General features: G+C 37.0%; 5 protein-coding genes and 1 long non-coding RNA gene across 16 annotated transcripts; 3 read left to right on the top strand and 3 right to left on the bottom strand.

Annotated features, from left to right (window-relative positions):
- The first annotated feature begins 2852 nt into the window (after nucleotides 1-2852).
- On the top strand, nucleotides 2853-4734 carry LOC148125657 (uncharacterized). The gene is made up of 2 exons (XR_015743911.1): nucleotides 2853-2904; nucleotides 4487-4734. It is a non-coding gene; the product is annotated as an uncharacterized LOC148125657 (long non-coding RNA).
- Nucleotides 4735-11056: 6322 nt separating this feature from the next.
- On the top strand, nucleotides 11057-39276 carry DRAM1 (DNA damage regulated autophagy modulator 1). Of its 4 annotated transcripts, none has more exons than XR_003376462.2 (8): nucleotides 11057-12303; nucleotides 20290-20357; nucleotides 27685-27827; nucleotides 31325-31502; nucleotides 32873-32931; nucleotides 34140-34256; nucleotides 37116-37208; nucleotides 38953-39276. XR_003376462.2 is itself a non-coding variant. In XM_026726184.2 (7 exons), the coding sequence occupies exons 1-7, from the start codon at nucleotides 12050-12052 to the stop codon at nucleotides 38995-38997; spliced, it is 840 nt and encodes a 279-aa protein (XP_026581969.1). In that variant the 5' UTR covers nucleotides 11065-12049; the 3' UTR covers nucleotides 38998-39276. The 4 variants fall into 4 exon arrangements, 1 of the variants encoding a protein (XP_026581969.1); XR_003376469.2 differs by having other exon boundaries at nucleotides 11058-12303; nucleotides 32873-32946; XR_003376464.2 differs by lacking the exon at nucleotides 34140-34256 and having other exon boundaries at nucleotides 11059-12303; nucleotides 32873-32946.
- A 13007-nt stretch (nucleotides 39277-52283) lies between these two features.
- WASHC3 (WASH complex subunit 3) lies at nucleotides 52284-71427 on the bottom strand. Of its 3 annotated transcripts, XM_026726481.2 has the most exons (7): nucleotides 71310-71427; nucleotides 68012-68110; nucleotides 66448-66513; nucleotides 65985-66098; nucleotides 64658-64765; nucleotides 57539-57603; nucleotides 52284-54601 (listed from the first exon to the last, which is right to left on the bottom strand). In XM_026726481.2, the coding sequence occupies exons 1-7, from the start codon at nucleotides 71358-71360 to the stop codon at nucleotides 54517-54519; spliced, it is 588 nt and encodes a 195-aa protein (XP_026582266.1). In that variant the 5' UTR covers nucleotides 71361-71427; the 3' UTR covers nucleotides 52284-54516. The 3 variants fall into 3 exon arrangements, with proteins under 3 accessions (XP_026582266.1, XP_087791032.1, XP_087791033.1); XM_087934906.1 differs by lacking the exon at nucleotides 66448-66513; XM_087934907.1 differs by lacking the exon at nucleotides 68012-68110.
- A 3140-nt stretch (nucleotides 71428-74567) lies between these two features.
- Nucleotides 74568-91622, bottom strand: NUP37 (nucleoporin 37). Of its 4 annotated transcripts, none has more exons than XR_015743910.1 (10): nucleotides 91538-91622; nucleotides 90762-90947; nucleotides 89376-89500; nucleotides 86662-86734; nucleotides 84555-84646; nucleotides 81312-81402; nucleotides 80094-80275; nucleotides 79307-79357; nucleotides 77818-77930; nucleotides 74568-75622 (listed from the first exon to the last, which is right to left on the bottom strand). XR_015743910.1 is itself a non-coding variant. In XM_026726497.2 (10 exons), the coding sequence occupies exons 2-10, from the start codon at nucleotides 90915-90917 to the stop codon at nucleotides 75509-75511; spliced, it is 978 nt and encodes a 325-aa protein (XP_026582282.1). In that variant the 5' UTR covers nucleotides 90918-90947; nucleotides 91538-91622; the 3' UTR covers nucleotides 74568-75508. The 4 variants fall into 4 exon arrangements, 3 of the variants coding, with proteins under 3 accessions (XP_026582282.1, XP_087791029.1, XP_087791030.1); XM_026726497.2 differs by having other exon boundaries at nucleotides 77818-77911; XM_087934903.1 differs by having other exon boundaries at nucleotides 77818-77911; nucleotides 91109-91571.
- Nucleotides 91619-121454, top strand: PARPBP (PARP1 binding protein). 3 transcript variants are annotated; one of them, XM_087934901.1, is made up of 11 exons: nucleotides 91619-91977; nucleotides 96060-96213; nucleotides 99612-99836; nucleotides 100738-100842; nucleotides 101698-101868; nucleotides 104155-104309; nucleotides 112367-112550; nucleotides 113308-113477; nucleotides 116581-116659; nucleotides 118640-118793; nucleotides 120480-121454. In XM_087934901.1, exons 1-11 carry the CDS (start codon nucleotides 91655-91657, stop codon nucleotides 120806-120808), a joined length of 2049 nt encoding a protein of 682 aa, XP_087791027.1. In that variant the 5' UTR covers nucleotides 91619-91654; the 3' UTR covers nucleotides 120809-121454. The 3 variants fall into 3 exon arrangements, with proteins under 3 accessions (XP_087791027.1, XP_026582273.2, XP_087791028.1); XM_026726488.2 differs by having other exon boundaries at nucleotides 91631-91813; XM_087934902.1 differs by having other exon boundaries at nucleotides 91646-91744.
- PMCH (pro-melanin concentrating hormone) lies at nucleotides 121016-123767 on the bottom strand. Its single transcript, XM_026726521.2, has 3 exons — nucleotides 123528-123767; nucleotides 122532-122736; nucleotides 121016-121153 (listed from the first exon to the last, which is right to left on the bottom strand). Exons 1-3 carry the CDS (start codon nucleotides 123765-123767, stop codon nucleotides 121104-121106), a joined length of 495 nt encoding a protein of 164 aa, XP_026582306.1. The 3' UTR covers nucleotides 121016-121103.
- Nucleotides 123768-129517: the final 5750 nt, after the last annotated feature.

The following is a 129517-nucleotide window of genomic DNA, read 5'->3' as shown; positions in this document are numbered from 1 at the left end:
CTGGGTAGAGTGTGATGGTCTTGCATTTATTTACTTCCAAGGTGATGCAGTTGTACATGTGAGTATTCTGTCTCATTGAACCAGCCTTCTTTTCAGTGCTTCCAGTTAGTCCCCAGGAAAGACATTATGAAGGAACTTCTCCAGTTGTCTTCTTGGTCAGCTTGTGCCTAGGGATATCGTGTGTATACACAGCTATTCAGGATAACAAGGAACTCGAATTCTGTAAAAAAAAAAAAAAAGAACATCCATTCTCTGGACGGTATCCTTGAGGTAGGTCTTGTCATACCCAAAGCTCCAATTTCACACTACTTTAAAGCCTCCCAGGCAGATATACTTTTTTTTTTTTTTTAGATGCAGGTATACATGAGTTTTGCATGTCCATGAGATTATAAACATAAAAATTGCAGCAGCCTTAAGCCGTCCGGTGCAGAAATTTATTCAATCAGCAAAATCACATTTTGCTGATTGAATCCATTCCTGCACCGGATGGCTTAAGGCTGCTGCAATTTTTATGTTTACAATCTCACAGGCATGCGACTAGTGATTTTGCTGACTCCATAAAATGGTGTTTCACATGACACAAATTTTGGGTGTGTGCCTCCCATGCTGAAATGTCGTGTATTGTATCATACTGCAAAATTGTAACTTTCTTTCGTTACTGAGGAAAACTAGGTAAGAATTGATTTGAAGATGCAACACCTTCATGCCATGGAAGTATACTTCGATATCTACTTTTAGCAAAATGACTAAAATACCTTGACCGATTTCAAGATAGGATAAATACCAGTAGTCCTCAACTTACAACAGTTTGTTTAGTGACTGTTCATTGCAGCCTCCCCATGGTCATGTGATCAAAATTGAGATGCTTGGTAACTGACTCCTATTTATGACAGTTGCTTTTTCCTGGCATCAACCTGCTGACCAGAAATGTCAATGAGGGAATCAGATTAACTTAACAAAAGGTATTACTAACTTAACAGCTGCAATGATTCACTTAACAACGGTGGCAAGAAAAGTCAAAAAGAAATGCCTTGCTTTGCAACAGAAATTTTGGGCTCAATTGTAGTTGTAAGTTGAAGACTACCTGTCGTACTGATCTTTAAAGCCGTAAGGGCGTTTTATCATGTTATTTGAGGACTATTTTTCTCCAGTTACATCTATCCATCCCATCAGGACCAGCAGAAGGAGCTTTGCTTGGCAGAATCCAGAAAGGGAGCCTTTTCTGCCATGCCACTGGCCCTCATGGACCACCATTCTCCTGAGATGAGATTGGCTCCAACCCTTCTGGCCTTCTGGAAGGCCCTCAAAACTGGGATGTGCCATCAAGCTTAGGGATCCCAAGGAAATATAGAGCTCAGACTCCCACCTTTTTGTTACAGTACATTTTAACTGTAGCTTTTAACTCTTTATAAATTGATTTTAATGGTGGAAGGTTATGATTGTTAGTCTCTTTTTTAAAACTATTTATGCTGCCTAGAGTGACCTGCAAATTTGTGTGAATGTTTTATCCTGTGTCTGGACTCTGGAGACGGTGAGGCTCTGGATAACAGGCTTCAGCTGAATGCTAGCAAGATTTAATGGCTTTAGGTTTTGGGGTCAGCAGGTTCCAAGACTATCAGAGGTGGTATTCAGCAGGTTCTGACCAGTTCTGGAGAACTGGTAGCAGAAATTTTGTGTAGTTCGGAGAACTGGCAAATACCACCTCTGACTGATGCCGCCCCCATCTATTCTCTGCCTCCTGAGTCCCAGCTGATTGGCTGGGTCTTCTTTTGTTGACCTGCACAGGAGAACGGAGCTGGAAAGCAGGTTCGTGGGGTGGGGAGGGAATGGGGATTTTGCAGTAAACTTCCCCCAGGAGTGGGGAGGGAATGGAGATTTTACAGTATCCTTCCCCTGCCATGCCCACCAAGCTATGCCACGTCCACCAAGCTACACCCGCAGAACTGGTAGTAAATTTTTTTCAATCCTACCACTGAAGACTATGCCATTTTTGTGACTGAGGGATAGCACTGCCCCAGTCTGGGTGAAAAAAACCTGGACTTGTGACTCCTACTTGAAGAGCAGGTGGCAACCATGGTTAGGAGGGCCTCGTGTTATGTATCAATTGTGCATGTTGCGGGATTGGAGAGCTCTGTTCACAGTTAATTATGCTTAGTCACCCCAATGGATTATTGTAATGCACTCTACATTGGGCCACCTAACGCATGTGTGCTTCAGCATGTTACACTTCTGTTGTATTGGTTCTGGATCCATTCAAGGAATTAGTTTTGACTTTTAAGCTTTGACTTTTAAAACCCTTCATGGAATGGGACTGAGCTATCTGAGGGACTACCTCTCCCCAATTACATCAGCCTATTCCATCAGATCCAGCAGAAGAGGCATGCTGTGGGTGAGTCCCATGGGAGGACTATTAGGGCATCACACTTGATAGGCCTCAGGAAACAGGCCTTTTGTTGTTATTGTTGTGGCTTCTGCCTCATGGTACATTCTCTTCACCTCCTGAAGTGAGGTCAGTTCCATCCTTAGTTACTTTCCAGAAATCCCCTGGGGGTCTCAGAGGACTGGCGAGATCTAGAAGTGGCTCCCTTGCTAATTTAAATGTATGATTTTTTAAAAAAACTTTTAAATAATGATTGGGATTCTTTTGCCTGCAGTTCGGCTGGTTGACTCAGACTTTCATCCTTCCAAGGTCGATAAAATTGTTAAGGTAAAATGTCAATCTGCTTTATTACATAAGAAAACATTGATATTGCCGTCCCTCATGTTAAGCATACAAGTTCCATGATGCATCACTGCACATTCCCCTCCCACCAGGTATAAAAAGTTTTGGTTTTTTTGGTTTTGAGCGCTCTCTCATCTCTCCCCTGGAAGAATGATGTACCTAAGAGAGAACATAGACATAATGTAAGTTTACATTTCTACAATAAAAGAATTACTCTGACCATAAACATTTTTTAAAGTTAATTTTGGCTAGATCCATTAAAGGTTATTAACAAAAATAAGGGCCCAGATTGTTAGGAGGGTAATATGCCAAATTCTGTAAATCTCTCAGAGAGGGTTATAAAACACTGTGAAGTGGTATATAAGTCTAAGTGCTATTGCTATTTTGACGTGTTTAGTATCTTTGTTGTGTGCAGCCCAGTTATTTCTTGTAAAATTGGCAGCTAAATCATTTTGATAGATACCATAGATAGATAGGTAGGTAGGTAGGCAGGCAGGCAGGCAGACAGACATGTAGGGATGGGGAGAGAGGGAGGGAGGGAGGGAGAGGGAGAGGGAGGGAGGGAGAGAGATTTTAAACAAAGGAACAGGACTAGATCTAGGTAGTTATTGGATGGGAGATTATCAAGAAGTCTTAAATCTTTAGACTGGATTGGGAAATTGAAAAAAAAGGAACCACTTTTAATTGAAAAAAAAGGAACCACTTTTAATTGAAAAAAAAAAGGGAACACTTTTAATTGAAAAAAAGGAACCATTTTCACATTGTTGTGAAGAAAACAAAGGGGGCATGTCCAAGAGGTCAGCAAGTGCCAAGTTCTAATTAATCAAGAACTTAACTTAAAATAAAACAGGATTCAGGTAGGAATAAAATAGATCAATATTATCCAAACTGTTCACTTTTACTTAAAATAAAGCAATCCATGCTGGGTTATAAAGTTTCTGATTCTTATTCAAGTCACAAAGAGAATAAGAACATAACCACTTCAATTTATAATGACTGGATTCACACAATACTTTAAAGCCATGTTTTATTTAATCATGTTTTAGATTTAAAAAATTCACAATTGGCAATATTTGCCAGATTTGCAAACCAATTACATACAGTGACAAATAGCATGCAATATGTTAAATCCAATTCAAAGAAACTGTTTTATGATTTAATGCAACATATAAATAAATTATGAACTGAACCAAGCAATGGGTTGTTTGTTTCCTGAGAGTAAAACTTAATTGAAATTAATTGGTTATTTCAGATATAAAAGGTATAGGACTATAAGGTTATAGTTCATATTACATTATTACATATTCATATTATGACTATTCAGTTGTTTTTTAATTACAGCACTCCATGAGAAGTTATTTTAGGTGGCTGTTAGCTATGCTACGTTGAAATAAGACTTTGGACTTAAATATAAGCTGCATATGGCAAACAGCAAAGGTAGTCCAGATAAGAGACCTTGGCTTCTATAAAAAAGTGAAAACATGACTGAGGTAAAACTGGTTGCACTTGCAGTACGTTAGCTAAACTGTGCCCAAACTAAACAAACACTGCTCTTATCGTTATCATGTGGCGCAGATAGTATTTTCAGATGAAATATCTGTCTCACTCCGATTAACAGAATAACTAACTTGGCACATTCCACAGAAAAATTAGTAACTTTCAGTCTTGCTATACAGGTAAAACTATCTTAAGGCACTAATTAATATACTTGCTCTCTCCTTGTGCTGCTTATTTTTCATAGCTTTTTATTTACATTTTCCTTAGGTTGTCCAATGGACTTGGTTCTCCAAAGCCTCTTCCAATTCTGTAGTTCCTTTCATGCAAAACTAAAGACTTATTTTTAAAATCATGGTTTTCTGACTTAGTCAAATAGTCATTTCTGTAGAATGCTGAACAAGAAAAAAAAATCACATGGGAGCCTAATATAATTTTTACACACTATTCTCTATAAAATCAGATTGATCTGAGAAACAAAATTTCCAAATGAGATTAAAAGATATCCGCTACTATTATACTGCATTGGTTCCATGGATGATTGTTATTGCTTTATTGTCTGTTCAGTATTATATCTTTAATCTATACACAACCTAAGACCTTTAATTAATGAGTGGTGCTGTAATGTAATAAATAAAAACCTACAGATCTATATTTTGCTGTAGGGATCAATATAGCAAGGTTTATGTTGCAACAATGCTTGAAGGACAGCCACAATATCCATTTTTCACTAGGGAAAAAAGAGAAAAATATACAATACAAGGCAGCTCCACATGCAAATTCTAGGCAGATGAAAAATCAGATCCATATCTCTGGGTTCTCACGATGTTATGGGGCTTGGGAAGCTGGTCCTGATAAAACATTGTTTTATTTTTATTTTATTTGGTTTGTCAATTGCTTACAAGATAATAGGTATAAGTAAAAACATAGTTATGAATACATGGATACATATAAGAAAAATAAAAGAAACAATAGGACAGGGACGGTAGGCACGTTGATGCGTTTACGCTTAGCTTTGCAGCATTTCTTCTCAAACTGTGCAATTCCCATTAGAAGGAACTTCTTCCTTCTGGAATTTCTGCCCCCTTTTTAAATAGCTAACGGAAATTGCATCATGCCTCCATCCCTACCCCCTCATCTCCTCAGTTAAACCAATCTTTTTTCCTTTGCAAAGTGGCCAGTTGTCCCTTGCACCACCAACTTTTCATAGCCAATGAGAACAGACATGAAAAACAAACCTGGTGACTGAAGAATAACAGCAGGGTGGGTGGAATAGCTTTTGCAGTCAGATGAAATTGGTAGCTATCGAACCATCCAGAAAATTCCAGATCAACAACTTTGGAAAACTTGCAGGATCCAATCTGGGTCGGTCATCTGGACTAGACAGAGGTTTCGTCTTGCGAACTTTGAGATTTGAGGTGGAATCCATCCTCAGGAAATTTCTCTCTAGCAGAGTATGTACTTTGGGCTATTCTGTGTGTAGTATTTACACGGTGCTTGGTTGTGTATGGCTGTCTAGTTGTTGATTGGGGTGTTAATGACTGGTCATTAAGTAGTTATCCACTGCCATAGCAGAACCTCTAAGCATAATCTTTGAAAAATCTTTCAGGACTAGCTCCTTGCCAAAACTATGGTCACAAACCACAGTCATCCCCATCTTCAAAAAGGGAGACCCCAGCCTAGTTGAAAATTGCAGACCAATCTCTTTATGCTGCATCACCTGTAAAGTCATGCAATCAATTATTAACCAATCCATTATCCTCCACTTAGAAACAAACAACCTACTCTCCAATAACCAATTTGCTTTCTGAAAAAAACTATCCTGTAATCTGCAACTCTTACACTGCAAAAACATATGGACTGCACAACTCGATCAAGGCAAAAAAATAGATGCAATCTACATAGACTTCTGTAAAGCCTTTGATTCAGTGATACACGACAAACTACTCCTAAAACTAAAATCTTATGGTACCTCTGGACAACTGCATAACTGGATAGAAGCATTCCTGTCAAACAGACAACAAATGGTCAAAATTGGGAGTGTCCTATCAAAATCTGTACCTGTCAATAGTGGTGTCCCCCAAGGCAGTGTTCTAGGACCAAATCTCTTCATACTCTACATAAATGACCTCTGATCATATTAAGAGCAACTGCGTTCTCTTCGCTGATGATGTAAAGCTTTCAATACCACAGACAATACTGCTACCCTTCAAAAAGATCTTGACTATGTATCAGAATGGTCAAACAAATGGCAACTTAAAATCTCAACAAATAAATGCTCTGTCTTACATATAGGCAAAAAAATCAGAAAATAAAATACAAGCTGAATAGTCAAGACCTTGTTGATGATCCAAGCTTTCCAAAGGACCTTGGAATACTCATCTCTAATGATCTAAGTGCTAGAGCCCACTGTAACTACATAGCCAAAAAGGCATTAAGAATTGTTAACCTAATCCTACGTAGCTTTTTCTCTGGTAATTTCACACTACTAACTAGAGCATACAGAACATTTGCTAGGCCAGTCCTTGAATATAGCTCATCAGTCCGGAACCCGCATTATGTATTTGATATTAATATAGCTGAGAAAGTCCAGAAATATTTCACAAGAAGAGTTCTCTGCTGCTCTACTCATTGCAGAATACCTTATGTCACCAGACTTGAAATTCTAGACCTAGAAAACCTTGAATTACGCCGTCTTCGGTCTTATCTAAGTATGGTATATAAAATCATACATTGCAATGTCCTACCTGTCAATGAATACTTCAGCTTCAACCATAACAATACAAGAGCACACAATAGATACAAACTCAAGGTTAACCACACCAAACTTGATTGCAGGAAATACGACTTCAGCAACAGAGTGGTCAATGTCTGGAATACTCTACCTGATTCTGTGGTTTCTTCCCCAAACCCCCAAAACTTTAACTTTAGACTGTCTACTATTGACCTCACCCCTTTCCTAAGAGGTCTATAGGGGGCGTGCATAAGTGCATCATTGTGCCTAACGTCCCTGTCCTATTGTTTCTTTTATTTTTCTTATATGTACCCATTTCATGTATTCATAACTATGTATTTACTTATACCTATTATCTTGTAAGCAATTGACAAATCAAATAAAAAAATAAAATAGGTAGTTGTCTGTTCTTTCATTGGGCTACCAAGCCCTGGACTCCTAAGTACTTGATAAACTGGTGGTAAATCAGCACTTCTGTTGACTGATGAGGACCCTTTCCCAGGCTTCAATCACTTTCTTTGCTGGCTGTTTTTGTACCTGGGTACATTTTTTTTCCACATTTATTTAAACATTGTGTTGCTGCTTTCTGTACTAGAATACAAGTATTTTGTAGGGCTTTGCATTAATTCTGCTTCAAAGGAGAAAAATAAAGCTGGGCAGGGTGTGAATAAATTAATCTACATACTACACACTTACAATGTATTTGCCTTCCGACTAGAGACTGGCGCCATATCTAAATAAGGGATTACTAGCACAGCAACTCTTTAAAGAAGGCTGCATCTTCTTGTAGGACAGCAGGGATGTTCCAAAAAGGCACATGATGACATAGTCCTAAAGTTTTGGGCCTTAATCTGACAATTTTTCCCAATTTCAGAAAGTATAAATCATAGTGCTTGGACTTTTATTATGGAAGTGAGATCAGGTGATTCAAGGTGTATCGGAGCACGTATTTACCTTTCCCTTGGTACTGAACAATCTCTGTCATTGCCACTTTTCTCCTAGCACTTGTCCTATTAATAGATGTTTTAAAATTCCTATTGCATTTTCAGCTACTTCTCCCTATCTTGGAAACCAATCTCTCACTGGACAGTCAGCTTTCCAACCAGATAAAGGAGAAACAAGCAGAATTCCATAGATCTCTGGATACATATTATTTGGAGGAAAGATAAAAGCAATGCTGGAGGTACATTGAAAATGGCATCACAATAGCAGCATCAGCCCCATTATTCCTCACTGCACTATATAGGAAACAATGAGAAATTAATTGTTGTTGACTGTTTGCTAGTCTCATTCTATTTATAAGTCGAAACACTTTCCTTCTAAAGTAATTGACTCTGTTGCTGGCAGCAGGTTTCAGTTTTCTGCTTCTGTAAGAGATAGTTAGGCATACTATCGTTGTATGGTCTATGTCAGGGGAGTCAAACTCAATTTCATTGAGGGCCACATCAGAATTGGGTTTGACTTTGGAGGGCCGGTGGGGATGGGGATGGCCATGGTGGGCGTGGCCATGGTGGGCATGACAAGGGATCGCACCTCAGCGGACATGGTTTTATAAACTTATAAAAATAGGGAGACGTACATTTCTGTGGTTTTGTTTAGTACTCATTTGATCTACTTGGTCACCTTATGACTGGATCAAGAAACTGACTCCACAGGAAGACTAGAACTATAAATTGTTGACATTGGTTAAAATAGCAGAATCCTGCAAGCCTGAAAGGTAAAATATTTTACTTTTCCTCCTTTTTATAACCTTTTGAGTCAAGGATGGCCTCCTGGAGCACTTCAGAGGCCCTGTTTTGGGCATAGACGGCCTCCTGGACCACTCTGGATGCCCATTTTGGGACTGGAATGCCTCCTGGAGGGCTCCGGAGGCTAAAAGCAGTTGTGTGTGGCGGGGTGCACCCTGCTGGCACCCCATTTTTGGTAGCAGAGACACCATGGGCTGGTCCTTTGCTATTTCTAGACTGCCCAACGGGCCAGATCTAATCACCCCATGAGCCAAATTCGGCCCGTGGGCCTTGACTTTGATACCCCTGGTCTATGTCATCTTCTCTGAGCTAGTTTTTGCCTTGGTATCTCTCCCGATTTCCTTACATTGGAATGTTGATGAGGCATAGACAATGTCATTTTTGATAGACATGTGTTTGTGATTGGGAACTTCCCTTTATGTTATTTTAAATAAAGGGCTGGCCAAACATACCGTGGGAAAAAGAACAATCAGTTCACAGAAATTAACAAAAATTCCCACAATTGTGCAATGATCCATCTGTTTGTGATGCAGCTTCTGGTACATGATTGTCTACTAGCTAGTTTGAAGATATTTATCAATGAGAAAATCAACCAGTATGCCTTTAAAGACCGGGCATTTTATTATATCAAGAATTACAGTAGAAGCAGAACTTATGTTAACAATATAGACAGCACGTCTACACCAACATTATTTGTGCAGCCCCAAAGAAAGGTGGAGATGGTAGAGAGGAAATGAGATTCAAAATGAAATGACTAACCGCATGTAAATATAAATCATGGATCAAAAACATAAAATGTTAGATAAGAAATTTCTATCCAGGCTATTTAAACATTTAGAAATAACACGATTTCGCTCTATTTTCCAATTGTACCCTGTACACTTCTTCTCTTTCCCACTATTCCCTCTCTCTCTTCTGAAGGTAAATTTCTCCCAAATTTGTGCATGTATATATGTTTCGGAAGGAAAATCAACTGGAACTATTGATAGTTTTCTCTCCATAATCGCAATTTTTGAAAAAAGGGGCAGTTTTGGAATATCACATATTTTAAAGAAAGGGGAGGACTTCTTTTCTCCCACTGCAACTTCACTTGATATTTAGCTCCTTCAGCATAGGAATTAACCTTAGACAAAAAAAAAAAGCTTGGTAGAAATGGAAACTTTTAAATGGTAAATTTAATTGTTATGGGGACAGGGGGCATTTACCAAGGGATTAGTATGCTTAAAGAGAAGAAGCTCAACCCTTCCCTTTACAGCTTTCTCCCTTGAATTTTTTTTTTTTTGAGTTGGTAGTTAAAGTAGGGCTCCCGGAGTTCAATGGATGTCAGCAGGTAATTTTTGGTATATCTTTGGTATCAACTAGTGATTGTCCAGATTTCTGGAACCCTAGTCTGCTAGCTCTAAATTAGGCTTTGGAAAATTAGCTTTGTGCTCACAAAGTGGCCAACAAATTTGGTTAGTATGAACTGAGCATTGAGCCTTTTAACTAGCTTACTGCTTAGGTACCATGTTGTCATCATGATATATAAACTCAACTAATGCCAACAAAGTTTGTTTTGTGTAAGTGTAATTGTGACAGCATATATAAAGAGATGAATTATTCCCTAATTGTAATCATCCTTGTAAATTCTCCACCCATATTATAGATCATAATTAGGTAGCTGATGGAAAAACAGAAACAGTGTCATTTTAATATTAATAGAAACTCTTGGAAAGACATTAAAATATTTGAGACTGAGGTGTATGTATATACTGTATATTGATGTTTAGGAATAGCTTTGGAAATTGTGATCAAAAATTGAAAGAAACAAAGGAAATAGGTTATCCTGAGAACTATTACAGAAGTATAAATGGGGTGGGGCACTAATGTACTTTTAGATGTTGATAAATCTCAGCTCAGCATTTTTCACTATTGTCCATGCAGACTGGAACTTCTGAGAATTGAAGTTTAACACATGTTATACTGTAGTAGTAGGTTCAGTTATCCCATAATCATAATCAGATCAATATTTCTTAAACTTTTTTTCAATACACTTTTCAAAATTATGGAGGACTGTTTGTGTGGGTAATATTTATATTTACCATACTAAAATTAGTGCATTCACTGTTGCTTCTCACGACAACTTGATGGGATTTTAATACTGTATTACTTTTCAACATGAAAGGGCAAATAATTTTGATTTTTTTTCAGATCTCTAAGTCTTGGAGGAAATCCACCCCGGGGTCCTAGGATAGCACTTTTAAGAAGCACTGCTCCAGAGAAAGTTACTCCTTAGGCAAATTGGCTGTATCCCAACAACAAATTTAACCAAGTTCCTGAAGACCCACCAGTTGCATTTGAACCACAGGTTGGTTACACTTGGTATTAACCCCGATTCATTGTTTGTGATTCAGTGTCTCAACCACTTCCACTGATGATAGAATACAGGGCTCAGTTTATCCAGTTGAGTAAAAGGCCGGTCAAATTTTCTCAGCCAGCAGCATCACAGTAGTCCCGGAGCGGCTTACGAGCTCGTTGGGAATTCTCTTTCCGCAGAAATCAGCCACAGCGGATGAAAAAGGAGGAGGAGGAGGAGGAGGCGTCGTGGCGTGCGGGTGTTTAGACAAGGAAACGAAAGCAAAAAAGCAGTCCGTTTCTTGGCCGGAGCGCCGGCCGAGGGGAAGAAGCCGCGGTTTACTTCGCAACATTGCACAATGTCCCAGAACCAAGTCAGCTAAGGGTGGAGGTGGGGGATCGTTTTGCTGAGCTGGTTGGGAGGCGTCGACGGCTCCTCCGAGTTCCGCTTTGAGGCTGCCCCGAGGAGATGTGGGTGTGCTTTGCTGACAGATCAAGTCGCCGTGCCCCTGACAGCTTTATACCACGGGGGAAAACAAAAAAGGCAGCTTAATTTTCTCGGAGGAAAACCGCCGCTGATGAAGAAGCGGGAAAGCCCGTCTTCCTCGCGACGGGTTTAGGATCTCCCGCTCGAGCAGGGGGGTTGGACTAGAAGACCTCCAAGGTCCCTTCCAACTCTGATTCCGATTCTAGCTGAGTGTGGCGGCGGGGAAGGTCGGAGCAGAAGGACAGGACAGGACAGGACAGGGCGGGGGCGGCTCTTGAACGGGAAGAGAAAAGCGCGCGTCTGGGCGGGGGCGGCTTGGTGGGTGCTGGGCCCGGAGGCACGTGCGCAGGGGAGAAAGCGGGAGCTCCGCAGGGTTCGGCCTCCCTCTGGGAGGAAGCTTTTCCTCCCCCGCCCACCAAGTGAGCAGTTCCTCTTCTGGAAGGGACGCCTGGGGACGGCTTCGTCCTGCCCCCCCCTTCCTCCTCCTCCCCCGCTCTCGAGTAAAAAGTTTTGTGACTTCAGCCGCCTTTATGACTTCAGCCGCTTGGAGGATCTTAGCAACCCCTATGAGCTGGTGCGGCCTCTCCGCCGTCGGGCCTGGTGGCGGGGAAGGGCAGCCGTTAATCCCCCAGAGTGGCCGCTGGTGTAGCAGGATGTCCTGCTTCGCGCAAGGCGCGGCCTTCATCCCCACGTTCCTGGTCTCCTGGTCGTCGGCCGCCTTCATCCTCTCCTACGCGATCGCCGTGCTTAGCGGCCATGTGGAGCCGCTTTTCCCCTATATCAGGTGAGTGGTAGAAGAAGGAGAACAGCGCTCCCTCTTGGCCTCTGAGGAAAGACCTTGGTAGATGGGGCAACATAGGGCTGAAAGACTGAACTTGCGGTCGATGGTTTAAATCCATCAAAATTAAATTAGGGGAGTAAACGTTTTCCCTACTCTCAGTCGAGAGCACTTAGTATCTTGACTGTTGCCCCAAATGGGGCAGAAGTGTGGTGGGTCACCTGTCCTGGCCAGGCGGAAGGCTTCCCAGGCGTCTCCATGATGTTCTCTAACTCTCTACAACATGAACATCTGGATCTGATCTTTTCTGCATTTCATTTTAAGGACAGTCGGGTTGATTCATTCTGCGGATTCTGTAATGTGAGCTAAAAAAGGTTCTGGGGAGGCTTTGTGGCAGTGGTGGGATTCAAATTTTTTTACTACTGGTTCTGTGGGCATGGCTTAGGGTCACATGACTGGGTGGGCATGGCTTGGTGGGCATGTGACTGGGATGGTCATATGACTGGGCGTGGCTTGGTGGCCATGTGATGGGTGGTCATGGCTGGGCGTGGCTTGATGGTCATGTGACTGGGATAGTCATGACGGCATGGCTTGATGGTCATGTGACTGGGTGGGTATGGCCAACTCTATGTCACTCACGTCAAGGGGTGCCTAGCCTGGCCCCTCCCTTCCCAGACAATCCTTATCACACCCAGCCTCAACATATCTATAGTTCTGTAAAAATGTTGTTCACCTTTTGTTGGCTTTATTATCTATGTACTATAGATGTACTTTCATGGACCACTGAAAGGAGGAAATGGCTCACATGCTTTGCCCAAAAGGGTGATAGGCAACAGGATTTTAGGAGTTGCTAGAAAGGGGAGGGGGGATGTATTTTCCAAAGCAAGATGGAAACTGAACAGAGAGAGAAGCAACCTAAAAGTAAGGAGAAACTTCCTGACAGTGGGAACAATTAACCAGCGGAATTGCTTGCCACCAGATGTTCTGGGTGCTCCAACACTGGAAGTGTTTAACAAAAGACTGGACAGCCATTTTTCTGAAATGGTATAGAGTTTCCCCCAAGGTCCCTTCTAAGTGTTATTCTGTTATTCTGACACCTTTCCCAGGACCTTTCCCATTCAGATTTTGGCACCCTCAGTTTTCCTGTCTGAGCAGGGGGTTGGACTAGAAGACCTCCATAGTCCCTTTCAACTCTGTTAAGTGCACCCGTATTTATGCTCTGGACTGTTGACTTGTAAACCCTGAAAAATACCTGGGCAAAAGAAAGGCAGTAAAATTACTCTAGGTGTAGGGACAGTGTAAAATATAAGATAAATAATGGAACAATTAAAAATAATAGCACTGAGTTTTGTCTCTCACCCTCTTCTTTCTTTCTCTTTCTTTCTCCCCCTTCCTCTTTCTTTCTCTCTTCCTCTCTCTTCCTCTTTTCTTTCTTGCTCTTTCCTTCTTGCCCTTCCTCCCTTCCTGTCCTTCCTTGACTCACACACACACACACACACACCTTTTCTGGGAAGAACTTATTGGGCAAACTCCAGAGAGGCACAATGAAGAAAGCAGCAGCCCTGGAACATCCATCCACTCTCCCTTTCGAAGCACATGGACGGCAGTGGTGGTGGGCAGGGGCGCCCTGAAACGCAGGGAGAAAGCGAGTGGAAAGCCTTTCCGTTTCCATTCTCTGCTGCGCTGGGGCTGGAGCTGAGGGGGTGGCGGAGGCAGTGGCAGGGGTGCCCCGAAAGGGAGGTCAGGAACTCCTGGGGCTGCTTCCCATAGCCATGTTCTGGCTGCCGCTGCCTCCCCCCGCCCTCTGGACTGGCCTGAAAAAGACGCCCCACCTTGGTCTCCTCCTGCCTGGAAAGTCCCAGGCGGTGGGGGTGGGGGAAGCCCGGAAAGGCCCCGGGGGTTGGGCAAGGACCTAGCATGATGCAGGCTTACCTGTGAGCAGAGCAGGCAGATCAGGGCTGCTCAGTTGGGGTGCAGGCACCACATGGGGAAGTCAGGTTAGTCAAGCCATGAGGGCCCAGCGTGCCACATAGGAAGGGAGGAGTGACTGGGCAGGGTGGGTGGCAGGCGGAAAGCTGCACAAGCGAGTGAGCATCGGGTGGGTGGGGCAACTGAGGACCAGTGACCAGGGAACTGATTTGGGGGGGGGGGCAGCCAGAAGTCTCTACCAATTCCGCGACCCATGCCAAATTCTTGCTACTGGGTCACCAGAACTGGTGCAAACTGGCTGAATATCACCTCTGCTTTGTGGGATCTCAGGGACCACCAAACTCATACTTTTAAATCCTGAGGACCACTAATACAATTTTTTTAAAAGCTAATATATTTAATATAATTTTAATTATAAATTTATATGTATATATACACACACACACACAGAGAGAGAGAGAGAGAGAGTATATTCAGCTTTGTTCGGGTATTTTCTCACGTGATTATAGTTGTGCTTTTAAAGTTATAGCAATGTTCCAGCAGAATCTCATCTTCCATCATCAGGTTTCTATATTGTGTTTGTCTGTGAGTCAGACTTTCACAGCCGTTTCAGTTTTAAATTTCACTATTCACTCAAGTCCCGATAAAAGAAACTCTTGAAATCATCAAAAATAAATACCAACCAGCTAAACACCTCATGGGACTAGCAGAACACTGCTTAACCAATACATATTTCATATACAAAGGACAAAGGTACAAGCAAATTGAAGGAGATCAATATGGGATCACCACTGTCACCCGTTGTTGCAAACCTGTTCATGGAAGAATTTGAATCCAGAGCCCTAGCTAATGCCACCCACAAACCCAAACTATGGTTAAGATACATCAATGACATTTGTGATTTGGCCCCATGGAAAAGAAAACCTAAACCATTTCCTAACACACCTAAACAGCACACACCCCAAAATCAAGTTCACCATGGAAACGGAAACAAACAAACTACCATTCCTAGATGTACTAATCTACAAAAAAGATAGCACACTAGGACACACCATATACCAGAAGAAAACACACACCAACCGCTACCTCAAGGCCCAATCCCACCACCTCCCAGCACAGATAAACTCCGTGGCCAAAACATTAATTGCCAGAACCAAACGCCTGGTAGACAAGACACACATAAAGACTGAACTATGCACCCTGACTAAAGTACTGACAGCCAACGGCTTCCACAAAAGCAAAATCACCAGCTTGATCCACAAAAATACACTGAGATATAATGGAGACCCAGAAGATGAACAGACCTATGGAATAGCTGTCCTGCCCTACATAAGAGGGACTACAGACAAAATCAGTAAAATACTACACAGGCATCACATCAAGACTGCCTTCAAAACAGACAGCAAAATAGCAGCCATCCTTAGAAACCCCAAAGATAAAATTGACCTGGAAAACCAAGGCATATATGAAGTCCCCTGCACATCATGCCCTGCCACATACATCGGAGAGACCAATAGAAGAATAAGTACCCACCTGGATGAACACAAAAATGCAGTAAAAAAGCTGGAACACACTTTCTTACTAGTCCAACACATGAAAGCCACAGGTCATAGCGTCGACTTCAGTGGCACCAAAACCCTAGCCACTATAGAAAACCCCAGTTCCAGGATTATCAGAGAAGCCATAGAGATTGAAAAGAGACCTGAAAGCATGAATAGAAGAGATGACTCCACCAGATTGTCAATTATCTGGAAGCCTGCACTCTCAAACAAAAAAAAATCTCCACAAGCCAGCCAAACACCTGGGCACAAACAGACCCCTCCATACCTCCAGCTCAAACACACCCCAACCAGGCACCCAGATGAAACCTAGCTTCCTAATAAATGATAACTGTCCGTTTACTCAGAGCCAAGCCACACTAAAAGCCTCCAATACAGGAAACAACAACGTTGCCAGCCAATCAAGACAAAAAAATGCTACAAAACAGACAGAAGATATTAGAAACACCAATCAAGCAGAACACAGCAAACTCCAAGACCAATAAACATAGTCCAAGACTCCCAACCAATCAGGATGAAGAAAAAACCATTCTGGCACAGCAGTAGGCTAGCACCAAATTTAAAACAGAAACAGCTGTGAAAGCCTGACTCACAGACGAACATAATACGGAAGCCTGATGATGGCAGATGAGATTCTGCCGAAATGTCGCTACAACTTTAAAAGCACAACTGTAATGATGTGGGAAAATACCCGAACAAAGCTGAATACCGTATGTACATACGTACATATATAAGGAACATACATACATACATACATACATACACACACATACGTATACACATACACATACGTATACACGCACATACACACACACACACATTTAATTATAACAAAAATATAAATGCTTAATGATAACAAAATAAAACATTCTGGGCTGGAAGCCACCCCCCACCTGGCACCTTCCAAAGAGACAGAAGAGCGGGTGGTGTTTGTGTGTGTGTGTCTGAGCTGAGGGGCCTCGGGGCAACTGCCGCTGGGAGAAGCAGAGGCAGAATGCTCTTCTTGGGGGGCAGCGCCCCTTGGCTGCCACTCCAGGGGCTTCTCATCAGGCATCTGCCTGCAGAAGGACAGCTGCCCTTATTGATTAATTGGGCAGGGGAGCGGGAGAAAGTGGGAGCTCCTTTCAGATCCCGGGTGGAGGATTGAGAGGCTCAAATCTGCAGCTGAGGAAAAGCTGGGAGGGGGGGCTCTTCCAGCCTCACCTGAAGACAGGCAAGGAAAGGTGTCCCTGGGGGGACTTCAAGACGTGCATGGCCCAGATTAATTGCTTTTGGGGGCCTTTTCTTCTGTGGTCCACAGCAACCGCTGTTCTATGGGTTGTATGTATATACCATAGTGCCAGTGGCTCTTAGTTGTTTAGTTGCCTTATTGATGGGGTATTAAGCCATTGATTGTTGTTTCCTTGTGCTGCTCGGCCCTCGGCTCTTAAGTACCTGGTAAGATGGTGGTAAATCGGCATTCCTGATTGAAGCCTGAGAAGTGGGGCCCCTTATCTGTCAACAGCACACACATCTGGGAGATTGAGAAGTTCTGTGGCGATGGGCAGCGGGTCCCAGTGGCCCAGTCAGATTGGATCCTGCAACATTATCCTGGAATACCTGTATTTGCCTTTATTCAGGTACATCTGGACCGGACTGCTATCTGAAACCCCACTACATGATGGTAAAACAATGCAGAAAAACCAGCTCTTTGCTGCCATCTAGTAGATACTCAAGTCTTGTTCTTTCCCTCTGTTCATCATAGTGACAATGGCTGTTTACAATGTAAAAACAACCCTGGGTTTTTCCCAACTAAAGACATTAAGGAGCATCTATGGTGGGTGGAGTGTTTTGTCTTATGCAAAGTCTGTTTTTGCTAAGGAATTTAAACCTATCAAAATGCAGACTTCTAGCAGAAGAAAAAAGTATTTGCAAATGCTTTTAGTGGTCATTAGTTGCTTCTATTCTGACAGTAATAAGTTTAAAGAAAAAACAAAACACAAACCCTTTATTTCTGCAGATAGTTGCAGCAAATTCCATTTTCTAAGAATTTGCGTTATCTGTAATATTTTGAAATTTTTGGAAGTCTTGGTCCAAAGTGATTAAGAACTATTTTTCCAATACATGAGAATATTTATAGTTCTGGATTGAGATGAGGGGTAGTTGGTGCTCTTTGAGCTTGGTTTTCATTAACCCAAACTAGGTAATATTATCGGTGCTAGTAGGAAATGGCATTTGCTCTAATTTTATATTCTAGTAGTGGTTTGCCCTTTCAGTATTGGTGGAACGGTCTTGGTAATTCTTTGGTTGAGCTGTCCCAGAGGTGCTTTTTCAAAAGGCAACTGGACTTTGTTTTTCCTTGAAGATGTTTCGCTTCTCATCCAAGAAGCTTTTTCAGTTCAGAAGTTTCTTGGATGAGAAGTGAAACATCTTCAAGGAAAAACAAAGTCCAGTTGCCTTTTGAAAAAGCACCTCTGGGACAACTATGACCTGGATGTCTGAGAGTCTTCATAGACACTTTGGTTGAGCTGTTTACTGTTAACTTGCTTGGTAGTCCTTTTATTGAGGTGTTATTTGCTTCTTGATTGTTGTTCTAATGTTATTCTGGGTGTTGATTGCTAATGTAAAGGTGTTCTGACTTTTTGCTGCACTTTTGGCTTGTTGTCTTTTTTGAATGGCTGATGTCAACCCTTAGTAGTCACATTCATAGAAATTGATCTGACAAAGACCCGTGTCAATGTCCTTCATCTTAAAATCACATCTCATCAACTCTGCAGTAAAAACAGATTCTGCGTGTGCCAGATTGGGACCAGTGACATGTTGCTTTAGTTATATAGGTAAAATGCAGAATAAAAGGATATTTTTTCCTTCATGACTGGTTTGCATTTTTAACAGTCAGTGCTGAAGTTAATAACATGTACTTAATAATATTTAACATTTAATAATGTTTCTTCTAAATCCGATACAAATGAATCTAATACAAATGAATGACATTGAACAATTTTAATTATTTGCAATGCACTTGTTACATTAAGTGTTTCAGAAAAAGTTCCAATTGTACTTTGATCAGAGGTGCAGCAGATTCCATTCTCATCTTACATAGAGCTCTTAAAGGTTTTGAAGTGATCACAGTATTTAGTATTTAGGAAGTATCAGTCTTTAGTTGCAAAAGCACTTCAAATTTCTTGAGTGTTTCACTTGCAGCTTTGGTTCTCAAACTTATTTCTAAACAGTGAATTAATTAACAAATTATGAGTATTTTTGAAAGTTACACTAACAAAATTAATATTTCATTGCCATAAATATTGAAGGTATTCAGCTGACGATTGGCAGAGGCCAATTTTCTATATTTCTGTTTGAGATAAACTACACGTGACAGGAAAATTGGGTGTATTTTACTTCAGAGCAATCACAGAATAGTCCACATTAAATGAATTAGCTATGCCTTGTTTTGCGGGGGGGGGGATGGAAAGAATGACTGAAGTATTGGCATGTATATTATTAGATTTGTAAAATAACACAGGATGAAGATATCTGTTGGTATTTTTTAAAAAAAATAGGTATAATTTAAATTTTTAACATTAGATATATATTCATGGTAAGTATACTTTCTAACAAATGGAATTAAAGGTTATGGAAATCATATAGAAATGAAAAAACAAATGAACATATTTCCTGGGATTTGCTTCATGTACTTAGGACTGAATATGTAGTGTCATACCCTATTTTCCCTGAAAATAAGACCTAACTGAAAAATAAGCCCTAATGTGTCTTTTGTGGTAAAAATTAATATTAGACCACGTCTTATTTTCAGGGAAACATGGTACATAGAGCGGGAACTGTAAACCAAGTGCTAAGTGGCTATTTGGCATGCTAATTTTGGTATCCCCAGTTGTTAGCTCAGAAATGTAGAAGATGGAATTAAAGCCACTAAAGCTGTCAAATCATAGATTTAGCCATCTCTTGGATCATTAGCTGTGCCCAACAGTATATTGCTTCCCAGAGTCACTTGATTAAGTGGAATGGCTATAGAAATTCAATGAATGAATGAATGAATGAATTCATGAATGAAATAAATAAATAAAATAAAAGTAAAATATTGCTAATCCACTCATTTCAATATTCTCATCCATATTTCAGGATGTACTTCAGCACTTCAAATGAAAAATAAGCCATGCCTAGGTGTGTACCAGAACACCCTTTCTAGGAAGTTAGATCAATTGATAAAATTAAATATCCATCCAAGTACATAGGCATAGAATCAAATTGCAACCTTAGGTCTGTATGTCAGATGATGAATCAGAATTTTTATGAATTACAAGTGCCTAAGTTATTAAGCTTTTGGGGGACATTTCTCACAAATAATCATAGAAATTATGCCTTTCTCTGAGTTATATCATTATCAATTTAATTAGATGTATACAGGAGTGTGTAGTTTCCAGGAGTCAATTTTGATTTGAAAAATATATTACTCTAAATGTATAATTTGTATATTAACTGTTGTCATTTTTATCTTTTGTGTTAGTGATACAGGAGCAAAACCTCCAGAAAGTGGTATATTTGGATTTATGATTAATGTTTCTGCATTCTTAGGTATGTAGCTATTTATACCTATTTGTTAACTTAAGAGTTGTAATGATTAAATATTTCTAACAATTCTGTCTCCAGATGGATTAACTTAATTCATTTATACATAATACTTCACAAATGTCATACAGTATATTCATCTGGTAGTCCTTAAGTTAACAACAGTTCACTTAGTGATCATTCAAATTTACAACGGCACTGAAAAATGTGACATGACCATTTTTCACACTTATGACCGTTGCAGCATCCCCATGGTCATGTGATTTACATTCAGATACTTGACAACTGATTCACATTTATGACAGTTGCAGTGTTCCAAGGTCTTATGATCCCCTTTTGCCACATTTTGACAAGCAAAGTCAATGGGGAAACCAGATTCACTTAACAACTGTGTACTAATTTAAGAATGCAGTGATTCACTTAACAAACATGGTACGAAAATTCATAAAATGGGGCAAAACTCAATTTGTTACAATTTCTCACTTAGCAACATAAATTTGGGGCTCAGCTATGGTTGTAAGTTGAGGACTACCTATACTTTAAAATCATCTAATAAATCTTGATTGTGAATCATGGCTGTATATCTTGACTATCAATTTGATTAATCACAGGTATCCTTGTCTAAATATACAAAATGGAATAATTTAGTCTGCCCTATAATGTATATCTAGAATTATTCATTATTAAACAATTTCATAAATGTTTTTAAAGTAGCATTTTGTCTTTTAAGGTGTGTGTGATTAATTGAATATGACTGCAGCTTTGAAAACATGGGCATTGTGCAAATATAATTATCAAATAATTTATAATGAGTATAATTTTAATTGTAATATTCATAGGAGTAAGGACATGGTCTAACATCAGCTCAAGCAAAGAGCTCATGTTGGTCCTGCCTGTTCTTGTGACATGTTGAATTATGTTGCTTGATCTATAGCAGGGGCTATATTCTCTACTTAGAGTCACTTTTACTAATGACGTTTGTTGTTCGATAAAATACTATTTACATTTATGATGATGTGTACAGAGAAACAGTCTTCATTGGGTTTTCCACTATTGAAGATAGGCTATTGAATTTCATAGATGCACCCTGAAATATTCTAGATTGAATACAAGAAGAAGGCAGGCTATGTTATAACTATGTCTTATTTGTGTTTGAGTAATATTTGCATACAGATAAACTATTTTAATACTTCCTATGTGTCATATCTTAGAAATGCATATGATTGGTTCTAAATAAATGACACCAAGTCAGGATATTGCCACAGTTTTGTATCATCTTCCTTTGTTATTTTAACCCATTTGCTTGTGGATTATGTTCTAAGTCTGTTCTTATTTTAAAGGCCTGAGTGTTTCATAAGAGGATACTTAGGGACTGCTTTTTCTACTGCAGTATATTTTCTTTTGTGTATTCAATCTGTCTCTCTGCTACCTCTTCTCCTTGATCCATATTTTGCTCTCTGAAACTAGACGATATTTGTTTTTAAATCATTATTTTGTTTTTTACCATCATGTGGCTCTTATTGGTTTACAGAGAAAAACATTCAATAAATCAAAATTAACAAAACAGTCATCACAAAATGAAATATTTTAAAATGGGAGCAGATAAACAATTCCACAGTACTGAACTGTCTGTCTGAATTAGGTAAATTAAAGTGGAAAAGCTCAGTTTTAACTTGCTACTAAAAGGTTGAATTGGAGCAATCTAATCTGTAGTAGTAGAAATCTAATCTGTTGTGGTAAGCTATTTCGCAAGAGATCTGCAGTCATTTTCTAGCCTCAGCTCTGCTGATTATCTGATAGTGAGGGAGGTTTCTGTCATAGTGGTATGATTACTATGTTACTGTTTCTTGTTATCTACTGCTTTTATTAACTGAGTAAAAGTTCTGCAGTAGTTTTTTAGAATTTCATCATTGGAAGGGATGTTAGAGATTGTTCAGACCAACCCTCTGCCAGTGCAAGATTCCATAAATCATCTTCAGTAGACAAACATCCAGCGTCTGATTGGAGACTTTCAGCAAAGGAAAAATCAACATATTTGTAGACTCCACAAGGTGGTCACTTGTCCATCAGAAGTTCTTTCTGATATCTAGCCTGATCATACTTTGTAGTTTTAACCATTGGTTCTGGTTCTGTGTTCTGGGGCAGTGGAGAATTAATCTGTTCTCTTTTGTATTTGACAACTGTTTATAGACCTGGAGACTGCTATCATATTTCCTTTCAGTTTTCTGTTCTGTATGATAAACATACCCATTATTTCTTATAGGACGTAGTTTCTAGACCCTTCACCCTCTTGATATTGTCTTCTGAAGTTGTTCCAGTTTGTCACTGCTGTTTCTGAACTATTGTGATCAAAACTAAGCACAGTATTTCAAAATCTGCCCAGAACAGAATAGACAAAACCAATTACATATTGTGATGTGGGCTCTATACTTCTGTTAGTGCAGCCCACTTGTTTTTAGCAGCTACATTAAGTTGCTAATTTGAAATTCATAAGAACACTCAGGTCCTTTTCATATACATACCACCAAGTTTAGTCTCCCCAATCTGATATTTGTGCCTTTAATTTTTTTCTATTGAAATGCATAACTTTATATTTTTCATAGTTAACTTCTGTCCTATTCATTTTAGCTCACTGCTGAAGCCTTGTAAAACATTTAAAGTCCTTTCCCTACTTCACCCAGCTTTGTGTAATTTGCAAACTTTATAAGTATCTCCTCAACTCCCTCATCCAAGTCACTGATAAAACTATTGAGTAACACACATCCCAGGGTAGAGCTTATGGTGCTTCATTTGATATTTCCCACCAAGTTGGAACATTGCAAGCTTTTTGTGGGGGGCTGAAGTTATTCAGGCAGTTATGAGTATTCAGGATCCAATATGGGTTGGTCACCAGGACCAGAAGTTTCGTCTTCCAAGCTTTTGGACTCATGCTGGAGCCCATCCTTAGAGGAACTTCTCTCTGGCAGAGAGTGACACGTATTTTTGCCTTCCTTTGTGAGTCATGAAAAGAAGGTTGCAAAAGAGGATCATGTGATGACCCAGGGTGGGATACAAAATAAACATAGTCACAAAAACAGGTAAAGCCCCTTTTATTCCTTCCCTTTGCTTTAATGCTCCAAATATCTTTGACGAGACAAAAAACTCCCCCACAAGCTGTTAAGAAAAGGAGGAAATGCCATTTAAACTAAAAATGCCTATAAATTATAAAGAATAAAAATAACACAAAGCACACTGAAGCAATTAAGGAAACCAGGCAAGATAAGGGCTTGAAGACGTCCACAGATATCGGAACACACACTGGGAAGGAAGCCAAACTCAGAACGACAGACGAGAGATATTTCCACACTTTGTTTCCAGCACTGGCCCATATACATGTCCATCCTTTTAACCAGTTCTCACAGCTGCAGCCCATGAAGAGAATCAAGGCGCTTTCCTCCCCCGTAGACCACACCATTCATGTCTCTCCCTTATCCTTTGCTCCCTGCGTGCCCTAGGATGGAGAGGGGATGGGCCTGGGTCTTCCTCTGACTGCCCAGCCATCCTCTGCCCTTCCCCAGCCTCCTCCACAACCTCTGGAGCCACACTTCCACTCCCTGTCAGCTGTTCATCCTCTCCCTTGGAGTCAGTCTCCAACAGGAGCATGACAGATCAGGTGACCTTGAGACACTGCAACAGTCATAAATATGAACCAGCTGTCAAGCATCCAAATGTAAATCACATGACCATAGGGATGCTGCAATGGTCATAAGTGTGAAAAATGGTCATAAATCACTTTTTCAGTGCTGTTGTAACTTTGAACATCACTAAATGAACTATTGTAAGTCAAGGACTACCTGTACAAACTAAAAAGAAATGGGAAAAAAGAAAGAAAAACAATAGAAATGGAATTAGAAAAGAAATAAAAAATTATATAGTAAAGAAAAAGAAAATAAATATATAAAAAGTGACTTCTCCCTTTACCTTAAGTACAAGTAAAATTTTAAACGGATCACTTTTTCTTAAAATACAACCAATCTCTTCTTCAAATATTCTGTCTCTTACCTATAAACAAAGCCATGTAGCTCAGTTATTTCAGTCTGATGTCAGGATCCTTCAGTATGTTCAATATTGAAATATTTTGCTTTATTCTGTAAGTCAAATTTAAGTGTTCTCCTTTAATTATAAATCTCTAGTTCCCCCTAGTATCCAGTTTTTATTTTATTTTTTTAAATTAAAAGCATTTTCCCACTGGTAGAATTAGTTCTAATTAATTTCAAAATCTTATTTCAAATTTGTCCCAACCTTTGTTTGTAATTTTCTAAATCAAAAGTTTTAATCATTCTTTACTGCTTATTTCTCCATTTGTTAAAAAAAACCAAAACCTTAAACTTTTAGTTAAAACTTCTTTTACAAAGGATTGAAGGAGATTCAATGCCATGTTGATCCAAAGATCCCTAATAACTGAACAAAAGCAAAAAAAAGGGCTTCCGGTTTTAAGTCTCTTTGGCGACAGACAGAAATCCGCGATTGTGCACAGTTTTGGCCTGGGCTCGCTGCTGGAGCACCCCAAGCCAGCTGGTTTCGGGGCTAAGCCACCCCATAGAGGTGGTGAAGAGGGGGGAGACCGCCAGCAGGGTTGAGGAGAGCCGCATCTCTCCTCCTCAGCTGGCCATAACTCCCTTTCCCGAAGGTGGTTGCAGCGGTGGTCAGAAATGGCCACCTCAAAGAACTCGACCGGAAAAGAATGTGCAGGAGGAAGATGAGAAGTGAAAGTTTTGGCTGACCGGTTAAATTGTAAAAGCAACAACTAAGGTACCCTGGAATTTAAACTTACAAAAAAATAACATCACTCCCAAAGAAGAGTCGGAAGCAGCGAAGGAAAGTGAAAAGGGAAAGGTTTGGCTTTTTTCCCCCTTCTCTCTCCTTCCCTATACTGACAACTAAGAGACTTAAACAAGAAATCGGAAAAATCCGCTTTGACATCAATAGGCAATTAAGCTGAAAATAAAATAAAATGCCAAAGGGATAATAAAGATTTCTGGACACTATTTTTTTTTTCATAAGCAGGAAGGGAGAGAAAAAGAAAAAGGGCAGGATCTGGAAGAGGGAGGAGACTGCCTGGAATTAAAAAGAATCTACAGTAAAACTTCAACAAGACTTCTAAAAGATACATTTTAACTGAAACTTTGTAAATAAACAGTAACCCCAAGAAGAGAAAGTGAAAAAAAAGAGCAAAAAGAAACAGCTTGCGTGTATTTGGATTATTTGGTGATCTTTGGATTCTTGGTTATTACATTTGAATGACTAAAATTAATCGGGTGGTTGTTTAAAAATTTATACAATGGCACCACTTCTGGATGAATTGAAAATGGAACTTAAAAAGTACAAAGAAGATGCACAAGAAGGGAAGGGTTCTTTTGGCTTCGTTTTTCAATTCTTAGAAATGGAGATTTGGAACTATGAGAAACAACAAGAAACGTCTGCAAAACAAGAAGACTGGGACAAAGAAGAAGCCATCTTTAATGAACAAGTAACTTTATGTGGGGAAGAAAAAGGAAGGGGGAAAGAGAATGGAGAATTTAAGATTTAAAAAAAACAACCAAAGAAAAGAAAAATAATTCAAAAAATAAGTATAATACTGGAAAGCTACAGAAGAGAAAAATAGAGGTAGAGAGACAAGGGGGTAAAAAGGGGAGAGAGAAGAAGAGAGGGAAGAAGGAAAGGAAAAGAAGTTACGAAGGACAGAAACAAGATATAGAGAAACAGGGCCTATTTAGAGATAATGGGTGAAAATTTAACTGAAAAAGGGATTCTGTAAAGGTATATAAGAATTGTATTGTTATATTAGTAATAGAAATAATTTTAGAAAATTGGAAACAATGTATGATTAAAATGAGGGATAAAATAGTTACTGTAATCTAATGAAATGTTTGTTAATAAAATATATGAAATAAAATAAATGAGAAAATTGAATTAGGAAGGGACGGGAACATTTTAATTAGTTAATGTTTTATAAAATATAAGTGAAGAGGGGGGGGAATTAATTATGGAAAGCTTATAATTGTTTCCAGAGAAGTATATTTAATTGAAAAGTAATGTTAAAGAAGTTAAGTCTTTAATGAATATTAATATTAATGATAGAATTGAATTGGAATGGAATGGAATGTGTTGTTTTAATTACATACATTTATATTTTTTTTCTTTTTTTAAGAATATAGTGTATATTTTAAGAATGTACCAAGCAGAATCCGAATGGAAGTTATGTATTATATTGAATGTTATAACCTTAGGGTATATATTGAAGCCTAAATAAGAGTTAAATGGATAAATTTAAAAGATATAAAGGCGTCATACTCCAATCAGTAACTACAGGAGAAATTTTGTTTAATGAGAAAAGATAATAGATAATTGAAACAGGACAGACAAAAAATACAAATATAATGATTTGAATTGAGATGAGATAATTAAAATAAAATTGAGAAAATTAAAAGAGGGGAGAAGCTATGCAAAAAATGTAAAATAGTAATAAGATATGGAATAGAATATAAAAATCAGCATGAACTTGAATTTGTGTCTGTACGAAGAAATGTAACCTGGGATTAGGCTACTTTCAAAAAAGATGTTTTATTTGTATTTTTTTTCTTTTTGTGAAAACTCAAATAAAATTTACAAAAAAAAAAGCAAAAAAGGAGGTCTTAGTGTCTTTTCAAGGATGCCAAACATGGCTTGAGCACGTTGATTATTTTCTTATCTCCCAGAGCTCTAAACCCAACAGAGATCACTAACTTGGAGGAATAGCTGTCTGAAGCATTTTAGGCAATCTCAAGTCCTTTCATTGTCTGGAAAGGAATTATTTCTAGTGATCCTGAGAATGTAGCACAAACAAATTCTTGGGAACGCAGAGCCCTGATCCAAATTTTATTTCTTGATCAGTTTAGAAGGGACTGGTTATTGGAAAATAATTTTGGGGGTGAAGTACAATGTCGTGACAGTTACAGTTTAAGAACTCTGTATACCATATTTCCCCCCAAATAAGACCATGTCTTATATTAATTTTTGCTCTAAAAGACACGTTCTGGCTTATTTTCTGAGGAAATATGGTACTGAATGCATTCGTCTGGCTGACAATCTTAACTGGGACTTATTTTGGGGGGTAGGGCTTATATTAGGAGCATCCTATAAAACCGTGCTAGGGCTTATTTTCCAGTTGGGTCTTATTTTCAGGGAAACACAGTCGTATATTTATTATGTAAGTAAAATTATTCTCTGTGTTGTCAGGACCAAACTTACTTTTGTATTGCATTATTGGTCTTTAAGACAATTTGTGTACATTTTTCTCATTTATTTTTTTCAGGTGCACTTACAATGTACATAAAATATTTAATTGTAAAGAAACAAAATGAAGTGACTCATTTTGTTTCCCCTTGTTTCAACTTATTGACATTGTACGTTGGAATTCTGGGTTCTATTGGATTGGGCATTGTTGCAAGTTTTCAGGTAAGTAAGAAAGATACATTTATATTTTATTTATTAAACTTATATCCCATTTCTTCTTCAATGGCTTACAAATGATTAAGAATATTATAGGAACATTAAATGCATTCATGTGACCAACCTTTTAAAATAACTTAGTACATATCAAGAAAGAATTAGAGCAATATACAAGTAGTTATCAATTTACAACAGTTCATTTAGTGACCATTCAAAGTTACATCCATGAAAAAAGTGACTTACAACCATTATTCACACTTACAACCTTTGCAACATCCCCATGGTTATGCGATCAAAATTTGGATGCTTGGCAATTGGTTCATATTTATTATGGCTTCTGTGTTCTGGGATCATTTGTGATCTTCCGACAAGCAAAATTAATGGAGAAGCCAGATTCACTTAATAATTCTGGTATTAATTTAACAACTGCAGTGATTCACTTAATAACTGTGGCAATAAAGGTCATAAAATGGGGCAAACTTCATTTAACAACTGTCTCACTTAGCAACAGAAATTTGGGGCTCAATTGTGGTTGTAACACGAGGATTACTTGTGGTTATTTCCTTTTCCAGAGAAAGCATCAGTTTACAAATTTCTATCAGAAGAATCAGTACAAATACAATATACTAGTAGTTCCTGCAATGTGGTGACCTAGGTGGTAACTTGAGGCTGTCCTGTAGTCTAGAACTGATTGCAATCAGATGCTCAGTTCACTAGAGGTAATGAGTACATGTTCAGCAGAGACTTCCCTCTAAACATGCCCTCCAAACAAAGACAACATTGGTGAGATATCAAGATACAAGATCCTTCTTTTCATTTGCTCTTAGCTTAATGGCATAATAATGCCTTTCCTCAATGTCTATGAAGATTCTCAATCATCCAGGTCATGGTTGTCCCCAAAGTGCTTTTTAAAGAGGCAACTGGACTTTCTGGTTTTACTTTGAAGATGTTTCGCTTCTCATTCAAGAAGCTTCTTCAGGAAAAGCTGAAGGAGCTTCTTGGATGAGAAAGCACAATGTCTTCCAAGAAAAAACAGAAAGTCCAGTTGCCTCTTGAAAAAGACCTTTGGGACAATGCCTTTCCTAAATAATTTAAACTACAGTAGATGTGCATAGTATGTAAAACAAAACTCCAGATATGCATGTTACTGATAAATCTTTTGTTCTTGACATGAAATGGTAGTTTCCAAGAATTGCTTTGCTAATTCTCCAAATCTGCTTGAAATAGATGAGGGACTTTCTGAAACAGATTTAAGACTAAGCAAGGGGAAGTATACAACTGGAAAGATTACATAATATCAGCATTTGCAGAAAATTTGAGAGAGCAATAATAAAACTACATCCATGAAGTGATATAATTGTAAATTCTGTCTTACTCATTTCAAGAGTACAGATACGTTATTTATTAGTCTCACGGGGCCCATTTAATATGGGTCATGAAGAAGGCAAGTTATGCTTGGGTTGAGTTGACATTTAAGTAGGATGGAAATGATATTGTTATAAACCTGAAGTTCGTGTTGAACTGTCTTCAACCGCAAACTGAACTATGTTATGAAATCATTCACAAAATATGACATAAACAAAAATGAGCTTTCAATAAATAAAATCAAGATTAAAGGAAACATCTGTGCATAAAACAATAGCCAATGTTGTATTTACAGTTAACATATAAACTGAATAAGATCTTTCTCTCTGTGTCCTCCAATTTCCCCAGCTACTTCCTAGTAAATCAAGTCAGTGGTATTTATTTAAAAAAATCTATCCTCTTCACAAATTACCATACAGGTACTTAACACCTGATGGGACCCAGAAGAAGGGCCTTCTCTTTGGTGGCTTCCTCTCTCTGGAACATCATCTCCCCAGAGATTAGAATGGCCCCCACTCTAACTGAACACCTGGTTTTGCCAGCAGGTCTAGAGAATGCAGAGCGGGATGGAGTGCATTAAATGGCTGGTGGGATATGTTGTTGCCAGGGTGGGAGATTATTTTATTATGTTATTTTATTAATGTATTATTCTCTCTTTTATTAGTTTTACTGTTTTTATATTGTGTGTGTGTATTTTTTTCCCTTGTAAGCCGCCTTGAGTCTCATGTGCGAATAGGCAGCAGTATAAATTTTCAAATAAAGTAAATTTCCAAATAAAATATCTCTACCCATTTCTGCCCTTTCGGCTGTCCTACAGTCTGTCACCACTGCCTTCTCCTACCGTCCCCAGCTGACCAACATTATTGTTCTGCTTATTACTCTCTGGATGGGTATAAAGCAGACAGAGCAACTCCACAAAGCATCCATACAAAGTCTTCTTATTGGTTCATCAGACATCCTTATCAACTCACAGTTATGACAAGGTTCTTCTTAATGTCCAATCCTTTGCATATCTTCATTATAGTAAATGTAGTTAAGGTATCCTGGGAAATGTAGCCCATGTCTTGTGATCACATCTGTAATCCTGATTGGTTACTAAATTGACCCTTGTTGGGTCGGGGGAAGCTCCCTCACTCTTGCCTGAATCTATTACCATGCAGCTGCTTCAATCATCATTGGGATGAGAGTTCATTTTTCTACACCATAATGCAGATATGCAAAGGATTGGACATTAAGAAGAACCTTGTCATAATGGTAAGTTAAGGATGCCTAATGAACCAATAAAAAAGATTTTGTGGAGTTGCTCTGTCTGCTTTATACCCATCCAGAGAGTAATAAGCAGAACAATTATTGTCCACTGCTGCTGAGGAGTGGCTGGCCAAGGCAGCAGGTGGCTTTCATGAGGCCTCCACAATGGCTCTGAAGAGCCAGCAGCTGCCTTGGCCTGGCATGCCTCACAGCAGGAGGAGGAAGGTACAGCAGGTTAGCAAGAGATGGCGGGGAGACAGAAGGCAGAGCAGCCAAAAGGGCAGAGATGTGGGAGAGATAGGGGGAAGTTGAAGCTCACCATGCACTTGTAAATGCAAGCAGGTTGCCAAGGACCTGAATTTTGATCATAAGGCTCGGCAACAGCCATAACTTGCAAACTGATTGTAACTACCATGGCTTATGATCTGTATTTGCATTTACAACTGTCACTCCGGCCTCACAATCACATGTTTGCAATTGGAATGCTTGACAACTGGATCGTATTTATAGCTGATAGCAGTGTCCTGTAGGCACTAATTGTGATTTGTGACCTTTTTTGCTGATTACCAACGTAAAATGCCCATTGGAAAATCTGGATTTGCCTAATGACCTCGGTATTCACTGAACCACTGCATGATTTACTTAATCACCTCTATAAAAATTACTACAGAATAGAGTTCAGCTCAATTTACCACCACAACAGCTTACAGAAATTTTGGTTGTAATTGTTTTCATGATTTGAGGACTATTGTACTATTAGGTTGCTTATAATAACCAAAAGGCCTTTCTAATACTATTCTGACTATACTTATTTGCTCCCTGATTATAGTCTTTTCTGCACATTGATTGCAATTCTAATAATATGCAATGCTTTTCAATTCTCTCTTCAGGAGTTAGCAGTTCCTGCTGTCCATGATGGGGGAGCTCTTTTGGCTTTTGTCTCTGGTGCGGTCTACATTTTTCTTCAGACAGTTATCTCTTACAAATCACGTCCACAATGGAGCACTCCGTGTGTATGTCACACAAGATTATTCCTCTCCGTAATGACTTGGGTAGCTGTCATTCCCAGTATCCTTTTTACAGGATATTAATATGTCAAAGTTCTTAACAATACAAGCACCACATTTTTAAGTCAGCTTACTATTTCTGTATTCAGTTTTACAGTATTTCTCTGAAAGGGACAAAATTATACAGCTCATAACATGCGAAACTGAGATATAAGCTATGTTTATAAAACAATCAGACACTGGGAGAGACGCATTAGACATAAGGTACCCAGAGGTATAGCATGTTCCAGGTACATGTTGAAACCATTTTCAAGATATGCAGACAGTCCTTGAGATATGACTGTCATGGAGCCCCTCCCCATTATGGCCTCATGTTCCAATGGTATTAAATGAACCATTTTACCTAATGTCTTGTACATCACCAGTGCAATTGTTAAACAAACATATGAGTGATTAAGTGCAGCACTGGATGCCTCTGGGATGGGGGAGACCCTTAAAGGCCTAGTGCTGGCCCAGCCCTGCCTGCCTGGCCCTCCAAGGCCTCTCCCACCCCAGAGGCACCCAGTGCTCTGCTACCTGTCCCTGGGAGTTCCCCAGGCCTCAGCCTGCTCCCAAGCCGGCCATTCAGTCAGGCAAGGGAGCTTAAAGCTGTCACACATAGGAGATTTACAGCTTGTAAGCCAAGGCCTAATTCCCATCCACCTGCCCAATGGACCTGTTCCTCGCCCAGTTCCAGGGCCCAGCAGTACCAAACTTAACTTCTCAATTTTTGCAGAGATGTCTCCTGGTCAGGGCAATGCAATGCGAGGCTCAACTTAGATTTCTTGCCGAGGCTTGCCAGCCCTTGTGCTATTCTCCTAGCAAGTAGCACTTATCATGAGGTTGTAGGGTCCTGCCTTTTCTTTCTTTTTCTTTTTTTTTTTCAGAAGGCTCCATAAACTAGAACAGAGCCTTCTATAGAAAGAAGTACTGCTTGCTGGGGAATAGCACAAGGTTGCCATGAGGTTGGAGCCTGAGCTTTGCATTGGCTTGGGTCTTCTGCAAAACCAGGATAAAGGATAAAAGTGAATTTTATCATTATCTTTAAAAATTTAAATACCCATTCTCGATACTGAAATTAGGAATCCAAGAGATTTCAGAATCTAAGGAAAGTTTACATTCATGGTGTCTTTATATTGAGTGGGCTTGCTAACATGCCCATGAACAATGGTTATTGTATACTGCCACAAATCGTAAGTTTATAATTCTACTATTAACAGACATCAGTTCTGCCTTCATGTACACATGCCATTATGACTATTTTTATTTCCGTTTGATTAATGATATTTCCTTTCATTATTTCATACGTTATGTGTTGTATATTGGTAAAAGGAATGTAATTTTATATGTTTTTTTAAAATCAATTGTTTCCTCTTAACTCCTTTTTCTCAGTGATTGCATGTGCTTCATTAATATCCATTACAAAAATAGATTGGATTCCAGGTGAAAAGGTAATCATATACTAGGTAAAAAATTAATATTTCTACCCCAGTTTAACTTTATGTATTAGGTTGTTTTTTTTTTTACTAAAATACTTAAGGAAACAGATAACCAGAGCTGCTTTTTTTGCATGTTGCTAATACTATATAATAGGTTGTGACATATGTTTTAAATTTTAAGGTTTGCCTAGATTAGTTGTGGCGAATCTATGGCACACTTGCCACAGGTGGCACGCAGAGTCCTCTCTGTGGGCACACGCACTGTCGTCCCAGCTCAGCTCTACCATGCATGTGCACACTCCTCCTGGCAGCCAACTGGCCTTCAGGTCGCACATGTATAGGGTCGCACGTGCAGGCAATGGGGCGCATGTGCAGGGGCACATGCATGCACAGGGGGTGTGGGTATGTGCGGGGCGGGGGCACATGCACAAGAGCACGCCTTGCATTTTGGGTATGTGTGCCACTGGCCTAGATCGATACATGTAGGCTTTTAAACAGTGCTTTTTGATTCTTAACTCAGTGGTGTTTAACTTTCTGTAAATATAGGTTACCTGAGATATATTTGGTCAGAGTCTTAGATTTGCTAATAAATTACTCCTATCTCATGGGGTTTTTTTTATGAAAAAATGGTGATGAAATTAAGAGTTGTAGCTATAGAGACTAAAAGATAACAGAGAAGTTTGGAACACTTAAATCATTTTAGGAAGCAAAGCCTCCTTTAGAAATATTATGGAAAATAAGAAATCAGTAGCGGTATTAAAACCAGGAATCATCATTTATGCTTAACTTCAATAAATGCGTAAATTACAAATACATTTGTAGATGAATAAAACTATTGAATCTTAACTCTTGTTCAGGTTCTTTGCTTGGCTGAAAATTTGTTGTGCTTCATTCTCATCTTCCAATTTGCTTTTTAGAAAAATCATATAAAAATCTAGATATTTCATCTATATTAAGATATAGATGAGGCATTGTCCTTTTTTGTACACATTTTTCTTTGATAAACACATTTTAAATATTGTACTTTTTTTAACAAAACCAAGACCTACATTGTTAAATTCTGAAAAGTACAGTTTTTAGTATGCAAGTGCATTCTGGTTCACATATAGATTTGAGAACTGTGAAATTAATTTTTTTTGTAAAAGTTCAAACAAAACAAATGTCTCCTGTGTAAAGACTTGCACTTGGAGAATTGAGGTTTGTGTAAATTCTCCTTTCAGAATAATCCATGGCTATTTGCCTCTCACCCAAAGGCCAGGAATGGAAGGTTGTCAGTCTAATATTCAGAACAAAAGGACACTTTGCCCGAACTACTTGCAAATCTGAACTCTGACCAGGTATGCCTCATGCAACCTATATTGATAGAAATTATCTCTCTCTTTTTAAAAGAATTATTGCCTTTTTGCTCTGAAGATATAGATGCACATGCATCCTTAAAATAATATAATCTGGTCTGGCAGATGATTTGAGATTATTCTTCCTAGAATTTTCCCTTAGATTGGTGAAAGGTGAAATATTGTTCTACAGTTGTATAATATCTCAGCAACTAATAGTAGTATTGTTAGTATTAATGTTCTTTTAATTTGTTTTTAATAGTAATTGTAGTTGTCCAATTTATCTTTTAGTTGCCCAGAGTCAGTGTAAACTTATAAATTTATAGGGCCAGTTTGGTGCAGTGGTTAAAGGCATCAGGCCAGGGAGTGGGAGACTGTGAGTTCTAATCTCACTTTAGGCACAAAGCCAACTTGGTGACCCTGGGCCAGTCGCTTTCTCTCAGCCCTGGGAAGCAGGCAGTGGCAAACTTTCTAAATCTTGCCAACAAGAAAACAGCAGGGACTTGTCCAGGCAATATCCACGAGTCAGTAAACGCCTTAAAGGCATAAAAATAAAATAATAATAATAAATTTATGTAATAAGTGAATGAAATGATAGCTCAGAATGAAATGCATGCTGTCATGTATATGAATAAGTGTCAGAATACAGGACAAGTACATTATTTTCTCATATTAGGGCAGTGTGTGTGTGTGTGTGTGAAGAGTGGTGTGGTGGCCTACAGGTGGAGCTCTTGCCTCACAATCAGGAGGCTGCGAGTTTGATCCTTGGTAGAGGCAGATATTTCTCTTTCTGGGCATATTGAGGATATATCTGCTGAATATAACTCCACATTGGTGACAGGAAGGGCATCCAGCCAGTAAACACTCAGCTCCGTTCAGTTGCCCAGACTCCATCCCGCAAGGGATTATGGGGTCGTTAAAAGATGATGATGATGTGTGTGTCAACATTTTTCTTTCTTGTGAAAAACAATTTTGTTCCTGGGACACAAAATCTAATCAATATGACCACTTCAACACTCATTGTTTACAGAGCATCCTTAAAAATCCATGCCATGGTGAAATCTTCCTTTCATTCTTCTATTATAGTGTACAAAGCAAACCTTATATCAACTTATAAATCCCCATGAAACTCTCAACTGGAGCCCTTTTTGGGGCCCTCTGCTGTTTGACCAATCCATTGCTATTTGTTTTGTCCTAGCAGATGATCCAAAGAAGGTGCTTATCTAGTTCCTAGGAAAATACCATAAATTTCCCAGCTTGTTTTTCCCCCTGTTAAAAATCTTGTCATAGAAAACATTGTCATGATGTCAAGAACTTACATTTCATTTTTTTTATTAAAAAAACCTGAAATAATTCAAATAATAACAACTTGAAATGGCTGAGAGCAATGATTTTCAAGAAAATAGCAGTAGCAATAGACTTATATACCGCTCTATAGTGCTTTTCAGCACTCTCTGAACAGTTTACAGAGTCAGCGTATTTCCCTGGACAATTGGGATCCTCATTTTACTGATCTCAGAAGAATGGAAGGCTGAGTCAACCTTGAGCCATTCAGAACCAAACTCCAGACTGTGGGCAGAGTTAGCTTGCAATACTGCATTCTAACCACTGTGCCACCACAGCACCAGTATTTCTCATATCTTGTATGGGTGCTTGTAGAAGCTTAGTAATGAAAAATGATCCAGGTATAGAGTGTTTTATGTTTTAATATTAGGTTTTCATCAGAGATAAGCCACGTAGGAAATGTATAAGTGCTAAGTGTACTGAAACTCAGTAAAGCAAGAAGATTGTTTTCATTTGATTACAACAGTGGTTCATGTAATGGGCTTCTTTCAGTGAAATAGAGAAAGAAGCAGGCTTCTAAGTTTTCTCCTCTTCCCAAATCTCTTTTAAGAGTGGGGGAAAATCTTCCAGAACAACATGGAGAATGCAGGAGGAGGGTAATTACTGACAATTACATTTTTTTTCCACTGATGAGGCTTCTGCTGAATCAAAGAGACTCCTGCCTGTGAAGGAACACTAATTGGATGAAATTCTAAATCAATAAGTACTTATCTACCACACTGTGCATCTGGTATATACCGTGTTTTCCCCGAAAATAAGACCTATTCTGAAAATGAGCCCTAGATTGATTTTACACACGTGTCCAATATAAGTCCTATCCCCCAAATAAGCCCTAGTTAAGACCCTGCCCACTCTGTTGCACCTGGTTGCAAGGCATACAGGTAAGAATCAAGCGAGGGTGAGGATGGGTGGTGGTGGAACTGCTTACCTTCGGACAGTTGCAGCCAGGACTCGCACATTCCGACACCTGCCTTGCCAGCCCACTTCTTCTGAGGCCATTTGCTGCCGCTTGCGTGCATTGCCTCGCCTCCATTTCATTGTCAGAGACCTTCAGGAAAGGCCTCTGCAGCTGATAAAAGAACTCCAGATTGATGTGCACAGTGCCCCCTGGCCTCTGTTTTGCCATCAGAGGCCTTCAGAAAAGGCCTCTGCAGCTGATAAAAGCTCCAGATTGGTGCGTGCCTCAATCCAGAGCTTATTTTTTGGCTGAAGGACTCTGATGGTGAAATGGAGGCAAGCGGCAACAAAAGGCTGCAGTAGAAGTAGGTTAGCAGCGGCCACATGGGCTCCTCCTGGGCAGGGCTGTTAGTGCTGCCGCCACAAGGTGAGTCAGTAGAAGACATCCCCTGAAAATAAGACCTGGTGTCTTATTTGGTGGCAAATATAAAGACCGGGTCGTCTTTTCAGGGAAACACGGGTAATTTGCTATCTCTATACTTGACTTACCTTTTGTTTGCCATTGCAAACAATTTAATGGCTCTATTTAATGGATTTTTATGTATATATTTCTTCCACTAGGATTATGTGTACCATTTTATAAGTGCAATCTGCGAATGGACAGTAGCCTTCGGCTTTGTGTTCTTCTTCTTAACTTATATCAGAGACTTTCAGGTAAGCATGCACGACTATCAGGATGGCAAAATTCACTGAAGTAATTCCTGTAGTAAGGGATTTGAAACCAGATAAGCCTGGTTGCAAACCCTTCACAGCCCACAGGTTGCAGACCCCTGGTATAACCTCTTTATAGAGACACTGATAGTTGCAAATTACATCTCTGAGTGCTTGTCTAAGCTGAAGTCCAGTGACTAGTGTACTAACCACTCATCTGCAAAGAATATGTGGATTTACTAGAACGTGGGAGTTTATTAGAAATTTTTGAAAGTTGGGAGAGTGGGTGAAGCCCTAATGCTTCAGAAATTTTCCAAGCTTATTTGTCCAGGAATTATTGTAGAAACAGAAAGGGGGAAAAGAGACGGGCTGAGGTCACCTTATTTATTTAGCTTAATTTGATTCAAGCAATAAAGCCTGAAAAATTTAAAAAAAGGAACTAAGCAAACTAACAAGCTGTGTGAATGCAGCTGTTAGATCTTGAAGTGACCTAGTTAATTCATCTTTCATGCCACATTTTTTTAGAATTGTTTCTGAAAAATTATCACCTATGCTTAGAACTCATTAATAGTGTTAGTACCCCAGAAATGTATATTAGTGAGCCTGTGGTATATTACATATAGTCCTCACTTATTGACTGCCTTGTTCAGCAACCATTCAAAGTTACTGTGGTCCTGTCCCTCAGACTCATGATCATCATTAGTGTCTTGTGCCTGACATTATTTCCTTTCCCCCTTGCAGAGCAGAGATTGGAAAGAAAGGGATTACAAGAGAGTAAGCAGGCACACAATGGGGCAGTTTGTGTAGTATGCTCATCGCTGCCAGCATCTGCATTGCTTTCAATATGTATTCCCCATTGTATGCCTGCTTACTTTCTTGTAATCCCTTCCTCTCCAATAAATGTCAATACAGACATTAATTCCTTTCTTGTTAATTATCTCAATGCTGGGTGAGCAGGATAGTGGTTTTGAGGCAAATTAAAGCCAGTTTCATCTAATAGTAATAGCACTTATAAAAGCACTCCATGGTGCTTTGCAAGCCCTCTCTAAGGGGTTTACACATATTGTCCCCAATAATCTGGGTCCTCGTTTTACTGACCTCGGAAGGCTAGAAGGCTGACTTGTTAAGGCATCATGTTAGAAACCAGGAGACTATGAGTTCTAGTCACTGTTTTAGGCATGAAAGCTAACTGGGTGACTTTGAACCAGTTGCATTCTCTTAGCCCAACCCACCTCACAGGGTTGTTGTTTTGGGGAAAAAGGAGGAGGAATGATTATTAGATATGTTGTCTGTCTAGAGTTATCCATAAAATGATGAAGGCAGAGTATAAATAAAAGTCAAGATATGAAACTGATTAATCCTGTCAGTTATGAGCCAGCTGTCCCAGCACTGTCTAGATGAGCATTCGTAGGAAGTGCAGAGATGAAAGCACAATTGTGACCATATGATTTCCCATTCAGAGGTTGCTTTGCTCAGTGGTAGAGATGCTGATCCCACTGATTCCAATTGTAGTACCTAAATGAAGACTAACTGTATTTAGCCATTTGCATTGGAACACAGTTATGGTTATGGCATTTAAAATATTAGCAAATTGTTTTAAGAGTTCATTTCAGATTTTAGTTGAAGCTGTTTGAGGGAGTAAATGCATCTCCCCTAATTCCAAACTTGGTATCTCCTGTTTATAATTAAATGTGTGCTTTGTAATGATTTGCTGATTTTTGCCTTTTCTTATAATTTTCTCTTCTAGGGAGTTACCATACAGATATCAACAGAAATTCAGGGAAACCTCTGACCACTTTTTGTTACAGTTAGCTGGATTGGGTGTGTGTGTGTGTGTTATAAACTGTTGCAATGGCCAAGATTGACCTGGCATCGACTTGATGCATCACTGCTGCAAATTGTTACAATTGTTGTCAAGAAAAAAGGTTCCTTTTAATTTTAGGCTTTTAATTTTCCTGTGTAACCAATCTACTAATAATCTTTTGTATTATAAATACATTTTCAGTTTTTTTTTAAATAGAGGACCTCTGAAATATGTAATCTCTAAGGAATAAATGTTTATCTACTGTAATATATCTTTCCTTTTTATCTGTTTGGTGAATAAAGATAAAGAATAAAGAAACTCAAGCTGCAATTCCAGCTACCAATTACTTGGAAGATTCCAATTGAATTCAATAGGCCTTTCAGGTCAGGGGTTCCAAATCTTTTCTATATAGCTCACAACCCTAGAACACTTCTGATAAATTCTGGCATCCCTTACAAAAGTAAATAATTATATGCATAGAATTATGCATATACACTATAATTTTGAACCCATGTTTTCACACCCCCTGAAATATCGTCTCGCACCCCCAGTTGGGAATCCCTGTTTTAGGTGAATACTTGGAAAAATATGTCAAAATGTCATGAAGTTACAGTCTCCTCACATTTTCAGAGGGCCAGCCTGAGGAACATTGGTTCATATATTAGATATCAAAATGGCTACATCACAGATCAAATATAGGGGCACACTATTATGAAATCAATAGGATTTAAGCAGACATCAACAGAAAAACAGTTGGAACCTATAAATATTTATGTATGTATAATGCCCACCGAGTTTAGCAGAAATTATGCCCAGGTAAGAGCAAAAAGGGAGTTTGCAAAGTTTCCCTAGAAAGTAGATGGATTTTGTTTATCATTAGTATTATCAACTTTATTTCTTTGGGATTTTTATAAATAGAGAAGGAAAATTAGTGTCTGATACAGAAAATCTATTCCAGATAAGTGATTTTTATAAGTGCTGAGCAATTTTTTTTTAGATGCAGAAATCACATTTTATTTTGATGGGAATAATGGTGCAAAAAGTTATATGTTGCTGCCAGATGTAAACTGAGGGGATAATAACGTACTGTAGATTGTAGAAATTGTAAATTATACATCACTATAAATACAGAGATATAATTACTGTACAGTTAATAGGCAGAAAAAAATCTGCAAGAATAGGAATTTTGTGTAATTTAGTTTTGTTAGGGCATTATAGAGACCTTTGCCTAGAGACAAAAAAAAAATTAAGTAGCATTTTAGAAAATCCATATCCCAAGGTATAATTATATCTTTTTATTAAAAGCAACCAAATGAACAAGCAAATATTTTGTTCAAGAAGCAGAATTCCAACTTTTCTTACACTCAAGTATCCCATCAGCTGAAGATTAGGGTTCTACAGGACATCAAGGGCTGCATTCCAGAAGAGAGGTCTAAATTTTACTAATTTCTGTATGATCAAGTGATCATAGTAAAGATTTCTGGGAGTTGAAGTCCATAGATCCTTAAGTCACCAAGTTCGAAAAACATTTTGCTGGAGCAATTACTGTTCCTCCGGTCTTTTTTTTGAAGTAATTCTGGCAGAATATTGTGCTTAACCCTGTTTCTGCACTGCTAAAAAAGCAGATCATTTACATATTCCTAGCATAGGAGATCTAAACAGGTTTTCCCCAATAAACCCCAACAATCTAAGCCAGTGGTGGGATTTTTTTAATACTGGTTCTGTGGGTGTGGCTTGGTGGGTGTGGCAGAGGAAGGATACTGTAAAATCTCCAGTCATTAGTGGTATTAGCCAGTTCTCCAAACTCAAAATTTTCACTACCGGTTCTCCAGAATTGGTCAGAACCTGCTGAATACCACCTCTGATCTAATCCATCAGGTTGGTTCAGCTGTGAAGAAAAATGGGCATTGCGAGTCTACCAATTTACTGTCTGCACTAGAGATTATTTTTATTTTGGCAATCATACTAATACAGTTGTATTTTTCACATAGGAAGCATCTAATAAAGGTCATATGTATGTTTAAAGAAATCTGTTAAAAGGAGAATATTCCTTTTTGTCTGGCATCCCTCTGCTTTGTAGATCGCTGCCACTAACCTTATTGGCTAGCTCATATCGCTGATGATGTAAAACTTCAACACCACCGTCAATGCTACAGTCCTTCAAAAAGACCTTGATTATGTGTCTGAATGGTCTAACAGTTGGCAACTTCAAATCTCGACCAGCAAATGCTCTGTTCTACACATTGGTAAAAAAAAAAATCTATATACCAAATACAAGCTAGGCGGATATGACCTTGTTGATGACCCTTACTCTGTCAAGGACCTTGGAGCTCTCATATCAAATGACCTAAGCACCAAAGCTTACTGCAACAGTATTGCCGAAAAAGCTTTAAAAGTTGTAAATTTAATTTTACGAAGCTTCTTTGGTAATACTGATTTGCAAACTAGGGCATTCAAAACCTTTGCTAGACCAATACTTGAATTCAACTCTACTGTCTGGAATCTGCACTGTATATATCAGACATAAATACAATTGAGTGAGTCCAGAAGTATTTTACCAGAAGACTACTACATTCCTCTGTTCACAACAGAATACCCTACAGCATCAGACTTGAGTTTCTTGGCTTAGACAACCTTGAACCACACCATTTAAGACTGGACTTAAGCATAGTACATAAAATCATATGTTACAACATCTTACCAGTTAATGAATATTTCAGCTTTAACCACAACAAAAGCACACAACAGATAAACTTAATGTTAACCACTCCAAACTTGATTGCAGAAAGTATGATTTCAGCAACAGAGTGGTCAATGTTTGGAACTCACCACCAGATTCTGTTGTCAGCTGCTCAAACCTCCACTCCTTTACCCTCAAACTAACCTCTATTGACCTCACCCCATTTCTAAGAGGTCTGTAAGAGGCATGCATAAGCGCACAATAGTGCCCACCATCCCTGTCCTATTGTCACCAATTATTAGTTCCTATTTCTTATATTTAAACTTATGTTTATTATTTCTATTGTATTGTAAGCTTTTAACAAAATAAATACATAAATAAAAATATTACACTAAAGTTCAGAGTTCTGAGTTGAATTTGTGAGTTTGCACTGGAGTCCTGATGAGATATGTCAGAGGAAAATTTGAATGTTTATCCAAGGATGCTGTCTCTGTGAAGAGACAGTGAAAGAGATACGTTCTTCTCTTGCGCATTAAGGTAATGTGAAGTAGGTCTTTCATGTGTATGGTTCTTAATCCACAAGAACAGTACATTCAAGGCACAAGAGTCCTTAAGGATTTTACTCTACTAGTCAACTGAAGGTGGCAGTGCTCATCCTTGTCTCAGCGCTATCCGAAGACATTTCTGCAGTCATGTGGCCAGTATTACACCACAGAGCACTGTTAACCTTCCCACCAAAGTGGTATCTATTTATCTACTTGCATTTGCATGCTTTGAAACTGCAAGGTTGGCAGGAGCTTAGGTGAGGACCGGAGCTCGCTCTGTTGTGTGGCTCTTGGGTCCTGAGCCTGGGTTGCCAGCTTTCTAGCCAACCAGCCCAGCAACTAAGCCACTGTACTGCCCTGCTATATGCGTATAGGAAAGAATAATTGCATCCTGATTTCTCTTACATAGAAATGAATGGGGGGAGTTTGAATGAAATGCCATTTTCTTTTAGCGAGAAATTTAAAAGCCACTACTATATGGTTTTACATTGCTGACTAGAGGAGACACACACCATTTTTTTCCATGAAATATAATTAATTAAAATAAAATATGTGGAAATTGAAGATTTACCAAACCAAAAGCTTTGTTTGAAAAGCCAATATATTGGTAATACACACACACATTCATATTCTCTCTCTCTCTCTCTCTCTCTCTCCCTCCCTCCCTCCCCCCCTCTCTCTCTCTCCACACCCCTATATACCATTTATTATCCTTTATCTGTCTATTACCATCCCATGTAGAGATTGGAGGTGTTAAATTTTTAATGTTCTCCCTACTTCACAATAGATGGCACTAATGGACTACAATCAGAATACTTAGTAACATAAATGCTTGAATAAGAAAGCTTCTCAGGAATATCCTAGGGAAAAATACATGTGCGGACAGTTTGAATTTTTATCAAAAAGCCACCCACAAGACATTTTCTTGGATGACTTGGGAAAAGCAACTGCTAATTTGAATGTACACAAATTAGTATTGCTTTCAAATGGAATTATGGCCGTATTTCTGTAGTCTAAATTCTGCTGTTAAAAAAAGGCAATTTTTGTGAAGAAGCAGTTATTCATTCTGCCTTTACCTACAATCATATAGAAAGTGCACCCCCAGCTACACTAAAATTCTGTACAGAAATTTTACTATGATTTTATTTGTTTAGCATATGGCACGTGTTATCCATGGATCACCGAGGTGGCTGGCTGCCTCTGTGAAAGGAATTTTTCTGGCAGTGTTATCTTTATCTGTGGGATGCCTGAATGCCGGTAGGCACTCGGGGGAGGCTCCTTTCTTGTCCCTCCACGGTTTATTCACTCACAGAAATCGAGCTGCCAAGCAGTCGACCTCAGCAGCACGCAAGTCCAGCATCTTACCATGTGAGCCACCGCAGCCCCAATTTACTATGATGAAAATGGGCTTTAAAAAAGTCAGGCCAAATATAATCAGCTCTTCCAGTAACACACCAAAATCTGAGGGCACCTTTGCTTAGAAACACCTGGCCCTGTGCATAAAGTTCTGGATATTTACTCTAGCAAAGTTCTCAACTTCAGCAACTCTTAAGATATGTGTGGACTTTCAACTCACAGAATTTTCTCTGGTACTATTACACTAATAACTAGAGCATACAAAACATTTGCTAGAGCAGTACTCGAATACAGCTCATCAGTCTGGAACCCACATTACGTATCTGATATTAACACAGTTGAGAAAGTCCAGAAATATTTCACAAGAAGAGTTCTCCACTCCTCTACTCGTTGCAGAATACCTTATGCTACCAGACTTGAAATTCTAGACCTAGAACACCTAGAACTACGCCGCCTTCGGTCTGATCTAAGTATAGTATATAAAATCATACATTGCAATGTCCTACCGGTCAATGAATACTTCAGCTTTAACCATAACAACACAAGAGCGAACAATAGATACACAGTCAAGGTTAATCGCACCAAACTTGATTGCAGGAAATACGACTCCCGCAACAGAGTGGTCAATGTTTGGAATACTCTACCTGACTCTGTGGTTTTTTTCCCCAAACCCCAAAAACTTTAACCTTAGACTGTCTACTATTGACCTCACCCCTTTCCTAAGAGGTCTGTAGGGGGCGTGCATAAGCACGCACCAACATGCCTACCGTCCCTGTCCTATTGTTTCTTTTATATATATATTTTATTTTTCTTATATCCATGTATTCATAACTATGTTTTTACTTATACCTATTATCTTGTAAGCAATTGACAAATAAAAATAAATAAATTCCCCAGCATGCACAATATATTGTAATTACAAAGTGTTCTTTCTTTTTTAAAAAATCAATATGCCACTCTTCAAAATTCAGTTTTCCCAGGGGGGCCTACAGCATCACATCAAGATCTATCAGCTACCTATTGAGTTTGAGTGGGATTCACATGAGTATCAATGTGAATCTCATTCCAACAGTGAATCTCACTGTTTTTGGTCCTCCCTGAGCACAGGCCCTGTACTTACCTGGGATCTGAAAAAGGCTGCGTGGAGACTCCTGGAAGGGGAGGGGGAGGGAGGGGGAGGCAGGGCCAGCCAGGGGTGGGATTTGCCGGTTCACTGAACCAGCCATTAAAATGATAAAATTAACTACTGATTCACCCAAATCGGTAGCAGCCTATCCCTGAATGTACTTCATTCTAAATTTTTGTTCTCCTGCACATGAAATTCATCTGGACCTCCATGTGAGTGATGTTGAGTTGGCCACGCCCAGCCAATAACATGACCACCAAGTCACACCCAACAACTAAGCCATGCCCACAGAACCGGTTGTTAAAAAATTTGAATCCCACCCCTGCCTTCACTGCTTTGGCTAAGCAGACTTGGATTTGGTTGGGGCTGGGATAGGAACTCCCCAGGAAATACTAGTAGTAGGTTGGTCAGTTGGGAAAAAAATGGTCCAGGTGGCAGCAAGAGCAAATCACTTTAATACTATTATCAAGAAAATAACTTGGATAAATCTACATGATCAGTGCTTGAGTAGAAGCCAAGAGAATCTCCAAGGTGGCTTCAAGGGAATTTGGAGACATCGGTGAACGAAACACACATATAAAACACACACTTCTCCTTTCATAGAATCTTCCATCACTCCTGTGGTACAATATTTTTAAAGAAGGAAGGGGGGCGGGTAGTGGGACTACTGGAGCATTTACATGTGATGTTTACTTAGGCCTTCTGATCCAAAACCACAACCTTTCGTGAATGTAGTCAAGCACACTCACCACCTGGCCTCTGAAATTCTCACATGGATTTTTCATCTGATTTCATGGATTTTTCATTTTTCATCTGTCTGTTGCTTTGATCAGAAGCCTAATCAGAGGGGGCCAAAGTAAAACCCCCACCCATCCAGCTGCGAAGCAAACACATTAAAAGTTTCAACTTGGCCCTGATGAAAAACTCTGGTTATTTTCTTATGTTTCTGAAATCCCAAAAAAGAAAATAGTAAAAGGACAAGCTGTAATCGTTTGGAGTGGTCTCATGTGGGCTTTTTCTGTTCTGGAAGATGGGTTATTGCTCTCCCCACCCACTCCTCCACCCTGAAGGCACGAAAGAAATGAACTGGCTGCTTTCAAGGCCTAAAGTATTTAAACACAAGGCTTCAGAATGACTCCACAGAGAGATAAGATTTCGCTTGTGTTTCTGAAGTTAACCTGAGATTATTTTTTATTAAACAAATATAGTTCTTGAAATAGCATTATTTTAAATAACAACACAAAACCAAGGCCATTCCTCAACAAGGAAGGGTTAATTCTCTTGAGGATATGCAAGCTTTTCTTTAATATTTCCATGCTTTGCTACTGGGGTAGTGTTGGCAAATCACCTCTTTTTCCTCTGTACTATCGTCATTCTGTGTTACATAATATTTGGTTCACAGAGCTTCTCCTAGCAAAGCAAACACATATTGCACACTCGGATGAGTGTGTGTTTTGGACCATCTTGCTACAAAGCCAATTTTGCTTGGTGGCCAACATTTGTGCAGCTCCATTTCATCTTCTTTTTAATCTTGGATTGCTTGACAGATTTCATGTCATGCAGATCTTTTTTTTTAAGAAATCAAGATACCCTCAAACCTGTTTTAATTAATATAGGATCTTAGTTATATAGCCATCTGCCTTCTCACAAGGCTTGGGACTCCAAAGCCATGCACGGTCCTCAGACCTTCTTTCTGGCGCCCCCTCAACCTCCTCTAAGTTCCTATATTTGTTCAAAACCTATAGTATAGTTTCCTGACATATTAATAAAAGCATCCCCAAACTAGTGAAAGCCATCATCTGGTGTAGCAAAGTTTAAAATCAAAAGACCCCCTCCCCAATCCAGGGGGGGGGAACACTTTTCTGGGTTCACCCACATGTCCCTGTCCACTCAGCATTTTTGCACTAAGGCAACTCTAAAATATTTGAACAGTTAAATGTAGTTCTCAGCTACTCTTTTAAACATGCAAGATATTTTGCAATCCAACTCCACCCCATTTGATAAACATTTTGGGGACCAGACATACATAAGAAATCCTCTTAGATGTAACAATTAATTGTGATGAGAAAGGAACAAGAAAATGAATCTTGTTAATTTAGAACAGGCCTGTCAAACTGGCGGCCCATGGGCCAGATGTATTGCACACAAGCCACACCCACCCCAGATTTGCAAAGGCCATCACGATACATCATATATCATGTGACGTGATTGAGTTTGACAACTGTGATTTAGAATGTCTTTTACCACTATTTGATCATACTATATGACCCTGTCTTGAAAGTCAAATTCAATCAGAGTATTTCTGTACCTTAAAAAGTGGATTGCTTTTATCCACAGTTAAATATCTTAAATCCCCTAGGAGTACTTAATGTAGTTAGGAATTGGCAAAAACCTCAGGATGTCTTCCATTAAATAGGCTACTTAAATATAGGATATTACATAAGGTCATGGGAAGGCAAATTGTGAAGTGAAAAACTCAGTGTGTTATGTTTAGACGGTTCAAAAATTAAAACTCAATCAAAAGCTAAAAGAATAGTTTTGGCATTAAAATAGGAATTAGCATCCCTACCATTGCATCAAACTGGCACATACTTTTAATTGTTGTTGACTGCTGTTATTGTTGCAAAGAAGATATGCTGTTACTTCATAAACTGGAGCAAGTAATAATACATACCAGCATTTTCCTGAGATTGTTCTAACTTTGGTTCACAGTCCTCAAATAATTTCTATTACTTCATTGGAAAATTTCTTTCCAACATTCCTGAAATCAGTGGTTGGCAGTGGTGAGAAGATTGAAAACACAGTCAACAGAGCTTCGGCAGCTCTTCCTATTTCAGTGATTTTCTTCTGAGCAATATTGTTGTCTGAAAACCCAAAGGATTTGACATACTAATACATATTTTTTAAAAAACTGAGCTGTTATCCAATCATACTAAATGGTATGTGAAATTTCTTTACTGGCCTTTATTATGTATGCAGCTTTTTGAACAAAGGACTTAGGTTAACTAAATGAGCTTCTTCCAAAGCTTGAGACTTAGCTGCTCGGTTTCTGTTCTATAAAAAAAGTTTCATAAAACCCAAAAGCTGGGGTTATTAACTTTTTTGTATTGATGGCCATATTACTCAGTGTAATCTGTTCAGGAAGGCACTATAGATAACACCTAATGACAGAAAGGAACATTTATCTATAGTAGCTGAATCTTTCTCCTGCAGTTTGGTTTTGAAATTGAGCTGAGTACTGTATTAGCCCTTGGGCTGTTGGTTGGACATTCCTATCTTAATCATGGCTTAATATATATAGTAGCTTCTATCAACATATAGCTTCTACCAACCTATATTTTTACAAACTCCTAAGACCCAGCTGCTACATCTCAGTCCTTAGATTGCAAGATTTTCAGTTGTGGGGAAGCCCAATAATATTGGCATCAGCAGGCTTAATTGGGCCAATACTGGGTTAGGGTGTTGTGTGAGAATATGAAAAAGCAGTCGATTGACCCAGCCAACTAACTCCAGCAAGGTTAAATTTAGCCCCAGGCTGACCCAGTTACACATAGGGTTAATGCCACCCTGTCTGCTGTGGGAATAATAAAATCCAATCAACTGCATAAGGAGTCATACAAGGGAATTTCTGGAGAAAAAGGACAGTTGAGAAAGCAAACCTCTAATGCTGAGAAAGTATGATGGAGAATAGGAGTGAAAACAATTTGGAATGGGAGATGATGTTTTCCCACAGCATGTGCGTGATATAGCAGATTATGGTGGCGTACTAGTTAGAGTGCAGTACTGCAACTACTTCTGCTAACTGCTGGCTGACTGCAATTTGGCAGTTCAAATCTCACCAGGCTCAAGGTTGACTCAGCCTTCCATCCTGCCAAGGTGGATAAAATGGGGACCCGAATTGTTTTGAGCAATATGCTGACTCTGTAAACCGCTTAGAGGCTGTAAAAGCACTATGAAGCGGTATATAAGTCTAAGTGCTATTGCTATTTAGAATCACCTGAATTTCAGCAAGAGGTTATTTTCTACCTGCAGTTACCTTACCAGAAAATTAGCTGGTGACTGAATCCACAATCCTCTGAGGTTGATTCATTTTCACTTGTTTTATCTGTGCATAAGAAGGGATATATGAGAGAGGGGCTTTTTCAGGAACAAAGTTTGAATTTAGGGTATTCAAACTCAGTAAGGATTCAATTTACCACATTTTTCAAAGGGACACTTTTTCACCACATCAAAGAATAACACATCACAGCCATTAAAAGTGAGCCTTCTAGACTTAACTGGCACTCATATCCTGGCACTCTTGTGGCGAAATATAATTTTTTTAAATTATCACCATTTCTGAAAACACACATTTTGCACACCCAGTTTTGGGATTGTACATTGTTTTAATTATGCTTTCGTTGTGATATTGTAAACAAGAGTTATGAGATTGTGGCAGGACAAAAATCATACGTGCATACTGCAATTTTAAGATAATCTAACCCTGCTTTTTATTCTTGTTTTAAAATGATGGGATGGAGGAAGGCTTAAATGAAATTTACTCTACTGTGATTACCATGGCCTGAAATCAATCTTTTGGTCCAGGATGGAGATTCTATGGCCCCCAAAATAATTACTGGAAAAAAATTAGGATATCATTCACCATTCATACTTTTAAATTTGAACTTGAGGAAAAAATCTTCTCATACTATATTTTTAATGTTAAATGTTCAAATGTTTTGAATTTTCCTTAGAAAATGCTATGTGTTAAAATGACAAAGATTCTCTGGATTTATAGGAGTGCTAAATTTACCAGTTTCCGCTGGGGATGAACAGTTAAGGTTCCCATAAATTTTATGAAAGTATAAAATATTCTTTATGAATTGGGCCAATTGTTGCACACATATTTTAGTCTAAGTCAAGTAATCAATGATATTTTGAGGAAAATATGCTTAACATCTTTTATTTTTAAATATTGATATAAATCCATTCAATCTCATTCCAACAGATGTAATTCATAATGCTCTATTCTTTTTTAAAAAAAATACCATTTGATCTTTCATTGTACAATTCAAAGATTCCATAAAAGAGTCTAATAGTCAGTGCCAACCTGAGCTAAGCAGTTTGAGCAATCTGATGACTTCCCAATATATTTGTAACTAATGAACTTATTTAGCTGAAAGGAAAAAAAATGGAAGGGAAAAAAATATCCACTTTCAATTTATCTTGGCCTGTTGTAGTTTGAATGAAAGATATAGCTAAGCTGGTAACATTTTTGCTTTTTAAATCATTTCAATCCCTTAGGCAAGAACAGTGCAATGTAATTGTTATAAAGTACCAAAAACAATGACGTAAATTAATACACTGAAAAATATTTGAGGTCAGTATCATGCAGGATTTTTATTTCTACTTAAATAGCTGACATAAAGGCTATTTCCTTCCTTTATTATGTGATAATTTGCAAGTGGATAATTCTGTTCACATTGTCCTTCATGCTTTCTTCTTGAATTTTGAGGAAATGTTTCATCCTAGCAATCCCAGAAAACTTTGGCTATTTGGTGAATAATAAATGCAATAAACAAAAAAGGCACATTTGTTTGGCTGGTTTGGTGTAGTGGTTGAGATGGTAGCCTAGAAATCAGGTGACCGGGAGTTCTAGTCCTGCCTTAGTCATGAAAGCTGTTCTTGAGCTTTCCTGAAAAGCTTGGGGAAGCCCAACCCATCACACAAGTTTGTTGTGGGGGAAAAAGAGGAGGAAAGAGTGTATGTTCACTGCCTTGAGTTTCTTATACAATAATACATGTGGGATAAAAATCTAATAAAATAAATAAATACATTTGGCTGTTCTACCTCTGTTTCTTAATAAAGGAAATCAAAGACTGGCATGTTTAAAGCTAGTGAGATAGTTCTAGTGAAATCCAGGATATTTTCTCCACTGATGACATGAAATTTCTTTGTGAGCATTGTTTGTATGGTAAAGGTGAACAAAATATAAGAGCAGGCTTTCTCCAGATTATTATGATGGGTTATCTATGGTTTTAATTTTCAACTAGCCCTTTTGTCAGGCAAATGTTACTTATTTACCAGCACATTTTTTAAATGCCAAGGTAACCTGATACAAATACCTAAAGAGAAGTTTTCTTATTGAAAAATAGCATAAGGGTGAACTTTTATTCTGTTTTTCAGCAGGAAAACTTCTCTTTATAATCATCAGTTTTTCCAGTTTCAGTTAGAAAAAACATAATATCCAACTGAATTGTTTTTTAAACTTGGATTTATTGTTTTTTGGCAATAGGTTGTCATATAATAAAACATAATATAATAAAAAGGTTGTAATATAATAAAATGGTCCCTACTTAGTCACTCATGCCCTAGTCACTTCCCGTCTTGATTATAGCAATGCACTCTACATGGGTCTGCCCTTGAAGAACATCCGGAAGCTCCAGTTGGTGCACAATGCAGCAGCCCTCATGGTTTTATGCAGACCCTGGTGTGCACATTTCACCTCTCCTGCGGGAGCTGCATTGGTTGCCAATTTGCTTCCAGGTGCAATTCAAGGTGCTGGTTGTCACCTTTAAAGCCCTTCATGGCTTGGGACCAGGTTATGTGAGGGAACATCTCTTGCTGGTCACATCTACCCGACCCATCAGAGCGGGAAAGCAGGGAATGCTGTGGGTCCCATCCCTGAGGAAGATACACCCGGTGGGACCCAGGAGAAGGGCCTTCTCCATGGTGGCTCCCTCTCTCTGGAATATCATTCCCTCAGAGATTAGAATGACCCCCTCTCTAATACTCTTCTAGAAGGCACTGAAGACCTGGTTCTGCCAGCGGGGCTGGGGAACCCAGAGTGGGATGGAGCCGATCAAATGGCTCATGTGATCTGCTGTCGTTGGAGCGAGGGGTGGGAGTTGGGGGAATGGTTTTTTATTTTCCCCCCAGATTTTGTTCTATTGTACTTTATTAATTTATTTGATTCTTTTTGTTAGCTTTTATTGTTTTTCGTTTTAAATATGGTTTTACATTCTGTAAGCCGCCTCAAGTCGCCATGGGCGAATAGGTGGAAATATAAATTCAATAAACAAACAAATAAACAAACAGGATGAACTAGGTCTGCTAAAAGGCAAATGGATACATTTGTGCAACATGTTAAACTTTTTTTAAAAGAAACTAAGCGTGTTGTATGAACACATACAACAGTTCTGTTTGGTTAGTATACAATGCAATTCAATGGATTGTTTGTACTTACAAAATGCGATAATCTAGCAAGAAAATGAATAATATGAACTTGGCCTTTGTAGGTTGATTGGGGCTCTATAGATCTAAAGCAGGGAATCTTACTCTGGAGTCTATAGATTGGTTTTCAGGCAGTTTGTGAAACTGGACGGGAAAATAATTACAGCTTTATTTTTACTAATCTGTAAGTCAAATATAGTTTTTCACTTAATAATTTAGTTTTCTTACTCAGGCCAAATAAAAGTTTTTGCCTTGAAATACTTTTTAAAATAAAATTTAATTAGAACTTGTCTTTTAAACATAATTATTCCTTTGCTACTGATTTAATGTATTAATGAAGCACATGTATTATATGACACATAAATTACATTTTAATAATTTGATACACTATCAGAGAACAATTTGTTTCCTGTTGCAATACAATCTATATCAATGTAATTCATGCATTTAAATTATGATTTTCCAGATTTGCTTGTTATTTCCAAAGAAATTCTACATGAGCAATAGAGCTACCATTTTAAAGTGCAAAATGTAATTATAATTACAAATGTTTATTTTCAAATAATACAAAATTAAGTTCCAATTGCTGTAGGATATTTTGTGCATTTCATTAGGCAGCAAATCAAAATACTAGTTTATACCAACATGCTACACTTCTAAATGTCTTTCCTGAAACAAGATGCCTTGACCCTTTGTGAAACAGGTTGCAATAAATGGTCTGGGATGCTTTGTCCCAACTCATTTAGCTAGAGATTCCAGTTCAGAGCCATAGCTACAATGCTGCTAACCAAGAAGACCATATTTCAGAAATTCTTTGAACTTTGATATTGCTACATAATGGAAATCTTGGCTTCTGTTATATAGAGGATGTGTTAGTAGACCTCAAACAAACTTAGACGGGTGACGTGGGAAGACAGTCTGAGGGCTGCTTCAATACATTTATTTTCCTCCAAGTGGAAAAGTCACAGCTAACAGCAGTCAGACAGATGGAATGGAACAATAGTAATGTATTGTTTTTAAATGTTCCAGTAAAGAAACATAAGTGCAAAAACCATAAATTATTTTGGATTTTTGTTCATATGCATGTTACAGCACACCAGCTCGTTCTTGGTTTCTCTGGATGACAGAAGATGCTTAAGTAGCCAGAAATGCATTAGGAGGGGTGAGAATAAGGATAGATTTCAACCAGACTCTCAAACAAACTAGGAGTTGTAAATACATTTTAAACACCAGAGTATATTTTTAATGACTAATTAGGACTTCCAGCTCAGAGATAAGCAACAGTACTGAAAACATTTTCTATTATTGGGAGAAGTAGAGCACAATAAAATATTGGGGATAGGATGTGTTAAGTATTTGCTTCTTATATCTTAAGACATTGTGTCTGATTTGGGCTTAGCGCTTTGTGAAAATGCGGTTCATTTATGCACACTTACCGAATACTTAAAATTTATTATGGTCTTTAGTGAAATTCACATTATTGATAAAATTGGCCAAACTCTGAAAATATATGCATTGTTTAATACATGAAGAGGCCTAATATTTTTTTTCTTTAAAAAAAAAATCTAGAAGAATATGTTTGTAATCATTCATTACTAAGTTTCTCTACAAGAAGACTAATGGGGTTTTTTTTGGGGGGGGGATTGATGAGTAAATGGCAGCCTTTTGAAACAATGTAAAGTTGTGGATTGCTTAGTTATAACTCCCTTTCAATTTATCAGTACATTGTTATCATGTGAAAGGTCAGGACATTATGTCATTCTAACAGTGTTCAGAATTTATACATTTTTACATATTTTATATCTTCTATATACTGAATTCACTGTAATTCTCAAGAAGAAAATTTTTATAATAAGGAAAGACTACGTATGCTTTGCCAGGCAGGGTAAGAGTGATACAATCTGCTCCTATCCAAAGGTAATATTTGCAAATGTTGGTAAATGGCTACTCTGAGAAAGAAAAATGAGAGGCTGTATAAAAACGTCTAGTAACTTGCCCAAACAAAATGATGACCATTCATTTCAAACAGACAGCATTCCCTTTTGTCCTTCTCCCTGTCACTTCCATTTTCAACTCTTAAATCATGGAACAGACGAAATGTGTGCACCTATCCCAAAGGCTTTGAATTCTCCTACAACATGGAGACACAGATCAGCATTCACTGAATTCTGAACGGTTACCAGGAATAGACATAAAAATATTTTTTGTAATTTACAAGATAATATGCTATCAAAAGCGATGCAGGGCACCATAATTTAGATGGAAAGAGGGTGTGAGTCCAGTCCCATCTTCAGCTTTACCCTGGATATTCTTAGGACAACATTTACTGAAGTCAAAGATATCCACATCTCATATAAGGTAATGTAATTACATAATGTGCCAGTTTTACTGAACCGGGCTTTTAGTCTAAAGTCTATACAAAATGAATATATTACTGTGCAAAGCTGCTGCTTTTAGAGAATACCTCATATAGCTCAAGAAGTTCAGGAAAGCATGTTACAAGTTTGTACATCAGCATTTAACAGAGAGAAAGACTAGACAGTGCTTTTAAGGAAAAGTTAAACATTTTCCCACCAAAGGCAACACTCTTAGTCGCTAAATGACGATTCGCTATCAGAACTTTCCCCTGCATTTGTCTCATCTCCCCATGCAGGCACTGGAGCATCTGGTGTTCTGAAACAGAAAGGCAAGGATATCTCAACAATGTGACCTTTTATGTCTTCAGGCATTCAGAACCTTACAAAGTGGCTTCATATAGGTATAAAAATGACTTCTGGACCTGAGAAATTGGATAACAGCTGGGCTCATACAATACATTGATTAGGTCATCATTATAAATGTAATTATATTGTACATCAAGAGTCCCCAACCCCTGAGCTGTGGCCTACTACTGAGCTGTGGTCTATTTGGAATTGGGCCATGTGAGTGGCTGGCTAGAGCATGGATGTGCATGCTCATAGCTCAACTTGCAAGAACATGTGTGCTGGCCTGCTTGCTACTCACATGCCCCAGTTTCCCTGTCCCCCACAAACTGGGCCGTCATGCCACAAGGTTGAGGACTGCTGCTGTGCATAACAAATTTTTTAAAAAAACCAAGCCTAATTAAAGCCAAACAAATAACATTATGGTCCAGGGTATTGTGTGAACCTGGTCACCACCTACCTACAATCATCAACCAAATGAAATTAATCAATAAAATGCTCACTAGGCAAGAAAAGCATCTGTATTTAGAGGTATGCCATAAACAGATGGGGATACAGTGGAGGAAACTATTATATAAAAGTTTTTTTTTCCTCTGGATGTAAAATCCAGGAAGACTAGATAACTGGTATTAATAATAATACTTTATTTGCGGTCACAGACCAAAACACAAGTACAACAAAAGAAGAACATGGGAAAATTAATCATGAACAACTGGTCACCAAAAGCTTGACTAAGGGGAATTACAGCATTCTCCTCTGATGGTTACAGCTGTTAAAATTTTTTGGAAACCTGAGAAGTGATGTAAGAGGAGCCATCCCCTAGACAATATAAGAACAAATTACTAACATTGGGTCTTGAAGGGTCTGTTTCAAGGAGAGACAGTAACTTAGATCTGTCTGCGTTATACATAGGGCAATATAAAAGGACATGCTCCACAGTTTCAATCTCAGCTCTGTCACAGGGGCATAGCCGCTCATTAATTGGGAGCCTCTTAAATCGCCCATCCAGTAGTGCTGAGGGCAAGACATTAAAGCGAGCTAGGGAGAGAGCTCTTCTATACTTGGGAATGGTTAGAGTGTAAAAATAGGAAGCCATCCTCAATCCGTAATTATTAAATTGGCTGAAGATCAGAGGGGAGCAAGTTTTGTTCGCTCTGACTCGTAGATATTGCAAGTCAATGTCCACAAGCCGTTGGACTACCCTAAATTGGGCGTCCTTGAGGCCATAATCTCCCAGGGCATCCCCTGTAAAACCTAGCAAGTGTAATTTCTTAATCAGCTCCCTCTCCCAACAAGAAATATGAGAGTCAGCAAATGCCAGGGAGAGGTAGCTACCAGGAACTGCCAGAAAGAGCACCCGAAACCACCATTTAAAGATGTTAATCCACACCATACATTCGACTGATCGAGTGCCCAGTTCCAGGTACATCGGAGCAAAACCAACACAAGGAAGACCCAGACATTTTCTAAAAAAGACAGCCTGGGTTCTTTCAATACAATCCTTGAAGCCCTGTATCCACATGGGAATTCTGTAAAGAGTTTGAGCCAAAGTTTTGGCTTTGTAAATACACAGAGCAGAAGGAATAAACTGGCCTCCTTAGGTATAAAAAAATCCTTAAAATCTGCTGGTGACTATAGGAGGCCAAATTCAGCACCTGGGTTCGATGTCTAGTCCAAGCACCGGTGTTCAGAAATTGAATACCTAAATACTTAAAATGGAAAACCTGCTTAACAGCATTATCATTGATAGCCCAGTTATAGAATTTCCGGGCTCTAGAGAACACCAATACTTTGGATTTGTTGTAATTAACAGACAAGTGGTTCTCAGCACAGTAGGACCTGAATGCAGAAAGTAATCTTTTCAGACCTGGCCTTGACAATGAAAGGAGGGCCGCATCGTCAGCATAAAGGAGAAGCGGGATCTTCATAGTTGACAACTTTGGGGCATGGGACTCAATACATCCAATGTGAAAGGCCAAGTCAGATAAGAATAAATTAAACAAAAGAGGAGCCAGAACACAACCCTGCCTTACTCCTTTCTTAATTGGGATAGGATTTGAAAGTTCTCCCTGCAGACCACACCTGACCTGACTAGAGGTCTGGTTGTACAAGTATCTAATTAGGAACAGAAGACATCTATCAATAGAACTTTTGAGCAGTTTTGACCACAACAGTCCCCTAGGGACTGAGTCAAATGCTGACTTTAGATCGATAAAAGCAGTAAAAAGTTTGCCTGGTACCTGGTATGGTAGTATATTTATCAACCAAGTGCGCTAAGACCAAGCAGTGGTCCAGTGTGGCACTAATGGCCTAATTAAAGCCAAACAAATAACATCATGGTCCAGGGTATTGCGTGAACCTGGTCATCACCTACCTACAATCATCAACCAAATGAAATTAATCAATAAAATGCTCACTAGGCAAGAAAAGCATCTGTACTTAGAGGTATGCCATAAACAGATGGGGATACAGTGGTGGAAACTATTATATAAAAGTTTCTTTTTCTCTGGATGTAAAATCCAGGAAGGCTAGATAACTGGTATTGTGAAATGGCTTAAGTAAGCAAAGTGGAAGGTTCCAAGTTCACATCTTGCTTAGTTTAGGTCAACTTTCAGTTGACTTCACAATTCTGCAATAAGGAGGTAACTCTGGCTGATTTCATAGAGCTGTTGGCAGGCTCACTGAGCATTCCAAGAACACTTCATAAATTTCTAACTACTATGCCTATTTCCACATAATTGAAAAGAATATTTCTCAACCAATTGGGCACAGCTGTAGAACTTTTGTTCTTCTGAAGACTGTATTATCTCAGGATAAATCTTGGGAATTGGGAAAATACATGCAAATTATCAGTTCCATTTAGGTTCCATGTAAATAATGCTTAAGCAAAACAGATATTGCTACTTACTCAAGAAGATCTGGGTTTAATCCTTCAGAAATCATTTTGTTTCTTATTGCCATAACAGGAACACCCTGTGGAGGAAATAAAAAGAAGGTGAGAAGCTCTGAACATAGGAGTCCTACCCCAAACATAAGCACCAAGAAAAATATCAAGAAAGAGGCCCTGAATGGAGACAATTACTTTGATTACTAATGACAAATTTTATTTTGATTAATTTATAAGCAGCCTCTCTAACTTTATGCTTCCTAGTGTTTGACGGCTATGATGGATGCCAGTAATATAAAAAAAAGGGATATACTTTTCCATTTGAAAATAATTCTGAACAATTTATTCCAGGATCCATAAGGACAGATTTGCTTTAAATTAAAAAAAACCCAGGCAGTGGATACACTCAACTAAATATTTCAAGAAGCTCAGTACTGCTTTTTAGGCACTACCCATATCTGTTGCATGACGTGGGCCAGAATTAAGTATCACTGTAAAAGTAGCTGGAATTTGGCAAGATGATCACAGAAGTGAAGTCAAGGGAAACCAAACAGCTAATGCAGCAAGGAAAGTACAAAATGACCACACTGCAAATTAAGTAATAGACCAAAATTCAATCCAATTTCTTCCAACCTTTAAAACAGTCTTAGAGGGCTGAAAGCCAGCAGGTTAGATTAGATGAAAGGATTACTTAATCCATCATTTTAGCTGTCCAATGCAAACCAGAATATGAAAGACCACTTGTGTTCCCAAGCATTATGAAATAGCATCTTTATTTATCTAAGGTAATTCGCAGCAAATGAACAATATTGTTTATTTCACCATAAAACATGGTTCAAAAGCACCATTTAAGACAAAAACAAAACTTTATTTTCTAATCGATGTGACTTTACAATAGAAGCCATGCCATCACTGGAACCAGTTTAACTGTGTAAGAAAATGGCAGCAGTAGCAAGATTCCAGGCAGAGATGACAAACAGAGTAATCTTGTGTTCCACACTTGAAATGCACCTATGCTAGAAGACAGATAGTGTGGGACTATCCTTTCCAATACAGTTGGCTTGTTGCAGTTGGTAGAAAAAAACCCTCTAGCTTCTCATTAAATCATAAATGTAGATGATGGTCTAGACCAGGGGTCCCCAACCACCAGGCCTGGGACCAGTACCGGTCCGTGGAACATTTTCTACCGGGCCGCCGGTTTGCTGGGCGCCGCCATCTTGTTTTGATGAGAAAGTGCTTCCAGTGAGCTTTTCCGGTTGGAAAGTGGCATTTGGGTCCTGAAGGAATCCTCGCGCCTTAGTTTCATCAAGGGGGGTGGTGGCTTCAAACAAAACTAAGGCGCGAGGATTCTTTCAGCACCCAAGGCAAGGTGAGCCGAGCGACTGTCCCGAAGCCGTCCCGAAGCCCATCGACAAAGGTACAAAGGAGGAGTTGAAGGTGGCGGGGAGAAGCGGGGGATGGCTGGCTGGCAGGTCGCTCGGCTTGCCTTGCCATGCGTGCTGATGCCAGTACCGGGCTGCGGATCATTTTGTGATGCCGGTACTGGGCCGTGGCACAAAAAAGGTTGGGGGCCACTGGTCTAGACCACAGGTGTCAAATTCGCCGCATCACATTGCTGTCACGTGATGTATCACAGTGTTTTTTCCCTTTGCGGATCTGGGGTGGGCATGGCCTGTATGTGATGCATCCGACCTGCGGGCCACCAGTTTGACACCCCTGGTCTAGACCATACTTGTGTTTGTATTTATATGAAGGTTACACATTATCAGTACTGTGTCCTTTCATGTTGCAAAGGTAAACTCTACCAGCTGAATAGAAAGATATATTGTGTAGTGTATAGCGTACAACTATTCTCAGCAATTACCTTCACTAATCTTACAGCATATTTTATCTCAATTTTGGGGGGGGATAAGCTACTTTTATTTAGCTTTCCCATACAGTTTCTTAAGAAAACAACTCAACTCAGAAAGGCCTGTTTGAATTCTAGTAGCATGACATCCAGATTTTCATATTGACTGTTCACAATGGTATACTTTAGCCCATTATGCATATGAAGGGAAAAAGTCTTTTCCACTAAAATTCTCTAAACGTTTGTGGACCATTCATCACTAAACATTCTCTTTTCATATTCTTTCAGTATGACTCCTGGGAACAATCTGAAGTCAAAGGTCTTTGCTAGAGATGTTCCAAGAGAAGCTATTCCCATACTTCTCCTGACAAAGTTCAAATAGAACATTCCTTTGACATGAAAGAAAGAGGGGGAGAAAGGGAGGGAGGGAAAGAGAGAGAGAGTTTCTAAGTTTATTGGAGGTCTGAAAAGGATGTAAGAGACTTTGATTTGGTTTTGCCATGAAACCCAAGTACTTTTGGGCCAAGGTAAGTACAATATTTTACAAAGAAGGGAGTAAAAACTTACTGTTCAGAGAAGTATCTCTACATTGATGTCGTTGAGGAAAGCAAAAGAGTGGTCAAGACTAACAAAGCAATAGCCATGCTGATGTGGTGATTAATATTTTCCCTTGTATTTCTGTACTTGGAACTCCTTACCCTAGTATAAAACTAGCTATCTCCAATAAAAACAATTAAACTCAGCAGTTTAAGAGTGGGAATTTACAGAGCTGTCATTACTGTTAGCTTGCAATTTTTTTTTTATGACTAGGAGTCACCATCTGCCATATGGAAAATGTAACCTGAAATACAAAGACTAAATTGTGGTGATGGCAGTGCTCTGTTATTCTGAACTTCTTTTTCATGTCTTACAAATGGAAAATGTTACATAATAATATTATGTAAACTTTTTCCATTTGTAAACAGTACACAATTTTTACTGGGGAAGGGAATCACAAATCTAAAGCTGAAAATTCCCCACAAAATTGTAAAAGGAAAGAACTTTAAAGAAATTTGTCATTTTAAAATTCTCCAGTGAAATATATGTTGTTAAACAGATATCTCAAGTTATACCATTGTGGAAATGACCATGGGAAAAATTGTTTATTAATAAGGTCAACATAACTTTTTTAAGCAGGAGGGGAAGCCTTACAAGAATTTCTTGGCATTGTTAAATATATATAAAATCAAGTAATTTGGTATGTTTTAATTATGCATATATACAAGATATTTTCAACACCAAACACATGGCCACAGAATTGGAAACTATCACTGTTCATTCCATTGTCAAAAAAGGGTGACGCCAAGGATTGCACCAATTGCACAACTGCCATCATCCTAGCAAGCTACCAAGATTTTCTCTAAGATCATACAACAATATCTGGTGCCAACTATTGAAAGGGAACTAACAGGCATTCATGCTCTCTTTAGAAGGGGCTATGGAACTCATGCCTGTGTTGCAAATCTATTCTGGATTGTGGAAAAGTCTCAAGAATATGAACATAATATCTATAATCTGCTTTATTGACTACAAGACAGCCTTTGATTGTGTCGATCATGTCAAGCTGAGGGTCCACATCTGGTCAAACTGCTGCAGTTGCTATACACAAATCAGGAAGCTACTGTGGAAACACCACATGGAGATCCCAACTAGTTCAAGATATAGCAAGAAGGATGGCAAGGTTGCATTCCTTCGACTTTCTCGTTCGAGATAGAACTTGAAGAATCAAAAACTGAAATAAAGATTGGAGGAAGGAACATCAACAATCTTCAATATGCTGATGATACAACACTCCTCTCAGAAACCAAAGAAGCCCTGAATCTGATCAAAAGGATTAAAGAAGAAAGCAAGAAATTTGGCTACTTCCAGAACATTAAAATGACCAATATCAAATGACCATTGCAGGGAATGGAAATGTCAAAATAATTGACAATGCAGAGATCAAATGTGTGCAAGAATTCATTTTCCTCGGATTGCAGATTGATCAAAGCAGTGAAGGCAGCCAGAAATAAAGCATCAAATCACACCTGGTTGCACACCATTGATGAGCATGAATTGAGCATGGAAAAGCAAGGACATCAACCAATTTTAAAATATCCATGCTATCTGAAGAATTCTGAGAGTTGAAGTCCATGCATCTTAAAGTTGCCAAGATTCAGAACCACTGTTTTAATCTGCTATTCTATTCCTAATTCAGAGGAACTTTTCAACTATTGTAAGGCTTCAAAATTAAAACAAAAACAAAAATTTCTCACCTAGGTTTTAATCCCAGAAACTGTCAAGGATAATATGAAGGATGGAATGGGTAAGATGAAATGCTACAAATTATTTACATGCCAATAACTTTAACAGAGAGATAATGCTAACATGATTGATAATTAAGTAAAAAAGGAATTGTATCACATAACTAATGTAAGAGAAATTATATCCTGGGGCTTAGTTAAAGGTTAGCTTAAGATTTATGAAACAGGTAGAGACATTATTCCAAAGGAAAGGTCATTTATTTCCAGACCCACTTTTACATAGTGAACATTGTATTCTGTATCAACTTAAAAATGGAAAGTTGCCTTTCCTAAGGCTCTGTGTTGGCTTGGTTACTGCTCTTCTGCTTTTACTCTAAAGTTTACACCAAACATTTGAACTTATCACACCCATCTTAATAACAGCTCCACATGGATATCTGCCATTACCAACATTGCTTCAAATTTTTTACTGGAACTATAGTAAAACTGATTCTTTGGTTATCAGATTAGAACATATTCATTTCCTTAGTGGTCAAACTATTAGAGCTCTCCAAGCTTTGAAAAAGATCCAGGAGCACTTGGGACCTCATATGAGGACAGTATCTCTTTGCTTCGTACTGAAGTCCCCAAAGTAGCAGCATTTCCCCCCCAAGCTCATTTAGAAGGCTGAAAAAGGTTTAGAATTTCTTTAGCAAATTAATACTAGGATTGTATGAAATCGAGCATTTCTTCCAAAATATGCACCCCCATATAAATACAGCTTCTCAACACCTACCTAATGAACAGATATTCAAGCAATAGTGATGATTGGAAGAATCTGTCCTACTTGTCACATCAATGCTCCTCAGTCTGCATTGTATGTACTAACTTCTACTTAGTTTAGATGTACACTTTCCTTATTTATTTGTTATATTTGAAATAGGTCAATATTTGTTATATTTGAAATAGGCCACTATGCAGACAAAGAATTCAACATCTTTTATTCAATTTTCCAGGCACATACATTTCATCATACATCAGACTTGCATAAACCATTAAAAACTGTGTTGAAATTCCAGGTATGCAAATTCTTAAAACTTTTTTTTCTTCCGCCGACTGTACATATTTAAGAACATCAACCCTAGCTGAATGATAGAGAATACTATCAGCAACGTTGGATAAGGACTGAGTAAAAAAACAAAACAGCAGGTCATTCTTCTCTCCTACTCAACATCCAATCACTGAAACGAGAATTGCTCATAGAGTGCAAATGTGCCTCCCCTTGAATGGACATCTCATTGTAAATCCAATGCATTTAAGAGCATCGAATGAGAAATCTCCTTTCAGCTACCATCGCACTTGTCAGTCCCACTAGTAATTCAGATTGAAAACACTGCCTTCTATCCCTTAAGACTTAAGGGATATTTCAGTCCTCCTTATATATTAGTTCTTGTCTATAGTATTTCCCTCAAGGTCATTTCCCCTTGGTCATGCTCCAGTAAACAACTCTGGACTCTTTTATATCATCATGAATATCCAGGAAAAGTACAATCACAAAAGTTTACATTTTCCTGTGATTTTTTACCATTACTGAACGAGCTGTAATACTACATTGCATTTCAAGATTATTCAATGCTTCAAAAGCAAAAGATGTTTTAGAGTCCACAGTGGCTTTACAAGCTACAACTTGTTAAATCAAATGTCATTTCCCCCTAGGACTGCACTATGGCTGTAATAGGTAGCTGTATACTTCCAGCAAAACTGTAAAGAGTGGCAAAGCAAATGCAATGTGCATCGAAATTGCTTTGTTGTCATATCCTACTAGGGAGAATGCCAACAAAACCACAAGTTTCTAACCTGCTTTGTGATGAGATTATACTAGGATCAGAAGCTAAATAAATCAAATGAATAACAATTGAAATGGAATTATCAATGTAACTTCTTACCCCCTTGCATTAAATCTACGATATAAGGTAAAGGTTCGCCTCGCACATACATGCTAGTCGTTTCCGGCTCTAGGGGGTGGTGCTCATCTCCGTTACAAAACCAAAGAGCCAGCACTGTCCAAAGATGTCTCTGTGGTCATGTGGCCGGCATGACTAAATGCTGAAGGCGCATGGAACGCTGTTACTTTCCCACCAAAGGGGTCCCTATTTTTCTACTTGCATTTTTACATGCTTTTTACATGCTAGGTTGGCAGAAGCTGGGACAAGTAACGGAGCTTATTCCTTTATGCGGTGCTAGGGATTCGAACCGCCCAATTGCCGACCTTTCTGATCGACAAGCTCAGCGTCTTAGCCACTGAGCCACCACTTCCCCCTTAAATCTATGATATACAAAATGACATATACACAGTTAGGAAAAAAAGTGCCTATTCATTCAATTTAGTTTCACTTTGCCAGGCTTACAGTTTATTTTTTTATCTTAAACTTTAGTTTATTCAAGTTGAACTCTTGCTCATATTTTGCACATATTTCAGTATCAGAAGGCATTAAAAAAGAAAACCATTGGCTCTGTCAAAGCTTGTCTGTTTCACTAGGAGCTCATTTGTGAGCAAGTAATAAAGCCAAAAACAAATTAGATGTGAAAGAATAAATGAAATGCAACTGGTTTTCTGGGACAGCCATGGTCAGCACCAACGACGAAAATTAAAGCTAAACTGATTTTTAAGTTGGATATCACAAATAAACACTGTTGAACTAAAACAGTGACATAAACCACTAGACATCATGATTGTGCATACAGTACACTCTCACCCATACATACATATGTATACAGTTGGCACATAATGACAAATTAGTACCTTTAGTCATGACAGATAATTGTGTTTTGGTACAGGAAGACATAGAGGAAAATTGTGTCTTGATATTTATGTCTCAATTTCTATACAAATTTCTATGCTAAAAGCATTTAAAATGCCATCTTACATTCACAATTAACCTCAAAAAACAAAGTTTAGTTTAAAGGAAACTTCAGGGAATAGAAGCCCAAATGTTTATGATAAAGCCTGGTAAAATAAATGTGACTTACCACTTGAACCATTTTCAGGTATCTGGCATAGCGTGGATCCTTTGCAACAGTGATGACATTTTCACTAGTTCCATCTGTCTTCTGTTGCCCTAACTCAGGTACACTGGTCTGCAATATAACAAACAGCGCACACCAGTCTTCACATGTCCTCAGACTTTACCATATTTGGATATCACATTAAGTTAAAAAAATTTATAGCTCTACCAGAAACTTATACCTGAAGTCTGATTGGTCCTGCTTGGCTCCTCCTGTCAGGGAAGTAGTTACACAAACCTGAATAACAAGGCCTATGAAACAAGAATTCTATTTCTGTCCATACATTGCAGATATCTTACTTTTTAAGGTAACAAAGTTTAGTCAAGCTTAGTTGACTGCAAAAAGCTATGCAGGGTTGGACCTACTTGGGATCTTGGGTGTACCCCAATGCAGTTGAGGACACTGGGGAATTGAAGATGCATCCCAGAAGAAGGCAATGGCAAACTACTTCCCCTTAGGACTTATTAGGCAAGGATCTATTAAGTCACTAGAAGTCAAACTGGAGTCCAATGAGATGAATCTTTTGAATCTAAAGAGAAGCAAGCCTAAATTTTCAGTTACCACAAAAGATACTGTGTTTCCCCCAAAATACGACCTACCCTGAAAGTAAGTCGTAGCTTGATTTTTACACATGTGCCCAATATAAGCCCTACCCCCAAAATAAGCCCTAATTAAGATTCCCACCCACTTCAAAATAAGCCCTAATTAAGATCCCACCCACCCATTTTCACCCACTTGGGTAAAAATTAAGCTAGGGTGGGGATGGGGAGTGGAGTTGCTGTACTACTTACCTTTGGACAGTTGCAGCCAGGCCTTGCACACCCTGACACCTGTCTTGCCGGCCCATTTCTTCTGCAGCTGGCAAGGCTTTCCTGAAGGCCTCTGCAGCCAATAGCAGAGCTCTGGATCAATCCAGAGCTCTTATATCAGCTGTAGAGGCCTTCAGGAAAGTCTTGCCAGCCTTGCTGGCCACAGAAGAAGTTCCTGAAGGCCTCTGACAGTGAAAAGGAGGCCGGCAACGCATGCAAGTGAGATGAGTCAGTGGACAACATTTCCACCCGGAAAACAAGACCTGGTGCCTTTTTGATGGCAAAATAATAAGACAGGGTTTTATTTTTGGAGAAACACGGTAGCAAATCAATGGATAGATATTTCTGTATTATTTGGCTAGTTCATAGAATCAATGAGAGCAAACAAACAGCTTGCACCAACTATTTGGCTATTTTCAAATAATTCTGATTTTCTTGACTTTTGAATACAGTCATATTGTGCTTTAGAAAGACTAGTTTACCTCCACGTTAGGTGATACATTTGTTGTCTGTGGATCTACCAACATTTGTGAGACAGAGCCATTCATAACACTTGTGTTTGAGATCTCATCTTCTAGGCCAGGCACGGAAGATAACTGAAAATGGGGCACATCACAAATCAATAATATTTTAATACAAATTTTTCATCCATAATACAACACCTGATAAACATCTCTCTTCTATCAAAGTTTCAGAATGTATAGTTACATGATGCTAGGACTGTCAGACTTTACATATGCCCAAATCTTTACCTCCATTTTCCACTACTGAATGTATCTATTTCCTATGTGTTCTCCTTTACTTTCTTTAATACTAAAAAAATATGTGCTCATTTTTGTTTGTAGACAAACATTATCTAAATGAAATCTACCCACACAACCTTACAAATTATATATTTAAGAATGTTTAAACTACCACATAAAAAGAGGTATAACAGGAACAAACCTTTGCATCCAGAATATTGAGCAAAGTTTCAATTTGCTGAATACGGAGGGAAAGTGCTGACAATTTCTGGGAATAAGGAAGAGAAATATTACTCAACAATTTCCTCAGCATCGTTTAACTCCTCCATATTTTCCATCCAGTAATACTTAGCTCTTTCCTATCGCCCCAATCCATCTCCCTGAAAAGAAAACTTATTGCTTCGGTCTTTTGGAGACTAATACGAAACATATTGGACAATGATCCTTTAAGTGCTATTATACAGTTGGTTTGAAATATCTGATTACACTGTGATGTTCAGCTGATTTAATATACTACTATGCTAATATTCATTTCATTAACAAGTAGCATGACACAATTACATATTGATATATGATTATATTTATCCTTCTTTATTAAGCTTTGCTAAAAATTAATTTTAACTAAAAGATACTAACTCAGCAACAGAGAGCATTTGCACCAAGACAAATTCCTTGTGGGTCCAATCACATTTGGCCAATAAAGAATTCTAATTCTAATTCCAAGTATAGTTTAAAGCAGCCAATACTTGCAGAGAGCTCTTATTAATCTACGCATCCCTGAATGTTCAGATTGCACCACAGGGCATTTAGAATAGCCTTAATTTCTGGTAATACTAAAATACACTACATAGGCAAGAGAGATCATGAACTCAAATACATGTAAATAAGCAAATTAATCTATTAAATTTATTAAGCATATTATTGAAGAAATAATGTAGTATTCAATACCATTAAAAGCCACCTTTTTTTTCTTCAGTCTGGTGCCAAAACATAAAGATAGCTACCAAAGATAATTAACTGTCAACGAAGTTTCAGAACTTGTTAGGCAGAGACTAGTTGGGAAATTTAAACTATTAGTCAAGATTCAACTGTTTAGTATTTTTTTTAATTAATAATAAGTACAGGTAAGCAATACAATATTTCTGAACAATTTGGAGTTTAGAGAGAGAGACAAAAACTTGAGATACCACTGAATACGGCAAAGTAATACTAACAGGTTAAAAAAAAATGGCAATATTCTAACAAAAAGTCCCTCATGAACTTCTGTTAACTCTCTATACCAGGGATCCCCAAACTTGGCAACTTTAAGACTTGTGGACTTCAACTCCTAGAATTCTCCAGCCAGCATAGCTGGGAGTTGAAGTCTACAAATCTTAATATTGTCAAATTTGGAGACTCTGCTCTATACTCTGACTTTTCCATGTATGTTTCATATTCACATATAAAAATGTATTGCTTCTCCAGAAAGATTAATATGGTGCCATGGTGATGAAAGCTGATAACTACCTCTTGTTTAACACAATAAAGGATGAAAACCAAGTTTCCAGAAATATTCCCCAAAACATTGCATGCCAAAGCCTAGCAAGCCAACTTTGAATACAGAGACATTTTCATGTTTTCCACTGGCAGATTATACTTTTTCTTCATTTTTAAAACTTTTTCATGGTGGAGAATGAGAATTGAAATTATTTCTGTACCAAGCATGCATTATAGAGAGAAATGTAGTATACGCTGGCTTTGGAAAATTACAGTATGGCATGTACTACCTCTTCACATATAGTTGAAAATCGATTCAGGAACTGAACTGTATGAACCACAAATTGGTTTAGAAACGCCACTGTTCTCTTTTGTTGGATAGCTGGAACCTGCATTACATAAAACACAGAAAAAACACAACACTGAAGAGAAATCAGTTAACTAAATGGTCAAGTCACTGCCATTTTCTAGGCAAGATTTCTCATGAGTGGTTTGCCAATGACTCCTTCCTAGAGCTGAGAAAACTGACTAGCCCAAAGTCACACAGCTGATTTTGTGCCTATGGTGAAACTAGAACTCATGATCTCCCAGTTTCCAGTCTAATGCCTTAACTGCTACACCAAACAAGCTCTTTTAATATCTGTCTAATATGAAGCAAACACAGTATTAAACATATACATTCGAACTCTGTGATTGGCCAAGTATTTGAGTGATAATTTATTATTTGAAGCAATGTGCCAAAATGCATAAAAGTATAACTTATCTTTTACCAAATTTGCAGTTTGTCAATTTTTCAGCAATTGACAAGCATATTCTCTTTTACCACAACTGTACATTAAAACATGGAAGACCACAAGGATGAGACAGTCAAGAGTTTAAAAATATAAAAGTGAATAACTTCTGAATTTAAGCCAAACTATTTATTAGTGACATTGAATAAATAAGAGTTGTATATCTCAGATCCTGTAATTGGCACAGGAAACATTCTGGAAGCATATTAGAGTTTCACAACACTGTTTTTATAGACTGCTATCAGAGAATGAACTAGGCTAAAATCGTATCCTACATTTCTTAGTGCTTTTGTAATTAATGAGAAACAACGTAAGGAATTTGTTCATGATCAAACTGAAAATTCACAGCAGCCATTCTTAATATAGCATGCCTAATATATTCTTTGCAAGAGAAATGATTAATATATAACCAGAAAACACATTAACACAAAATTTCTCATGTCATAGCTTATCTATAGAAATTGGCAACAACCATTTTAATGAAAAACAAGGAAGTGATAAAACATTTATTTTTTATGTATTGAGTAACTCAGCAGTCAGCTATACTGACAATAGATATTTATTACACAATGCTTAATCAAACTGAATGCCTTATCAAAGATTTTCCCCATTGTCATACATGTTGGATTGTTTTTTCTTTCACAGAATCAAACACTTAAGATCTTTTCAATGTGAAAATTTTGGAAATTTTTGAGATTTGTCTATTCAGGGAAAATTTTGTGGGTTTTTTTTAGTTTAATTGAAATTCAAATCATCTTAGAAGAGTTTCAAACTTTTTAAAGTTTACCCATTATATTAACCATCCTTATCCTGCTGTTTGCTTGATTAGAATAGCTGAACTAGTATCCAGCACATCTGAAAAGCACCAATTTGGGAAAGTTGTCTTATACATTTTATTTATTTAAAACTATATAGCCACCCATCTTATAACCAAGGCTCCCAATTAAAATTACAACATCATAAAAGCCACCTTAAAACCATAAAGATGAAATGCATTAAAAACAAAAACCTAGAGTCAAGCCAAACTTCTGAAGTGTAGCTGGCATAACTTGTCCCAGTGCTTGGGGAAAAAGTCAGACTTCAAAGCTTTATGGAAGACAAGGACACTAGAGGCCAACTGAACTTTGGGGGAAGAGTGTACCCTACGGTGGGGGCTGACATAGAAGAGGTACACTTTGAGATATCATGAGAAGGCAATGTTTAAGGGAAGGGATTAGGACTGTGCCCATCCTATCTGATCTGGCAGGACGGGCATATCCTTAGGGAAAGGCACTCACATAGATAACCTGGCCATATAGAGCTCTTTAAATTGCACTTCGAAAGAAACTGGAAGGCAGTACAACTTGTGCAACAGAGGGCAAACCTAACTTTCCCCGCCTGGGTTACTTTGCACATTGCTGCATTCTGGACCAGCTGCAATTTCCAGGCGGTCTTCAAGGGCAGCCCCATATAGAATACATTGTAGTAATCCAAATGGGAGATGACCAAGGCATGAGCTACCATGAACATGGACAGCAGAAATTTCTTACTATTCCAAACTTTATTTGAATGTAGGAATACTATGGAAACCCATTTCAGGAGCTGTGGGTGCTAGAAGATTGTAACGTTATTCTCTCTTGTGGTAAGATGGCTCCTTGATTCATGTACTCCGTGTGCAAACACAGTAGAATCCTATAAATGGTATGGTATCTTATGATTTGTTTTTTTTTTTTAAGTGATATACAATTTACGTAGACTGCGAGATGGATGGCATATAAACTTAATAAATAAATAAGATAAAATATAGTTTCAATCTGATTTACAGATGTTAAATATATATGCAGGTAATCCTTCACTTACAAAAGTTCAGTGGCCTTATAATGACACTAAAAAAAAATGACTTAGGACCATTTTTTTACACTTAGCACCATTTCAACATCCCCATGGTCATGTGATCAAAATTCAGACACTTGGCCACTGTTCACATTCATATTTAGGATGGTTTCGTAATCACATAATCCCCCTTCGCAACCTTCTGACAAAGTCAATGGGGAAGCCAGATTCACTTAACAACGGTGTCACTAACTTAGCACCCGCAGAGATTCACTTAACAACCACGGCAGGTAAAGTGGTAAAAATGAAGCAAAACTCGCTTAACAACTGTCTCATTTAGTAATGTGGGCTCAATTGTCGTCGTAAATCGAGGACCATCTGCACAGAATCAAAAATTACTTGGAGTAGCGGATCAACCCCATGAACAAATAAATCAATGCATTTACATGGATATATGCGCCCCCGAGATGACTCAGGGAGGTTTCAACAGCTAAACCATTCAAAACGCACGGACGACATTTCCTCGAACGGCGAGGAAGTTTGCTACCAAATTGCCAGGCTCGGAGTTCAAACCAACAGCCTAATAACTAACAACTCGAGCTAGTAATATTCAAACACATTTCAACAGCTAAACTACTGTGAAGAATAACGGCCACGATCCTGTCCGTCCGTCGTCTCTTCCACCTTCAGCCCCCATTCGAGGCTGTTACAGATTTTGCTTCATCCTAAAACTTTTTGCTTCTGCTTTCCTTGTCAGGGATGGAATTTTTTTTGCACATTTGTGGGCCAGCTGTGAAATACTGCTGCAGGGAGGGGGGCTTTAACGGGATGGGGAAGGCAGCGGGCACCCAGAAGGGACCTTTGCCCGGTTCTTTCTCTTCCCCACCCGAATGCCAGGTGAGACGGGGGATGCTGTGGAAAGCTGCCTTTCGGGAGAGGCCGGAGTCGCTCGACGCATGCGCAAGGCCAGGTCGCCCGCCAATACCTTGGTCAGGTCGATGCCCGAACCTACGAGAGGCAAACCGTCCTCGTCCATTCCCGGCGACCTCTCACAGCATCGAGGCCACAAACCTCTTCCCTAACTATCCCTCGCGACCTCTCTCACGGGAAGCTATTCCGACCTCTCCTTCGCGTCATCAGAGTAGAAAGAAGGGCATCCTGGGAACTGTAGTTCGGATGCTTGAAGGTTGGGGTTCTTTAGGCGCCGAGGCGTCCCGATGCGTTCTTCCCGCTCGCAGCATCATCTGCAAAAGGAGGCTTGAAATACAGTTTTAATTGTGAAGGTGTTAATAGTAACTCTCCGCTCAAACGCAGTCAGTAAAGACAGACGGACTGGAAGAAACTGGAGAATCGCCAGTGAAAAATGAAAATCGTTAAGACATTTGACAGGACGGTATAATTTTGATACAATTTTTATAGGGTGCAAAGTGAAAGTGAATTTTGGGCAAGCCACCCTGAGTTGCCTTTTTGGGGAGATTGGCAGCATATAGTTCAATCAATCAATCAATCCATCCATGCTGCATTAAAACATGATTTTTTAAAAAAATCAAAAGAATAAGACAAATAATTTGAAATGGTCTACAGTTAGGAGTGGTATCTGTGGGTGGATGTTTGGTGGAAGACTGGCTCAGATTTTCATATCTTGGATAACACCAAAGGTTGCTGTAGTCAACCTGGGTGTATTGTGACGGGCCCAAACTTTTACCTGAATGAGGAAATGACCTAAGTGCTAGAGCCCACTGTACCTATATAGCCAAAAAGGCATTAAGAGTTGTTAACCTAATCCTACGTAGTTTTTTCTCTGGTAATATCACACTACTAACTAGGGAAGGGGTTCCCAACCTGGGGTGCTCGCACCCCCTGGGGGTGCGAGACGATATTCCAGGGCGTGCAAGAAAAGTCCAGATAAATAATAGGATATTGGCTATATGTTGGCATTTTTATTTATTATTTATTTCAGGGGGTGCGAGGTTCGAGTGAAATTTCTTTAGGGGTGCGGGGCGAAAAAAAGGTTGGGAACCACTGAACTAGGGCATACAAAACATTTGCTAGACCAATACTTGAACACAGCTCATCAGTCTGGAACCTGCATTACATATCTGATATTAATACCATTGAGAAAGTCCAGAAATATTTCACAAGAAGAGATCTCCACTACTCGTTGCAGAATACCTTATGCCACCAGAGCACACAATGGATACAAATTCAAGGTTAACCGCACCAAACTTGATTGCAGGAAATATGACTTCAGCAACAGAGTGGTCAATGTCTGGAATACTCTACCTGACTCTGTGGTTTCTTCCCCAAACCCTAAAAACTTTAACTTTAGACTGTCTACTATTGACCTCACCCCTTTCCTAAGAGGTCTGTAGGGGGCGTGCATAACTGCACCGACATGCCTAACGTCCTTGTCCTATTGTTTCTTTTTATAAATCTTATAATCGCTTGACAAAATAAATAAATGAATAAAAAATAAATAAAAAGTTAACATCCATAGTTACATGGAAATGCATGCAGGCATAAATAATGGCTAATTGATAGAAATTGTCATCAAAGAAAACATCCTTTGCACATAGAGGAAACAAATTACCCTAAGCACACTGTATGATTTTCAAGAAGTCATTGATAAAATTTCTCATTGGAGGCTTTTGAATAAATTTAGCAGCTATGAATTGAAGTTTTGTTTTTATATACAGTACATTGCCAACTGATCAAAAAAATAAGATGTCTTGATGACCACTACAATGGATTTTAAATGGGATTTAGTGTATTTGTGGAGGGAACATCTATCAATGACTCTTAATTTTAAAGATTTAATATTCCTCCAGATTGATGGCACCTTGTTTCTGAAGAATTCTTGGGATAAAATAAAAAGCACCTAAGCCAAATATATCTTCCAAGGAAAGTAAAACTCAACTCAACCATTAAAAATGTAGGTCAAGGAATTCATTAGATCCTGGGGAAGATATTGGTAGGCAAGTAGAGTTCTGAACAAAGAACAAAATAACTTTTGAGCACTGAAACATTCCTTAAACCCTGGAAAACAATATTCAAAAAGCCACTCGGGCAAATACCTCCCTAATTCAGTAGATATATGCAGCAGGGGAGGACCAACACATTCAGACTTGCAAAGTTCTGTTATAACTTATCTCAAAAAAGTGTAATTCTGGTTTTTCTGTGGAGTTAATTTTCTAATTCTGGTCTACCTAGTATAGTTGACACTGATCTCACTCGGCACATGAGTTATATATATCCTAAAATTAAGCATAAGCTTATTTTTTTAACCTTTTGGTATCTGCTGATACATTCTCAGTAAAAATAGTCAGGAAAGGCTATAAACTGCAGAATGTTAAGGGCATAAATTCTGGAACCTAGCATAAATTACTCCAAATATCAGAAATAAATTCACTTATGTAAAATAAATTTATATTTTGATTAATCTTTTTGGAGAAAAATTGTTTTACAATTTAGAAGAGAAGATAGTGTTATCTGTTTATAAATATCTGCCAAACATGATAAATGAAGATTATACTGTGAGATACACAGACACACACAAAGGAAATAATACTAGTCACTTTCAGCTTTTTGAAATTAAAAATTCCCTTCTGATTCTTGCATGTTACAAACTGACCTATTAAGCCATTTAGAGGAACTGAAAATGTGTGATCTGAATATATGAATCCACGCTATAATAAAAAGGAATACATGTTAAGCTTTGTAATCTTTAACAGTATTTTGCCTGCTTTGACATGTACAAAAATTGTAAAGAAAAGGATGATTTAAAGGTGAAATACTGTGCAAAAAGAAATATCCCAGGAAGTTTGTTAATGTACTTCAAAAACAGATAAGCTAGTGATTTAATTAAAGCAGATAAATAAAATGGATTTTTGAAGTAGAGCCATTGATTACAAAGCCATTATTTTCCAGTTAAATTTTTTTACAAATCTTTCACAGTTTTAGCACACTAATACCGGTAGCTTTTAGGAAGAACAAACTATTTGTATTTTTAAGGTTTGTTCAAGCTTTGAGGTGCAATTTATTTTTGTTTTTTGACTGAGAATATATAAAAGGACAGATGGAAATCCATTGTAGCAAATAAAACATTAACATTTGAATAAAATAAGTGCCCTCAATATATATTTACCGAATATTTGTTTCACTTCTTGCAGTCTTTATATTTGGGCAACATCGGACATCTAATAGTCATTTTAATTTTAATGTGAAATAAAATATTGACACACTGTTATTTAGAAAAGCAAATTTATTTAAAACATGCTTAATTAAAAACATTTTTGTGTCTGATTTGTATCATGACAGTTTGTAAGAATCCTTCCCATCACATACTATCAACTTACATATGAAATAAATAAGTTTGAATTTGCAGTTGTGAAAAATGCATTTTTATTACAGTTGAATTTTCAAAAGCATTGTCTTGTGCAGGTCCTAATCAGAAGAATGGAAATTTATGGACATTTTTAATTTTTAAGCAACTGAAGGATACATTTTGCTCATTCAGAAACCTGGAAAAACTTGAGTTTTAGTTTATCATGACAAAAAAATGATTCTTAACATCTGTTAGGTATACAATTTAATTTCATTGTAGAAATTGACCTTTGTTCCGTTTTGGATTTGTCTTTTTTCTCAATATATTCAGTTATAAAAATTAGCAGCCAATAATTGAGATTATTTATTGCAACCATATCATGTCTCACTATCTACAGTTGGCATAGCACTTCATGATATCACAGATGTACACATTCATCTCAGGAATCAATTTTTATTAAGAAATATTCACTTTTAGAGATTTTTGCTATGCTTTGTCAATGAACATTCTAGGCTGAGATGGGATCTGAACCAACGTTTTGGTAATGATGTCACAGTGTATATCTTTCCATATAGGCAATCTATTTGAACTGTTTTTCTTGGCTGCACTTCCTTTTAAACTTATGAAAATTTGCACAAGAGATTATTTCAAGATTTGCACAGAAAATGTTGAGTACAATGCCCTGTTAAATTCAGCTGTACTTCTAAAACTAGAAAAAAAGTCTAAAATCTGCAGAACTTCAATCAAAAGCAATGTTTCTATAAAAAAAGTATAAAATAAGCCAACTATATTATTTCAACTCTTCCTTCCCTTAATTATTATCTTATACTTTAAACCACTATACAGTAGTTATTTTTTTTTTATATTTCGGTCACCCAAAAATATACTTTATGATCTCCTCCCATGGCACATAGTGGAAGGGTCCTATGCCAGGTTAAACCAGATCCTAAGGGTGCAGAACCAATAAGGATAGGCTGTAGAGACAATAATGGTGAATTAGTTTAGTTATTCTTTCTAATTAAAATCTAGCATGCAGTAAGACAACTTCAAAAGAAAATTTCAAAATACTTTTTAGCTGTTGGGCTGTGACCAGAGGTAGGATTCAAATTTTTTAACAAACGGTTCTGTGGGCGTGATTTGGTGGGAGTGGCTTGGTGGACATGTGACTGGGTGGACATGGCTTGGTGGTCATGTTATTGCCTGGGCATGGCCAACTCAATATCACTCACATCGAGGCACGTATCTCCTCGCCTGACCTCTCATGACTGTGGGGATGCTGCAACAGTTGTAAGTGTGAAAAATGGTCATAAATCACTTTTTTCAGTGCCATTGTAACTTTGAATGTCACTCCACACTTGCAAAGTACCAACAAAGGAGGGGGGAAAAACTCCAGAGACATTCCTGAGACAGGAAGCCTAGTCCTGCCAAGAATGTACTAAGGGTTAACGGAGAGGCAGTTTTTGTAAGCAATACCAGAATGTTTCCTTCCTGCCTTCCTTACAGGATTAGGCCAGTAATTTCTTCTAACAACTGGTTCTCAAACTGCTTAGAATGTTAACAACGGGTTCTAGTGAATAGGTGCGAAATGATAGGATCCCACCCCTGGCTGTGACCCAGCAGTCATCACTGGAATTGGAAATAAGTTCAGAATTTCTAAATGTCAAGATAGTTTGCTTCTAAATTTGAAACTAAAAGCTACAAAATTAATGCTTTGGACAAAGAATAAGCTATACAAGTAAAAATAATAATCTACTGTTAGTGCATGAAGGTAAATTCAAAGATAAATTGAGACAGTCCTCCTAATCTTTTAAAGACCTGACACTGCATCTAGAAGCCAGCACTTTCATTTAATTGCTTTACTGTTTTTCCACAGTAATACCTAGATTTACCTGTGTCATAGCCTATCCCCTTTATATCACATTCCAAATAGTTTCCTCTGATAGCTAAACTTTAAGAACAGATGATGTTTGTAAACATTTTGCTCTGCCACTCTGGGTGACTAAATACTTTTTCTCATTTTCTCTGGTAAAGATGAAAATCAGCAAAATCAGTCATAATATATCATAGAATACATCATTTTAAGAAATGCACTCTTTTAGACTTAGAACTTAGAAAATCAGGAGGAAGACAGAAATGTCTTGCTAAATCAATGTGTAGCTACACTGAGATCTATAGAAGTTCTTCTATTATATGATTTACATTAAATGAAAGTATAAGCACTATGCTATTTTTGTAGCTTCTAATATTCATTCTACCAGATAAAGAATTTTGTGAAATTCAACTCTCTTATAAGGTATTACCTTAGATTATTCTTTTAACTGGCTCTCATTATTGCTTTCTGGAAATCAAATCCACTGGACATCAGAACTAAATTTGTACAATGCATACCATGTATAAGATGCAACATACACAGATATGATTTTAATTATCTTAATCCTCGAGTTCCTTTTGAGTTCAGAGGATTGAGATAGAATAATTTATTCTCAAGTCTTTTCCAGTAGACTCAGCTTTGCTTTCCAAGTCTATTTTGTAATCATTTCAACTCATATGGTAAGCCAGAGGCCAAATTTTACTAGTTTAGTACTATTTTAAGAAAACACAATCACAATGACACAAATTTAATTATTAGTAATACTATATGTCTTAAATTGTACAGCTTGCCTATTAAAGCTATTAAAGCCAGGTGAACCTAGAATATATTTTCATATGTTCCAAATGTCCTCAGCAAATCCCCTACAACCAGAATCTAAGAGATTTTGCTTCTTAAGCTGCCAGTTTCCATGGCTTTTAATACATTGTTTTTTAAAACTGAAGCTATTACCAAGAACATTGTCCACTGCATCATGAGAATCTAATGTTTAAAAGCAGTAAACTAAAAAGGTCGTTACAAGCGTGCTTAAGTCTTTAAAGAGAACATGTCTAAAGTAACTTTCTGAATTCCAGCCTATAATTTTTTTTATTTTGACCGTACAAATGCAGTTTTCCTTGAGATGTTCTGATAAAGTAGATTCAAAGCATATGAAATCCAAGTGAGAAGTAAATAAAAGAAAATTTCCCACATTGGATTACATTTGATTTGTCATGTAATCATAATAAGTTGCTTAAAGACAAAATTGTACAGAAATTTTTTAAAAATGGATTTTACATTTTTGATTTTTCATAAATTTACCTGAGGATGACCTAAATGATGAACCAGAAGTTGACTGATCATTTTTCCTGGATAGCCAGTAGTAGCGAACAAGTTTTCATTCACTCGGGACCATCTAAAGACAAAAAAAAAATCTAAACAAAATTTTAAAATAGATTATGTTCAATATAATTGTGAAAAAATCAAAACTAAACACTTCTAAATTTCATCATTTCAATGGGAGAGTTAGGTATAATAATAGATCTTTTCCAATGAATTCAGTGAATCATTTCAGAAGACTTTTGGAAATATTTTATATAATGTAGGCAAGACATTAAAGAAACTATATCTTTTGGAAGATTTGTGTAGCTGTTAGGAAGACTATCCACAGCTGTCAGTGTATGCATGTGGCTTCATTTTTGGTTGGAATACAGGGAGATGTTATCTATGCATATACATAATCATGCACTTTTTTTTGGAGCATCTGAGTGAATCATTCCACAGACATAGATACTTTAAAGTAGGATGCTTTTTCATACTGATGTTAGGTTTCTCCTTCTGAATGTTCTGCATATGGCTAACACGTGTATGTACATGCATGCACAAATCTTTTTGCTCAGTGTTTTGCTCAAAAAACAATACAGGTAGTCCTCGACTTACAACAGTTCATTTAGTGACTGTTTGAAGTTACAATGGCACTCAAAAAAGTGACTTATGACTATTTTGGGGGAAGTAATTATTTAATTCTATTATACTGTGGTCAGACCCACCTCAAGGACTGTACTGTGTGCTTAAGAAAGTTTCAGAAAAAAATGTAACAAGTTTTGTGGAAAGACAATTAAAAGTTCAGGGATTAGAAAGCAAGTCTTGTTTATTTTATCACCGGCATAAAGCTTCTTACTCTGGCATCTCCGAGGGTTTACATCCTAAATCTGCCCTTTGGGACATGAAATCATGCATTTAAATTATAGGTACGCGAATTCTGATTGAATGTTTGAAAAAAAGATATGCAGCTGAACAATGAACATTATCAAAAGATGTGATGGATTCTACTTAATTGTATGTGCTCAAGTTGGAATGGTACTTCTCTAACATGCCTTAACTTGGATTCCTGCACTGAGCAAGCGCTTGGACATGACAATCTTTCAAACTAATGTAAACATTATTATACATTGTGCTACAATTCTCCCTTATTTCCTATTTCATCCCATTTTCTTAATAAACTTTCATTTTCTAACTAAGTACTCTGAAAGCTCAATGTTTTAAGACTCAATGTAGTCTCCCCAATGTTTTAAGATTACAGTTTTCAGAGTTCCCAGTCATAAAAATCAAGTTAGATAACAGAAAGAGTAAAATATTAACAATTTAAAATAAAACTTAAAAGAAAAAATATTCAATTATCTCTCAAATGCAAACTATATCTATAAATAAGATATAGCAAAAGCCAAACCTTGTAGTCCTACATCAATGATTAATGGAGAAGTCAGTTAATCAAATGCATCAATTAAGTATATATCTAAATAAAACTTACTTGAATAACCTAGCTCTATCTGCATGGACAGGCCTCTTATCCAAAGGGTAACTAAAAGAGAGAATAATTTATAATAATAAAAATAATTAATTCCTGTTGAGAAGTAGGTCATGCACAATTTGGACTGCATGACTTCATTCTAAGATAACAATCAGAAGTGCATGCTATCCAACAACTTTATTTGTAAAAAAGGCTGCCACTTAAAAACCACAAAATGGTTGCTTTCCAGCATAATTTTAAAAGCATTTCACATGGAAATTACTTTTGAGAATATGTAGATTTGAGTACTGTACAAAAAGAATTGCTAGAAAAAGAGATATTTTAATTCTCTTTATTCAACCCACATATACAAAGGAAATAGTGCATAAAGTAAAGAAATGCAGTGCAAATATTTTCCTATCTTTATTCTCTGTCCATGTTTTCCTTTTCTTGGCTTTTTATGTTAATATTAATTGCAAATAAAAATTTAGGAAGTTATTTTTGTAAACCAGTAAGTGATTTCTTGAAATTATTCTTTTTACAGTGCAATTCATTTTTTGCATCATAAAAAGTATGTTAACCATGTTAATTATCATACTGTAGTCTTTTACAGTAAAGTCTGTAATCACAGAAAATTAGATCTCCTAAGCATCTCCTTTTTTTCTTTGTACTTCTAAATCAAACAGCCACAATAGGGCATGTAGCCTTAATAATAAATATTTTGTGCATATTTTTTAAAAAGCCAACCTTTAAAATAGTCATCTATTATACTGAAACAATAAAAAATGCATTGAATATTTTATGATACCTAGATCGAGTAATGTCCCAGATAAACCAGTCATTTCCTGCAACTGCTCCAATTTTAAAAGTATTTTTTAGGCACCAGTTTGCTGACATTAGTGGTGTTTGATCAGTTGTGAGAGACAAGATAGCCTGATGTGTCACAAGATCATAGAATCGAATAGTTCCATTCTTTTCTGCTACCATCAACTACAAATGAAAGATAACAGTCAGTTGCAATTCTTGGAATATAGGGTTGTTTAGACTTCTTTATCCTGTACACCCTATAGCGACAGTGCAATCAAGAATCATTATAATTAAATTCTGGTTTTTCTATGTCTAACATTCAAAAATGAATTATAACTGAAGAAAGAACTTGGTATGAAGCCAACTCCATCATTTATCATAATTCAATAATTCATTAAATCATAAACACAAAGTATGAGAAATATGGGAAGAACTGAAGATTAAAGCACATGACACATCTAGCAATATAAATCCACAAAACAGATCATACTTAGATTGTAATGAATTCCAACTAGTTTTAAAACGTAGCAATAAATTAAAACATGGCAACCCAAATTTGTTCTCATTCCCATTAGACATTGCAAAGGCCAGAAAGTCAGACCTCCTTCAAATAAGAGTTATCAAAGTGACTTTTTTTAATACTAGGGTTCAGCAAGTACTATCAGTACTTACTTTTAAAGCAGCCCCAAAGATCCATTTATAGTTCATGTTTTTTCCTCTGAATACCTTTGCTATTACTCATAATTAGGACTGAAATTTTATCATTTTGGAGAGCTATTTTAATTTTTATACCATTTGGCTTTAAAATTCATTTCATTTATGTTTTATTTCTCTTACATAAGAGTTTTGGAAAGCTTAAAGACTGTCTAGACAGTAAATAAGTAAAGAGCATGGCAGAAAATTATTTTACCTGACAATAAATGACAGGTTCAAGATGCTTTGAAAATGAGGCTAGACCATTTTAATAATTATCATAGTATGATAATACATTTTTTAAAAAATCCTCTCAAATAGGGAAGCAGTAGAGTTAATCCCCAGTCACTTTACCTTTTTCTGATAGCTTAAACTAAGAAGTAGATTACCATTTCTAAAGCAACATATAATGTGCCTTTAACTGCATAGCTTGCACTTTTTCAGAGTGTGAATACTGGAAAATACTGAAATGCTTCAGTTTTATATACAATTATTGTAAAGAGCTCCCAGTTTGGTTGATACTTGCCTTGAATGCATCCTCAGGATGCCATCCCACACTCATTCCAGGAGAACGCAAAACAAAATAAGCTCTTAAATTTTCTTCCAAATCCCAGACTCTAAACATAAAAAAGATTAGGGTTTAAGGAGGTTATACATTGTTACCCCTTCCTAGCACAGTAAAGATCTGGTCTTTTCAACCTAAATGCAACTGACAGAAGATAGAATGTACATACTGTATATTTTAATTGATTAGTATCAGTGGGTGATGGTTATGAAATGGATAGAAGAAAATGAGAAAGGAAAATATTTTTTATTTTCTTGATACTTTTTTATATTGCTATTATATTTTAATCCATACTAAATATAAATAAATAATTAATAGTTTAATTCAAATGCTGGGATCTCCAAATTTGGAGATTAGAACCCCCTTTAAAAAAGTGCATATCTGTAAAAACAAAGAATATCTATTTGATTACATAATCTGCAGACAAAGCCCTTTTTTCTGGTGCCAGAAATCTTGCCTTGTAGATTTTTCCAAGCCAAATCAACACTGTGTATTTACGTATTAAAAAATGAACTTAATATAATTCACAACAGTGAATCATTTTGGCAAAAGGATCATGTTCTCTTCCTGAGCTAAAGAAGCAAAAGAGAACTGTATCAATTTTACAGTTCATGACTTTATGCTTTAATTTACTTTAAATTTTGCTGCAATATAAAGATCACATTCAGTTACAGAATATATTCAGAGTACTTTCCCGCCTCCCTTATACTGCAACATGTTCTGTTATTCATGGAATTGTCCATTTCATGGACAATTCATGGTCTTTTTGAATCAGAACACGATTTCTCTAATTTTAATACCCAGTTCTTCTGTAACCACTGCTGCTGTACGCAAGCTGACCAGTATGTTTGCTTTAATTCTTGCAAGCACCTGCTTTAATTCTTGCAAGCACCTTATTCACATCCTTCATTATAGATATCAGGACATTTTGGGGCACTACTTGCAATGCTGACAGTCTTTGTCTTTCTACTGGTAATTCTGTCTTTGTTTTTCTATTCGTAATAATATAATATTCTATAATATAATATAATATATTATTATTATTATATTGTATATAATATTCTCTTTTAATTCTTCTTGAGGCGGGGGTGGAGGAATCAATTCATAGGTTGTTTCAGTGCCAGCTTGTACTAGCTCTGTTGTTAGTTCTAAGTTATTATTTCTATAGTTCGTATCAACTGTTTCCCTTGTCTGTGGAGATTTTCAGTCATCCAGGTCATGGTTGTCCCAAAGGTGCTTTTTCAAGAGACAACTGGCCTTCCTTATTTTTCTTTTAAGACATTTTGTTTCTTATCAAAGAAGTGACTTCAAATTTGGATGAGAAGCGAAACATCTTCAAAGAAAAGCCCCTTACATTTGCAATTGTTATCTGAGTTTCTTTTACTCTTCTTCTATTCTTTTGGGGTCTTCCATTTTCAAAAATCTTTTGAATCTCTTCCAGTTCTGTATCACTGAATATTATCTTATTAAAGAAGATAACAAATCTTATTTGATTTGCTGATCAGTGATCAGTGATACTCTTTTACAGGCTTCAAGCATTCACTTTTAACTTCGTTGGTTCTAATTGTCAAACATAGTATACTTTTGTCATTCCTGGTTGTTCTTCCAGGAATATTATAGGATTACAGGGGCCTATAATCATAGCATCTGAACTTGTTACCCAATTGTTCACAGCTGTCCAGGAAATCTAATATCTGACCATAGTCCTTGCTGATCTGGGTAACAACTGATCTTGTATAGGATTCTTTTTGGGGCGGGGGGTTTCTTCTTCATATTAAATGGGTTATTTAGACTGACCATTCTGCCAAAATCTGTCTGGCATGGATGATCTTTTTGGCAGTATATATTACTGCCTGTATAAGTCACAACCACATCAGAGCATCATAATCCCCTGGTGGTGGATCCATATATCTGCCCATCCCAGGTCCTTGTAAAGGACTTGATAGGTGGATTAAAATTCCAAATCTATTAATAATTAATAATATTAATTATTATTATGTACTGGAATCTAAGAGAAGCACATGGTTTCTTTTTAAAATGAAAGGAGGATGAAATAGATATCCTGCATTGTAAAATTTTAGTCACTCAATAAAATCTTGAGGAAAAAGATAAAGTGAATGACTTAAAACAAAAACCAGATCAGTGTACGTAATGAAAATGCTACACAGATTTTATACTACAACAGCTTAAAATTATGCTAATAGATAATCAAGGCCAGATCTTTAGTCACGTATTTCATGCATATCTAAACTAACTTGGGAATAATTTTTCCTAAACTGGATGAGACTCAGTAATTAGCTCAGTTTTCAAGACAACCAGAAATGGTGATGACAGTATTGTTTTGCTATTTTTCCTCATTAAATCACAAGAATTCATAATGCTTTGTGGACCATCCTTAGCAATTTTCTGTAGTTGAATTTGACATGAGCTATGTATTTCTACATGTTATTTTTATCTGTATATCATATTATTCTTCAAGTAGTCAAATGACTGGCAAATTTTCTGTAAAAGGCAGAATTACTACATTATTTATGTTTTTAAAGCATATGCTAACATTATGTACTATCCTTTAATTAACAGAATATTCTATTTCTGGTATTACTAATGTTACTAAAACATTATTTTGGATGCATCCTCATACTAGTATGAGTAATTGTACAGTAATTGGTACATTTGTATTAAATCATGAAATTAGTAAGTTATTTTTTACACTCACTCAAGCAGTTAAAAAACAGTGGTTTCAATATAGTTCTGCATAATCCTATTACTGAAATAATATAAGGGACAAAGGCAGACATAATCTAAGAGACAGGAACAGAAAATACTGTATATCCCACTTCCAATGAGTATTTCTGAATGTTCAAGAAGTATTACTGAATGTTCAATCTCAGAAGATTGTGTCTTCACAAAGACACAGGATGGGAAGAGCAAGAAGAGCAATTTGAAACACTCTTGTCCTTTATTCTTACAGCATGAATCCATTCAAACTGCCTCCTTGAAAACCCATCACCCAAATAGGCCAAAATAGATCATCTATTTGCTACAATAATCATTCAAATACTAGAATTCTGTGTGTTTGCATGTAGCTTCTAGCTATTAACTAAACTAATTATGTAGAAAAATTCTACAAAAATATCAATTTCTATATGTTCAATTTTTTCACATTTATATAAAATAGTAATATTTCACTAACGAAATACATACCTGCATGTGTGGTCATCACTCACACTTGCAATTTCTTGACCTTTAGGTGAAAATACCAAATCATTAATGTAATCTGAATGGCCTTCCAAAGTCTGTTAATAAAAAGGAGAAATATCTTTTATTACAGAATTAAGACAAAGATGGCATTTTAAAAGAAGTAAAATCAGCCAAGGTAAAATCAAGGCACCGTTTTAAGGCACAGTAAAGAGACGGTAGCAAGATTGTGATCAAAATATAAGACCAAGACTCAAGTCATTTAGACTGAGGATTTTGCTGGTTGAAACTATATTTTGAATTGTAGCTTTGAGGGAAATAAAGTCAACATGACTTTAGTTTTATAAAGAAACCATCTGGCATGTTTAGATTTAATTTATTCAAACAGTTATCAGTGTGGTATACTATGAATTACACTGCAATAGCCTGCACAAACACTAATTCCATTCTAAAGCCATCTTTGCTATTGGAAGTTTCAGGCCCAATGATAAATAAATCTAAGTCACTAGAATAGTTAAATAATACTTCTCTCATTTTTCTGTCCCACTATCAACAGGAATTGGCTATTGCCATTATTTTATTCTTGCTTGGGTCTCTTGTGGCACATTCTACAGAACCAGTATACCAATGCATCATAAATGCAGAATTTGACTGCACTGCTTTTGAACTTTGGGTTAATTTGTTATATTGTATCTAATTTTACAAGTAAGGTTCAAATGTTAATGAGACATAGAGGTCATCCTTGCTTAAAATCCATCTGTTCAATGACTGCCAAAGTTACTGATGGTGCTGAACCATGAACTTATAGCTGGTCCTTAAAGTCCTGGCTGTTGCAACATCTCCCACAGTCACCTGATCAAAAAATTCAGGTACTTGGTAACCCGCTCACACATATGACCAACTGCAACTTCTCAGTCACAATTGCCATTTGCAACTTTTCCTGGTTTCCCACAAGCAAAGTCAAGGAAGCAATCAGGGAAGATTGCAAGTCTCCCTATTGGCTTCTTTGCTTGCATGCACTGTGCTTTCCTCCCTTTTGCTCCTTCTGCACTCACGCTACTCTGCAGCACTGCCCTTCACCAACTCATGCAAGGCCTGCTCAGGGCCTCCCTTGCCCTCCTGTGGTATTCCACACTGCTTATCCTTAAGATTGGACTCTTATTGCTTCCTGTTTTAAAAACCTGAAATGTCTTGGGATTATGTCAACTGGGATTGCCTGAATTGCCATCAATAAGCAATATGGTTACGTTTCATTATGCTTTCTGACCCCTTAGCAATAGCAATCCTGGTCCCAATTGCCATCGTACTGTGAAGTCTATCTGTTTTGCTAATTCCACTGTTTTATTCATTTCTATTCATCCTATCAAATCTGGATGGTTATATGCTTCATTTATATTCAAATTGCTGCTGATTGCTTATATAAGGAAGTATTTCAAATCCAAAGATCTGTCACCCTGAGCTTGGGTCAAACACACATACATACTGAAAAACTAAGAATTATGAAGTGAGGAATTACAGTATCAGAACTGAAATAGTTCACTTTATCAACACTGAGATCCATCCAAATTTTATCTCCTTCGGTTACTGTAGATAACTAAAGAGGGAAAAAATTTGTCCGTGCTATTACTGAACAACTGGAGTAAGAAATCCTTGCACATTACCCAAAGATGTAACAGAATATCCAGTTGTACTTTCTGTTCACCTTTTATTTATTCATTAAATTTATATGCCACCCATCTCACAGTTCAAGGCAACCCTGAGCAGCTTCTTAAATATGTCATAAATTAATTTCACCTTCATTCTTAATGGTTCAATCTCCTTTGGATTTATAAAGATATTCAATTTTATTTAAAATGTACACTAGAAGAAACTTAAATGGAACTTAGTTTTGAATTGCTGAAATAAATACTATCATGCTTATTCCATGCAAATGCGCTTCAAAAATGTCACATAGAATCACCTTTTAAAATACAAGATACAATGCAATACATCTATTTAAAATTTCTGAATGCAACCCATTATAATACAATTTAATTTGCAATTTAAATTGATATGTATATCAATAAATATTAAAAGCCACCTTTTGTTATTATAATTTATTTTTTCTTCTCACCTTATATTCATTCTTATCTTTGAGGTCCGATGTGAATAACCTTAACTTTCTATCAGCAGCAGCAGTACAAAATCTAATATAATGAAACAGTTTATAAGTATTGTAATTTTGTGTAACGGCTGATATGTTATAGACTTCCTCAAATTATTTTATCTTATCATGAAAAAGTACATAATTATTAAACATCTGCAATGTAGATAGTCCTCCTTTAGCAACCACAATTGGGCAAGTCCATGTTGCTAAACAGAAAAGTATATAACAATAGGCTTTATGACCACTTCCCCTTTGGTCATTAAGTAAGTCACTATAATCATTAAATAAAACATGTGACCAAAACTTGCAATTTGACTTCCACAGTCTACATTACCTGATTGTTCCAAGCTGATTGGGAAGCACATGATTAGTGATTACTTGACTGTGGCATGCTGTAACGGTCATCAATGTGAGGATTGGCCATAAAAATGTATTATTTATATCAATGTTACTTTGAATGGTTGCTAAATGAGGCAGTTGGTAAACAGAGATTATCTGTATATATGCATAATAGATCACAGCAAAGAAAGCAGTCTGTAATTATTTATATAGAGTTGTTACTTTTCTTCAGTGAAGAAAGCATACAGCATAACATTTATCACCTATAAAGGATATTTTCTTTCCTGCTTAAGGTATATGATATAAATGATACATCTAAGAAAAATACGTGGGGATGATATAAAAACACATTCCGACACAAAAGGTAAATAACAATTTGATTTGGAACACAAGATAGCTGTATATATGTGCCACGTGGCACTGCATTTTGCTGCTATATTTGAGTTTTAGTTAGGGCTAATTTTGTTTTCTACAAGCAACTGATAAGTTAAAAATGGTTCATAGGCGTTCATTATTTGAAAATTATGTGTTATGTAAGAGGACACTGAAATTGGCTCTTACTTGGGTTTCACTGCTCCTGTATTTGCTGTTTTAAAAGTTTCATTGTCTTCTATTAATTAGAAAAAGTGATTAGAGTCACATTTTGTATTTCTGGACTGTCTGTGCACATAGCAAAGAAGAAACAGCAGCTTCTGCCCTTTTAAACTGGCAGCAGCAGGCATTTAGTGTCAGTGATGAACTAAGAGGCTTATGAAAATGCTGTAAAGTATTTTCTCCAAATCCCTCTATCCAATCTGTTTTATTGCCACAATTAATGCTTCAATGTTTCTGGGCAGATTTCTAAGACATTCAGTGACTGAGATAAAGTAATATTACACTGTATTTTTTAATATTTTTGTATGATATACTTTTTAAATTTCCTGTTTTTTCATATTAATGCCAGTTGCTTCAGCAGAAGAGAATGAAAATATGCTATTGTACTGATTTCTCTCCTAAGTTCTGCTGTAATGCTTTATCTCTAGGAGGGCTCTCCCGGACAGAGATGAGCAAAATATAAAAGCCAAAAATATATAATCCCAGTAGGTCACTCAAAGATTGAAGACCATCCTGCTATCCAGATAAAGCAAGGAGACAGCAATACAGGAAGATGATGGAGGGATATTATCACTTTGTAGTCTACAAAGACATAACTTCATACTGCATGGGAGAAGACAATGGTAAACCATTCCTTGTCTATGGAGAATCTCAGTCATCCAGCTCATGGTTGTCCGAAAGGTGCTTTTTCAAGAAGCAATTGGACTTTCTGGTTTTTCTTTGAAGATGTTTTGCTTCAGAACTGAAGAAGAAACTGTGGTATAAACAATTCCTTGTATTTAACAAGAAACTGCATGGATAGACAGAATAAAATGATTAATAAGTTAGCTCCAGATGATGGGGCCCTCAGGTCAGATGGTGCTCAACATGCTACTGAAGAAGAGGTGAGGATCTTTAGAGTGTTAATAGTACTTACGATGAGGCTGGATCATAAGATCATGACTAGACATGCCTTTGTAGTGTCTAGTTGTGATGTTGCTATGAAGGATAAGAAAATCCAAAGCTTCAAAGCCAGAATTACAGTGAGACTTTGGAATGTAAATAATGTAAGCATGGAAAAAATCAACACAATAACAAACATATTGAATCCATCACCAGTTATTTGTAAAAAAAATAATAAAGGTGGTATACAGAACAAACAAATATTGATACATTACAAATCAGTGAAATTAAATGGACAGTGTGGGGATATTGGGATGTCCAGAACTTTGAGGATGAGTCGTAACTAGAGCTAGTCTGGTCTAGTAGTTAAGGCACCAGGCTTAATCAACCAGGAGATTTTGAGTTTTAATCCTGCCTTAGTCATGAAAACCATTTTGGGCCAGCCCCTTCAGGGTTGTTAAAGTGAATCTGGCTTCCCCATTGACTTCGTTGTCAGAAGAGTATAGGATCCAAGGACAGTGTAACTGCCAAGCTTCCAAATTTCAATCACGTGACCATAGAGATGGTGCAACCATTGTGAGTGTGAAAATGTTAACAGGTCACTTTTTTCAGTGCCGGTGTAACTTTAGTCACTAAACGAATGGTTGTAAGTTGAAGAATGCCTGTACTGAACTCCCCACATGACTTTGAGTTGTCATTTTCTGAGCCCAATCTACCTTAAAAGATTGCTGGGAAAAGGGGGAAGAGATATAATTAGGAGAGGTACACTATGCATTTGGTCTTGAATTCCCAGACAAAAGGCAGGATGCGTAATCAATGTAAAAAATGCCAATTAAATTCTATCAAGTTTTTATTAGGCATATTACCTTATATGGGGAGGTAAAGCATCAAGTCTAGTTTCTGGGCTCCACACAATGGCGTCAACTCTGCTTTCATGTTGAAAAGTCCTGAGAGTTTTATATTGTATTCCTTCCACTGCTGCATCTTCTTCCTAAAGATGTAATATTTTGATATGCTTCGTAACAAATGAATAGGCTTGTTAAAATAAAACCCACCTCCTTGTCATGAGATGCTTGCATACTCTTTTCCCTTGTAAACAAAATTAAGTGAATGCTGCAATCTGATATTGGTCTAGGAATAACTCCCACTGAACAAAGAATACATTCTAAGAAGAAATACATAATAGTTTACTGAAGCAATATTTGTATTTTTGTATGCATATACATAGTGAATCTGAAAGAAAATTAATTGCTGGATTTAAAAACTATGCATGTTTCTCTCCAAAAATGTTGGGAATCAAATGTTTCCAGGATTACAGGACAACTTGGTATTATGGATAGGTTTACTCCATGTTAGGTGCTTTTTTATTTATGCTGGTATTGATTGTTTACTGCCCCAATCTTTCAGAAATGGAAGGGAAAAAAAATAAATGAGCAAATAAATACAAGAGGTATTATGAAAATGAAGCATTATAAATCTTATTATGAAATTTCATAAATGCTATCAGGTTTTTTTAACCAATGTGACCATATGAATACATGGGTAATTTAGTTTATTTAATACATATTAATATATAACACTTATATGTTCTTTTTATATACGTTAATGAAATTCCAAAAGCTCATTTTAAAAATCCTGGCTCATTTAAAAAAGTAATGTCTGTTGAGGCATGAACTTTGCCTTATTATGTTCTACTTTATAAGATAATCTCCAGAGATAATTGGACACGTGGAAGAGGGAGGAAATAGCAATCATAAGTGTCAAACAATAAAGAAATGCACAAAGTGAGATTATAAGAATTACTCTTGGGTACGCCACAAATGTTTTTGCACTTAATATACAGGTTGTAAAAATGCCTTGCCTATGCAATTCATGGGTAATGAAATAATTTTTTTGTTGAATTCTACCTTGCACGCTTTAATATGAATTTGATCTTTGTAATTATTTTGTTTTAAGAATGATGCTAAGACCAATCACTGAGTCTCATGGGGAAATCAGGATAATGGCTGAAATGAACTGCAGCCCTCCAAAGTTTATGCCTCAATACATTTATTAGTCTTTAAACAGCACAATATTTTGCTGCTGCTTCTGCAATGGATTTACCAATTATCCTTTGGAAACTTCTATTTTAGGTATATCTTGTCTATTGAGTTTCTAAAACACTTTCCTCAAATTTCAGATGTAGCTCAAAATGTAGTCTTTGTTTTCAAATTAAGGCTTCCACATAAATTTAAAAATTAGAGTATACTCACCTGGAATCTGCAAGTCCCAACAACTACGTAATTGTTGCCACCATATGCAATGAGTGATTCTGCAGTACCACAGTCAAATGGATTGAATTCTACCACATGCACATAATCCTTACATTCTACAGTATAGGCTGCCCTTCGGAAAGTCTCCTGCTTCATCTTCGGCCGAAGGAACCAGAAGAATACTTTCTGTAGTTGGATAAGAAAGGCATTCTAAACGCCGAATTCTACAGGCACATTTTTCAGCTAAGAACTTTACCTGGAAAATTACAGCTTTGGTAGCTTAATTCTTCCATTTATTAACTCAGAATAACTTTAATGTCACTTTAAATGTAAGCTGATCGGCATACCTTAAAATGAAATCTCGTTGCATACAGCTCCAAAGGGTCACCGCCTCCAATATACTCTACATAAAACCTAAGCCCTTAAATATTTGAAACTACATTTAAACCAGTGCAACCAATACATAATAAAGGAATAAGAGATGGCAAAATAAGACGTTTTGGGGATGGTTCGTGTTCGCTAACCTTTTAGCTAACCTACTGAGCTCGGCCGGGCCGTGCACAGATCACCCCAAATGTCCCGGCGCGGGGAGGCAGGCTTAGAAGACAGCGGGCTGAAGCGAGTCCTTCTGCATGAATCAGCCTCGCCCCGTATAGCTCATTCCTAGTCTCAGAGGAATGAGCTTCTACAGGTCTAGAATTACGCGGGAAAAATAAACTGTCGAGCGCGCGCACCACCCCCAACAGCTTTCAGAACAATTTTTCCCACAAATTTACCCATCAAATTCCCGCGGCTAGTTCGCCAGAACGCAGGGCTTCCGGATAGCTTCACTCTCCCACCCGGAGAAAAAAACACTTCCGGGTCATCAAAGGCTGAAGCTTTTCAATTGGCTGATGGCGGAGCGTTTAAAAAATAAACCGCCACGAGTGGCTGCTCGAGTTAAAAGGTTCTATGGTGCTTTTGTTAATTTTTTTGACAGCGCGGTGAGTTTGAGGGAGGCGAGCGACGCTGGGAGAAAGGCGCATTTGGGACTTGAAGTGTGTGGCCAACAAGTAAGGGAGAGGGATGGAGGTTCTTGTTTTGCTCAGACACCGCATCTAACTCTTTTCTTAAGAACCCGAATACTCTGTAGAAGTATAGAGGGTCGGCATCTTAAAAAAATATACCCGACTCCTGATGGAGCAACCGGGAAAACCTTCGGCAACGAATTGGGTCGGTAAGAGTCCGCAGGCAGAGTATGACTGTAGCAGTCTCCTCCAGTAATTATATAACCATCATAATTAAGAACCACTAAGAGGTTGCTTTGCTTCCTAGATTTTTCTTAATGTTTTAAACTTTGGCTGTGTTCATTGCGATGCCTTTGTTTAAACTTATTTTTGCCTGTTCGAAATCGCCTATTTATCTTAGCTGGGTAACTGCAGGTTAATTTACCTGTGGTTAAATTGGCAAAGTGGTCTTCAAGATACAGTTATGCTGGCAGGCTGGAAGAAAGAAAAATATACTTTAACCTTGGTATATTGTTGCTGTGTGGGTTTATCCAACACATTGTCATAAGCTCTTGTGGTACACACAGCAGTAACTCCCCTCCCCCTTTTTAGCTTGCTGTGTAAATATAATTACTGTGTTGTGTTGGAATTGGGTTGAAGTCAGTCCTGAAATTCAGTCACGTAAGTATTGAGTAGGCGAAGCATTGCAAAAAACAAACGTGGATTGTTTTAATTATCACTTTTTGGTTCAGTTTTAGTTTGGTTTAGTTTTAGCTTTAGTGCCTTATTAGAGACATGTGAGATGAGTAACAGACATGCTGAGAAGGATTTTTCTCCTCTAGTACGCTGCTCTATTTTGCTAGGGTACAGTTCTGCCCTCTATAAGACACTATTTTGGCCTTTTATTCAGCATAGTAGACAATTATTTAATTGACAGGAACCATTTGGTAAGGTTTATGCCATCATTTGACTCTCAATCCAAGTTCATATTGATTCAGAAGTAATAGATTATTTGAACATTATCTAATTTTTAAGTTATCCATCCATTTGGAAGTTGCCTATTCACAGAACTAGATGGCTTACAGTGATAAAATGAGCAACAATGTTAAATGCATTGATTTAAAAAAATCCCACAATTGCTATTGGCCTAATTATGGTTCTTTATAAAAGAGCATCTTTTTAACTCTATTAACAGATAACATATAATCTTGACCTGGGGATACAAACTGTCTGGGGGACATAGTCCTGAAGGTGGCAAACACCCAATATATAGAAGGCCTTATAGGTAATAACCAGCAGTCTGAGTTGGAACCAGAAGCCTAATCTAAGCCAATATAATTCTCACAACATAAAGTGTTCCATTGCTAAGCCACTTGGTTTATCTCTATTCAGCAGTAGGTGGACCCTCTGCTAGCTGTAGCTTTTAGGTTATTTTCAGGGTAACCCAGTGGTGGTATTCGATCGGTTCTGCCTGGTTCTGGAAAGCCGGTAGGAGCGATGAGCAGCGGAGACCAAACTGGTTTTCTCTGCTGCTCTAATGGCTCTGCTGTTGGGCCCACCCGTCCACCTGGGCTCCCATACTCACCTTTATCTGCTGAATTTGAAGCACAGCTGCTTTACGTGGCACAGAATAGTGCTGAGCAGCAGCTGCTGAAGCGATCGGGAGATTGTGCAGGCTTGCCGGAGGTGAGGTAGAATGCCTCTGTACTTGTGCAAACGCCTCTGCGCATTTGTTTGCAAAGTGCGCATTTGGTGCATGCTTGCACACAGTGTGTGTGCACGCACACAAAGCACGCCCACCAAAGCACGCCCACTGAACTGGTGGCAACAATATTTGAATCCCACCACTGGGGTAACCACATGTGGGGAAAATGATGGTATTCAAACTACGAGATGTTAAGGGCATAAGTCACTGTATTCAGTGTCATCTAGTCCAGGAAGGGTTAAAACTGGAAAATATGTTAAAGCTGACCAAAGGCTCCTCTGACTGCAACCTTTACTTCCTGCTCTGGTGAGAATTGTGAATCTAGGATGCTCTCCTAACTGCTCGTGTCTATGGCTTCACAGAGGGCTCACTTGTCAAACATCAGAAGTATCTTAAAACATATTTTTCAGGGCACATTAGAAGTAAAAGCCAAGATAGGTGTAGATCTCCGGAGAAAAAAAAAGTGGTAAATTGGTAATAGGGTAATGATGAGATATCAGAATTGCTCCTATTCTGCCCTCACCAAGAGCTGTGGTACCACAATGGTTACAATACAGTATTGCAAGCTAATTCTGCTGACTCCCAGCAATTTGACTGTTACCAGCTCAAGGTTGACTCAGCCTTCCATCTTTTCGAGGTCGGTAAAACGAGGGCCCAGATTGTTGGGGGCAATATGCTGCACTACTTAAGGCTGTAAAGCACTGTGAAGTGGTATACAAGTCTAAGTGCTATTGCTATTTTATGACTATCTTCTCAAGGGAAATGGACCCCTAGCTGCTAGTTATTAGGTCAATAGGGGAAGGAGAGAACTCCAGCCTCAATGAGACAAAGGGTAAGAGACAACTTAGACAATTTAAAGAACTAAAAGAGTCAGATGATCATATCCTACAATACTAAAGAAACTAGTAGGAACAATTGCTAAACTGCTCTGAAGAATTCTTGGAGGTGAGGTTGGAGGAGAGCAAATATTATCGTCGTTTTCAAAAAGAGGATGAAGAAAACATGGGAGACTTCAGAATTTTCAGTTTGAAGTCTATATTGAGAAGATTAGATTACAAAGACGCATGTTTGTGAGCATTTCAATAGCATGGTGCAATTACAGGCACTCCTTTTTAGTGACTGTCTCATTTAGTGACCATTTGCAGTTATGACAGTGATGAAAGAGAAGTGTTATGATCTTCACAGCTCTTAAAAGAAAAGGAAGCTGAAGTAAAATCATATGCTTGTGCCACACTTTTAAAAAAATTAGATTATAATTAAGATGGACATATTCAAGTGATGACTTCTGGATGGGTGGTAGAGACTACTGCTTCCTTTGATGCCACAGGCATCATTTTCTCCCTCAAGGATATGTTTACCTTCTATGCCCAGTTCATGCCCTCTCTGGCTATGTTTACAAGACAAGAGCACCCATTTAATCCATAAGTGATTGACCTTTTTTCATAGAGGTTGCTGTCTACATCCTCAGATGTCACATGTTTGAGAGTATCTTAATGATCTCACAAAACATGAACTTGTAATTTTATGAGGCAATATGAGATTATCATTTAAAGGACTTCAGAAATAAGCTTTTGCAATTGCTGTCCCAATTGGAATTTCACATGAAGGTCCAGTCAGGTGCTGCCTTCCTAGGTTTCAGAAGAACAATTAAGACAAGAGGAGGGCATGTTATCAGTGAAGATGAATATAGTGACCACATGATTTTGTATATTTTTAATTTGTCAGTTTTGTTTTCTAGTGTGGATGGATTTCTTATTTTTGAGAGGGTGCTTTTTATGTTGATCTTAATTGTTGACTGTCCTGTCCAGAGCTTTTAAGAATGGGAGGTATATAAATTAAGTAAAACACCTGGAAAACTAGGTGTTGGCAATTAATAGTCACTGCCATACAGACTGTATTATTGCAGGACCCTGTTTTTATATTAATTCTAGGTTATGCTATTTGTATGCTTTTATGAAATAAACTACCTGAAATTGTTCCAACTCTTGCAATATATAACTAGAAATAAATTACTTAAGACTTTAAAAGTGAGCCCTGTTCAAATAATTAATTTAGATGATAAGTTTGTGAAGAAATACTTTGTTTATAATTTTTTGAATTCCTATGCTGATTCTATTTATCATATGTCAAGTATAAACTATTTTTCCCTGTGCTGCCCTATCATTAAGCTTCCTGTTCTCAGTTACATTGTTTTCTGCTTATGATTCATTTTCTAAATGTTAAACATAGTGACGACTGACTAATGGTTATTTTAGCTACAATTGATGGGAATTATAGGCCAAGTACATGAAGAGACCCAAGTGGGAGATCCTACTTTGTTATCTTTAATGTTCAACTTCAAAGTCAGTTTTTCAAAAATCTTGAATTCAGTGCCCAGATTGGATTCTTTCTTGTATTTAAGTGTTGTTTCCCAGGATGTCCTTTTGCTATATAGTTACCTTGATAACCCATTTTAGGTTGTCTTTAGTTTTGCTTCCTGTCCAATTTTGTATTTTGAACTTTTGCATTTCCTTCCATTGATTCTTTTTTCCTTATAAAAGCCATTGTAAATTCTTAATATTTGCAAGTTGTCCTGTATGATTTAACTTTTTTATTATTATTATTTAGGATGATGACTCCTCTTCAGCAAAGCATTTGGAATATGATTAAATGTTTCCGGAGAAATTGGCGCTTATTTTCAGATTCAGAAAGGACTACAGTGTGTGGGGCAGATTGTATGCTGATGGCTTTGCACTTATCTGTTGCTGAAATTAATAAGAAGGTTAATATATATTGATTTCAGGGACTTTTAAAAAGAGGTCAATGAGTCCATAAATCACCCAAACATGTTTGAAGGATATTTTAATATTTTGTTCATTATTCTGATGTTTGAGAATATAAAAGTATTTTATTTCTGAAAAACTACTAATGGATTCATCAAAATCTTGTTATTTTCTTTGATTAGCTGCCTCATAAAGAATTAATTTAATATCTTAGCTTGTGTAGCACTTAGGCATCAAACAAACCAAAGTTCCTAAATTTGCTACCAGTTCTTGGTTTAAATAAGAAAAGATGGGTATGTACATTCAAATCTCATAAATATCTGAATGAAGAACATGTTTTCTGTTACATAGAGAGATGATGTTATTATGGTAGTTAAGATGTACAGTATGTCTGGGAGACCAAAAGTCAGTAGGGGAAACTCAATAGATTTCAGGTTGATCATTCACTTTCAATCCAAATAAGAATATTTTAGTAATTGTGTTCCAATTATGGAATACCTTCCCAAAGGAAACACAATTAACCTCCAGGTTTTAGACAGAAATATGACTGTCATAGCATTGGGGGCAACCAATGCACAAGAACTAGAATACTTTTTAAATTGCTGCCAGTAACTTACTTGTTTTTTAAATTTTTTATTGGATGGTTTAATCATTATATGGTGATCTGCACTGTGAAAGGAAAAAGGGATACATTAAACAATTGTTATTAACACTGGAATCATTTTTTTTCTTTAATCTCTCTTCAACTGCATGCAGTTGAAAGATGAAGTATCTCATCAAACATTTCCAAGAAAAGTTACTTTCTCTGGTGAGATCAACCACAGAAATTTTATGCTCAAAGGAATTTATGCTGTAAAATTGTAAGCAGAGCAAAAATAAGGGAAAATGTAGGAAGTAAATCATTTTCAGTTTTATCTGTAATTCCAAAATGCAATTTAAATATCTTTGTTTAAGCCTCTTTTCCCAGCATAATGTATATAAAATAATATATGTTTTAAACTGAAAAGCTAGACTTGTTAATCTGACTGCACAGTTTGAAAAACCAAGTATATTATTATTGTTACCTCACAAAATATGATATGACTATGATAGGAATTACCCATGTGCAGTTATAGAAATGTTCTGCTATCTGGCTTATTTTATCTATTAAGGAATAACTAGACACTCTGGGTTATGAGTATCTAACATTTTAGCTTGCCTGGGGTTCATTGTGTGAGGAGGAATTGTCTTGGGCCCTGTATAAAATATATAATATAAAGTATCTAAATCATATAATAAAGTTAAAAAGTTTATGATATCATGGAGCCACATTACTAGCTGTCAAGGGCCACATACAGCCCACAGATTGTTGGATGGATATATCTGCTCTAAGTGATGCACAAAATACCGTATATATAAAATATTAAGTCCCAAATAAAGAATCCAAATAAAGAAAATGACCTGGTAACTTATTTAAAAAGAATTTTTAAAAATGTACAATTTATAGAACTGCACATCTCACAATAGCGTACAAAAATTAAAACCACCATAACAATATAAATTCATGAATTTGTTAAAATGTAACCTCCAGAAAAAAACTACATCATAAAAAGACCTCACATAACTATTGGCCCAAATGCCTGAGGGAAAATCTAGGTCTTCAGAGCCTTGTGAAAGGCTAACAAGATTGATGCCATCCGTTTTTCTGGGGAGGTCCTGTTCTATAGGACAGATATAGCTGCAGAAAACTGTAGCTTTTACAACTGTAAAAAGGCACCTACATTCACCTACATGAAAATACCACTAAAGAAGAATACTAACATAGAAAATATATTCAGATTCTGCAAATGTCAAAAGGACTGGGAAGAAAAGCTGTAAAAGAAGCATTTAACCATTTTTCCATAGTTACATCTTTAAAAGCCATTCATCAGTGTCATGCAAAAAAAATTACTTTTATGGAAAAACTCATTTTTAAACTTTGATACAAAAATATGATTACTACAAAATAATGTCAGAACTGCAATGCTTTAAGAATTGTAGATTTTTCTTCATTTTACTCTTGTGAAATACAATATTCTTGTTGTCTATCACAGACTTAAGCTGTTGAACTTTATGAACTTCCTTTATGAATTAGCCAGCTGGCATTTGGTCCTAGCAAAACATTTTCTGAGTTCTACCACAAACTTACAGTCCTTTCTATGAATAATATGCTGTCATGGTGGGCACCTGATCATGAAAACTGATATTTGGACAGCATTTTTATTTGGATTTAAATTGTTTTTATAATACCAGTATAAACAAAGTTAAGCCCTGAAAATTCCTCATCTTGTGAGAAAAGATTTTGACTGAATTATATTGGAACTTAACTAGCTGTTGCATTTTGAAGAACTGGTTCAAAAACATTAGTGAAAAAATATATTCCACTATCTTTAAGCTGCAATCTTATACCATATGGAACAAATCACTTTAATATCCAAAAACTTCTAATAAATCAGATTAACTTACATTTAGGTTTCTTTTATTTTTAATGGGAAAAATACAACTTTAGAGCAAAAACTGAAACAAGTTGAATGTTTTGTGAGACAAAAATCCCTCCAAGTGTTTTTGGGCTAAAGCAGCAAAAAGGGAAACTTAGTTATTGTTTGATAATATAGTATACACACACAGTAATTTTCAAAGCACTATATTATTACTCTTCCTAGTAAACGTCATTCAATTAGTACACTGTATAAATGTAATTCAACAACCAGTATAATGTAAAAACATTTGATCCTTTAATATGTTCACCTGTCACATTTCCTTTCTATCTTGTCCTTCAGGAAAATTCTCCCTGTTTTATCTTTCTCACAACAACCATGGCTTAGTTGCCTGACAGTTCAATTATTAACTCTTAGTTGCTTGGTGGAAAACCACAACTTTTCTTTTATGAGAAGATGGGCAAAGCCCAGGCTACCCAGTTACCAAAGCAACAGGAATAACATGGCAACCATTATCTTCTCTGGTATTTTGCTCCCTTGTTTTCTATTTCCTGCATATTTTATTCACAGACAGTGCATGTGACACTTTGCATTGGTTAAATGTATCCAATCAAATAGATGCAATATGCAGTGGATGCAGGAATGATAATGAATTATCATGAATATCACAAGAATAAAACAAAAGATAGAAAGTTATACACATGAAGGTGCACCTGGGTGACTTGGTTCAGTATCACTACTAACTGGTCTCACAGTGAAGAACACTTTTATAAATGTCATAAAATGATACAAATATAATCAGTTACAGTTAAATTTTCCTGATACAATAGCTCTGTCATTTCAGCCCAGTTAAGTTTGTAAAACATTTTTATATCTTGACTGATGTTGCTGTAAAGCATCAGAATCCAGTTATTCTGAATAACTTCTCTCTTTTTTTATAGCTTTGTGGTGAGTTTAAAGCATCTCTTAGTGAAGTGATATTATCTTGGAATTACTTTGTTCCTGACAAGTTAGGTATATTACATGAAAATGCAAAAGCTCCTGAAAATTATGCAGACATCCGAAATACTTATGCTAGCTTTTTAAAGCACTGCAATATGATGGATCTTGTAGATACATATATAAAATGTGAGACACTAGGACTGCAAATTGAACCTATATCTTCTGTAAGTATATGCCATTATTGATTTGAATGTATAGGTGTCGAATAAAAATTGTTTCTAATATAAATCAGGGAAATTTTACAGCTTTCAGTAAAAAAATTTTTTTTATCAGACCATGGTCAAAACAATAATGTCTAACTTATTAGGAGTGGGTTAATAGGAATTTTTGTAAAATGCAGTAGCACCTTTTGTGATTTTATTTAAAAGACTGATAGGAAAAGTAGCCAGAAAAATGGTATTTAAAAGATCCTAAATTACCTGCACAATGATCTTGAAATTGCAAAAACCACAGATTATGTGATTTAGAGCAGGGGTCTCCAACCTTGGCAACTTTAAGACTTGTGGACTTCAACTCCCAGAGTTCTCTTAAAGTTGCCAAGGTTGGAGACCCCTGATCTAGAGTTAACATATTATCCTCTGCACTGATATTTTCTTTGTAGAATTATTAATGCTGATGCCTTATCTAAACAAAAGATTTATTTATTGACACTTATTTATAATTTATTTAATATATGTTTGAACATGTACAGAATAATATATAAACATTACAATCTTCTTAAATTTTATTACTTTATTCTACCTCTTGATGCAGGAGGACAAGCAAAGTCTATTCTAGTCTTACCTATATTGGGTTCATTGGTTCTGCTATGTAGGTTTCGAGAACCTTCCCAAAGCACAGTGCATTTCTTTCTTATTTTTTATATAATGGACAATACTTTTTAACATTCAGTATCACTATTTTAAAAATGTGAAAGTAAAGTTTTTAGTCATAAAAGGGATATCATGATTTACGAAGGTAAACTGAAAGGTTTCCCAATACCTCTCTCTTTGGAATATAAGTTGCTTCTCTTTAAAAAGTGACTATCAAGCTAAATATAATTCTGAAATATCTTCTTTGCCAAAGGTACAATTGTTAGAATTTATTGCTGGAACAGCAGATTTAACAATCAGTTGTACTGATTCTGCATTCTCCACACCAACAAGAAGAATGAACCAGGATAAGGAAGAGGTAAGAGGTAACCCTAACCCTTCTCTTTTATTTTCTAACTACTATAAAATTTCTTATGAAAGATAATTATATTATACTGACCTCTGACCACAATACATATTTCATTTGCTAATTATTATGTTAGCTGTTTTCCCCATTTTAATGGTTAGTGTCAAAACGCTATTCTTTCGACTTGTTGAACTCCCAAGTCTTGTTTGGATCCTGCTTTAAACTCTGTGTTACATGGTTTTTAAAAGTCTGGTCAGAAATAAAATAGAGTGTTTTCAGAACATCTATTGACATTTGAATCAGTAACAATTTAGCAATGAAATAGTATCCATAATCTATTGATCCATACAAATCTTCAAAATGCCAGATTGGTAAAGGTAAAAAAAATATATGAATAATATAAAATTGTGGTCAGTACATGGTTATTTATACTAATTCTTACCTAAAAACTTGGCGGCTGGCCTCATGAAACCCACCCTGCTTGTATTATCAACTGCTAGAATTACCCAACCTGCTTGTATTATCAACTGCTAGAAACCACCTCTTAGAATTCTTCTATAAAATATTTATGTTTTATAATTTTAAAGTTTTTAATCTTAATCTTAAATTATTCTGATTTTAATGTTTAATTTTACTTAATATATTGTGCTCTGCCCCAAGAGCTTCTCCAAGAAAGGTGGGCAGTTAACAAATATGATATATAAACAAATAAATAAATAAATACATTTTTTCAAAATAGTGTCAGTAACTTGAAAATTATATGGATCACATTTTACTTTATTAAGAAAATTTCCTAATACATTGCTACATGATATTTTTTTCAAAGCAATCTAGAAGAAAAGTGATAGGATTGTATTTTAATTATAGCTGCCAATGATGGTGAAGAAAACTTTGTATGCATATTTAACCTTACTGGTTAATTCCAAAAACGATTTGGCTTTTGCTCATATTCTAAACATTCCTGATAGAAAACTTGGAAGAGAGGCTTTTACTGACCTAAAGCATGCTGCCCAGAAGAAACAAATGTCTATATTTCCGGTATGTATAAGAGATTGCTTTGCTTTGCTTTGGGATAACATTGAAGAGATGTAACAAAATAGTCTTATATAGTTGATTCCTCCACTCAGAAGTTAATTTGGGATTCTTTTTCTACATTAAGAAAATGTGTATAGAGTATTATTTTAGGCAGATATAAATATTAGTTTAGTAAACAATCGTATAGTTCATAAAATCACTACCAATATTTACATTGCTGACAAAATGTTATTGATGATAATATGAAGAAAAAACTATAATACTATAGTGATTAAAATAAAAACATAACAAAACATTAACAAAATTATGTAATTATATACAATAACTATAATTTATTATTTAGTTAATGCAATCCTTGAGCTTCTAATTAAATCCAATCCATTTAATAATTTACTGTGTCATCTTATTTTTGGAACACAGTTTTTTTTTTAAATACAGATATATTTATACTGTGCAAGTGTTCTGTCGCTTTCAGATCTGTTTTGGTTGCTTGCAACTGCCTAGAGAAGTTCCTGTATTTTTCCTGGCATGAATTTTGGAAATGGTTGGCCATTGCCTACTTCCTGGGAGAAAGAGTAAATGGTTCAGCTAGTTTGGGCCTAAGGCAGGGCTACAAATCATTCATTTCCCCATTTCTAGCCTGATCCCTTTAAACCACTACACGAAACAGCTCTCTCAATTTTTTTTACAGTGAAATTACTGTGTTTGCTGCATTCAAGGCTAAATAAACCAAAGTTATAAATGAGACATGTTTTATGGATATAATTCAACATTGCATTGAGATATTTAATTATAACATTTCTTCCTTAAATTATATTACCATATATAGTGGTTTGAGGCCACTATATCTATAACCGAATAGAAATCAAATAATGTGAGTTAAAGAATCTTCAAATTTCTTCTCTCACCAGTATAAGAAATTTAATGTCTAATCCTTTTTAAATATAACTTTGAGGTCTCCAATAAAAATGTAATGTTTTCCAATTAATTAATTTCATTCTTAAATGATAGGAACTATGCTACATATTTTAACATCTGGACCCATTATTTCTTCAAATGTGGATATTCCAATTCTTCATTTCACAATTCAAATATATAACTCATACTAATTTTCATTTTAGTAGCTTATAAAATTGTACTGCTGGTTACTAACTTGATGGCTGCATCTCATGAAGAAGCTAAGATGCAGACATCTTGGTAACTGCTAAAACAACAAAGCCTTGTTTTTTAATTAATATGCATTTTTGTTATTCATTTGGCCAAGTATATATTAGAGGTAAGTCAGAGTATTGACTTAAAGCATTGTTTCTCAAGAACTTTAAAACAACCATTAGAAATCAACTGATTTAAAATAGTAATTCCTTGCCCAGCCCAGTCATTCCAAAAGAAATTTTTCCTGCTATTTTTTGAATTTAATTGTACCACAGCTTCAATTTCTCATGTGATTTTGGGATCAAAATACAACTATCAGTTAATAACCAAATATCTTACAAGTTTTCAATATGAGCTGAAATGCCATGCTTTCACCATTATTTTAAAATAATATAAGGTTGCAGTCTAAAATAACATAATTAGTGGTTATTTTTGAGTTGTATATGATTGTGCTGTTTGGCCGGAATACAGAGCATCCTCTATTCAAGCCACATTTTGTAAAATATTTTATTTTCCAACGGTAATTTCTATTGTACAGTAGACCTCTTTTGAAATCTAGGGGTTTCTGAACAATTTGATACAATGTGTATGGGCACTGCTATTGAAAGAATTAAAAAAATGGGTATGTGTGCTGGGATATATTAGAGCTCTCTGGATTGTTTTAATTGTAAAAGAAACAAGGCTAAAAAGTACTCATTCCCAGAGCCGGATATTCAACATTTTGTGGGTAGACTTATACATGCTGAGTTTTGCCATGTGAAAGGAAATGTCTTCCATATGCACTGGTTTTTCCCAGCAGGTTACAGGAAAAAAAAATGGGTCAGAAAATGCTGGTGTTCATATCATCTTGGTCTACTACTTTTAATAAAGTCTTGGAAACAAGACTTTGCTCGTTGTTGTCAGAGCCACAGGAAAATCCAGAAGCAAAACTAGAACATCCCATTGAAATCTAACAACCTAAAAGCAAAAGAGGGCATAAATGATTACATAGAGATTATTTCAATTTCCAACATACAGTGAATGCATTTTATTAAGTAAAAAGTTTTTATGCCTTTTTGTTAAGAATTTCTTTTTAAAAACCTATCCTTTTCTATTATCATTTTATATACAGTAACTAAATTACGTGTTTCTTGTTAGATGGCAACTTCATTTATACGTGCTATAGAACTTGGAGGAAAAGGATATGCTCCTTTACCAACTGATCCTTTAAGAAGCCATGTAAAGGGGCTTTCTCAGTTAATTCACTTTATTGATAAATTAGAAGAAATTATTGGTGAAGATCTGGATTCAAGGTAATTCTTTTCTGGTACATAGACTTACCTATTATTTTTTTAAACTTTAAAATGTATCTTTATTCATTGCCTTTGAAAAACCAAGCAAATCTGGTTCTTAATTACAGTAGTCATCAAATTGGGTAAATCTCACAATATGATATCCTTTTTAATGCAACTGAAATAATTCACGTGGAAAACAGCACTTTATTAGTTTTTACTTCTATCAAGCTTTCATTGTTTCAGTCTCTTTCAACTATTTTTGTTTTTCTTTCCTATAATTTATTATTGTTCTTATTAAAATTATCTGCATAAGCAGAGATTACAGTAGCTATTATTGCAACAGCTACAAACTCAATGTTATCCCTACATCAGTGATGGTATTCGACCAGTTCTACCCAGTTCTGGAGAGCCGGTAGGAGCAATGAGCAGCAGAGACTGAACCGGTTCTCTCTGCTGCTCTAATGGCTCTGCTGTTGGGCCCACCCTTCCGCCCGAGCTCACATGCTGACTTTTATCCACTGAATTTGAAGCACAGCTGCTTTGCGCGGCACAGAATAGTGCCGAGTGGCAGCTGCTAAAGTGATCGGGAGATCATGCAGGTTTGCCGGAGGCGAGGTAAAATGCCTCTGCACCTGCGTAAATGCCTCTGCGCCTGTGCAAAGTACGCATTTGGCACACGCGTGCATGTAACATGTGCACGCAGGCAAAGCATGTCCACCAAACCACACCCACCGAACCAGTGGAACAGTATTTGAATCCCACCACTGCCCTACATGCAGTTATTGTGATGCGACATACAGTAGTCTAACATCAGATTGTTTTATAATTAATATTTCATGTTAGGATTAATAATTTTATAGTTTGGAATATTTGGAACGTTGAAAATTAAGGACTGTTAAAGCTCAGTTGAGAAGACAAAAGTGGTAATGTGGCAGTAGAAAGCCAGTTAAGTGAAGGTTCGTTCTGAGAAAATTGCTGAATAAGATTTAATTCCTTGAGGGAAAAGCTTAGTAGAGTAAGAGGTAAAATAGATGAGCCTTGTGCAAGAAGTAAGAACAGGTAAATGGGTATTCCAGTAGAGATTTTAATTTTCCTGCTAAAAAGATAAAATATTTTGGATTTTTTTAAAAAAATAATTATTTAAGATTAATTATTTACCAAGTTGGAAAAATATATGAACATATATTTCTAGATGGGAAAAGTTAAATCTATCTTGGTTAAGAATAATCACACCTGTCAAAATGAATTTCTCACCACGACTAAACTTTCTTTTTCAAATTATTCCTGTATTTATTGAAGATAAGCTATTATTTGGCATAGACAAGTAATGAATTACTCTTCCAGTCTTCAAGAGGCTCTTCATATGTATCTGGATCCACAAATTAGAAATTATTATGCAAGATTAAGTTAACTGCGGAATGACTGGGATATACAGGAAAATAATAAATCTGGGCTTTTCCCTTCCTACTGTGTTTTAAATATTTGCTTTTATGAAGACAAAGCTTCTAATAAATTTGCTCACAAATTTAGAAATAGTTTGTATGAATTTCAAGATTTTATTAAGAATAGGACAAAGATACAAGTCGCATAATATGCAGCATTCTGCCACATTTAACTGGTTTCAGTGCCTTCAAATAAGCAGTGTGATAGTAAAAAGAAAGGCTATTGAGAAGTCTGTCCAGTTTTACAGTCTAATAACACATATTATTGACTTATGCTAAGCATCGTGTATAAATTATTAGTGAGCATAACTCAGTTATACTTGATGCAACAATACAAATTTTAATGGAAGAACATTATAAAATTTACTTTGAACATAATAATCAGAAATGGTATAAGATTCTGTTGGTATATCATGAGTATTTTCCTTAAAAAATACTGGAAATGTAACAAGCAGGGTGAATCCTCCTTCCATATGTTATGACAATATAGTGAAACCCTGCAATATTGGAAAATGATTCATTCTAGAATGGGACAAATTTTGAAAACTCCAACCAGAGATATCTTTATTAAATGTTACCAATCTAGACATCCCTTCAAAATGTACTGCACTGGCACTGTATTCGTTACTCTATATGCTTTTTATTGGAAAAATCCCTTGGACTCCATCTTTTGAAGAATGGTTAATTAAACTATGGGATTATATCTAAAATATAAGATATCTAAAATAACTACGCAAAATCGAATTTGAGTCAGTCACTGGGACTAGAGATTTACTCTTCTGAGCTTTTGGACTCATGAAGAAGAAGAACAAGAACACCAGCGAGGATCAGACGAGGAGACCCAAACTCATTGGTAGCCTCAAATTGCAACGAATAAGGACACACATTTAATTTTGCAGCAGCTAAGATCATTGGCCATGCAGGCACAAAGATAGCCAGGGAAATGAATGAAGCCTGGGAAACGGGCCCCTTGTCAGCTAACAAGAGTGCTAAATTACCACCAGCATATCAAATTCCTAAGGAGCCAAGGGCTTGACAACACAAGGAAATGCAGCCAGTCACCAACTATCAACACACCAATCAGCTAATAGGAAGGTACACATAAACACAACTCCCAGAACAGCCCAAAGCACGTATTCCAGTAAAGAAATGCCCTGAAGATGGACTCCAAAAAGCTTGGAAGAGTGAATCTCTGGTCCCAATGATTGACCCAAATTCGATTTTGCATCATTATGGGACATATATATTTGCCTTTATTCTTAAAACATATAAAGTGGAACCTCGGGTCATGAACACTTCTGACCATGACCAAACCGGGTGATGACCAAACTTTTTTGCCTCTGGTCACGAACACATCCTTGAGTTAGTGACCAAACACAGCTGCGGCGATTTCCCCTGCCGCACAATTTTTTGTTTGTTTACACATGCACAATCAGTCTTGCTTTTGGTCACAACCAACTCAGGTTATGACCAAAGTGCTGGAACGGATTACGGTTGTGACGGAGGTTCCACTGTATTTTTAAAAATTTGTCACAGATTTTAATTTAAATTATAATTTCACACATGGAATTGTTTGGCATCTAAAATTTAATTTCTAAAGTTCTTGAGTTTACATTGTGTATTTGATAGCATTGCAACAGTATGCTACAGTGTTTACTACTTACAGTTCTTAATGATTTGAATAAAGTTTACTGTTTTTTTAATTTAAAGTTCAAAAGAGATAAGTGGGTTTTGACTGAAAATGGATTAAATGTCTTGTAATGCTATAATTATGCAACATTTGAGTAGTTGTATGTGTAGCCCTCTTGAATTATAGAGTGATTACCTACTTGGCAGGAAAAAAATTGTGGGTTTTTCATAAGTCAGCAGCCTACAAATAGGCAAGCCAGACACCTGCAGTTTATAGGATTGTAGTTTACTGGGGTGGGGGTGGTCAAAAAAATATTCATTTTTGAACCATACTGTAAGATTGTACATATTTCCAGATGGGGAAAAATTTTGCCAGGACCTTTTGGCATGGGTAGAACTTGAATCCAGGTAAATATTGTGTCTACTGGATTATCCTTTAATTTCTTTCAATGAAATAAAGCAATGATAGATTGTAACTCTAAAAAACATTCTTTTCATGGATGCACAGTTCCTTTGTGGAGGCTTGGGGTCATGTAGGAGTCACACAGAATATATCTGAAATGTGAATCAGAAGGACAAGAGAAACAGGGAGAGATGGCTCAAGCAAAAAAAGGCCAAAAAACATAGCATAACACTTTACTTTTTTCTTTTACTTTCACGCTTTTCTGCTCTTTCCATTATTTCTAAAAGTTTTGCAGCAGTTAAGGAGAGGGATTGGTACCCACAAAAAGTGACTGGAAAGAAGGGTACATGTTCAGAGCCCTGGGTTTTTCTCTTACCTGTCTCAAATCAAAATCTAACAGTATCACATTATATGCTTTTAATTGCAATAGAACTATCATATTGAAAGAAGAAATATTCAAATAGAAATATGAATGAAGTATTTCAGGATTTGTTTGTATTATCTTTGGACAGCTTCCCTGTATGAAATGACCTTAGTAGTCATAAGACTGTATGACCACCTTGAGTTGTACAAATAAAGGGATTTGCATCTACAACATAATATTTAAAAGGCAATTATTGAATTCATTAAAGATCTGTGAAATTTTCCTGGGGAAAGTGTTCATGCTACAGAAAATCTGGCATATGAAAAATTATTACTTTCCCTCAAACACATAAATAAACAGTGTATGGCAGAGGCAAGTGAATATTTGTATTCTTCAAAGACTGTATTACTTTGGTGATTCCATGTATCTTCTACAAGGCCATTATAGAATTTCTCTGGAATCCCTGTTTGTTTTAACTTTTAATTATAATAAACATACAATTGTCATTTTTAACTCAATGTGGAAAAAAAAAATATTGTATAGACTTAGTACAAACAAAGGGAAAAAACTAAAAATGACTCCAAACATTAAACTGTTTTGCTGAGTGAATTTTGTCACATCTAATAATGTATTCCTAGTACAAGCTTTAAAACAGCTGATCTCTGAAAGTTGTCCTATGATGAGGGTGAAGGGGCTTTAGTTTTTTTTGCATCCAGCAATTGAAAAACTGATCTGACTTTCAGAGGAGCTGCTTTCCCAGGAATAAGCCTTTTTTATTTCTTTCCCTCCTTTTTCCTCCCCTCTGTTTTGAATTGAGTGGTGAAATGCCACACTTGGTTATTTCCTGCTTTGATGGATAATAGCTACACAGGTTGGAACTCTAACAACTGGATTGAATTGCTCCTATATATTATTCCCATCCAAAGCTGGATCAGAAACATAAATACCATTTTGGAGCATTCTCCTCTGATACTTGCATTTTAACTTAAAATGGCACAGATGAGAGGAAGAATTGAAAAAAAATCCCAAATGTTAACTCCTTGGAATCTTTTTTTTTCCCGGATTAAATCATGCATGTAATGTACAGGCAGCACATTTAATACACTGGGTAAAGTATTTCAACACTTAATAAAAGCAGTCTCCAGCCACGGTATAATGCATACTTACTTGGGAGCAAATCCTGTTGAGCTTGGTAGGATTTAACAATCATAGGTAGTTCTGTATTAGAAGGATTGCCTGTTAATAGCATACCTTAATGCAAAATGAAGTAAGACATGGCATGATGTCCTAAACTAATCCCTCACATAGTAGATCAGCATTTTATTTTGGCTTCTTCGTGTAAAAAGTGAATGAAGTTTTCCTTTCTTTGGTCCAGCTAGGGTTATGTATATCTGATGGGGAATGGGAAATTTTTTCTTGGAAATGAAGACTGTGGGAAGAAAGATTAAATAAGAATTGAGACATTAACTGCTCACAGCAGGCATTTTCGTTCAAGGAAAGGATGTCAAATCTTGGCTTTACTGGATTATGCAAAAACTTAGTTAATCATTAACAGGTACTCAGTAAAAGACTTCTATTTTGAATATCAGGGCTCCTTGTCCTTTTTGGGCTTGGTTGTCATAGTTTGGAATCTGGAGAACAGATAGTAGGTGCCCTTGCAAAATGACAGTTGGTCGGCTTGTCCAAATACAAAACAACTGCCCTGAAGAACACAATGACTTAACAAAGGACAGATGAACCAACATGCTGCCTAGATCTATTCCTGCAGGATGCTTCCTATCATCCCAGGTGTCAGTTTCTTTTGCAGAATTTTAGCTCCCTATTTTTAAAATGTGAATATTTTTAAATAAAAAGTTGGATCAAGAAGCTGGCAGATGCCAAGAGTGATGTCCATATGCTTACTAATGTTGCTGGTACTGTATGTACACAAAAGGACAGATTTTAAAAAATCTAATATTGTTATAACCATCTTATTTTTTGAATATAAAATATAAGAATTGGAAGGCAATTTGGAGATCCAATCTCTTTTCCAATATAGGAACATCTCCATGGTTTAGCTACATCATCTGTTAAGACTCCTCAAAATATTCTTTTGAAATCTCTTTCCAATTTTTCTGCTCTATAAGGGAGCAGGTGGAGAAAAAAAAAAACAAGTGATTTTTGTAGTCAATCTTTCATTTGCCTAGCCTTTTTCCACCTCTGGTACAATCACATTGTTCTCTATGTGTAGAAGAGCAAGCAGCTCACTTTTGAAATCCCTTTCTCTCCAATTAATCTGTTCTGTAAAGAGGGAGGAAAAACCCACATGTCAGACACCAGACAGTGAGTACTGACTGTAATGACGATTATGTGACTGATGGATGCTGTGAAGGCCATAAATGGTTGTAAATATGCTGTAGAGTTTTTTCTTTCTTTTCAGAACTATCATAAGTTTGAATGGTACTAAATAATAGTAATCAAAAATACCTGTTGCTGATGCAGTTTACAAATAGGTTGGTTGGTTAGTTGGTTTTAGCTACATCACATTATGGCTTGTGATTATGATTCACCAAGATACCCCAGATTTTTGGGGGGGCACATATTGCTGTTCAGTATGGTCCCCCTTCTCTATACTCTTACTTATGCTATAAGCTGCCCATAGTTATTGGATATAAGATGGACAACAAATAAATTTTATAAATAAAATACTCATGTTATTGAATTTTTCCCCTACCGCATTAGTCATACTTGAAATTTATTTTGCTAATTTTTTCCCATTTTACTATCTTGTTATTGTCTCTGTGGAGTTTGCTATCCCCCATGTTTGGGACACCTGCAAATTTGATAATCATATTTTCTGTGATTGCCAAGAGAAGTATTTAGTTTAGCTTTTGGCTTACCTAGAGAAGCATACCCATGATAAGGTGATAAGCAGCCAGTTGAAATTTCTGGTGTCGCTCTTGAAAAAGTTGGTAATGAATTTGTTCTGGGACAGAAATTCCATTTTCATCATCAGTTTGTTGAATTCAGACTTTATTTTTTATTCCTAAGCACTTCATAGTCATGCTTATAAAACTGTATAAAATCTATGCTAGATAAAAATATTGGAGAGACCAAATACACTACCTTATCCTCTTTAAACAATAAACAACAAAATGAGAATGAAATTATAGAGATCTTGGAACAGTGGGCACAGTTTTGGTACAGTTCAAGAAAATCTGAAAACCAGGGCTGTCTCACTTGAACAAGTCTCACTTGAAACAGGCAGTATAAAGGTTATAAGATGCTTCAACATAGTCTGAGAAAAATCTATACGTAGTTATCTCCAAAGAAGAATTCAGAAAATGGGGCAATTTTATATCTTATGTTCAGATGTTTTCACCATATAAAAAGGCACAAATGGGATAAAATACTAACATTTTGGAGGGCTTCTCCCTTTATACCGACTTGAATCAGATTTAGACTAATGGAAGGAAGTCTTCCAGAATGTGGAAATAAGCTTTCAGAATACATATCTAATTTCTAATATGTTAGCCAAAAGCCTGTCACCTTTAACAAATGGGACAGGAGAATTGGCTTTTTTTTTTCATTCAGTATATGTACTATCTAATTTCAAAGAAATATATTGAAAGGAGATGAAATCTCTTCGCCTTTAATTACTCCAACTTAAAATCAGATATGCTATTTATGTAACTTCAACTGGATTTCTGTTTTCTGGTAGTATGTACTAGAATGTTGGAAACTGTCTTACGTATCTCTAGGAGGGTGCATTTTATGTTATGAAAGTAATTAGAAAACTTTGTATTATGGTGCTTGAAATTTTGTCTAAAATGTTGTTTATTAGTCTTTATGAAAATAATATTCAGAAGTTAATATGATCCTAAGTAAATGGGAAATAAAGGCAAGGCAGAGGATTTCAAAATCTTAGTGGTTAAGCAGGATTTGGATAATGTGAGCTAACCTATGATAATGTAATTAAAACCTCTAGAAGGTTATTTTCCTTGCTACTTAAACAATGCATTAGCAAGGTATGAGTCTATTGTCCTTACTTCTTCCTTCTGTAATCTCCCAATTCATAATACCAAATTATTTAATTAAAAGGCAAGATCTCACTGCAAGATGCTGTGCAACTTAACAGATCAAAGCTGTTTGCTGAGCAATTTTGATTAACTGTGAATATTCTCTTTTTTCAAATTACTACATATCTTAAAATAATGCCAAAATGAATATGGAAATGACCCCTAGGTCTGTTTTTCAGACATGCAGGAGGCCGAATCCTCTCAACAATCAAGATGCAGTTGATAAAAGGCCGAAACAGCGGGGATGCTTTCTGTCAAGCAGCAGAGGAAGTTGTACAAGATTTGGATTTGAGGATTAAAAATATTATCAGTTTTCAGCATGAGGTTGTGGCAGCCAGCACTACTGGAATCAGTCCAGCCCGAGTAAGGGGCCTCCTTTTGTTCTTCTAAACTGCTTGATATAACAGATTTTTTTTCTTAAATGCCCTGATTATTTCTTGTACATTAGTTGAATAAAATAGTTGCTTTGAACAACCTTGGAAATGGTAATGTCTTTTAAAAATGTTTTTATTTTAAATGGGCAAATAGTTTCTACAAGAAGAAAAGCTTTCTCCTCTGAAGTAGTGCTGATAATTAGTTTAATCTTTGGGAAGTTCTCCTTTTGCTCCCCACCTTCCCTTCCAAGTATATTTTAGCAGTGGTTATTTTTATTTTGACTTCCCTATCTTGCGTTAATTGATTTATCTGCTGATTTCTTCCTGATGGGATTGCTTAACTCTTCCTAATGTTATTGCCTTGCTTGAATCTCATGTCAGTTTTTTGCCTCTTTGCTTGTACAAACACCAGCCTGTGCACCTTACTCTTTCTTGTACCCTGTTTGTATGTACCTTGCCTTGAAGTATACAGAGCCCGTTGATTAATGAAGATTTCTATCATGAGGAAGTTTTATCTGATGAATCTGCATTAGATGGTTTTCTACGGAAATGTGCCTACTATTTAAAAAAAAAACCCAAAATAGATATGAATAATATTTCAGATATTTCAATTCAAGGTTTAAGATAAAAATGGTAGCATGTGAATGTGATTACAGAGCTTGGATTGAAAGTAATTAATATGAATTCTGTGATAAAACTCTTTCAGTGTGGTCTAAAGTATCTAATAAAGTTATTTTAATTTTTAGCCAAAACTACATTCTATAAACCATGACACTGTTTACTGTGGAAGAGATACTGTGAAGTCCTTATTGGCTGTTTTAGATGAAGCAGCTAGTCATCCTCCTTTCAGCAACAAAGCTCTTTTGTTATTTGGATGTGAAGAATTTGGATTTCCTTCTGCCATGTTATTGTTCAAGTAAGTTCTAAGCCTGATGAGGCAGATTCAATCTTTGTTTTGTGAACTATTTTCTTTTGCAGAAAATATCTGGGAAACTATATAATAATGCTAATGCTGATAAAAGCCAGAACCAAAAGTGAATAACTACTTTTTCATTGTCTCTTTCTACCACTCATTTTATTTTTTTCCAACCCTTTAGAATATTAGAATAAATTATGCAGAATGTGTGATGCTATACTTTCTGTCTGTCCATCACTGGGATAATTTTCCAAAAATTGAAACCCCAAATTTGGGGTCTGAGGAAAAGCCTGCAAAAGAAATATTGAACTTGAAAAAGGGCCAAATCTGGCTTTAGACTGTTAAAAAAAGGTTTCCTGAAAATAATCCCTAGCTCATTTCTATGAAAGAGACAACCGACAAACATTTTGGAATGTTGGTAATGGCTTCATTCTAGGACCCCCCCCTTTTTTTTTCTCAGCCACATGACCCTGAGCAGAGTACAGGTAGTCCTCAACTTATTATCATAATTCAACCTGTAATTGCGGTTGTAAGTCATGACAGTAATTAAGCAGATCATCATGTGACCACACCTGATGAAGGGGAACTTACCAAATTTGCAGATGATACTAAGCTGGCAGGAATAGCTAACACCCAAGAAGATAGGCTCAAGATCTAGATGGATCTTGACAGACAAGAACACTGGGCCATATCTAATAAAATGAAATTCAATATAGAGAAAAGTAAAGTCCTACACTTAGGCAAGAAAAAACAAAAGTACACATATAGACTGGGTAAAACCAGGCTCAACAGCAGTAACTGTGAGAGGGATCTTGGAGTCTTAGTGGACAGCCAGCTAAATATGAGCCAGCAGTGTGCAGCAGCAGCAGCCAAAAAAGCTAATGCAATCCTAAATTGTATTAACAGAGGGATATAGTCAAGATCAAGTGAGGTACAATACCACTCTATAAAGCCTTAGTAAGACCACACCTAGCATCCAGTTTTGGTCACCACATTATAAAAAAGATGTTGAGACTCTAGAAAAATAACAGAGAAGAGCAACCAGGATGATTAGGGGACTAGAGAAGAAGGGTTACAGGAACTGGGCTTGGCTAGTCTAGTAAAGAGAAGGACCAGGGGAGACATGATAGTGATCTTCCAAAATTTGAGGGGCTGCCACAGGGAGGAAGGGGTCAAGCTATTTTCTAAAATGACTGTAGGCCAGACAAGGAATAATGGATGGAAACTGAACAAGGAAAGATTTAACCTGGAAATAAGGAGAAACTTTCTGACAGTGAGAACAATCAACCAATCAACAGCTTGCCCTCGGAAGTTCTGGGAACACCATCACTTCAAGAAGAGATTGGACTGCCATTTGTCAGAAATGGTGTAGATCTCCCACTTGGGTGGGGGTGGGGGTGGACTAGATGACCTATAAGGTCCCTTCCAACTCTAATTATCTGCTATCTGTTATCTGATTGTACAACCCTTTTTGCAATGATTGTTAACTGAATGTGATAGTCATAAAGCGAATGTTGCCATCATTAGGCAAACCCATTGTTCATTATTAGGGCATTTTTGCTGGAAAACTTTAAATCGCAGTTACTTGACTGCAAATGGTCATAAATGTGGGCTAGTTGCCAAGCATCCAAAATGCAATCATGTGACTGTGGAAGGGGATGGCCATTAGAAATTCATAACTGGATTGTTAGTACCCTTTTCAGATCTGTTGTAACTTCAGATAGTTGCTAAATGACCAGACAAGTCAAGACCTATCTATATATGCTGCTCACTTTGTGTTTCCTAGTGTGCACAAAACCCAGACACAAGACAGTTGGAGAGCAGAAACATATACAAACAGATGCAACATATTACTGAAAATATAGATGTCTTCTGTGACTATTGTTGATAAAGCAGTTGGATAAAAAAAATCCCAGAAGCTATGTTTTGGCTCCTTACCTTGTTTATTCTATCCAGCCTAGTGGAATGTTTGAAAGAATTATTTAAGAAGGTTTGGATTTATGTCTAATACGATAACTTCCTGAAAACTGAACCATATGGGCTCCAATTTGATGGTGATTGGGGGGGACAAAAGAAGGATGGAGGTAATGATACGAAAATCTTGAAAATTTCTCCAGTGCACTTCCCCAGAGAGTGAGAAGGAAACTGGGATCCTCTTGGAATGTTGCCATCTCAATTCCAACCTCTCCCCTCTTTCTTCTCTCTCAGTCAATGACTAGAGCAGGCAGCTATTAAGAAGTTGGAAATGGTTGCACAAGCCTTGCTCAGCAGGCTTTTGTTCTCTTTTTGATCACTCCATTCCTGCCTTTCCCCCACTTTTTTTGCTTTGCTTAGTAGCTGCCAAAAACTGGGGAAAGATTGCATTTGTCAGAATTAATAGTTTGCAGAGAGCTAGAAGAGAGTACATGGAGAGCTAAGGTCACAAATGAATCCAGAGGCCTGTAACTTTTAGAATGGTAGGTTATTCTGCATCTGAAACATCAGCTTTTTGGAATGCTATCTGTCAAAATTCTGTCCTCGGTCAGTATTCTGTTGTGGCTATTGCAAAGGAAAATTGGATGAGATATAGTACTTAGGACCTCAGGATATGACTAGAATGTGAAAAATAATTACCTAGCAAAATTAGTCTTTTATTACTAAGAGCTAAATAGATGATTCTAGCTGCAAAGTTATAATGCTACTGATTCTTCCTTTCTGAATATAGAACTTAGGTGTGACCATAAACACAAATTCAGTAGCAAAAAAGAGGAGAAATATTTGAATTGTGAAGCATAAGCATAAAAATTGAAATAAAGGAAGAATAACCAGATTTCTAATTTTTAGTTGACCCAATCAAGCTGTCACAAGTAGAGATAATGCACATATGAGGTTAAGCACGTACAGAATCTTTCATTTTATAGTGGGATCCCTTATCTAAGTAAATTGGCTTTCTCAAAAATGGATTAAACACCACACAGACAAAAGGTTCTGAATTTCAGCTCATTTAATGTATTAACAAGTATTCTAAATCTATACGTGAATATCATATAAGACTAGTACCATAGTAACCAATGTGTTTCATGCTTACCATAGTTGCTTGTATTTTGTTTAAATATTAATACAGATCTCCAACACAGTCCAGGGGATCTTCTCCCAAAGCTCTGAGACAGCGGATTCAAATGGCAGTATGTGAAAAAATTAAGGTAGATTAACCATGAACTTCTCTTGCCTGCCCCTCCCTCCAAGATGAAGCATTTATTTAAATCTAAACTGTGTTGTTTATGCATTCTGGCATACTACTTGTAATGGTACGCAACGGAACTTCAGATATAGGGAGAAGAGACACAGCCAAGGGAATGGGCAGATAAAAGGAATGCAGTTCAGAAGGGACCCTCCCTAGTTTCTTGAATGTAAAAGGGAGCCAGGGGGTGGGGTGGGGAGGGGGGAGAAAATATATAGATTTGCAAGATTTTTTCGTTAACATAACCTTACCATAAAGTAGAATTACTCATCTGGCCATGTATCCTGTTTGATCCAACTTTGAAAGTTGTTGCTACTGTTCTATTTTCTGGGTTGGTTTCTTTTTAAAAGGAAGGAATAGATCACCTTCAAGGGAAAATGAGCCTATTGTCCAGGAGGGTCATTAATGATGCTAAGGCATAGTTGCTGTTAATGTTCTCCTACCTGAACTAGAAGGCTTGCAGCCAGAGATTTAAACATGAAGACACTTAGCACTTAGAACTATATACCGCTTCATAGTGCTTTACAGCTTTCTCTAAGCAGTTTACAGAGTCAGCTTGTTGCCCCCAACAATTTGGGTCCTCATTTTACCCACCTCGGAAGGATGGAGGGCTGAGTCAACCTTGAACCTGGCGAAATTCAATCTGCCAAATTGCAAGCAGCTGGCAGTCAGCAGAAGTAGCCACCATGCCATCAGGGCTCCTCAAAGATACTTCTTTTTCTGTAGATTCTAGAAAAGCCCTTAATAAGAAAGAAAACCCAGCATTTCATGACTTACATATTGCCAGCCCCAAGATGAAATACATCTTTTTTTTCTCCTGTCTTTACATTGCAATGGCTTGAGTGTCTTTTGTTTCTCAGCAGGAATGATTGGTACCTTTGAATTTTATTCTGTCTGGGGTCAGTCCCTTTCCCCCCTAAGCTTGCGAGCATCATCACCTCAAGTAATACAGGAGGATATTATGAAAACAAAGCCAGAAAATGGGGTGGGTGGGAGGGGGAAGCTTGCTTCTGTGTGACAAGAAGCTTTTCTCTTAATGCTCCCCCCTTGTTTTCAGCTTCAAATTGAACATAGACTCCCTTTCCCATATTGCTACAACAGTGCGTTGTGTAAGATTACATCTTAGAAATGCTGAAATTCCATTTTTGCTAACTTCTGCAATATAACCTCTTAATGAACATTAATTACTTCAACCGCTGGTGCATAAGAGACTACACCCATTGTTCATCTATTACTTATTTCAACAATTAACAAAAATACAATATAAATACATTTGCAATATTTTTACATATATTTAGATCTTTTTAATTCCCCCTGCCTGTTAAATTAAGTCAAGAATGGCTCCCCAAAGAACCACTTGAAGATAGTTCACCTTGCATGAATTTTCCCTTGTCTCTGGACCCTCCCTTTCCTCTTGGCTCTACCTGTTTTTTTTCTGAAAGAGATCGTTGTCTGACTTTGTTCATGCATCGCACCAAGGTACTGAATAATGTAAATATGGATTTGTGTTAGATTGTTACATGAATACAGTCATTCTGCTTTATAAATGTTGTGCCAAGTGTGACTGATTCAGTAAATCTTGACTAGAGAAGTCTTGACTTAGTGCAATACATGAACATAGCTTATATTAGGCCTATGTTTATTTGTGTATGTGTATGTTTACATACAGTGGAAAAAAGATTATTTTTTATGAACTTATGAGAGTCCTTTAAAAAAGTCAATCAAGGCTGCAGCTTTCTAAAACACATCTAATGTGGCTATTTTTTCGTGTGAAATACAAGCAATTATACAGTAATTTTAGGCATTCAATTAGTTATTCCAGCACGCAAACTAAAGAAATGGAAAAAAATGCCAGAGCTTTGCTTATATTTATCACAGTCGAATAGAAATCTGTCTTCCTCACTTATACATTATAATTCATATTGATCTACTTCCTTTTTAGCTGAAGCAACCTTTAATTAGATCCCAGTTTGCTTGCACTTATAAAGATGACCAAATAATCAAGCCAAAGAATCAACCCTTCAGTTCATCAGCAGATGTGTATCCAGCACTCCAAAAAACAGCAGCTTCTCATACTGAAGACAGATCAACTTCAGGTAAATTCAGTGAGCAATATCTCTCTACTTCTCTGCCCCCTCATTTATTGGCCAGGATTAATGTATATGCTGTCAATTAATTGAACAGCTCCTAAATAAATGAAATAATTGCTATACCAATGTAGAAGTGATCCGCTAGACATATTTTGGCACCTGCAGTAGCTAGTTAGATGCCACAGGAAGCTCAAAGCAAGGCATGAAGGCAACAACCTTTCCCTGCCAAGGAGCGAATAGGTGTGAACTGGTAGAATCCAACCTTGATTAAGTGGCTGTCATGAAAAAAAACCCACCTGAGCTTCTTTAAGACAATACAGTAAGTCCATGCTGCCAACTTAGCAGTTTGAAAGCAGATAAACACAGGTAGATAATAGGTACTACTTTGGTGGGGTGTTGCCTTTGGCATATAATCATGTCAGCCATATGATCATAGAAGCGTCTTCAGTGTTGTACATCATGTCCGCTATCTCTTTCTTTTTAATTAAATCCAGTTTAGGCTGTAATCCTTTTTATACACATATAGAAGTATATATAAAATGTATCTTTTTCCTGTAATGTGAAATGTGTTAGCCCCTCCCTCCATGTTCACAGAACTTTTTTCAAACTCTTTGCAGGTAATGTTGATTTTTTATATCTCGAGTATTTTGTGTGTTATATTAGCATGCAAAACAGGAAAGGAGAGTTGGAGTTTGGCATGGTGATCTCACTTGTATCTGTTGATTGTTTTTTATTGGAGCTCTTATCTTTTCCAGAGTTTGCATGGTAGCCATGTGGGATCAAGAAATCCAAGTATGCCCACTTGCCCTTGCATTACTCACAAGTTTTACTGCTCTATTCTTTCTTGACACAGAATCATCTCTGAGCACATAAAAGTAACACTACCTTTAAAACAGACTGTAAGCAGATCCAACTATTTGACCTAGACTAGAGCATGAAACACTGAGGCAATCAAACTTTTAAGATTTGAAAATAACATTGCTTGTTTTTTTTTAGGGCATGTTCTGTGTTTTCTTTTAGAGATAAATAACTGAAACCTCATTGAAAATGCTGCAAAAAATATCTGGGCTGTGAACTGAGTAAACATCAATACACTGTAGCAGTTCCCATGCTCATAAAAGCTTATGCAGTTATTGGTTCATTTAACTTGAATATTTCCAAGGCTCTTTCCTGTTGTTTTCTTCTGAATTAATATCTTCTGCCACCTATGTCATTATGAGATTGACTTTTTGTATTTGTCCAGTTAAGTGGCTGATAAAGTACACTTTGAACTCTTCAACAGCAAAATGTAATATCTTTCAGTGCTTGGGCACTGCATCAAAATCCAGTTCATATTTTTCAATAATTTGCACGTGCTTTTAAAATGAATGGTTTCTTGTACTCTTGTTTTTATACGTGTTTATTTTCTGAAGTGGTTGCTGAAGTATTTTTTTATGTTAAGGGTGATGGCTCAGATTGTATAATGTTTTCAATTAATTTTTTCTACTAATTAGACTTAGTTAACTCAATTTACAAGAACAATGTCTCTTGAAAATTAACAGGGGTGACTAGTATGCAACAAAAACAATTTAAAAACAGTGTATTTTTCCCCCTTATTTATTTATTTTATTTTATTTATTTATTAGATTTGTATTGCTGCCTATTCGCCATGAATATAAATGTTATAAAATGTTTTGTTTTCTTAACCATCAGAAAGCCTGACTTCATCGCTTGAAAATACTACACTTGGAACTGGTTCTGAAAATGTTTGTCAGAATGGAAATACAAGAAATGAAATAGGAAAATTAAGTTGCCAGCCAGAGAACAAGAATCCAAAGAGGAAGCTGGTGGACAGAACTAGTGAAAATGTCATATTCACTAATGAAAATGAAACATCACAGTATAAGAAACCCAAGACTGTAGTGAAATGCCAAAATAGTTTAGACAGCAAACTAAAAGAACCCCAAAAATCCAAAAAGGCTGTACCCAAAAAGAAGCTTATTATTGGGCAAGCGAAACTAACTCAGTTCTTTAGGTTGTAAATGTCAGTGGCTTAAAAGGGGGAAAAAAAGAGACTATATTAAGATTCCATTGCAATCATGATTATGCAGAAGTTTTATATACATAATACTTAAAAATTAAATCATCAAGTTTTATGCAGAATTCTCAGTTTAATAATGCACTGTGATTTTACACTTGTTTCAATATGTAGCATTCTGACATAGAAATATTTAGAATCTTTACAAACACATAGCAATATTTTAACCACAATTACATTTTTTGTGACTTATCAAGGAAAGGGCTTGTCTCCTCCAAGTGATGCATTTCAGGGTCGTCTTAGGCTTGCCAACAAGGTCGATACACTCTTCCCAGCATACATCTGAGCACTAAAGAAAACACAACAAAAATGTGTGATTTTGACTGTCAAGTACGTATTTTTATAAACAAGTTTTAACTACATTGTCATCTGTAGTGGCATGTTGTAAATTATCACTCATTTGAAATTTTAACTCATTTTTTCTATTAAATATTTAGAACACATGTTATCTTTTAAATCTTACATTCAACCAGTCACTCTTCAAAAGATCAAGTGGGACCTACAATTTTTAAAGACTTAGGGTAATAATAAACCTTTCTTTTTCAGAGAAACTTATTCTGATGATCGATTGCTACATTTGTCCTTTGATATAGTTTTACCTGTGTTAAATACATAGAGATGCAATTGAATATACATGGGTGAATGAAACACTGGCTTATTCCTGAGCAGGCTTAAGCTAAAATAATTGGCTGATTTCTAAGGCACCCCAAGTCTTCAGGAGTTTGTTAGAGAAACCTGACTACCTTTTGTGTGAATGCATTGAAAAAGATGATGAAAAAAGGCAGCTCACGGGAGAAGAGGGAGAAACATTTGTGTCCCTCCTGCTAAGCCAAGTTAGAAAAACTCTTATATTTGGGCATCTGGACATAGCACTAACCTGGAGGCATCACTCTGCCAATTCTCTTTCTCTCTGGCTGGATGTTCCTTGTGACTTCCACAACTGGCCTAGCAGCATGAGGATTGCTGACAAATTAAGGTGCACTTCAAATTGCTATTGTAGCTAGTGGACAATTGCCCCAAAGAAAATGGTGGGCCACATATGCCACAGAAGTTAGGCAGGTGGAAAACTAGCTATGTGGCTCTTCTTGAGCCCCCACTGCAATGTGCAAGAGAAAAAGGAACTTGAAAGTTGGGAGTACAGGTAGTCCTCGACTTATGACCACAATTGAGCCCAAAATTTCTGTTGTTAAGTGAATTTCGCCCCATTTATGACCTTTCTTGCTATAGATGTTAAGTGAATTTCTGTGGTTGATAAGTTAGTAACCCGATTGTTACCAAAAGGTGATCACGTGTCCTTGGGACACAGCAATGGCCATAAATATGAACCAGTTGCCAAGCATTTGAATTTTGACCACACAATCATGGGGATGCTGAAAAGGTTGTAACTGTGAAAAATGGTCATAAGTAACATTTTTAGTGCTATTGTAACCTTGAGTGGTCACTAAATGAATTGTAAGTCGAGGACTACCTGTACTGAAGATCACTAGTCACATACATCAAGGAATATAACCAGCTGAGAAATCTGAGAATTGCCTTGAGCTCTACTTAGATTGCTTCTGCTTATCACTGGAGAAATGGTGGCCACAGTTATTCATTTCAATAGTTATAACTATGATTTAGCAAATTAAGGTAATAATGTTTTGCAGAAACATGAAAATATAACTCACGGTCAAAATCTCTTCTTCCGATAGGCAAATTAGCTGAGTTTTCATCACTTCCTGTCTCACGCCGTTCTTGTATTGATTCAATATTTTCAACCTCAGCATTTGATGGAAAAGCCATAGGTCCCTCCAATTCCAAATAAGGAATCTGCTTAACATTTAAGCTCCGTGGCTGGCCGTAGTTTATGACATGATGTTTATAACCTATATTCTGTACTCCAGAGAATAAGTGGAGATGAAAATTTCCGAAATAAAAATATTCCAGTCCTTAACCCACTAATGAGCCATTTTCAGAAAAGAGTTATCTTCAGATTGCAGTATAGTCTATCCTGAAGTTTAGTTTTTAGCTTAAAATCAAGAATCAAACCAGGTTTTTTCAAGGCAAGACATCTTAATACATAGCCAAGAGATGTTAATGTGAAATAAAATTGATTTGTTTGATTAAGTTTAATAATACCAAGGTCTACTTAAAAAAAAAATTTTTCCTTTGTGATATGTATTAATGATGGTAAGAGCAACATTAAGACTCATTTTTAAACTAAAGCTGAAAGGCATGTTTTTTCTTTTAAACTCTTTAAGACTGAAAATACAATATTAACATTTTCATATATACAAAACACAGCATTCTGTTCGCTTCATTTTAGGATGATAGCTGCTTCAAATCACATTCCATACTAATTATATAGCAATAGCACTTAGACATATATACTGTCTCACAGTGCTTTGCCAATAAGCAGTTTACAGAGCCAGCATATTGCTCCCAATAATTTGGCTCCTCATTTTACCAACCTCGGAAGGAAGGAAGGTTGAGTCAACCTTGAGCCAGTAAGGATTGAACTGCTGGCAGTCAGCAGAGTTAGTCTGCAATACTGCATTCTAACTACTGCACCACTATGGCTCTATATATTGGCATATCTGAAATAATATATTCCAATGTTTTGTTACAAATTTATGGTCCATAATGCTAATTTGTGTTACACAATAGCTACACAGAAAACTCACTGAGAAATGAGGGTTTCGATCTTCATCCAGAAAACTGCTGTCCTCCATTTTATAATGCTCAAAAGAAGATGTAGGCAGAGACTTTCCAGCTTTGTCACCATTCTGCGTTATCTTTCCAAGGCTGAATGTGCTTAGCAGCATATTATCTTCTGCTTTTCGCATAGACTTTGAAACAGAAAGCAAAGACCCTTGAGACAAAAGAGAAAAAATCAATAGTAATACATGGGATGAGGTACACATTCTCCAGCGTTTAGATGTTTGCATGGAGGTGAACAAACTTTAAATATTACTTAAATGAGACTAATTTGAAAATAGAACATGGACAGAAAAATGGTATTATATAGCTTGCGGAATGAATAGATACCACTTCAATGACTTACACTGTGAGAACTGTGAGTAAAGAGAACTGACCTTTTGCATATCATTACATGTCTTTTGTTCCAAACCATAGGTGATGAGCTGATTTTCGATACATTCATTATATACTTTGGATTATCTTATCAAGTACCACAGGACAATTTTCTTCTGAATTCTAAGTTAATCTTTAAATTCCACTTCACACAGTCTCAGGAAAGAATTAATTTGTGCATGTGTGGAAAAAGAAAGGCAGAAAGACTTCATTATTCATGCTTTAAAAACTAAGGCTTCTTGAGAAATAAGAGAAAAACAGTCTGTGAGGAAAAGTCTTAAGCAATTAAATCTTAAAGAGAATTCAAACCCCTTCCAACTTGTCCAGACAAAATGTTTCGTACATGTGCATAAAATAAGGAGTCATGGATATAATTTGAAATATGCCACACTTGTGCTTTAATTTAATTTTGAAGTAGATGCCATGACTCCTGCTTCCTTAGGAGAGAATATTATTTAAACGAACATGAGTTTTTGTCTCATAAGTGTTCAGAGGAGACAGATTTAATATAGAAATAGTGACATGAGTGAGGAGTAACTTGGCTCTGTGCCTGTCTAATGTTTTTCTCAAGCAGCTTTGTCTGAGATTTTGAATTGTTCCACCCTTGTTCCACAAAAGTATAAATATAAGAAAAAGTAGCTTAGAAGATATCAAATAATAGAATAAGCCAAGGAATATAGGAGTAATTCAAGTAATGGCATTTGAATTAACTGCAGTAAGCTACCATTGGATATTCAGTAATAACTGTACACACCAGTTTGCTGAATCAAGACAAAAGAAGATAATTAATTAAATTAGTTATTTAAGGTCTTATTCAATGAGGCTGGGGAAAAAAAGAAAACGAAGAGTCTGCCAAACAAGCTGGTGAATGGACTCAGACTGGTAATAGATGTGCCTTTAGATGATCAGATTAGGGACAGATTATCATGGAGGATATTTATGTGGACTGGGCACTAAGAGTTAACATTGAGTTGATGTCACATAATCAACAAACATGGATCATAAAACAGTAGATTTTAAGCCTGAAACTTGACTATGAAATAGATCATGAACTGTTCACGTGCATGCTCCAGATAAACTAAAGCAAAAGAATAATGCCAACTGTTTTCCACTATAATATTTTGAACAGATACCCACAGGTGCAATTCAGCTGGTTCTCACCTGTTGGCCGGAACCAGGGGTGGGATTCAACTGGCAATGCTACTGGTTCGGTATTTGTGTTTTGCGAGATGCACGCTGTGCGCACGTGTATTACACTATTAGTCGAGCCACTGGGATAGCTGATAAGTGCTCAGGTGCATTTTTTTTACTGCTTTTTCAACCTCAGCTGTGCCGCGCAAAGCAGCTAAGGTTGAAAAAGCAGGAAATAAAGGTCAGGTAAGAGGCCGGGCGGGCAGATGGGCCAAACAGCAGCAGATACAGAACCGGTTCTGTGTCTGCTGCTCTTCAGAGCTACAGAGGTGGGCAGAACCAGTAGCATCCCAACCCTGGTCCAAACCATTAGTTAATTGCTTATGCAGTTTGGAGAACTGGCTAAAAATAAAGTGCAAGAGAGTTCCCCCCATCTCACTCTTCAATGAATAGCTCTGGGCAGACAGCCAAGAACCACTTAACAGTTGCAGTTGGAATGCAGCTGATACACACTGAATCAAGTCAATAAACAACAGAAACTGACAGGATTAGGACAGGGAAACCCATCAATCACCCATCTAGGGATGGGATTAACCTCTTCCCTTCAGGAAGGAGGACACGATTACAAACATTTCATTATAAAGAGTATTAAGTAACTTCTGTGATCAGCTGATACTCCCTGGAGTTTCCCCAAGACCTTTTATAGCTGCTGCAGTGTTGGTTACTTCTTGTTTCTTCCTGGGGAAAAAGATAGAGGAGGGGACAATGATGCAGCTTGATCATACAGGCCGTGAATTTAATGCATGTGTGGTCCAGCCAAGCTGTATTGCTTCTGCTGTGAGGCACCCAATTTAGAACATAGAGAACATAGAATAATAGAGTTGAAATGGATAATGAATTTGGCAGCATGCCCAGGCTTTCAATTAGCATGAGCTAATTGGAAGTTTGAAAGAAGAGATTGGATAGCCATTTGTCTGAAGTGGTGTAGGGTTACCTGCCTAAGCAGGGGATTGGACTAGAAGACTTCCAAGGTTCTTTCCAACTCTGTTATTCTATTCTATTCTATTCTATTCTATTCTATTCTATTCTATTCTAAAGATTGGAACGGTGCTATTTTATCGTGAGTTGGACTAAGAAATTTCCTAAGGGTGAGACCAATCAAGTTGACCATGCCCACCCAGTCACTGGGCAGAGAACTGGTTGTTAAATTATTTGAATCCCAACACTGCATATACCCTACTCATTTTAGAGAGGACTTCCAGAATCTCTTTGAAGTCATGAACCTCAGTGATAGGACAGGAACTGTGGAATGAAATCAAATAAATTGTTAAGGATGAAAAGGGACAGCCAAAGACTTAGATACAAAAGATAGCAAATTTGATGTCTGAACAAACGGTAAAAATTGCCAAGAAGAAAAGAGAAATCAAAGCCAAGAACGACAAAGGTCTCAGGAAGGAACTTAAAGAATTTCAGACAGCTGTTAGATGAGAAGCAGTTATCTAATAACATCTGTAAAGACACTGAAATTAGCAGCATACACAGAAAAACTAAGAAATTCTAAAAGAGCTCATATCTTGCAACCCTGAATTGATAAGCTAAAGAATAGTAATGGAAAGATGGTCACTGATTTAAAAAGAGCCAACAAGGATGGAAGGAGTATACTGAAATTCTATACATTAAAGATGTCACCATCTAAGATCTTATTCAATAGGATATTCTCTACAGGAAATCATTGCTTATTGACCATGAAAACTTATGATGGACTCCAAGAAAGCTATTTATGACCTTGATCTGAAGTTCTGATGCTTTCCTCCCCCACCACTTGGTGATTGCATTTTGGATGCTTAGCAACCAGATCACATTTATGTGATTGTGATTTATGATTTCTTTGGTGGAAATCGGTGTTTACTTCCAGTTTCCACCAAAAAACTGTCAATTCTGAATGATGGGTTCACTTTATAACCACTTAACATTAAAAATATGTAAAACCAAGTTGGTCATGTGATGACTTGCTTAATGATCATCACAATGTATGATCATAATTCCAGGCTCAATTATGATCGTAAGTCAAAGACTACTTATAAATACAGGTACTACTACTGTGGTTATTACCAGGCTGGAAAGCTACTTGATATGTGTGTCAAGAGATTGGAAGAGTTCAGTCTACATACAACAAAGAGAATTTAGTAGAGTGTGCAAATCATTGTACAAAATTCTTAATTTCACATGCTAGCAAAATAATGCTCAGGATTATTCAACACAGATTGGAATCCTATATGGAAAAGAAAATCCAGGTGTTCAAGCTAGTTTTAGAAAAGGCCAAAGGCCAAGAGATATTTTTGCCAACGCGCGCTGGATAGTTTAGGAAGCCAATATGAGTAAAGAGAAGCTGATACGTTCTGCATTATAAAGAGACCTTTCACTGTATAACCATGTGGTACATTCCACAGCCGTGGAACGGCTGTGAACTCCTAGAAAACATCATATAAAATCAATATGTAGAACAGGAAGTCATAGTCTTGAAAGAACTTGGCAAAACAGGGTGGCTGCAGGCTGGCAAAGAAGTGAGATAAAACTATATTCTCCCCTGCCTTTGGACTGACTTTTGCCTTTTAGAATTGGCTTACAATAATAAAGGATAATAATAAATATGGTTCTGTGGGCGTGGCTTGGTGGGCATGGCTTGGTGGGCATGGCAAGGGAAGAATATGTCTAAAATCTCCATTCCCACCCCACTCCAGGGGGAAGGTTACTGCAAAATCCCATTCCCTTCCCACCCCACTAAGCTCCGTTCTCCTGTGCAGGGCAATAAAAGAAGGCCCAGCCAATCAGCTGGGACTCGGGAGGCAGAGAATAGATGGGGGTGGGGCCAGTCAGAGGTGGTATCTGCCAGTTCTCCAAACTACTCAAAATTTCTGTACCGGTTCTCCAGAATTGGTCAGAACCTGCTCAATACCACCTCTGCATATTTCCTTCCACATTGTCCAAAAAGATGCTTCTGGGAAGGTCACAAACAAATACTGAATGCAATTCCCTCTTCAGGTTATTGTCACATGTAGCATATTCTAAAATAGAAGTTTGTGAATTTACATGGCATTCTGAGGTTATGGTGACTCATTGAGCCAGGTTTATATTATATTTACTGTCTAACTAGGAACAATCCAAGAATCCATGTGTCGGGCTCTGAGTTTGCTACAGAGCCCATCAGCTCCAAACACGCCTCGCAGCATGTCAGCTGGCTGTGGAGAATGTCACCTTATCTCTGCTGCTGCCGGATCTGTATTTCTGCTGGTGTGCTGGCCGATGGTGTTGCTTTGGAATGACTCAGCTGAGCTGTCAGCTGCAGGATGGATTCTGAAGCAACTGCGGGGCTGGAAATGGCTCTTTTCATGTATTATTGTGGTGCATATTGTTAGAGGGGGTTGGGGCACATATAGGTGGTAATTATGCCTTATGTTAAAACATGGTGAAGGTGGCACTGGGTGGGGTTCAGTTAGTGAGGGTTGGAATAGGTTAGGGATATGGACATGTTATAGGGTTAATAGCATTTAGGAATAATGGGTTAGGTGTGGCCTGAACTAGAACTGCGTAAAGGCTTGGGTGTGGTCGGGTATGTCTCATGATAATGGTAATAAAAGGAAAGGGAGCAAACTCAAACCCAACTCTAACCTTGCCTGGCTTTTAGCCTTTCTTGTCAAATAAGAGTATTTGTTGTTTGCTGATCTAATGAATAAACCATCATTGCACTACAAAGGAGTTGGAGTTTATATTCATTTCAGGACAAATCTTCAATCCCCAAGGACTGGCTGAGACCATGTTTGATAAATAGATGTAAATGATTTGATTTTAATTAGGTCAGGAGACTCTCACATCAGAAAGAAGGAAGCAGGGTGGGAAAGAAGAAAAAACGGTTCTTACAGACATGTTTTCCTCCAGCATGTTTGACCTGATAGATTTGAAAGTGAGAGACGAGTCACAATGGCAGGGAAAGTGACAATAAAATAATTTAAGTGAGACCTAAGAGAGTATTTACAATTTGTACAAAAACATCTATTTTGGCATCAAGGTTTCTAAGCACCCACTGACAGAAGCACACTTATTTAACTGAATAGGAGCCATTACAGATCAGGTCCATTACTGAAGCATTATTTATTAAACAAGTTGATATGGCTGTCCAATTTACACATGACTCTGGGCAGCTTACAACATTAAAAAATCCGCAATCTAAAACCCCTAAACCCTATCCCCCAAACCAGCCACTTGATCAGCCTGATGATAGAACCATGTATTCAGGACTGTTAAGATGTAAGTAAATTCAAATATATGGAAGAGACATTTTTATATCAGAGCTGTTGGTGTTAGGGCAATTTTAGGATTGTATATGTGGCAATTTACAGAATTCAGTCCTATAGCTATTAAGAAGACCATCCTCTGCCTGAATATGCCCTTT

This window comes from Pseudonaja textilis, chromosome 5 (genome assembly GCF_049901715.1).
Source record: "Pseudonaja textilis isolate UNSWEBS1 chromosome 5, rPseTex1.2, whole genome shotgun sequence".
Lineage (NCBI taxonomy): Eukaryota > Metazoa > Chordata > Lepidosauria > Squamata > Elapidae > Pseudonaja > Pseudonaja textilis.
Note: the sequence above shows the minus strand (reverse complement) of the source record. Positions and strands in the feature narration are given on the sequence as shown.

Bases quoted from the DNA above. Each gene is read 5' to 3' on its own strand.
- DRAM1 (XM_026726184.2), top strand. From the start codon at position 12,050: ATGACTTCAGCCGCTTGGAGGATCTTAGCAACCCCTATGAGCTGGTGC. The intron at 20,358-27,684 runs GTATGTAGCTAT...TATTTTTTTCAG, and splicing joins TAATGTTTCTGCATTCTTAG to GTGCACTTACAATGTACATA. The intron at 32,932-37,115 runs GTAATCATATAC...TTCTTCCACTAG, and splicing joins ATTGGATTCCAGGTGAAAAG to GATTATGTGTACCATTTTAT.
- WASHC3 (XM_026726481.2), bottom strand. From the start codon at position 71,360: ATGGACGAGGACGGTTTGCCTCTCGTAGGTTCGGGCATCGACCTGACC. The intron at 66,514-68,011 runs GTAGTACATGCC...CCTTATTCCCAG, and splicing joins TTTCAACTATATGTGAAGAG to AAATTGTCAGCACTTTCCCT. The intron at 66,099-66,447 runs GTTTGTTCCTGT...CCCCATTTTCAG, and splicing joins TCAATATTCTGGATGCAAAG to TTATCTTCCGTGCCTGGCCT.
- NUP37 (XM_026726497.2), bottom strand. From the start codon at position 90,917: ATGAAGCAGGAGACTTTCCGAAGGGCAGCCTATACTGTAGAATGTAAG. The intron at 84,647-86,661 runs GTGAGAAGAAAA...TTTTATTAACAG, and splicing joins AAGATAAGAATGAATATAAG to ACTTTGGAAGGCCATTCAGA. The intron at 81,403-84,554 runs GTATGTATTTCG...TTTTATGTTTAG, and splicing joins AGTGATGACCACACATGCAG to AGTCTGGGATTTGGAAGAAA.
- PARPBP (XM_087934901.1), top strand. From the start codon at position 91,655: ATGGCGGAGCGTTTAAAAAATAAACCGCCACGAGTGGCTGCTCGAGTT. The intron at 99,837-100,737 runs GTAAGTATATGC...TCTTTGCCAAAG, and splicing joins AAATTGAACCTATATCTTCT to GTACAATTGTTAGAATTTAT. The intron at 116,660-118,639 runs GTAGATTAACCA...CTTCCTTTTTAG, and splicing joins CAGTATGTGAAAAAATTAAG to CTGAAGCAACCTTTAATTAG.
- PMCH (XM_026726521.2), bottom strand. From the start codon at position 123,767: ATGTGTACCTCATCCCATGTATTACTATTGATTTTTTCTCTTTTGTCT. The intron at 122,737-123,527 runs GTGAGTTTTCTG...TCTGGAGTACAG, and splicing joins ATCGAAACCCTCATTTCTCA to AATATAGGTTATAAACATCA. The intron at 121,154-122,531 runs GTGAGTTATATT...TGTTTTCTTTAG, and splicing joins CGGAAGAAGAGATTTTGACC to TGCTCAGATGTATGCTGGGA.